At 42.7% G+C, this 144,179-nt stretch overlaps 3 protein-coding genes across 4 annotated transcripts in view; 2 read left to right on the top strand and 1 right to left on the bottom strand.

Moving 5' to 3' along the window:
• Positions 1–1,049, bottom strand: part of MPI (mannose phosphate isomerase) — a 33,207-nt gene extending 32,158 nt beyond the window's left edge. Inside the window, exon 1 of the mRNA XM_073619018.1 lies at positions 899–1,049. Coding sequence (XP_073475119.1) covers positions 899–935 — 37 coding nt within the window. The 5' untranslated portion in view covers positions 936–1,049. The remainder of the gene's footprint in view (positions 1–898) is intronic.
• Positions 1,050–1,380: 331 nt separating this feature from the next.
• Positions 1,381–58,735, top strand: SCAMP2 (secretory carrier membrane protein 2). The gene is made up of 9 exons (XM_073619020.1): positions 1,381–1,623; positions 20,207–20,287; positions 33,582–33,668; positions 39,372–39,483; positions 44,010–44,138; positions 46,729–46,891; positions 52,434–52,535; positions 52,622–52,739; positions 57,651–58,735. The coding sequence occupies exons 1-9, from the start codon at positions 1,567–1,569 to the stop codon at positions 57,795–57,797; spliced, it is 996 nt and encodes a 331-aa protein (XP_073475121.1). The 5' UTR covers positions 1,381–1,566; the 3' UTR covers positions 57,798–58,735.
• A 15,556-nt stretch (positions 58,736–74,291) lies between these two features.
• ULK3 (unc-51 like kinase 3) lies at positions 74,292–140,479 on the top strand. 2 transcript variants are annotated; one of them, XM_073619015.1, is made up of 16 exons: positions 74,292–74,535; positions 78,498–78,638; positions 81,498–81,618; positions 90,104–90,208; positions 94,066–94,209; positions 98,370–98,452; positions 99,612–99,767; positions 99,893–99,998; positions 105,243–105,283; positions 112,089–112,191; positions 126,137–126,201; positions 129,734–129,809; positions 136,320–136,360; positions 139,024–139,065; positions 139,460–139,526; positions 140,374–140,479. In XM_073619015.1, exons 1-16 carry the CDS (start codon positions 74,440–74,442, stop codon positions 140,388–140,390), a joined length of 1,404 nt encoding a protein of 467 aa, XP_073475116.1. In that variant the 5' UTR covers positions 74,292–74,439; the 3' UTR covers positions 140,391–140,479. The 2 variants fall into 2 exon arrangements, with proteins under 2 accessions (XP_073475116.1, XP_073475117.1); XM_073619016.1 differs by lacking the exon at positions 78,498–78,638 and having other exon boundaries at positions 74,293–74,535.
• Positions 140,480–144,179: the final 3,700 nt, after the last annotated feature.

Below are 144,179 nucleotides of genomic sequence, written 5' to 3'. Positions count from 1 at the left end.
CCTGAACCCCTGAGGAAGCCATCATAGGTGAAACGCGTCAGCCTGAGTTCCCCCCTCTCTGACATGAGATATATATAATGTGCACTGCAACGTATCAGTTGTGCTATAATTATGTAAGTGTGTGTAAATTACGTACGAGGGAAACCCTATTTTCAGGGCTGCTTCTTTTGGTCTGAATTAAAATGTGTGGGTATATTTATGTTTTTAAGGGGCATTACCCCTAAGTACGTCTTTTTTTTAATGAGATTTCTAATAAAAACTTTTTTATTCTTATACATGTAGCACTATTCATTCTGAGAAGATGTATTTTGGCACTTATAATGCCCCACTTCTATATCTTGTCGTTTTCTAATCTATATAATATAGGAGTTTCACTTTTTGAATTGAATTACTGAAATAAATTAACTTTTTGATGATATTCAAATTTTTTAGATGCACCTGTACTAATAAATAGATGGATATATATATATATATATATATATATATATATATATATATATACACACACACACATATATAACTTTAATTCTTGAGAGCCGGTGAGTAAAGGGGGTAGGCTGGTTGGGGCCCCAGTGTATTACTTTGCTCAGGGGCCCATGATGTTATTTGGATGTTCCTGTGTATGGGGACTGATACAACCAATACGCCAAGAAAACATTACATCGGGACATGAAAAGTGTCCATCTAATATATGATAAGAAGGGATCCGATGTATACAAGGTAATGCATTGTGATGGATGAGCAAAGCTGCGGATGGAAGCTGTCATATAGTGATGACATTTAGTAGTGATAAGCCCCGCCCCCAGCCTGTCATTCATCCTCCAATCATTATGAGGAATGGTTGCCCCCCCCCCATCAGCCGTGTATGCGGTGTGTGCTCCCCGTGTCCTCTGCTCACCTCTGTCTTCAGCCATGTCCAGCACCCCTCTGTACATCCCTCCTCCCAATCCCCTCCATGTGTCAACGAACGCCTCCCCGCGCACAGCATGCCGGGAGATGTAGTTTTCTCCAGGAGAAATGACGCGGCTGCAGCGCACTCTCTCTATAGAGTAGACTCGTGTATGGGCGGAAGTGTACAGTACATGGCCGTGTAATGTCAGAACGTCATCTATATAGCGATCATTGTACAGCTTCCAATTCTAGGTGTAGTGACAGGAAGTGGGGTCACGTGTCCTGCACAGGTCAGCTGACACTGGAACTCTAGTCAGGTGCTGACGTCAGCCAGCCTCGCCTGTGTAGCGCCTTACCTGGCCGCACAACTAGGCAACAACCCCGCCCAATGCCTACGGGCCCGCCCCCCCCCCGTTTTTAAAGCAGCTAAGAGATACTTGTCAGCCTGAGCCCTGCCCCCTCGCCCAGTGGCGAGTCAGCTGATTGGACGGCCTATTGCGTCTTTTCGCTGTCTGCCCCAGCCTACTGCGTGGCCATTGGCGACTGTCCCACACCCAGTAGTCGCTGGCCCCGCCCTCCAGAGGCTGCCCCGTCACATCCAGGAAGGATCCTGTGCGAGGAGGAGTTCCCGGCTGGAGGTTCCAGCTAGACACTTTGACCCTCGCTGCGGCAACCATGGCCGGCTACGACACCAATCCCTTCGCCGACCCGGTGGACGTGAATCCTTTCCAGGTAATGGGGAGAGATGCGACTGGGCTGGAGGGCCCTGGCGGGGGGAAGCCGCCTGACAACTGTGACTGAGCAGCGGCCAGAGCTAACCTGGCGACCAGTCCACAGTGCGAACTTCCCAACCAATCAGAGGGCGAGGAGAGGGGCCCTGCAGAACAGGTGGAAGGGGGCGGGGCATGCGGTCACATGAATCTGTACACTGTGTGATCATTGGCTGGCAGCTCACCTGTGATTGGAGTGTGGGAGCTGCCATAGGACTATTGTCAGCTGGACATCCCGCCTGTGACACCCTCCCCACCCCCGCTCACCTGTATTATGGAGTAGTGATCTGTATTATAATGCAGTGCCCCCCCCCCCCCCAGTCATCTGTTTAAAGCAGTGACCCCCCCCCCCCAGTGACCTGTATTATGGGGCAGTGGTTGCCCCCCCCCCCCCCCGGTCTATAGTATAATGCAGTGGCAACTACCCCCCCACCATATTAAAATGCAGTGACCTCCCCAGTCATCTGTTATAAAGCAGTCAGCCCCCCCAATAGTGACCTGTATTATAAAGCAGTGGTGCCCCCCTGTTATCTGTATTATAATGCAGTGACCCCCCCCCCCCCCTTGGATCTGTATTATAATGTAGTGCCCCCCCCCCGTTATCTGTATTATAATGCAGTGACCCACCCCTTGGATCTGTATTATAATGCAGTGACCCCCCCCCCCACCCCTTGGATCTGTATTATAATGCAGTGACCCCCCCCCCCCCCACCCCTTGGATCTGTATTATAATGCAGTGACCCCCCCCGTTATCTGTATTATAATGCAGTGACCCCCCCCCCCCCCCCCCCGGTGATCTGTATTATAATGAAGTGCTCCCCCTAGTGATCTGTAGTATAATATAGTGCCCCCCCCCCCCCCCCCCCAGTGATCTGTATTATAATGCAGTGCTCCCCCTAGTGATCTGTATTTTAAAGCAGTGACACCCCCCCCCAGTGATCTGTATGATAATGCAGTGTCCCCCCCCCCCCCCCCCTAGTGATCTGTATTATAATGAAGTGCTCCCCCTAGTGATCTGTATTATAATGCAGTGCCCCCCCCCCAGTGATCTGTATTATAATGCAGTGCCCCCCCCCAGTGATCTGTATTATAATGAAGTGCTCCCCCTAGTGATCTTTTGTATAATATAGTGCCGCCCCCCCCCCCCCCCCAGTGATCTGTATTATAATGCAGTGCCCCCCCCCCCCAGTGATCTGTATTATAATTAAGTGCTCCCCCTAGTGATCTGTAGTATAATATAGTGCCCCCCCCCAGTGATCTGTATTATAATGCAGTGCCCCCCCCAGTGATCTGTATTATAATGAAGTGCTCCCCCTAGTGATCTTTTGTATAATATAGTGCCGCCCCCCCCCCCCCCCCCCCAGTGATCTGTATTATAATGCAGTGCCCCCCCCCCCAGTGATCTGTATTATAATGCAGTGCCCCCCCCCCCAGTGATCTGTAGTATAATATAGTGCCCCCCCCAGTGATCTTTATTATAATGCAGTGCCCCACCACCCCTTGGATCTGTATTATAATGTAGTGCCCCCCCCCCAGTGATCTGTATTATAATGAAGTGCTCCCCCTAGTGATACTTATTATAAAGCAGTGACCCCCCCCCCCCCAGTGATCTGTATGATAATGCAGTGCCCCCCCCCCCCAGTGATCTGTATTATAATGAAGTGCTCCCCCTAGTGATCTGTAGTATAATATAGTGCGCCCCCCCCAGTGATCTGTATTATAATGCAGTGCTCCCCCTAGTGATCTGTATTTTAAAGCAGTGACACCCCCCCCCAGTGATACTTATTATAAAGCAGTGCCCCCCCCCCCAGTGATCTGTATTATAATGAAGTGCTCCCCCTAGTGATCTGTAGTATAATATAGTGCCCCCCCCCCCAGTGATCTGTATTATAATGCAGTCGTCCCCCCCCCCCCCCCCAGTGATCTGTATTATAATGAAGTGCTCCCCCTAGTGATCTGTAGTATAATATAGTGCGCCCCCCCAGTGATCTGTATTATAATGCAGTGCTCCCCCTAGTGATCTGTATTTTAAAGCAGTGACACCCCCCCCCCCAGTGATACTTATTATAAAGCAGTGACCCCCCCCCCCCCCAGTGATCTGTATGATAATGCAGTGCCCCCCCCCAATGATCTGTATTATAATGAAGTGCTCCCCCTAGTGATCTGTAGTATAATATAGTGCCCCCCCCCAGTGATCTGTATTATAATGAAGTGCTCCCCCTAGTGATCTGTAGTATAATATAGTGCCCCCCCCCAGTGATCTGTATTATAATGCAGTGCCCCCCCCCCCAGTGATCTGTATTATAATTAAGTGCTCCCCCTAGTGATCTGTAGTATAATATAGTGCCCCCCCCCAGTGATCTGTATTATAATGCAGTGCCCCCCCACCCCTTGGATCTGTATTATAATGTAGTGCCCCCCCCCCCCCCAGTGATCTGTATTATAACGAAGTGCTCCCCCTAGTGATCTGTATTATAATATAGTGCCCCCCCCAGTGATCTGTATTTTAAAGCAGTGACCCCCCCCAATGATACTTATTATAAAGCAGTGACCAGCCCCCCCCCCCCCCCCCCCCCCAAGGATTTGTATTATAATTATAAAGCAGTGCCCCCCAAGTGATCTGTAGCATGGAGCAATGGTATAGTACCGGTGTATGAAGAGAAGTGTCTCTACCAGTGACAGATGTACTATAGACGGACAGGTGGCATTTTTACAAAGTGTATCTGAGGAAAAACATTTTTTTTTTCATTTTGGAGAGAGGTGAGAGTGTTTTCTTTGGCTGTCTCCCTGCTGGATGGATTCCCTCTCTCTTTGTCCTGGTGATCATTGTCCTTAGGAGATAGTTCAATGTTTTATGTTGTCACCAGCAGAGATGAGCTTGGGTCTCCTCCGGACTCGTCACTATCCGCACTTCCATTCTGTCCCTTTTTAGGCCCAATCAGCTGCAGGCCGGGTCATTCATTGCCCCACAGCACATGTAAACAAAGGGTCGGGATGCTGGTGATGTCAGAGCCCTTATATGGATACATGCCTATATTTAGCCAATAAACTTTCATCTCAGTCCTGTTGATCTTCTTGCTCCAGCTTTGCCTGCCCATCATTGTTCTGGTGAAGGTTGGCCATCCCTGCGCAGTGTGTGTCGGTACAGACACTTGTAGACTCACCCGGGGCGGCTGTGACATGGTGACATCATGGGGGCACAATAACAGATAATATCACATAAGGATCAGCAGGCTTGATGTTAGTGAAATCTGCATGTTTAAAAAGACTGAAAACAACACTTTTACCATGTTAGTCTATATGAGATTTGTGTGATTGGGTTTAGATTTATTTTAAAGGAAATGGCTGATCTCTTCCTATGAGGAGCATATCATTGGATATTGTGTGGGAAGAATATGAAAAGATAAGTACACCATTCTACAATACTGAACACGGGTATATTCAGTATAACGCAGCGAATGTGACATTCACCTGACTTTCACTGCAGATGTGTCTAATACAGTGACTAATATTTCTAAACCAATTACACATATTTTGTTTTACTCATACTAACCACTTGCTGCCACTGCCAAGGGCTCTTTATCAGGATCTAAATGGTGGGTGGCGGGGTCAGGCCTTCCACTTGTGTGACTACTGTGATTGGCTGTCACAGCGAACACATGATTGGAAGCTCCCAATTGGAAGTATGCATCAGGAGCTGCCCGTGACAGCTTAGTTCCTGGAAGGAAAGAAAATTGCATAATCTATGACCTGCCTTCGTCATCTTAATGTCATAACTGTTTAAACAGTCCAAATTGCACAATTTCAATTTCTAGACGTCTCATCAGTTTGGATACACCGCTATCTAATTCACTTAGGACGGCCATAGACGGTTTAAATCTCAGCTGGTTCAGCAGGAATCAGCCTAGATTCAAACCATGTATGGGCAGGCTGAATGTATCCAAGTTGATCGATCAATCAACTTGGGTACAACCAGCCTGCCGGATTTTACACAATTTTACAGCTGCCATCCCGCCGGGAGATTTAAAAATCTGTCTGACTGTTTAGATGTTGAACTTTAAAAGCAGTGGCAAGCCTGCTGATCTCACAGGTTTGTTAAAACGATAGAACACTGCTGCTTTGAAAAATCAACATCAAAACAGTCTGACGGATTTCAAAATACTGAATTTCACTGTATAAGCTGAGTTTACTGTTAGAAATAATTGTGAAATGCAATACTGCAGTGCGTGTAACAAGATGTCTGCTTTCAGCCTTCTCAATGTATCCTTACTGTGGACGAGTGAGGGGTGTAGCAAGATGGCGGCAACAGAACGTCAGTTCCGTTCCAAAATCTGACGGTTCACCTAATCTGACGAAACACTGACAACGGGCTGTGACTTGTCATGCGATTTAGTACTGTCAAATTGCACTGGTGTGAATGAGGGCTAATGCGACCGAACTGGTCCGACGGAACGAATCCAGTGGACAATCCGACCGTGTGTGGGCTCCATCTGACCTGCAGCGGACTTTTTCGGTCGAAAATCTGACGGACTTTAGATTTGGAATATGTTTCAAATTTGTCCAACGGACTTGAGTCCGGTCAAAAAATCCGCTCGTCTGTATGCTAGTCCGACGGACAAAAACCGACGCTAGGGCAGCTATTGGCTACTGGCTATCAACTTCCTTATTTTAGTCCGGTCGTACTTCATCACGTACAAATCCGTCGGACTTTGGTGTGATCGTGTGTAGGCAAGTCCGTTCGTTGGAAAGACTGTTGGACCTTTGTTGCCGAAAAGTCCGCCCGTGTGTACAGGGCATAAGGGTCTTTGCGCACCATAGTGATGTGTAAATCACAGATCTTCCAGGCAGAAAGTTCCTGTGCCAAAAGCGCAAGTTTGGTCTGGACGATGCGCAGTGCCCAAATATTCAACTATGATCTACTATCCGAGGAGGTGGGATTTACACACCCATGAAGTACTGATCAGTAAGTTTTTTTTTTTTTTTTTTTCTGATCTAAATGCAACATGAGTTTACTAATATTTACAGCCTGTGTGTACAGACCCATTAAATGCAATGAGCTGCATTCAGACCAATAAAAATAATTCCTGAACTGCTACAAATGTGGCGTATTTGGCACTTGTGTGCAAAGTCCCTTGAAGTTCTTATGACTAGTTTGCACAGATGGTGTATATGGCAAGCCTGAGATCATAGACCGTTTAAGTGACCTGATCTTTGTATATGGCCAGATTTACACCAGAGATGGCCAAAAGTCAGACTACCAGAATATAATTCTAGCATTTCCTGATTAACTGGATTTAAAGCTAAAAATGTTTTGGCAACACTAATTGCGTCATTCCTGCCTCCATTCATAGGCCTGCCTTGGGTGAGAGGGGTGAATGAGGTCAGAACCTATGGTATGTGTAATGGGACACGATGGGTGTTAGGCTGCCAAATTTCTCCTGGGCTTCATAGAAATTATGAAATTCTGTTTGATCCCATCAGCTCAAGAAGGCAGAGGAAGCAAGCTTAACGGAGAAGAACATTTTGGGAAAAAAGATACCTTTTTACACATAACTGCGTATTATTTTTTTTTTTTTTCCCAGTTCAGTAAACCCTAAACAATTTAAAATTGACTGAAACAACTAAAGTCTATCGGCAGTCACAGTCATCATCATGTGACAGTGTCACAGTCCATATTTCTGTATTTGTTTGGATGAAGGAAGCAGTGACATCGGTCATTCATAAAGCAGGAATGCAGGATATAATCGCACCCAATACTCGTGACAAGCGTCCTGATACTTCAATGTTTGAAGCCATGGAGGGGAAATTTTGAAAAGAATGTGCAGAGTAATTGGAATGGATTGCACCAAGAAAGTTATTCATTCCCTTCTAATGCTGTTCTTCATGTCTTGTGATATAATCTATGCACTTATGATGAGGATGATGATATATTGTGTGTATGTATATATGTGTATATATGTGTGTGTGTGTGTGTGTGTGTGTATATGTGTATATATATATATATATATATATATATATATATATATATATATATATATATATATATATATATATATATATATATACGCGCGCGCACACACACAGTGGGGAAAATAATTATTTGATCCCCGTACGTTTGCTCACTTACAAAGAAATCAAAGGTCTATCATTATTGTCATAGGTGTATTTTAAACGATAGAGACAGAATATCAACCAAAAATTCAGAAAAAAAAGCAATGACAGATGACACTGTCAGGTGGCACTGGCAGGCAGGAGGTGGCACTGATTGGCGTTGGCACTGGCAGGCATTGGCAGGTGGCACTGATTGGCACTGGCAGGTGGCACTGACAGATTTCACACTGAGCCGAGTGTAAACTGTGTGTAAAACTAACAGAGAGGAGCTGTCAGAATTGAGCTTAATGTTGGGGTGGGTGGGACCCAGCAGCTATCAAACAGCAGCCAATGATTGTTGGGGCGGCTGGGTCTCTCGCTCTCGTCAGTTTCACACACTCAGCGGCTCCATCAAGCGAGGGGAGAAGGAACGGCGGCCAGTGTTAAATATCGGTCTAATTTCGATAATCAGCCCATGCTGATTTATCAAAAATGGCCAAATATCGGCCGATATATGAGAAAAGTGAGGGATCAGCCCTGAACTACATGGGAGGAGCTGGTGAATGATCTTAAGGCAGTTGGGACCATAGTCATCAAACAAACCAGTGGTAACGCAATACGCCGCCATGGATTGAAAACCTGCAGAGTCTCCCTGCTCAAGAAGGCACATGTGCAGTCCTGTCTGAAGTTTGCCAGTGAACATCTAAATGATTCGGAGAAGGTGCTGTGGTAAGATGAGACCAAAATTTAGCTCTTTGGCACTAACTCGACTCGCCGTGTTCAGAGGAAGAAAAATGCTGATTATGACCCTAAGAACACCATCCCTACAGTCAAGCACAGAGGTGGAAACATTATGCTTTTGGAGCTGTTTCTCTGCTAAAGGTACAGGCCGACTTGAATTGAGGGACCATGTATTGTAAACTGTGGCCCGGAAGGGGGGGGGGGGGGATGTGGCATTTTGCTTGCCTTTATCCGGCCCTCGGGGCACTGTTCCTCCCACTGACGCCAAGGATGGGGCACTGTTCCTCCCACTGACGCCAAGGATGGGGCACTGTTCCTCCCACTGACGCCAAGGATGGGGCACTGTTCCTCCCACTGACGCCAAGGATGGGGCACTGTTCCTCCCACTGACGCCAAGGATGGGGCACTGTTCCTCCCACTGACGCCAAGGATGGGGATTGTTTACTCCCACTGGGCACAGTAGGCCCCCCTAAAGTCTGAAAGTCCGTAAGCTGGCCCTTTGTTAAGAAAGTTTGGAGACCTCTGGTTTCGTTTATTTTATGGAATCATGTATAACAACTCCCACACATTTAATGAATTGAATTATGTGACACACATGCACTATGCACTGCTGTCAGGCATTTCACAGAGCCTGCCTTCTGAACTACAGAGATGCTGAGAGGAGGGGTTTAAGGAGGCAGTCAGTACAGAAATCAGTTTGCAGGCAGCATGGTACCATGGGATATATAGTCCTTGGAAATTGAAAGTAAACAGCAGAGGAAAAGCTGCAAAGCATGCAGGGAGGAAGTTGTGGCCAGAAGACAGACAGCACTCACAGCATGAAGGGAGATTTTTAAGCTTATATTGGATTTTAAAATATTACTATTGTTTGTATTATTACAATGTTAATGTTGTAAAATGAAAGTGCTGTGACTACAGATCTTAATTTTTGATGGCTCTTTTCAGTTTTTCATTGTCTCTAATGCTGAAATTGATTATTACTCCAAATAATGCTCATTATAAGATAGTGAATTTAGTATGCGGTCTTTTTAATTAATTTACCCCTGGACTTAGATAGAGATATCTCTCTATCTGAGGTCCACGTGGAATCCCATAGCTTTATACCTTTTATACGGGATGTTTTGCCAACTCTTAGATGCCTTTCCTGCTGTCATCAGCATTTTTGAGAGGAAAAAAAAACACATGATGCATGAAACGCACTAAGGCAGCACTCACATTTTCACATGAACAAGCATTCCTGCTCATATTTCAGTTGAGCCATTTGCACGTGATTTTGCGTATGGCATAAGGCCAGTTTATTCATTTGAATGGGCTGCCTTATGCAGGTTTGTCGCCCAAAAAAATAGCTGCTGTTTCTTTTTGGGTGATAGGCTTCATGTGAGGTGTGTTTGCCACGCGATCCTGTCACATTGCGCATGGTGCAGCGCCTGCCACATAATTTGGAATTTTTACGATCCTGCCACAATTTCCAAATCATGAAGTGTGAATGAAGCCTCAGGCGCATTATGCACCTGGGCTGTAATTAATTTCATTGGCCAGAAAAATTTATTCTGGTCATTGAAATAATGTAATGCTCAAATGATAAACGTGCCTATCGTTAACGCTTGTTTAGATATGTTTGCACACGCCAAGCATTTTCTCTGCCAAAACACCGCTGCCCCTGGATGTGCTGGCAGTGGGAGGTTTTTTTTTGCCTCTAAACACCTATGTGTGTATGGATATATAGGCTAACATGCAGGAGCGTTTAGAGGCAGAAAACAACCACGTTAAACTGTCCAGTGTGTATGAGGCCTTTCTTGCAGCAATCTGACATAACCTTTTAAAGGGGAACTCTAGTGAGAGAGAAAACGTTTTTAATCCAGTTACATTTTCATTAAAGAAACTCATTGAATATATTTTTGTTGTAGCGCTAACATAGTTACCTACAGTGAGGGGGAAAAAAAGTATTTGATCCGCTGCTGATTTTGTACATTTGCCCACTGACAAAGAAATGATCAGTCTATAATTTAATGGTAGGTTTATTTTAACAGTGAGAGACAGAACAACAACGAAAATATCCAGAAAAAGACATTTCAAAAAAGTTATAAATTGATTTGCATTTTAATGAGTGTATAATAAGTATTTGATCCCGTCTCAAAACATGACTTAGTACTTGGTGGCAAAACCCCTTGTTGGCAATCAGAGGTCAGATGTTTCTTGTAGTTGGTCACCAGGTTTGCACATATCTCTGGAGGGTTTTTGTCCCACTCTTCTTTGCAGATCCTTTCCAAGTCATTAAGGTTTCAAGGTTGACGTTTAGTAGTTCGAACCTTCAGCTCCCTTCACGTAATTTCTATGGGATTAGGGTTTTAAGATTGGCTAGGCCACTCCAGGACCTTAATGTACTTCTTCTTGAGCCATTCCTTTGTTGCCTTGGCTGTGTGTTTTTGAGTCATTGTCATGCTGGAATACCCATCCACCACCCATTTTCAATGCCCTGGCTGAGGGAAGGAGGTTCTCACCCAAGATTTGACGATACATGACCCTGTGGTCCTTTTGATGCAGTGAAGTTGTCCTGTCCCCTTAGCAGAAAAACACCCCCAAAAAAGCATAATGTTTCCACCTCCATGTTTGATGGCAGTGATGGTGTTCTTGGGGTTATAGGCAGCATTCCACCTCCTACTCCAAACACAGTGAGTTGAGTTGCTGCCAAAGAGCTTGATTTTTGGCCTCATCTGACTACAACACTTTCACCCAGTTCTCCTCTGAATCAATCAGATATTCATTAGCAAACTTCAGACAGGCCTATATATGTGCTTTCTTGAGCAGGGGGTCCTTGTGGGCGCAGCAGGATTTCAGTCCTTCATGGTGTAGCGTGTTACCACTTGTTTTCTTGGTGACTTGGTCCTAGCTGCCTTGAGATCATTGACAAGATTCTCCCGCATAGTTCTGGACTGATTCCCCACATGCTCATGATCATTGAAACTCCACAAGGTGAGATCCAGTATGGAACCTCAGACAAGGAGATTGACAGTTTTATTGTGTGTCTTCTATTTGCGAATAATCGCACCATCTGTTGTCACCCCATTCCAGCCTTGTGTAGGTCTACAATCTTGTCCCTGACATCCTTGGACAGCCCTTTGGTCTTGGCAATGGTGGAGAGACTGGAATCTGATTGATGGTTGCTTCTGTGGACAGGTGTCTTTTATACAGGCAAGCTGAGATTAGGAGTAGAGGTCGACCGATATATCGGCCGGCCGATATATCGGCCGATATTTGGCGTTATTTACTTAATCGGCATCGGCCGATTGTGCTGATAAAAAAGGCCGATTGTAACTTCAGCCGTGACTTGCAAATGACTTCTGTAATAGAAGTTAATGCAAGTTGCCTTAAGTTATCTGTGAAGTTTTCTTCTCTCCTCCTCTGGGCAGCCTGCCAAATCTGATAAGATGATACATTTGTATCTTTCAGGTTCTTTTTATCAATAGACTGAACTCCGTGGAGAAGTTTTCAGTTTAACCATTTAAAGACTAAATCTTTTCTGACACTTGTTGCTTACAAGTAAAAATCCTGTATTTTCTGCTAGAAAATCACTTAGAACCCCCAAACATTATATATATTTTTTTAGCAGAGACCCTAGGGAATAAAATGGTGGTTGTTGCAATATTTTATGTCACACGGTATTTGCGCAGCGGTCTTTCAAACGCAATTTAAAAAAAAAAAAATACAGTAATGAATTAAAAAAAAAACCTAAGCAGTAAAGTAAGCCCATTTTTTTCGTCCAAAAGTTTTGATTACCTGTTTTTGTGTATTTAATATTTAAGATAGTTTTTTTTTTTTTTTTTTTTCGTTTTCTAAATTATACATACAAGTGAACTGATTGGAGGTTTGTTTTGTTTAATGTTTAAATGAAAAAAAATTTCTGTATTACTTAAGGTTGCTTTCACACTGGAGCGGGCATGCGTTGATGGTAAAACGCTGCTAGTTTTAGCGGCGCTTTACCGTCATTTTAGAGGCGCTATTCGGCTGCTAGCGGGGCGCTTATAACCCAGCTAGCGGCCGAGGAAGGGGTTAAATGCGCCCCTGAAGCGCCGCTGCCAAAACGCTTTGCAGGCGCTTCGGCAGCGGTGCACATTCATTTCAATGGGCAGGAGTGGTGGAGGAGCGGTATTGCACCGCTCCAAAGATGCCGTTTGCAGGACTTTTTTTTACATCCTGCCAGCGCATCGCCTCAGTGTGAAAGCACTCGGGATATCACACTGAGACTGCAGGGGAGCCGTTTTACAGGCACTTTACAGGCGCTATTTTTAGCCCAAAAGCACCTGAAAAACGCCCCAGTGTGAAAGGGGTCTAACTGTTAGATTTTATGAGATGAAGGGAAAAAAGAAAAAAAAAAATCGGCCAAATATATCGGCCCAAAAAAATCGGCATCACATATCGGCCATCGGCCACCGCGATTTCTAAATATCGGCATCGGCATCGGCCAGAGAAAAACCCATATCGGTCGACCTCTAATTAGGAGCACTCCCTTTGAGAGTAGGAGAGTTGGTGTCGCACTGATTGGAATGGTGCCATTGCTGTGACTTGTCGTGATTTGACCTGTCAAATCGCTCCAATGTGAATGAGGGCTAAGTGCTGAATCCTCTGCATTGTGTAAAAAGGCTGTTTGATACGGTCTTCTCTGATCTTCCCCTTCCCTTCATCTTCCACAGTCCCCAATCCATCTGCTGATAGTACAGAGTCTTGGGGGCACTCTGCACATGCTCGGTTTGGTGTGTATTGCTATTTTGTTTTTGTTTTTTTTTGTTTTTTGAGAGTGCATAAGATCAGAACAGGGCCAATCAACACTCTGCAGACAGAGGGTCAGGGGTCCTGCATCCTCATAGGACAGTCAGAGGAGAATGAAAACTCCCCCTACAAGCTTTAACCAGACACTGATAGAAGTCACAAGACTGTTATACTGCTGATGAGAAAAGGTATTTAGCAATTTATATTTACTAAAATAATTACATTTCCATGTTCTGTGTACTGTGGAAGACCGGGTATAGTGAATGCAGGGTCCTGGGTTTAGTAAAACTTTAAACCTTGTAGTGCATGGGTAGCCCCACTGCAAGGGAGCACAGGACGTTATCAGCTCACAAGATTCCTTGCAAGATCAACAGGTATTTTCTCAACTCAAGGGAGCATATTTACTTTCCCCGGAATTCAGTATATGTAGCTGAGAAACTATGTGGCCTCTTATGTTCACGACATGCATGCTTTGGAAGTGAACTTCTAGGCCTATTACATATTGTAATCTTACTTGTATGCCTTTTACTTATTAACCACTAGCCGACCAGCTGCCGGCTCGCCTGGGCAAATTGCCATAGCTGTATGTCACTCCTTTTTAAAAAGCCACAGCAGGCGCGAGCTCGCCGTGTGTCCCCGGAGTCAATGCTCGTGCCCGGCGGGCAAGATTACCTCCGTGCATCCACAATCGCTCGTGACAGAGTGAGAACTGGGATCTGTGTGTGTGTAAACACACAAATCCCGGTTCTCTCAGGGGAGAGGAGACAGATCGTGTGTTCACACTAAGCATGACCACGCAATTGTCAGTTAAAGCGACGCAGTGCCGTATCGCAAAAAATGGCCTGGTCAGGAAGGGGGCAAATCCTTCAGAGGCTGAAGGGGTTAGTTGGGGTAATGAGCTGAGCTGATTTGAGATGTGAGTGTGATGCCGCTATTCAGGGAGGCTGAAGTCACCACATCTCCAATGCAGGGACGGATATCATTGTCTGTCCTTAGGCCCCTTTCACACTGGGGCGGTTTGCAGGCGTTATTGCGCTAAAAATACCGCCTGCAAACCGCCCCTAAACAGCCTCCGCTGTTTGTTCAGTGTGAAAGCCCGAGGGCTTTCACACTGAAGCAGTGCGCTGGCAGGACAGTAAAAAAAGTCCTGCGAGCCGCATCTTTGGAGCGGTGAAGGAGCGGTGTGTTCACTGCTCCTAAACCGCTCCTGCCCATTGAAATCAATGGGACAGCGCGGCTATACCGCGGCTATAGCCGCGCTGTACGAGCGGTTTAAACCCTTTTTCGGCCACCAGCGGGGGTTAAAACTGCACCGCTAGCGGCCGAATACAGCCGCAAAAACAGCGCTAAAAATAGCACTGTTTTACCGTCAACGCCCCCACCCCAGTGTGAAAGGGGCCTTAATGCAGTTGGCAGTACAACCTCGCTGTGTTTCAGAAAAGCCACACACACTTTAAAATGGATGAGTCCAGCACTTTGGATGGGCTTCAAGGCTGGCCTACCCGGTTTAGCGTAGACTGGTTATTAGAGCACATTAGTCCTTCCCCTTTTTTTTTTTTTTTTTTTTCCCTTCATTCAACCATCAGTTTGAATGAAAAAATGATCCAATTCCCTCATCCACACATTCGAGGAGGATGGGGGAATCTCTCCCGCTGAGCTATTGTGTTCTGGTGGCTGGAGACTTCCCCCACTGCCAGAACACACTGATCAGCACTGCCGGTTGTATCCGGTGTTCTAGCGAATAGTGCCCTCCATCGAAAAGTGTCCACGCATGCGCAGCACAGAGGGGTACACTGAGGGGCGATATGGTGGCGTGACGTCACCATAGCGCCATAGCGCAGCATGTGTAAATCGTAGGAGGTATTTTTTAAATGAAAGATACCATTTGACAGGCAGAATTGAAAGCTATGCAAACAGCGGAGGGAGACCGTAGTTGTCAGATTGTGCCTCGCTGTTGCAGGGCGGGTTTACAGTGTGCTCAGGGTCGGGTTTTGCCTGTGTTGCAGGGTGGGTTTGCTGCATTGAACGGCGGTTTTTGCTAGTGTCTAAGAGCGGGTTGCAACACAGACAAACCCCGCCCTGCAACAGCGAGGCACAATCTGACAACTACGATCTCCCGCCGCTGTTTGCATAGCTTTCAATTCTGCCCGTCAAATGGTATCTGCCATCGAAAAAATCCCCCCCCTACGTTGTGTGCATGCGCTATGGTGACGTCACGCCAGCTAATCGGGAAATCGGCTGGAGTGGCCTGCCTTACTGTGCATGCGCAGGCACTTTTCGACGGAGGGCACTATTCGATAGAACACCAGCAGCACTGATCATGTGGAAGTTTTCCAGCAGGCTGGTTGTACAGAAGTCAGTAGATCAATATCTGTACAATCAGCCTGCCCACACATGGATCAAAATTTGACCAGTACCTGCTGATTTGGCCAAATTTCGATCGATCCATGTATGGCCTGCTTTGGGTATATCTCTTCTAAAACCACCATGACTGTGATCTTTTATTTGCTTTGAGGAGACTTATTATAAAAACTGGTAAGAAGGTAATAAACTGCCGTTTGATGGTAATTTGATATAACTGTGACTTGTACCCAAGTTTTCACCCTTTTTTATAAATTAAACAAAAGAAACAATAGAAGTCTTGCACAATGTAATTAGATCTCTACCTGAGAAGATGGCAGTAGACCAGGTAACCACAAATGTTTCAACAGCCGAAATTTGTGTGTATGTAAACATCCGTCCTAGTTTAATCATTTATCTGTTCATGTAATCACATATTGTCACAGAATACTTGACACCCTCATGTGACTGTGAGAGTCAATGGGAGGTTAGTACAGTTTTGTTTTTTATTTCGTTTTTTTTGGTACAAGACTTTTAACGGGCCTCTTTTCTGCATAGGACTTTTGGTACCTCCTGATTGAGGAGATGACCTTTTGGGTTCCAAATTCTGATAGAAAAGTCACATTCTGGTGTAGAAATTTGGTTAAAGACCCATTTGGAATTTAGGGGTAAACAAAATAATTTTTTTTTTTTTTTTTGTCAAAGCTTAATTGAACAAGCTGAAGTTTTTAAAGTGTTACTAAACCCAGGACCCTGCATTCACTATATCTGGTCTCCCACAGTACACAGAACATGGAAATGCAATTATTTTAGTAAATATAAATGGCTAAATACCTTTTTCTCATCAGCAGTATATAGCAGCCTTGTGATTTTCTATGAGTTCCTGGTGGAGCTCACTGCACTGAGCTGTCTCATGAGGCTGCAGGACCCCTGACCCTCGGTCTAGACAGTGCTGATTGGCCCTGCGCTGATCACATACACTCTCCCAAGAAAGGGGGGATAAAAAACCTCTCTAGCAATACATGCCAAACTGAGTATGTGCAGCCTGACTCCAAAGGCTTGGTCTTATCCGGACTTGTCAAGGGGGACAGTGCAGGGAGGGGAGGATCTGTGCATACAAGATCAAGCAGCCTTTTTACACAATGCAGAGGATTAACCCCTTAGGTTCCACAGTGAGTATAACGAGCATGCTTTACTGTATATACAGACTTATTTTACTGTTGTGGGTTTAGTAACATTTTAAGGCAGGTATACAGTATGTGTACATGTACTGCTTTGTCCTATATTCCTATGTGCTTTCTAAGCCTAGCTATGATGTTGAACAGGGTGCCCTCCCTCCCGCCCCCCATGACCGCTCGACGAAGTAGATCGTGTGTTAATAACCTGATTATCTTCCGCCCCACACACTTTCCTGAAACTAGCCAAGGCACGAGGAATGCAGAGAGATGGGAGGCCGATGTGCCTTTTCTCACTCTGCATTCCTCTTGCCTAGGGCAAGGCCTTGGAGCTGAAAATAGGCACCATGCCAGCTACGCTGTCCGATTGCTGCAGGGGAAGAAGGTTGTCCTGTCTGACCTCATAGCTCGGCTTACAAAGCACGTAGAAAATGTAGGTTAAAGTGCTTCATGTATGTCACCTGAGGGGCAGAATACTGAAAAAAAAACTGAAGTGAGAATTTCTTTAACTTCAGGTTTCATTTCTCTTTAAATAGTTAATTTGGACCAAGATGGCCCAGACAAACTATTACTAATGCATACGGCCGCTGTCATAAAATGTATCAGCTACACACAGTATTGTGATCTGTCAGGGATACAAGAACTTCCCATCCCATTACCGGAACAAAACTGAGGTGGGCTGAGCCCTGCTCAGCCATTCACAGGAAGCTTTGTATTTTGAATAATGAATACAAGGCTTCCTCTGGCTGAGGTGGGTGGATGACATCACAATCTCCACCTCAGCCAATCAGAGGAAGCCTTGTATTCATTAACCACTTGCCGACCTCCTCACTTACAAGTATGGCTGCAAAATGGAATTGCTGCCCTGGATCATGTATCTAAAACGTGATCCAGCACTTCCAGGTAGGGGGCGCGCGCCCACCACCCCGGCTGTGCTTTAGTCACAGCACAAGGCGATCAGTGTGTGTGTGTGTGTGTGTGTATATATATATATATATATATATATATATATATATAATGTATGTGATATACACACATACCCACACAGATGTGAACCTAGCCTTACATGACTGCTCTTTCTCTTGTGTAGGCCATTCTATGACCAATCATCTAGTAAAGAAATAGTTTGAGTTTTGTAAATTTGTTGTAAACATTTTTTTATATTTTCTGTAATGAAATATACAGTATAGAACTCTTAAAATTAACAACAAATGGGATTTTACTATGATTGTGCTTTTTTTTTTTTTTTTTTTTTTTTTTTTTTTTTCTACAATCTGTACAGGTATAAGTCTTGTGTGTTCATCGTGGCTTTGTATTACCAGTGTGTCTTGCAAGTCACTGGATCACTTCTGAGTCATTACTGGAGGAACCTGTTAAAGATGGGTGTGCCCACTTCATAGGTCACATTCTTCTGCCGTAGAAAATTCTAACCTACTGACCATTAATGCCACACCGTACCAAGAGAATCCATGACTTCAGGCTCATTTACACCACAATCCCTGGGTTCAGTGTGCAGCTTTGCATGCTCTTTTACATGCAGTTGAAATGCGTTTCCATCGTGTTTAGTTTGTGGTGCATTTTTTTATTATCGTCCTTTTTTTTTTTTTTTTTTTTTTTTTTAACAGCATGCTGTACTTTTTTTAATGCACATGTAAACTAGGCTAAATATATGCATTCTTTTGCATATCTTTACTGTGTAATCGAGCTCAAAGTTTGACGGTAGACAATTGCTTGACAGACTTGTGAGCGATCTTTTGTATAACATATTTCTCATTAAACAATAGCGGTTACTCTGCCACAGTCACATGTAAGAATCTCGAAAGCGTGCTTCCAGGTACAGGAAATACACATGTGTATTGTGAGTTAGATGATCAAGCTGAGCTCCAGGCAAATATACAAACACAAATGAAAGTAGCTTTATATTTCTTAAAGTGGTTGTAAAGATGTGGGGCCCACATGCGGACTGTTTGTCCATTTTTCGTCCATCCCTTGATGGATGAAAAACGGACATCAATGCATCTCTGTGGGAAAATGGATGATCATCCATTTACATCCGCTTTTGTCAACATCCGTTTTTTGGAACGGATCAAAGACCTATTTTTCTTCCGTTAAACGGATCGGAGGAAAAAATGGAACATACGTGTAAATTACATACCGTTTTTGCATGAAAACATGGCTCTGGGACTCTAGTGGTTAAGGACTGGAGGATGTAAAAAATGTATGTAAACTTTATTTGCTTTTTTCTTTGAACTGATGAAACGAATAGTTTGCATGTATGAAAGGAGCCTATTTGTTTTTTTTTTTTTTTCATCCTAATGTATTCCCTGCTTTAAGGTAAAAAACACCCCACTAATTTAATTGTTCACCCCCCCCCCCCCCCCCCCCTTCCCTAAAAAACACTTACCTAAGTCCTCCAATGATCCAGCACTGTCTCACCTGCAGCACCCTGCTCTCTCTCTTCCTGGGATCACCGGAGACAGTGAGAGCAGTGGGAGCCATAGGCTGTCAGTAAAATCCTGTAAGGAGGAAGCAAGGGCGTAGCTAAGCTGCACTGTGTGTGTCTGTGGATGCACACAGCCCAGCTCAGGAGTGCACCCACACAAGTGCCCCCTTAGTACACAGCCAGCAGAGAGAAGAGGAGCAGCAGGTAGTGCCAGCAGGGGACTCCAGAAGAGGAGGGAAGGGACTGCTCTATGCAATGCCATAGCACAGAGCAGGTAAATATAACTTCTTTTATGCTGCATAAAAAATTGCCTTTTTAGCATCAGTTTAATATACATAATTCATTGTTTTTAAAGGGTATCTCCACCTTTTGCACCTAAAGAAGAAAAAAAAATCCAAATCAATCCTTCCTAACAGCCTTCCTCGCTGTTTCTCTCCCGTGTGCATCTGCTTTTGTGTAACATTGTCCGGCGCCCACTGTTGCCTGTGTGCATCTTCCTATACTTTGAAACATCCGTACACAGCTCTGGAAGCTATGTAGATGTGTAATCTGTGCAATTGCTCCCGGCCATTAGTTAGCGCAGTCATGTGACAGCACTGACCAATGAGAGTCTCTTTTCTGAGACAAAAGAAGGAGCTCCTTGGTAAGTGCTGTCACATAAATTCCTAGCAGGCAATGCAAAGTGTCCACACAAACCCCTTCTTTTTTTTTTTTTTTTTTCTCCCCCACCCCCCCCTCCGAAATCTTCTCCATAGCACCCAGGAGCCCCAGAATCTGGGTATATGCTGTATGCAGGTTCCTACTTAGAGGTACAATTCATGTTTTGTTTGAAGGCAGCTAAAGCAAGTGGAATGTAATTTGGGAATCAGGTGGGGTCTGCATCACCTTGCTCCTTGACTTTGTATATGGTACTTGCCCAGATTCACACTGGACATGTATATCTCTGCCAGAAAACATAGTAAATCTGTTTCCCTGTGTTTCTCTTTCAGGATCCCTCGGTGACGCAGATTACTGCCAACAGCCATGGAGGTATTGAAGAGTTTAACCCCTTCACCGAAAGTTCACGGTTGGTGAGTATGAGTAATGCTGAACAACTCGTGATGTCAACAAGAGTGATATAACATTATCAAGTTTTTTAGTTTTGATGCACTTGTAAAAGGTAAAATGGTAAAAATGTGCCCCCCCCCCCCCCCCCCCTTTTTCTGCCTTGTCCAGTATTTTCCTTTCAATTTCCAGGCAGGAAAGGCTCAAGAGCTATACTATTACATAGGAGGGTTGGAAGAGGGAATCCCATTGGACATCTTCTTGTTCACTTACCGCATCTGTTAGATGTATAGAGTGATGGTCTTTGTGGGATGAAATCTGTGGATAACGGAGACGAGGATGACAAGGGACGTGACTGGAAGCTCTCTGGAGTCTGGTTTGCAGTGGTTGCTTAGAGAGCCTACCGGCAGTAGTGGGTCCCTTCTTTGTGGCTGCTGGATACCAAATTGGAAGTTCACAATAATTAACCTCCCTGGCGGTATGATTATTTCGGATTTTAGGTGCTGAAAGCGGTACCATTATTTTGCATGGAAATTTGGCGTTTTATATTGTAGGTCTGTAAATCTTAACAATAACACACTTAAATCTGTCCAAACCAGAGTCTAGTAGATATCCCGGGTATGATAAAGTTTGAAACACAAAAACATAAATTATAATATAATAAATAAAAATAAATAATTAAAAAAAATTTAAAAAAATAGTAATAAAATAAATTTCCCCACAATTCACTATCGCTCAATTCTGCAAGTGTTCTAATTTACTATCGCTGTTTTCTAGCTGGTCTAAAGCCACTTTTGACGTAAAGGGACACTTTTTGGTTGCTATGGACAATCTCCAGTTTCCAGGCAGAAAGAACAGTGTATATCATGTAAAACTGCATGCAGGGCATGGGCCAGAGCACTGGGGACAAAAGGGATGTGAAATCATTTCATACAGTACTGTACTCTGTAAGATTACAGTACTGTATGTGTTATGATTTTGACAGTTTTTTTGAATTTGCCGCCAGGCTCCGCCCCCGTGCGTCGCGACGCTCGCAGGGAACGGAGCCTGGCACGGAGAGGCTTCGGAGGAGGACGGAGCCCTCGGACACTGCGGGGGACATCGCAGGATCCCGGGGACAAGGTAAGTAACGCCGCCCCAGGATCCTGCAATGCGATCCCGAGTGTGGCTCGGGGTTACCGCTAATGGTACTGAATTTTAACCCCGAGCCACACTCGGGAATACCGCCAGGGAGGTTAAGTGATGCACAAACAGAAGCTTGATATGTGTGGTAAAAAAAAAACTCTAAAAGGATTTGTAATAAAAATGATTTGTTTTAATTTGTACTTTGGGTACTTTCATGAAGAGTCTTCTATGATACCACCATTAATGTTGATTGTAAGGTGGAGATTTAAAGCACAGTGGAGCCTAATCCTACAGTATGTTGGTCCCTAATCCTCTATCCTCTGTTTATTCTTTGCACTCAAAGAAAGTGAAAAATAGCTAGATGTGGAGAGTTGAAAGCAGCAATGACCCTCCGATACAAGTCATTTTTTTTTTTTTTTGAGAAGGGATTGAGGGCCAGTTCACACCAGATGCAGTTTTGTGCGCTTTTTTTCTGCACTAAAAATGCATGCACAGTGTTTTCCATGTATTCCAATGCCTCTAGTTTACACCAATGCAGTCAGTTCCAAACTAGAGGCATTGGAATACATGGAAAACACTGTGCATGCATTTTTAGGGCCAATTCACACCACAAAAATGCAGTCCGGATACGTTCCAGATTGATTTTTGCTTACATTTCACACCGCACGCAGTTCCAGTGCGTTTTTTGATACAATTTGCTATGTTCCAGTACAGTTCTGTGCATAAAAAAAAATGCAGCACGCTCTACTTTTTTTTTTTTTTTTCTGCATCGGAAACTGACTGCACTGGTGTGAACTAGAGCCTTTGGAGTACATGGAAAACACTGCATGCATTTTTAGTGCAGAAAAAAAGCGCACGGAACTGCATCTGGTGTGAGCTAGCACTTAAATACTTACTCGTTCAGATGCCTGTATTTATTTAAGAAAAATCTTTGAGACTTCCAAAACCGCTAGTTCCTTTCTTTTTAATGAACTTTACTTTTCAGTGGGCACAGTATATCCCATCAGACCTCGCTCTTCTATTGCAGTTTACCCCAGCTATTTTTAAAGAGGAATTCCAGGCATGGTATATTTTTACATAGTTTAGTTGATCCATCTTGCATCAATGTAACCATGTGTATACCATACCTGGCTGATGCCACTGGAAGCTGGAAATCACTGAAGTAGGCACTGCTACTCCAGCGATCTCCACTTGCTTCCGTGTCCCGTGCTGAGCAGCTGACTTACTGCATTGTAAACACAGGATGCTGGCCACTCAGAACGAGCATCATTTTCTGAATGCATTCCAAATATTCTCTGATTGGACGAGGTGGAGAGGTCGGGCAGCGATTTCACTCTCTCCATCTGGAGTAATATATATCCATTGTTACATTGGTCCAAGCTGAATCAATGTGACTATGTATAAAATATCCATATCTGGAATTATTCTTTTAAGATAATCTTTTAAGTCTGGCCAGGCCTGGGGGTCAGGGCTCCTCTTTAGGCTACATACCTTTTTTGTATAGATAAGCCTCCACATTTATGATGAAGATGAACCTGTGCTTTGTCCATGCAGGGTGTTTTTGTTTTTTGTTTTTTTGTTTTTTTCTTTGCTTTCCGTAAACCAACATAGCAAATGGGAGGCAAAGAAAGCTATGCTTGGCTAGAGAGGACTGCAATTAAATGAGCTGGCAGGGCACAACCAAGGCCTAGGGTCAACGGAGTAAGGCCAGGCATTCAGATTCTTAGCCAGTTGTTGCTTCTTTTCAAGGAACAATAGTCTCCTTATCATTGGTTCTGTTTTCTACATTTCCTGGTGCTAAGGATTATGTTCCTAAAAATGAACTAAAGGAGGTGAGAAATGTTACTGTATTTTATTTATATCCCTTCTATCACTTCCACTGGTGTTGCTGTTCTGTTTTCAGGCAGCGGGTTCATCTAAGTATAAAGGGTTTCCTGTTTCCTGTGGTCTTTTTTATCTAATGGGGTGTAAAAGAATCACATGCCGTTTCCATCAGAGTAGTGATGAAAATTTTTTGGTTCCAGTGATGAGCAGCACTGATCTCTTTAGAATGTATTGTGATGGCAGAAAAGAGTGTGTCTGCAGAAAAGCTGTGCTTGACAAAGCAGCACCAGGCCATATATACAATGTTATGGAAGGAAAGTGTTTGTCTTCAGCAGAGAAAGTTGTAGTAAAGGCTAAAGCCCCATACACACTATTAGATTTTTTGCAGATTTTTGTCTTCAGATTTACCAAAACCATGTAGTGCAAGGGCCTGCCTGATTGCATACAAATTGAAACTCTTAAGGTTTGACCTCCATATTATATGGTTTTGGTAAATCTGAAGACAAAAATCTGCAGAAAGTGGCTTCCCTGCCAGCAGAATACAACGATCACTGCTGGTGGCTTTAGCAGTGATCAGGTGAAAAAAGAGACAGATTGGTTATTCTGAAGTCAATCAATGGATCAGCTTCAATACAACCATAGAGGGATCCGGCCAACTTAAAGTGGTTGTAAACCCTCTTTTTTTTTATTTTTATTTTTTTATTTATTTTTAAATAAAAATAACATGCCTATACTTACCTGCTCCGTTCAATCCTCTTCTTCTGGGTTGCCCCGTCGGCGCTACAAGCCCCCCCTCTTCATTGGGTGCCCCCACAGAAAGCCATTTTCCATGGTGGCACCCATGCAGGCTTGCTCCTGAGTCCCGCTGCTGCGTTCATTGACACAGACAGCAGGACTCGGCCCCGCTCCTGTGTCACAGCTTTTGATTGACAGCAGCGGGAGTTAATGGATGCTGCTGCTACCAATCTGTCCAATGAGGAGTGCGACAGCGGCTGGGGCCAATACCCTTGTGCACATCACTGGATAGGATCAGGCCCAGGTAAGAAAAAGGGGGGGGGGGGGCTGGGGGGCACCTGCAGCACAGAAGATTTTTCACCTTCATGCAGGGTTTACAACCACTTTAAACAAGATCTGTGTACTTGCCCATGTTTAATCCAGTATGGATTGAAAAGGTAAGTACACCGAACCTTCCTTTTCTTATCGTACATCACGGGACACAGAGCCATAGTAGTTACTATGTGGGTTATAGGCCACCTTCAGATGATGGACACTGGCGCACCCTAAGACAGGAAGCTCACTCCCTATAAAACCCCTCCCACTACTGGGAGTACCTCAGTTTTTTCACCAGTGTCTAAGATGTTGGTCACGAGTAAAGATTTGCTATGCTGAGCTCCACTGGAGCAATCCTTGCTGGGGCTAACTTTGCAGCCGCATCCATTCAAAGTGTCTTTTTGGGCCAAATTGAATGGTACCCGGGCCTCGTGTCCAAAGAAAAAGGTTTTGCCTGTAATGCTTCTCTTTTTTGAGAGCTGGACCCCGGGATCCAGTACTTTGGTATTTTAAGCCATAAAGTTTTACTGACTGGGTGCTATTACAGGTTCAGGATTGTGGGTTCCCTGAGGGTCCCTGGTTCCTGAAGGTTTGTTAATGGAACCCACCGTGAAGGGTGAAGATTGGGTCTGTTGGTTTTACCACAGAAAACCCTGCGGTGGGAAAGGTAAGTGGAGTTTTTCCAAGGAATTTTTTAATTTTCTTATGAAATGTCTCCTTTAAAAAAGTAAATGTTGTCATTCCTAAGTGTCACCAGTGGGGGCTGTATGGAATACGTACCTTCTCATGCTTTGCTCAGAGATCACGCTGTGTCACAGAAGCAGCAGGCTTTTTTCTTCCGGCTAGCAGGCAGACCACCGGTAAGTTTGGGGGGTTTTGCTTCCACCAGGCACCCCCCACCTGGGCTGAGCTCTCCCCCTCTTGACAAGGCTGAGCATTAGGGGAGAGCTAAAAAACGATCGGCGATGCCGTTTTCTTTCACCGCCCCTACATGGTGGCGGCTTTCAGGTCTCCTCCACGCCATCCCTCCCTCACATACAAGCCGATCCCGTTGGATCGGAGGCTCACGCGGAAAAACTTTCTTTGAAAGAGAAGGGGGGATGCGATGGAGGGGGCGGGGCTTAGCGCGGCGTTGGTGTCCTCCAACGCCGGCGCGGGAGTGTGTTGTAAAAACTCCATTTGTGCTGACTGCAAGTTGTTGGAGTGACACAAGAGCTAAAAGGGGCATGAAAGAGGTTTGGTGACACAGGCATTTTCTATTTGACACATTTACTGTTTGCATCAGGCTGAGCATTAATAGCAGTGGCTGAACTATTGCTCAAGCAGTGGATACAATTTCTTCTGATAGAACCTCTGCTTTTGTGCATCGGGTTAAGGTCAGAAGGGGGGTTGAAACACCCCCAAAAAAGGGCTCAAAGAGTCTCCCTCAAGCTCTGAAAAGCCTACTCATCTCTACAATGGCATCCTCCCCTGAGAGGGGTTGGCTGGTCAGAGTGAGCATCAGGGTCATGAAATGTTTGCAACTGTTTTCAACACCTGCCCTGTTTATGTTACTAAAAAAGTATTTTTTCTTCAGCCATGATAGGATTGAAAAAAAAGGTTGGAGGCTTTAATCGCATCCCAGTGTGGGACAAAATGCGCCAGGTTCTCCTCCATTACCCAGGACCCTCAAACTGAGGAACTAGGGGCAGGAGAAGATGAATTCACCCAGGGGACCGTGGTGAGGCTAATGACTCCTCTTCTGAGGTGTTAAATGCGGGTGTACCCTTAACTGAGTGTTTGGGCTCGCTAAAGCCTCCTCAAGCTGTGCATACCTTTCCTGTCTATTCATTGCTGGAAAAGCTTTTTTGTTTGAGTGGATTACCCAGATAAGCAGTTTGTTTCACACTTTATCCTATGGTGGAGAAAATTCATTAAAAGTGGGGTATACCAGCAGTTAACGCAGCTATATCCTCTGGGAGTGGGAATAAGGTTTTGACTCGTCCAGCAGACAATGCTCACATGCTTAGGGATCTAAGGGATAAAAAGTTGGAATTCCTATTATTAAAAAAAAAAAAAAACACACTTTTCTCTGGCAGATTGAGTGTCACAGCCTGCACTGATAGTAATTGGTTAATCGTTGAGATACCAGTTTAAACAGGTGTTTTTAGGTTATCCTGCTCAGCAGGCTCAGGATCTGGCAAGCTACTAGCTGCTTTATGTTTGCAATAGTTGCGATCAGAGAATCTATCCTTTAGGCCTTGCGCCCTTCGCTAAGCACCATCCAAGAAGCTCCTTGCTAGTCTTCCTTTCGCGGTAGCTATTTGGGGATGATTTGGGTAATACATCCAAAGAAATTCTAGTGGAAAAAGTACCACTTTGCCATTTAAGAAAAGGAGTAAATGTATTTTCATTTTAACAAGCTTCTTCTCCTGTGCCAGGGGCATCAGCCTCCAGGCAGTCACAACAGCCTCCACCGTCAAGTTCTAAAGGTAATCCTCAAGGTCAATCCCAGGGACAGAAGAGGTCTTGGGGGAGGAAACCTACAAAATACTAAAGCCTCCTTATGAGGAGACCCCCCCCCCCCCCCCCCCCCCGCTCGCTTGAATAGGGGGAATTCTTCTGCAGTTCTCAAGGATCTGGCAGGAAGAGTGTCGAGACAGATGGGTGACTTAGTCAATAGCTCCAAGGTACAAACTGGAGTTACGAGAGTTCCTGTCTCCTCCTTTATCAGATCAAACGTTCCTAAGGATCCAGAGAAAGAGGTCTTTCTTTCAAGCATTGGACCATCTTTTGACAAAAAAAAAAATGATCATGGTGGTCCCCATGTAAGAGCAGAGGTTGGGGTTTGGTTCAAACCTTTTTTTCCAAAACCGAATGGACATTCTGGATCTCAAAAATCTAAATACAGTTCCTGAATATAACCACTCTTTATTCGTCAATCCAAACAGTTATCTCCATCCTACAAGTAGGAGAACTTCTGGCATCAATCGACATCAAAGATGCATACCTCCATGTGCCTATTTCCTTGCTCACTAGTAATATCTACTTTTACAAGGTAGAAAATCTTAATTTTCAGTGTGTAGCTCTGCTTTTCGGTCTAGCTACTGCACCTTGAGTGTTCTGGCCCCTCTTCTAGCCAGATTAAGGGCCCATGGTATAACAATTATGGTTTACTTAGATGATCTGTTCTTGATAGACCAGTGGGTAGCCCGCTTAGACCAAAGTATGGTCACCACATTCAACTACCTGGCATATCTAGGTCGGATTCTCAACCTAGAAGAAATCTTCTTCTTTAAAACCATGAAGGCTAAAATACTTGGGTCTGATCATAGATACACCCAGAAAAGGGTATTCTTGTCCCAGGCAAAGATCAGCGCCATAAAGAAACTGATTCAGGTGGTCAAAGCAAGATGAATTCTTCTATTCAGCTTTGCATTAGGTTATTGGCAAAGATGGTGGCTTCATTTGAGGCCATTCCTTATGCTCAGTTTCATTCGAGACTGCTGCAAAACAGTATCCTATCGGCTTGGAACAAAGGGTTCAAGCTATAGGTTCCCAATGTGTCTGACTCCAAAGCCTACGGCCACATCATCCTGAAAGCGCCCGATCTCATCAGATCTTGGAGGCTAAGCAGGGCCTGCATAAGAGACCGCCTGGAAATACCAGGTGCTGTAGGCTGGGTGCGCCGGAGCCTCAGTTTATGGTTAATAACCAAAAATCTGCAAAGGGGAAAATCCTTCCTTCAGTTAGCTGGGAAGTGGTAATAACACATGCCAACCTTTTTTGGGTTGGAGAGCCGTCCTGGAAGAGGCAACTGTCCAAGAGAAGTGACCCAGATCAGAAATGGCCTTGCTCATTAACATTCTAGAAATTCAGACAGAGCACCTGCTCCTGAGGGCCTGAATGTTCAGTTTACGGTATTGTCCTGCCAGGATTCAATCCAACAATGCCACAGCAATGGCCTATATTAATCACCAAGGGGGCACAAGAAGTTGTGCGGCCCAGAGAAAGGTGAATCATATCCTATCTTGGACAGAAAACAATGTACTTTCGCTATCGTCAGTCTTCATTCTAGGAATAGAAAATTGGCAGGCGGACTACTTGAGTCACCAGCAGTTGTTCCCCGATATCTATATGTCAAAGATGGGGGATCCCAGACATAGATCTGTTTGCGTCCAGGTTTAACAAAGAATTCACCAACTTTGTGTCAAGAACAAAGGATCTGCTAGAATGCGGAACAGATGCCTTGCTATTCCCGTGGAATCGGTTCTCGCTGATTTATGCATTCCCTCCTATTCTGCCTGCGTCCACGACTTCTTCACAGGATCAAGCAGAAAGGGAAGTCGTGATTCTTGTGGCCCAGGAAATCTTGGTATGCAGAGAATGTAAAGACGGCGGTAGGGGACCCATGGACCCTACTGCCACGGCCAGACCTTCTCTTGCAAGGTTCGGTATTCCATCCTACTTTGCAAACGCTAAATTTAACGGTTTGGCTATTGAGACCCACATTCTGGAGAAGCGTGGGCTGTCAGGTTCAGTGGAGTCTACTCTAGTTAATGCAAGGAACCCGGCCTCCAGAGTCATGTATTAGAGTCTGGAAGGCATATGTCTCCTGTTGTGAATCCAGGGGTTGGCATCCCAGGAAATATATCATATCATAGGTAGAATCCTTGACTTTCTACAGATGGGATTAGAAATAAAGCCGGTCTTGAGTACTATCAAGGACCAGGTTTCGGCCTTATCAGTATTTTTTTCAGCAACCACTTGCTTCACACTCTTTAGTTCGTAGCTTTATTCAGGGGGTAACGTGGCTTAAATCCTCCAGTTAAAGTGGTTGTAAACTCTCCCCCACAACTTTGTCCCATGTAAATAAGCATAAAAAAACCCTAATGAACACTGCTTGTAGATATCTCTTTACTTGCTTAGTATTGTTATCCTTTTTGTTCTTTAGAATGACATCACTGAGCATGCCCATATCTCCCCTGATTTACGGCACACTTTGTGTGCTTATTTGTCTATTATCAGGACTTCCTACAGCACAACACTGAAATCCCACGAGACTGCATAATCACTCAGAGCTTCCTACTATACCCCATGTGACCACGTGACATCACATGGAATGTAAACTTGGGCATCGGACAGCATTACTGCAGTCTTATCAGCTGAAGCTGATAAGACTGACATAGGCAAACACTAGATAATCGGCACAAGTAAATACTATGAAATAAAACAAGTCAGCTATAAGCAGGGTTGCCATAGAAACGTTAGATTGAGAAGGAGGCTTGGTTAACAGTACAATAAGTGCTCAATGTAGGGGCGGAAATACACTCTACTGTGGATTCAGAAAACAATACTTAAGATGGCGCTGCCTTACCCCTGGAAACAAGATTTTTAAAGTTTCTTTAAACAGTAAGTAATATGCGATATTTGGGCTGGATTACAGTCGCTATAGTTTGATAATTACTTATAATGGACTAAATGAAAAGAAGCATCAGCGTGGGAGAGTTTACTTCCTCTTTAAGTCACCCCTGAACCCTTGGGACTTGAATTTAGTCCTGTCGGCATTACAAAAACAGCCTTTTGAGCCAATACGACATATTCCCTTGATCCTTTTGACAAGGAAACTAGTTTTGCTGGTAGCCATATCTTCTGCAAGAACGGTATCCGAGTTGGCTGCTCTTTCTTGTAAAGAGCCATATTTAATTATTCACAAGGATAAGGTTGTATTGTGTCCTCATCCTAGTTAGAGTAGTCCTCGGGTAGTCTCAGGTTTTTATTTAAACCAGGATATTGTTCTACCTTCTTCCTTTTTTTTTTTTTTTTTTTTTTTTTTTTTTTTTCCCAGAACCCCGTTCTGCGGAAGAAAAGTCACTACATTCTCTTGATGTGAGAGCAGTCAAAATCTATTTAAGAACGACTGTTCAGATTTGAAAAACTAATGTTTTGTTTGTGTTGCCTTAAGGTCCTAAAAAAAGAGGACATGCAGCATTAAAATCTACTATTTCTAAATGGATTCGACAAGTGATTGTTCAAGCTTATGGTTTAAGGAGGAAAGTTCCACCTTTTCATATTAAAGCACACCCCACTAGGGCTGTCAGTGCTTCGTGGGGGTGCATCACCAAGCTTTCATGGTTCAAATCTGCAAGGCCTTCAACTTGGTCTTCGGTCCATACATTTACCAGATTTTATCAGGTGAATGTAAAAAGGCATGAGGATATCTACTTTGGGCGTAGTGTGCTGCAGGCAGCAGTATAACTCCTCTAGTCTCATGTTGCCCTAATTCTTTGTCTCCCTCCCCTCAGTTGGCATTGCTATGGGACATCCCACATAGTAACTACTATGGCTCTGTGTCCTGTGATGTACAATAAGAAATAGGCTTTTTATAACAGCTTACCTGTAACATCCTTTTCTTTGAAGTACATCAAGGGACATGGAGGTCCTGCACCTCTTTTTAGTATACACGTGTATTGCTTTGCTACAAAAACTGAGGTACTCCCAGTAGTGGGAGGGGTTATATAGGGAGTGGACTTCCGGTCTTGGGGTGTGCCAGTGTCCATCACCTGAAGGTGGCCTATAACCCACATAGTAACTACTATGGCTCTATGTCCCATGATGTACTTCAAAGAAAAGGATTTTACAGGTAAGCTGTTATAAAAATCCTATTTTTTTTTTTTTTTTAACTGGGTATGCAGTATACATGGGAGGAGTGGAGAGGGATCGTATTAGGCCTAATATAGCTATTCCTTATCTTCCACTTTAACTAACCTGCTTCTGTATGTGATATGCCCTTTGATTGTCAATGATAGCTTCTAAATCAAACTTGTCAGCTATGCAGGATTCCCTGTACGCTTTTTTGCATTACATTATTGGCCGCTAACCAGTGGTCCGTGGACCACTGGCAGTCCACGAGAAAATGTTGGTGGTGCCTAGTGTTTCTGCCGCAAATCAACATTGTGGGGAATTTATACCACCCAATGTTTTCAAAGTTTTTCTCAATGCGTGCTGACCACTAATAGTGTCCGTGCGCATTGATACCTGATGCCCCCTCTGTAGTTCTTGCTCCTGTGAACTCAGAGGGAGGCATCGGGAGTGGCACAGAGAGCAGGAGGTGAAGGAGGGGGACTTCCACTGACAGCGCTGATTACTGTTAAATTGATGTATATTCGATAAAAGAAAATTAACAAATTAATGGATTAGATCTTTACCGAATAATTGAGTTGTGTGTGTATATGTAAATATATAGATATAGATACATATAATATTTTAGTTATGGAAAAAGTGAAATTATATGGACACTTATACTTGTAAAGGTATACATATTGTTATAAGCTTCATAAGCATTCCTATGGAGAACCAAACGTGTTAATAATTAGGAATCTTGGGTTGGTTTCCCTCACCTCCCCCCATCACAGATGGAGAAGGAAGGATTCTTAAGATGTAAAAGTTTGTGTGTGTATATATGAGAATATAAGTTCTTTATATTACAATATTTCTTGAATAGGATATTAATAAGACCATTGGGTTTTCAATGAATATAAAATACCTACTGATTTATGTAGTATTTGATTTGGATGTTAAAGGAAACTTCTATTGTATACTTTAAATGGTTTCACACATTGTTCTTGCCCACTCCTCATTAATGCCAATGCATAGACTGAGCAACTCCCACCATTACATTAGGTGGTTAAAGCCCGCGGTTTCCGTAGAACTGCAAGACAAATGAGAACCTTAAACCAGCCATTTTAGGAGTCAGAGCTAGGAACAGAAGGACAGTTGGGCAGATTTGCTTCAGACACACTACGCGGAAGCCACACACACACACACACACACACACACACACACACACACCTGATTCAATCTTCATCTTAAGAATATAATGCATTATTAATGTTATTTTTACATTCTATATTTTGATAATTGTTCTCGTAATATTTTGCTATTTTATTATTAAATCAATTTTTGAGTTTTTACACAAGAACTGAACGGATTTTCTTGGATCTTTCCTCATCAATATAATTTACAGAATATCGATATTGATACCATAAAAACAGTATTTTAACAATTACAGACTGAGGGAGGAAGCACGAAGCTCAAACACATGGAAAGGCACAGAGAGCTGGAGCAGTGTGTGTGTGTGTGTGTGTGTGTATATATAAGGCATGTAAAATTCATGTTGGTTGTCCACGGGATTTCAAATTGTGAGTTTAGTGGTCCGTGAGGTCCACTAAACTCAGTGGTCAAAGGTTGGCGACCACTGCACTGCATAAGACACTAATTTGAACTACAGCTTTATGTTTTGAATATAAACTCCAGTGGTGCAGCCAAACCAATGTCCGATACTGTAAGGCCTCGTTCACACCTATGCATTTTAGGTGCGGCACATTAAAAAAAATTTTAAAAAATTCTGGTAGCTGCATTTTTTTGATGCGCTTTCATGAAAACGTGTGTTAAGTAGAATTCAATGGTAATGCACCTAAAACACACTGCACAGATGTGAACCAGCCCTTAGGATGGATATATATATATATATATATATATATATATATATATATATATATATATATATATATATATATATATATATATATATATATATATATATATATATATATATATATATATATATATTTTTTTTTTTTTTAATTTATTGCAACACGTCAAAACTCCGTTTATCAGCCTCCTCTCCCCCTTCGGTGCCACATTTGGCACCTTTCCGAGAGGGTGGGAGGAGCGGGTACCTGTTTTTGACAGGTACCGGTCCCCACTTCTGAGAGATCTCTCTGCTGCGAGATCACTCAGAAGTTCAGCCCCCCTTCCCCACCCCTTCCACCCGCCGCCGGGACATTCAGAATGCGCAGTGCGCTTCCTGCATGCGCAGTAGGGAACTGGCTGTGAGGCCAAAAGGCTTCACTGCCAGGTCCCCTTACTACGAATAGCAGCGGCAGCACCCAAGAGCCGATTAACACATTGGCTGGGGTGCCAACATCGCTGCATTTCAGGACAGGTAAGTGTCCTAATATTAAAAGTCAAAACCTGGTATTGGGTGAAGCTTTGTCACGGTGTAGAGCCCCCCGTAGTGAACATAAACACATGCGCATTCTATAAACTTGACTGTATAGCAGCAAGAGCTTTTGAGGACTGCATGCATTTTAGGCACAGTGTGAGCCTAACACATGCGAGTCTACAATAAGGTAGGTAATGAGCAAATTAATTCACTAAACCAGTCATTTATTTTTCCTGACTTTATCCGCATCAGAAACATGGTTTATAGGTCCAGATAGTAGAGTTAAGAGATAACCTGTGGAGCTTGCTGATGAGATTTTTTTTTTTTCTCTACAGACAACCAATCAGAAGACGGTTCCAGTGCAACCTGTGATGCCTTCCCAGCCAGCTGTTATTCAGCCATCCATAGAACCATCACCACAGGTAAATGTGTATTACTGTTATAGAGCATGTACCATGACTAGCTGCCAGTGAGCCCTGCCTGATTCTACAGAATTCTTCTGAAATGGCAGTGTGCTTGTACATGACTACTGACCACCAAAACTTTAATATGCAATATAAACAGTCCAGGTAAGTGAGGCATTTAGATAACTAGATTATTTACATTGTACATTCCAGTGTCAGCTGTCACTGGTTCTGTACAGCAAAGCTGCAGGAATTCTGCAGGACATGAGATCAGAGCTAGGAGGGGGAGCAGCTGTTGTCTAGAGCAGAAAACCTCTGACACTCCCAGAAGTGTCAGACTGTAAAAAATAGAGCTTCATCCATGAATACAGAAGAGAAAAATCCCTGTTTATTGGAACACTGTGAAAAGAGACATGTCTGAGTGCTGGAGGCACAAATCTCCAGTGTGCCACCACCATAGGGCATTTTAGCCCTTGCTGCATCGCAGTAGTACATTAACCAAATAAGACACCCACATTTATTATGGTTTATGCTAGAGGTCGACCGACATGGGTTTTTCTCTGGCCGATGCCGATATTTAGAAATCGCGGTGGCCGATATGTGATGCCGATTTTTTTTTTTTTTTTTTTTTTTTTTTTTTTTTTTTTTTTTTTTTTTTTTTCCCTTCATCTCATAAAATCTAACAGTTGGACCCCTTTCACACTGGGGCGTTTTTCAGGTGTCTTTGGGCTAAAAATAGCACCTGTAAAGTGCCTGTAAAACGGCTCCCCTGCAAGCTCAGTGTGATATCCCGAGTGCTTTCACACTGAAGCGATGCGATCCTGCAAGCAGCATCTTTGGAGCGGTGTATACCACCGCTCCTGCTCATTGAAATGAATGCGCACCGCTGCCGAAGCGCCTGCAAAGCGTTTCGGCAGCAGCGCTTCAGGGGCGCATTTAAACCCTTCCTCGGCTGCTAGCTGGGTTATAAGCGCCCCGCTAGCAGCGGAATAGCGCAGCTAAAATGACGGTAAAGCGCCGCTAAAACTAGCAGTGTTTTACCGTCAACGCATGCCCGCTCCAGTGTGAAAGCAACCTTAAGTGATACAGAAAATTTTTTTACATTTAAACATTTATTAAACAAAACAAACCTCCAATCAGTTCACTTGTATGTAGAATTTAGATAAAAAAATTTTTTTTTAAAACTATATCTTAAATATTAAATACACAAAAACAGGTAATCAGAACTTTTGGATGAAAAAAAAATGGGCTAACTTTACTGCTTTTAGTTTTTTTTTTTTTTTTTTTTTTTTTTTAATTTATTAGTGTATTTTTTCAAAAAATATTGCATTTGAAAGACCGCTGCGCAAATACCGTGTGACATAAAATATTGCAACAACCGCTATTTTATTCCCTAGAGTCTCTGCTAAAAATTATATATATATAGGAGAGAAGTTGCTTCACAGAAGATTACAATCAACTTGTATTGACTTCTATTACAGAAGTCATTTGCAAGTCCGCTGATATCGGCCTCTTTTTTTATTAGCCGATGACGATTAAGTAAAAAACACCAAATATCGGCCGACCTCTAGTTTATGCATTCTGACTGCATTACAGTAATATGTATATGAAGATTTTGTTCACCTTGAAAGCCTATCTCCTCCCTTGTAGTGGGGCTGCCCCTGTACTGCGAGGGTCAAATACGTGTTTTAAGTCTATAGTGTCGGAAAAAGCACATTTTTTATCCTAATCCACAGGAGCAGGTGTTCTCCCATCTACATTCCGACTTGTTGGCTGTCCCTCGGCATCCTCAAGTCTAATGCAGGGCTATGGGCCCCCCCACATTTGAGTTGATGACGTCAGAGGACATGTGGCTGCCAGACTGCCATAGGGCAGAAGAGGCTGTGGGCACCGGTCTAGTAGCCTGGTAGGGAGTCTGTGGGAGTGGAGTGTCAGGGAATTAAAAGTACTTATCTTATCTTAATCTTGCAGTGCAGGACACAGCCTGGATACTCTAAGGCCTGATTCAGACCTATGCATTTTTAGTGCTTTTTGCCTTTTGCAGATTTGCATTACAGAACGTGTTCCATAGTAAAACATGTTAAATGGACTGTAGTGCAAATCTGTAAAAAGCACTAAAATGCATAGGTGTGAATCAGGCCTTAGACCCTGGGTTATAGGCTGCTACTTTCAGGTGATTGGACACTGACAAAGCTTTTGGACTTGCCCCATTTGGGCAGACCCCTATAACTCTACTTCATGAGACCTCAGTTTTTTGGTAGTGGATACTAGCAAAGGGGATTCCTTTATGGAGATGTTTCTATGCCTACTAGTTCTTGTTTTCTTTGAATGCTTCAGTCAACCTCTTCACTGCCTTCTACTACAACAATAAAACGCAGACACTGGATTTTTCTTGGGTGCTCACCCTGGCATTCAGTGCAATGTGTGTAGTTAGCTGCAGGGTGCTATACTGGTCCAAGGCTGTGATCCATTCCTTGGATTCCCAGACCCTGAAGACACCTCCAGGGGTAAGTCCGTGTGACAGATGAAGCCTGGACTTATACAGGTACCAGTGACGCAGAAAGGTTGTACTATTACTGAAGCCCTGAAGCAAGTAAAATTTTTTATCATCTCTACTACTTGCAAGATACTTTATTAGTGTCTCCTGAATAGCATTTGTTAAATTAATAAACTACCAGGAACCTGTACATTGTGTGTGATTTTATTCACTTGTTAAGTGTTCAAACTTTCAAAGTGGCAGTAAATTTTCCACCATTCGGAGTTTAGTCTTAGGTGGATGATCAGGCATTACATCATACCACAGGTTGCACTGTTTCCACCAATTTCCGCCCAGAGCTCCTATAAGGTACTGAAGCACTTCCTCCCGCCCTTTTGTCACAAGCACTTCCCTAGAGGACCTGGGTTGCTGTGTATTCCCCTCTGGGCGCAGAAAGTGGAACTACTTCCCTTTAGAAGAGGTAGACATGGAAAACATGAAAAGACCTGGAGGTGGTTTTAGAAGGCTTCAGTACTCTGGTCATAAATGAACGTTAAACCCTTGCAGTACAAGGCAGTCCCACCGCATGGGAAGGTTTTTGTTTTTTGCCGTGATTCGGCTTTAAAGAGGAGCTTTAGTGTGGCCGAGGGATGGCAGCTCTTGTCCGTTATGGCAAAACTACATTTTGGTTTGCCCCCTAGTGCTGATAGTTCTGTGATCCCATTGCTGTTCTGTCCCCTGTTAATGCCATCTTTTCCTCTGCTACTCCAAGTACCTTTTTTCTTTTCATTGTTTCGGTGGGCAGTGGTGATGTGATGTAACTCCTACCCATGCATGCTGGCTTTGCATCGTTCCAGCACCCAGCTACATTGTCAGCATTTTACAGATGTCAGGAGTGAACACTGCATGTCTCTCTTCTCTCTAATTCTATCATATTGCCTTGGTGCATGTCTCTTCTACCAAGAAACTCCTATCGATCTATATAAGTTTTTTTTTATAAGAGTAACTCCACTTTGCATGGTGTGGTTTTTATTTATTTATTTTCAATAAATCTTATCTGGGGGATCTAAGTACTTTGCAAGGATTTTAACAAATTGTGTAGCAGGTTCCTACCTGTTTCTGTTCTTAGGAAAAATCTGTATGTTTCCTTGTCTCTTCAATATAATCAGCTGATGCAGTTAAGCATTCTAATGAGGAAAGCTGCAGTCTCTGCATCCCTTTAGAAGTAATTTAACCCTTGGGGAGTATCTTGCCAAAAATATATTTCCTATTGCAGAGGAAGCCTAAAAATATACTTGTATCTTAACCCAGACCAGCATGCAATCACACAAGCAGGAAATTACATTTCTGGGGAAGTTCTGTACTCCAGGTTGCCAAATTGCATTGAATTTCGCAGAAAAATACAGCAGAGAAGAATAAAAAGGAAATGTAATGTTTAACCTCTTCACGTCAACATTAAGCAAATATGCTGCTTCTCGTAGGTGGATCCTCATGCCGAGCGTATTTGCGTACCAAAATGTACACAAACCTGTGCTGAGAATGCAGGCTTCCGGCACCTAACAGAGCGCTTTCAGATCATGTGACCGCTGTGACAGCCAATCATGGCGGTCACATGATCATAAACCCCGGTCCACCTCCCAGCATCAGAAAACCCGTAAACGCCCAGAGGTGCCTGCGTTAAGGATTAATAGCATTCTGTTAGAATATGGCTTGTATAGCAATTGTATGACCTATCCCAACGCACCTTCAGTGTCACTTACAATTCTACTTCCTCCACTCCTCTTCCCTTCTCTGTCGGGGTCCCCCATGGTTCTGTTCTTGGACCTCTTTTTTTTTTCAATCTACACCTCTTCCCTGGGTCAGCTGATAGCCTCTCGTGATTTTCAATATCATTTCTACGCTGACGACACACAAATCTATCTCCCCACCCCTCAACTCGCTCCATCAGCCTCCTCACGCATCATTAACTTATTAACAGGCATATCTGTATGACTGTCACACCACTTCCTCAAACTCAACTTGTCCAAAACCGAGCTTATAATATTTCCTCCCCCATGTGCCTCTTCCCCTGACTTGTCTGTCAAGAGCAATGGCACAACCATCCACCCATCCACACATGTCAGGGTGTTAGGTGTTATCCTGGATTCTGAACTCTCCTTTCCGCCCCACATCCAATCACTTTCCAAAGCTTGCCTCCTCGACCTCCGCAACATCTCTAAACTACGTCCCTTTCTAATCAGTGAAACCACAAAGCTCCTGATTCACTCCCTGGTTATCTCTTGCCTCGACTACTGCAACTCCCTCCTCATTGGCTTACCTTTAAATAGACTATCCCCCCTTCAGTCCATCATGAATGCTGCTCCCAGACTCATCCACCTTACAAACCGCTCAGTGTCGGCTACCCCTCTCTGCCAATCCCTCCATTGGCTGTCACTCGCCCAACGAATTAAATTCAAAATACTAACAATAAGTTACAAAGCCATCCACAACTCTGCCCCCAGCTACATCACTAGCCTAGTCTCAAAATACCAACCTAATCACCCTCTTCGTTCCTCCCAAGACCTCCCGCTCTCTAGCTCCCTCATTACCTCCTCCCATATCCGCCTCCAGGACTTCTCCCGAGCCTCGCCCATCCTCTGGAATTCCCTATCCCAATCTGTCAGACTGTCTCCAAATTTATCCACTTTTAGGCGATCCCTGAAAACTTTCCTCTTCAGAGAAGCCTATCCTGCCTCCATCTAACAACTGCACTATTTTCTCTATGAACTCATCCCCCACAGCTATTACCCTTTTGTATAACTTGACCCTCCCTCCTAGATTGTAAGCTCTAACGAGCAGGGCCCTCTGATTCCTCCTGTATTGAATTGTATTGTAATTGTACTGTCTGCCCTTATGTTGTAAAGCTCTGCGTAAACTGTCGGCGCTATATAAATCCTGTAATAATAATAATTATATGATCGAATATATGTATGTGTGTATCTATCTATCTATCTATCTATCTATCTATCTATCTATCTATCTATCTATCTATCTCTATCATTCAATCAGCATTCATCTGTCCCTGATCTAACTTCAGAAAAGGGAAACCATATTTATTTCTACAGGCTACTGTACTTTGGAGATCATTGATGACCTTTACACTGTTTTATTGAATCAGTCTGGAAGTGTTTCAAAACTTTGAAAATGAATAAGGGGAAATTGCTTACTTTTCCCTCTAATATTTGTTCATGTGTTTATCTCTATAGGCCGTAGCAATGGCTGCACAAGCTGGCCTCCTTCAGCAACAGGAAGAATTGGACAAGAAAGCAGCTGAAATTGAGAGGAAGGAGAAGGAAATGAGGAATGTAAATATTAACTGTAAGTACACTTTGTATTATTTTAGTCTTTTAGGCATGGTTGTATTTTGTAGGCAGTGTTTCTGTGAATATCTGTGTTTGAATATTCACAAGGCATGCAAAGATCAGTTGGTATTCCCATCAAAACATCATCAGCTTGGTGTCAGTAATTGACCAGTTCTGCATCTAAATCAAACTGACCCTTAATTGCGAGACCATTTTTCCTGAATATACCTGAAAACATGTTGATTCTGAGTCTGAAGCTCTTTTACAACAGTCCTTTTGCTTAGGCCCCATTCACACCTGAGCGTTTTGAAGCCTGAAGCTACAAAACGCTGGAGAACAACTGCGGCAAGTGCTGGCAAGCAGTTAAAGGAATGAGATCAGAGCAGAAAAAAATCCATGATCATGTAATCAGTCTTATGTTTGTGTGCCCTTTATAGGTAGAATAGCAAATTTCTTGTCCAAGAGATGGTTTGTAAGGTTACACTTCCTGCTGCATAGCACTCTATTCACTGCAGAGGAATGGAGTGTGGGCAGAGATAACACAATTCCATTCCTCTCCTTTCAACACCCCCATGAAGGTTCAGAAACACCTACAGTAACCCTAGGGCCCGACTACATCAACTCTCAGAGTTGCTACAAGTGACTCCCATAGCATCAGATTAGGCAACCCGTCAGAATGTGTAACGGAAGTGACGTTCCGTCGCTGCCATCTTGCTACACCCTGTACCCGTCCACAGTAAGGATACAGTGAGAAGGGGGCAAGCGGACATATTGTTACATCCACCAGAGTTTTGCATTTAACACTTATTTATAATAGTAAACTGAGTCTATATAGTGAAATACAGTACTTAGAACTCCGTCTGACTGTTTAGATGTTGAATTTTAAAAGCAGCAGCAAGCCTGCTCATCTCACAGGTTTACTAATCTGACAGAAGTTCACTGCTTTTAAAATTCAACATCTAAACATTCAGACGGAGTTCTAAGTACTGTATTTCACTATATAAACTCAGTTTACTCTAATAAAAAAGTGTAAAATGCAAAACTCCGGTGGGTGTAACAATATGTCCGCTTGCCTCCTTTTCACTGTATCCTTACTGTGGACGGGTGCGGGGTGTAGCAAGATGGCGGCGACTAAAACCTCCCTTCCGTTACACATTCTGACGGATGCCTGCCAATCAGTGATGCCCACCAGTACTATCCATTAGTGTACATCCGTGCCGCCTATCAGTGCCTCCTATGTGTACCCATCAGTGCCGCATATTGGTGCCCATCATCAGTGCTTATCAGTGCCCGTCAGTGCAACCCCATCAGTGAAGGAAAAAACTTACTTATTTACAAAGTTTTGTAACAGAAACAAAAAAAAAAACAACTTTTTTTTTTCAAAATTTTCGGTCTTTTTTTTTATTTGTTTAGCAGAAAATAAAAATCCTAGAGGTGATCCAAAAGAAAGCTCTATTTATGGGAACAAAATTATAAAAATTTAGTTTGGGTACAGTGATGGATGACCGCGCAATTGTCATTCAAATTGCGACTGCGCTGAAAATTGGTCTGGGCAGGAAGGTGTATAAGTGCCCAGTATTGAAGTGGCTAGAGTATAACTAAAAGCAAAACCTTCCTTCCTTCCAATTTTTTTTTTTCCGTTTTGTGATGGATTGGAACACCTATTAGGTGTTTGTTGCGGTCTGTGCCCCCGTTACCATTAAAAGTAAAAGAAAATTCCAAATTTTGGGTTGTCCCCGAAAAAGTAATAGAGGGAAATCTTCCAATGGGGACACTAGTTCTGGTGACCTGGGGGTCCCCAAAGGATTCTTTTAATTTGCAGGGATTTCCTCTCGCCTGTTTTGACTCACATGTAGTGAAGGTAAATCTGCCCTATGAGACTCAAATGGCAAAAAAATTATAGGTTTTAACCCTTTTACTCTATCTTAAATAAAAAACGTTTTTTGCTTTTGCCTTTAGTTCTATTTTACAAGTGCAATTGCAGCCAAATCTTTTCTTTGTTCTGATAAGAGTTTATTTGCTGTCTGTGTTCCTGTTAGGGAAATGCACCCTCTTTATTTGTCTTCATCACGATTATCACAGAGTGAAAGCAAATTCCATATTTTGAGTTGTCACCACTCAGGAGTAGAGGGAATATCTTCCAATTTGGACGCTAGTTCTGGGGACAACCAGGTATTCCCTCACTTCCTGTTGTCGCTATGGGAAGTGAAGGGAAATCTTAGTAGTGGGGTAGAGTTGGGGAAAAAAAAACAGGGCTATAACTTTTACGAACTCTAAAATATGGGGGGGGGGGGTAGTTTGGGCTTTTGGTTCAGTTTAAATAAATATAGAGGTAGTCATTGCTGACCTCCTAGATGAAGTGGTGTGCAGGTTAAGTATTGTGTGCTTACTGCATGCTTGTTCTGACCTTGACACTTAATAACCATACTTTTTTTATATAAGAATTCCTTTTTTTTTTTTTTTTTTTTTTTTTATTTTACTACCACAAAGCTTCTAGCTAAACTCCCAGATACAAGCTCTTCCGCCTATGATCTCCCAATGAAGGATAGATAATAATGCTAATTTACCATACAAACAGATTGTGATTTTTTTTTTATATATTTATTTATTTATTTTAGACAAATGGTTATCCTTGCAATCCACTTTAAGTAATCACTCAATCCTCATATGTTCCTTAGCAGTTCCCTACCATGTTTCTGACAACTTTGTCATAGACATTCCCTGTAAATTATTTAATTTGTCTGGTTTTAGAAGTAAAATCCTGCATTGTAAAAAAACTCCACAGCTCCGTTAGGGTAACCATGCCACACTAGTTTAGTTTAACATTTGATACTTATTAATTTTACCATTATACCCATGTATCTAAACTTAAATCTTAAAGCGGAGCTCCACCCAAAGGTAAAGCTCCGCTTGTTCGCACGTCCGTCCCCCCCCCCCCCCCCCCCCCCCCCACGGTCACATTTTGGCACTTTTTTGGGGGGGGGGGGGGGCGCGTGGGTACCTGGTTTTCACAGGTACCCACTCTCACTTCCTGATGAGATCACCACACAGTGATCTGTGTCATGTCCGGCCCCTCCTGATCCCCCACCCCACCCCCGCTGCCTTCTGGGACCTGTGTGTGTCCCACAAGACGACGGGACCATACCGAAAAGTGCAGCGTGACTCGCGTATGCGCAGTAGGAAAGCGGCTGCCGGTTTCTCTTACTTGCAATGCCAGCGCATGCACCTGAAGACGATGGGACAAATCGGCCTGGGGTGCCGGCATCACGGGATCCCTGGTGGCCTTATATTAAAAGTTAGCAGCTATAGTATTTGTAGCTGCTGACTTAAAAAATTTTTTTTTTTTTTTTTCAGGCTGGAACTCCTCTTTTAATAACCTTTTACTACACTGTCAGTAATTTGCTTATGTTGGCATACCAAGAACAAAGTACAAATTAAATTCTGTAATGTTGATGATATTGATGTCGCTACAATCACGTTTTGTAATGTGCCAGTATGTATGCTGTGCGCTTTAATAAAAGGTATTTTTGAATAATAAAACAATAACTTGCATTTAGACCCCTTTCACACTGGAGGCGTTTTTCTAAAAATAGCATCTGAAAAAAGCCACATCTGAAATCCCAGTGTGAAAGCCCGAGAGCTTTCACACTGGGGCGCTGCGGTGGCAGGACGTAAAAAAAAAGTCCTGCAAGCAACTTCTTTGAGGTGCTTTAGGAGCGGTGTATACACCGCTCCTAAAGCGCCCCTGCCCATTGAAATCAATGGGCAGCGCCTGCAGAGCGCCTGGGCAGCGGCGCTTTGCGGGTGTTTTTTCCTTTATTCGCCCACTAGCGGGGGTTGAAAGCGCCCCGCTAGTGCCTGAAAAGCGCCTCAAAAACTACGTTAAAGCACCGCTAGTTGTAGCAATGCCCGGGCGCTGGCAGTGTGAAAGGACTCTAAATATTCTATGTGAACAAAGGAATGAATTACTCAGCTTTATCTGGAATGTCTAGTCTGTGACCAATAGTGTAAATTGCTTGCCTTAATATTTGACATTCCATTGTGGACTACAGAGCTGTGCTAATCTTAGCGCTGTGAGCCTGAACTGTTGAATTTGTTATCTGCTGTCTTTCTGTTATGTTTTTTCAGTAATATGGCATTGGAGCCATAGCTGAAAGAGCCAAAAGAGATTGGAATATGCTCTAATGTTTCCTCGTCTATGCTCAGACATATGATTACTTTAATCCCTTGCCATCTATGTAAAGCATTTGTGCGGCAGCAAAAGGGGTAAGCTTTAATGCCCACACACTGCACATATGCATCTTTGGGTAACTAGGCTTTCTGTGCTCACTGTGTTTCCTGACGGCTTTCTGCTAATTTTCCCACTAGGACTGGCTCCCGATCATGTGACAGCCAATCGGTCGCATGGTCGACCAGTCCCTACCACCCCTGTGTGTAAAGACCCTTTATTATGTAAATGTAAATTTTCTCTTGATTTCTTTCTGATCCCTGAAAGTAAAAATTTGTGCCAATAAAGACAATACTTGCTTTTTTTTTCTGCAGTAAGACAGAATAACTGGCCCCCTCTACCTGCAAAGTGCCCGATCAAGCCTTGCTTCTACCAGGACTTCTCTGCAGACATCCCAGCAGATTATCAACGCGTCTGTAAAATGCTTTACTACCTATGGATGTGTAAGTATTTAGAATTTGAGTAGTTAAAGTTGTTCGAAAAGTTAAAGGTTTTTGTTTTTTTACCTTGATGCATTCTATGCATCAAGGTAAAAAAACCTTCCGTATGCAGCTTCACCCGCAGTCCCCACCCCCAATACTTACCTGAGCCCGATCGCGATCCAGCAATGTGCGCAAGAGTGACTGCTCTCTCAGCTCTCTCCCTCCTCATTAGCTGAAATCCCAAGCAAAGTTGTCAACACTGTGTCTGGTGGACTGCAGAAGTCTACTTATTCTCTATCCCTCTCTGTCCCACTGCATGTGGATGCATTGATTTTTTCCCAGCAAAACCGTGATCCTGCCCAGAGTCTTTAGAGAAAGAGCTCTTGGGAGATGTAGTTCTTGGGGGTGTGCCTGTGTCAATGTCTCCTAGCAGCTGCCTCTGCAAAAATGTTTAAAAACCTATTGATGATGTCACTAAACAAAAAAGGTAAAAGAATAATGATGGTGGGACATTTTTTTGAGGGGATGTATGTGGGTAAATTTGGGTAATGTTTAAACATACAGTTAAAATGGGCATTTTAATGATCAATTTCCTGATACAGTGGGGCAAAAAAGTATTTAGTCAGCCACCAATTGTGCAAGTTCTCCCACTTAAAAAGATGAGAGAGGCCTGTAATTGTCATCATAGGTATACCTCAACTATGAGAGACAAAATGTGGAAACACATTCAGACAATCTCATTGTCTGATTTTTGAAAGAATTTATTTGCAAATTATGGTGGAAAATAAGTATTTTGTCAATATCAAAAGTTCATCTCAATACTTTGTTATATATCCTTTGTTGGCAATGACAGAGCCAAACGTTTTCTGTAAGTCTTCACAAGGTTGTCACACACTGTTGCTGGTATGTTGGCCCATTCCTCCATGCAGATCTTCTCTAGAGCAGTGATGTTTTGGGGCTGTCGCTGGGCAACACAGACTTTCAACTCCCTCCAAAGGTTTTCTATGGGGTTGAGATCTGGAGATTGGCCACTCCTTCGTTGCCCGGGCGGTGTGTTTGGGATCATTGTCATGCTGAAAGACCCAGCCACGTTTCATCTTCAATGCCCTTGCTGATGGGAGGAGGTTTGCACTCAAAATCTCACGATACATGGCCCCATTCATTCTTTCATGTACACAGATCAGTCGTCCTGCTCCCTTTGCAGAGAAACAGCCCCAAAGCATGATGTTGCCACCCCCATGCTTCACAGTAGGTATGGTGTTCTTTGGTTGCAACTCGGCATTCTCTCTCCTCCAAACACGACAAGTTGTGTTTCTACCAAACAGTTCTACTTTGGTTTCATCTGACCATATGACATTCTCCCAATCCTCTTCTGGATCATGCAAATGCTCTCTAGCAAACCTCAGACGGGCCCGGACATGTACTGGCTTAAGCAGGGGGACTCGTCTGGCACTGCAGGATCTGAGTCCCTGGCGGCGTAGTGTGTTATGGATGGTAGCCTTTGTTACGTTGGTCCCAGCTCTCTGCAGGTCATTCACTAGGTCCCCCCGTGTGGTTCTAGGATTTTTGCTCACCGTTCTTGTGATCATTTTGACCCCACGGGGTGAGATCTTGCGTGGAGCCCCAGATCGAGGGAGATTATCAGTGGTCTTGTATGTCTTTCATTTTCTAATTATTGCTCCCACAGTTGATTTCTTCACACCAAGCTGCTTGCCTATTGCAGATTCAGTCTTCCCAGCCTGGTGCAGGTCTACAATTTTGTTTCTGGTGTCCTTCGACAGCTCTTTGGTCTTCATCATAGTGGAGTTTGGAGTGTGACTGTTTGAGGTTGTGGACAGGTGTCTTTCATACTGATAACAAGTTCAAACAGGTGCCATTAAAGCGGTTGTATACCCTTTAACTTTGCCTGAAAAAAGTCTCCCGCGCGCATGCGCGGGAGTGACGACATCGCAGCTCCGGCCACTCACAGCGCCGGAGCTGCGATACCTGGAAGGCACGCCGAGGGGAAATGTCAGCTCCCTCGGCGTGGACCGGGTGAGATGTCGGCGCCTCGTTCTAAGGTAAGTATCTCATAATGAGCTAGTGTGTGGTGCATACTAGCTCATTATTCCTTTTACCTTACAGGTGTAGGGGAAAAAAAAAGACAGTGGGTTTACTACCGCTTTAATACAGGTAATGAGTGGAGGACAGAGGAGTCTCTTAAAGAAGATGATACAGGTCTGTGAGAGCCAGAAATCTTGCTTGTTTGTAGGTGACCAAATACTTATTTTCCACCATAATTTGCAATTAAATTCTTTCAAAAATCAGACAATGTGATTGTCTGGATTTGTTTCCACATTTTGTCTCTCATAGTTGAGGTATACCTATGATGACAATTACAGGCCTCTCTCATCTTTTTAAGTGGGAGAACTTGCACAATTGGTGGCTGACTAAATACTTTTTTGCCCCACTGTATTTGTGTGCTCAAAGGTGATTTTGTAGTACAGTTATGGAAGATTTGCCCTAATATTAATGAAGATTAGTGCTAATGTAGATTGTCAACTGCTGAATTCTCTGAACACAACAGGTAGTGATTTTATATAACCTTTTTATTTTTCTTCTTTCCTTAAAGTTCATGGATTCACTCTTTTCCTTAATCTTCTGGCCTGCTTGGCGTATTTCACCAGTAACACAGAAACAGGCGGTGTAGATTTTGGCCTGTCTATCCTGTGGTTTATTTTGTTCACACCTTGTGCCTTTGTGTGCTGGTACCGGCCAATCTACAAGGCTTTCAGGTAATTGAATGATTGCTGAATGTTGTGCTATCTGTAAGCAACATATGTAAATTATATCATAGACTTCTGTGTGCTGGTTTTATTGTGTATATACCATGCCTTGAAAAAGTATTCGTATGCCTTGATATTTTCTACATTTTGTCATGTTACAACCAAAAAGCGTAAATGTATTTTATTGGGATTTTATGTGATAGACCAACACAAAGTGGCACATAATTGTGAAAGGGGAGGGAAAATGATAAATGGTTTAAAAAAAAAAAAAATTTTTACAAATAAATATGTGAAAAGTGTGGTGTGTATTTGTATTCAGCCCCCCTGAGTCAATACTTTTGTAGAACCACCTTTTGCTGCAATTACAGCTGCAAGTTTTTTTTTTTTGGGTATGTCCCTACCAGCTTTGCACATCTAGAGAGTGACATTTTTGCCCATTCTTCTTTTGCAAAATGACTCAAGCTCTGTCAGATTGGATGGAGGAGAGCATTTGTGAACAGCAATTTTAAAGTCTTGCAACAGATTCTCAATTGGATTTAGGTCTGAACTTTGATGGGCCATGCTAACGCATAAATATGCTTTGATCTAAGCCATTCCATTGTAGCTCTGGCTGTATGTTTAGGGTCATTGTTCTGCTGGACGGTGAACCTCCGCCCCAGTCTCAAGTCTTTTGCAGACACTAAAAGGTTTTCTTCTAAGATTGCTTTGTATTTGGCTCCATCCAGCTTCCCTGTCCCTGCTGTAGAAAAGCATCCCCACAACATGATGCTGCCACCACCATGTTTCACAGTGGGGATGGTGTGTTCAGGGGGATGTGCAGTGTTGGTTTTCGGGTTGGTTTTTCGCCACGCATAGCTTTTTGCTTTCAGGCCCAAAAGTAAAATTTTGGTCTCATCTGACCAGAACATCTTGTTCCACATGTTTGCTGCGTCCCCCACATGGCTTTTCGCAAACTGCAGATAGGACTTCTTATAACTTTCTTTCAACAATGGCTCTTCTTGCCATCTTCCATAAAGATCAGATTTGTGGAGTGCACGACTAATAGTTTTAGAGGTCGACCGATATGGGTTTTTCTCTGGCCGATGCCGATATTTAGAAATTGCAGCCGATATATGATACCGTTTTTGGGTTTTTTTGGGCCGATATGTTAGGCCGATTTTTTTTTTTTTTTTTTCCCCCTTCATCTCATAAAATCTAACCATTAGACCCTTTAGTGCCTGTAAAGTGCCTGCAAAACGGCTCCCCTGCAGTCTCAGTGTGAAAGCCCAAGTGCTTTCACACTGAGGCGACGCGCTGGCAGGATGTAAAAAAAAAAAAAAGTCCTGCAAGCAGCATCTTTGGAGCAGTGTATACCGCTCCTCCACCACTCCTGCCTGTTGAAATGAATGCGCACCGCTGCCGAAGCGCCTGCAAAGCAATTCGGCAGCGGCGCTTCACGGGCGCATTTCAGCGGCCGCTAGCTGGGTTATAAGCTCCCCGCTAGCAGCCAAATAGCGCCGATGAAATGATGGTAAAGCGCCGCTAAATCTAGCAGTGTTTTACTGTAAACGCCTGCCCGCTCCAACCTTAATTAATAAGTGATACAGAAAATTTCTTACATTTAAACATTAAACAAAACAAACCTCCAATCCGTTCACTTGTATGTATAATTTAGATAAAAAAAAAAAATAATAAAATATATCTTAAATATTAAATACACAAAAACAGGTTATCAAAACGTTTGGACGAAAAAAAATGGGCTAACTTTACTGTTTTTTCGTTTTTTTTTTTTTTTTAATCCATTAGTGTATTTTTCAAAAAAAATAGCATTTGAAAGACAAGCTGCGCAAATACCGTGTGACATAAAATATTGCAACAACCGCTATTTATTCCCTAGGGTCTCTGCTAAAAAAAAATATAATTTTTGGGGGTTTTAAGTGATTTTCTAGCAGAAAATACAGGATTTTTACTTGTAAGCAACAAGTGTTAGAAAAGATTTAGTCTTTAAATGGTTAAACTGAGAACTCCTACACACTTCTTGGTTCTTTTCTCAGACTTGGCAGGCTGCCCAGAGAGGAGAAACAAGTTGCTCCACCAAAGACTTCAGGCAACTTGTTTTGACTTCTATACAGAAGTCATTTGCAAGTGGGCTGAAGTTATAATCTGCCTTTTTTTATCAGCACAATCGGCCAATGGCGATTAATTAAAAAACGAATTAGTTGTCCTGTGGACAGATTCTCCCACCTGAGCTGTGGATCTCTGCAGCTCCTCCAGAGTTACCATGGGCCTCTTGAGCTGCTTCTCTGATTAATGCTCCCCTTGCCCGGCCTTTCAGTTTAGGTGGACGGCCATGTCCTGGTACGTTTGCAGTTGTGCACCTTGCTCTGTGAGATGTTCAAAGCTTGGGATATTTTTTGTTATAACCTAACACTGCTTTAAACTTCTCCACAACTTTATCCCTGACCTGTCTGGTGTGTACCTTGGTATTTGTGATGCTGTTTGTTCACTAAGGTTCTCTAACAAATCTCTGGGGCTTCACAGTACAGCTGTATTTATACTGAGATTAAATTACACACAGGTGGTTTCTATTTACTAATTAGGTGACTTTTGAAGGCAATTGGTTCACTAGATTTTAGTTAGGGGTATCAGAGTGAAGGGGGCTGAATACAAATGCACGCCACACTTTTCAGATATTTGTAAAAAAAATTTGAAAACCATTTTCATTTTCCTTCCACTTCACAATTATGTGCCACTTTGTGTTGGTCTATCACGTAAAATCCCAATAAAATACATTTACGTTATTGGTTGTAACATGACAAAATATGGGAAAATGGTGTATGAATACTTTTTCAGGCACTGTATTTTGCAGAGCATTTCCCTACTTGCTACATGCTGTTCAATAGCAGCCCTTTTCTTAGTAAACCCGATGCTGAGATTAGGGAAACAGCACAGATTTAGGCTGGGTTCACACCACAGCATGAACTGCCTCAATGCAGAGGTCCCGCGCGCCCCTGTTCCCTGTTTCAGGGCCTATTTTCAGTGCAAATTTTTGACTGAATTCTGACCTTAAACGGACCAGGAGACGCACAGGAGCCGCTCCAGACATGTGTGAACCGGCTCCATTGGAAGCCGGTCACAATCTCCTGACATGCAAGTTAGATGCAGAGAAATCCGCATCCAATTTGCAATAGTGTGAACCCAGCCTCAGAGTCTGAAATTCATTCATTTCCTTGGGTGTCTAGAAGTTGTTGGTTAACCATGGGACAGAGGTAGAACCTTGATCTGTGATGTCCCAAGAAGGTCAACCATACTTGTGTGTTTTTGTTTCCTTGTCTGTAAATCTTGTCTGAACGGTTCCATTGAAAGTGAAGCTGATATATAAATGAATAACTATATGGTGCATTTGGCTGGCCATATAATTTATAAGACACTAAATGCTTATTAAGCAAGACAACCCTAATGCCCTGTACACACGGTCGGACATTGTTCGGACATTCCGACAACAAAATCCATCAGATTTTTTCCAACGGATGTTAGCTCAAACTTGTCTTGCATACACATAGTCGCACAAAGTTGTCGGAAAATCCGATCGTTCTGAACGTGGTGACGTAAAACACTTACGTTGAACTATAAGCGGGGCAGTAGCCAATAGCTTTCGTCTCTTAATTTTATTCTGAGCATGTGTGGCACTTTGTGCGTTGGATTTGTGCACACATGATCGGAATGTAAACTATCGGATTTTGATGTCTGAAAATGTTATAGCCTGCTCTCAAACTTTGTGTGTCGGAAATTCCGACGAAAAAAGTCCGATGGAGCCCACACATGAAATTTCCGACAACACAATCCGATCGCACTTTTTCCATTGGAAAATCCAACCGTGTGTACAGGGCATAAGTGAAATAACTCGGCAATCAAACTTGACATAACATGGAAAGATATATTCAGATTGATTCTCTGGGTTGCTGCAGTTGTGTTCTTAACTAAATTAGCTATAGAAGTTTAATTTTTGCCTTACTACCATGCCAGGTACACTAGTGATTTTCATTTTTTTTTTTTGTAATAAAACTAATTATGTGTATTATCTGGTTCCCCACCACAACCAAACCAGTTCTTCTTTTCTCGAGTCATTTTTTTAATCTAATTGATTGTCGTTGTAAGGCAAAATGGACTGTTTTACCAATTGGTAAGATTTCATATGTGTTACTATTACAGTGTATGCAAATCCCACCATTTTGCTCAATCTGTTGTAGTGCTTTTATTAAGAAAGCCCTTTATATTCTTAAACAAAATAATCCAGTTTAAAGCGGAGTTCCAATTAAAAATAAATAAAAGTCAGCCGATACAAATACTGCAGCTGCTGACTTTTTTAATAATTGGACACTTACTTTTCCAAGTGTCCAGCGATGCGGGCGAACGAAGCCCCGCTAGTCTCCCCCTCCTCTCTGCGGCGACGGCATTGTCGCTGTGGGCGCCCACCTGTGGCTTCACAGCCGGGCACACACTGCGCATGCATGAGCCGTGACTGGCCGGGCAATCATCTGGAACCTTTGAAGTGTCCCAGATGATTCCCGAGAGTGAGGGGGTAGAGGTGATTCCCCTTCCGGCGCCGCTTAGCCCTGGGAGGAAGTGGGAGCTGGAGCCCTCAAAAAAGAGGGTTTCCGCTCCCCCCCCAACCAAAAAAATGACATGCCAAATGTTGCATGTTAGGGGGTCACCTTCCCTTAAAGCGGAAGTTCCATTTTTGAGTGGAACTCCGTTCTAAGGAATTGTACAGTCTTTTCAAGAATTGTTAAACAGGTAAAAGAGAAAATATTACAGCACATAATCTTGTGTTTATTAATACTTGTGTCTAAGGGATCATAGACGTTTGTTCATGTTTGTCTGGCTCTGCTTTCTACCATTCAGTTGTACACAATGGCTGAGCTTTTCTGCTCCTTCTCACAATGCAAGTCTGAGTTGGCCAACTCCCTGAAAGCCATGCACTTCCTATAGGGCTGATATCTTATCGGAACACTTATTCAGCAAATAGACAGAGTAATGCTGGCCATACACACACACAGGTTTCTCTCTTTTAGCCCATGGGCTGAACAAGAGAAATCAGATCTTTTCTTCCATCCCTGCTAAACAGCGGGGATGGAGGAATTTTCTTTGCCATGACAGCCGCTGCTAATACATTACCTGATAAGATGCAATCACTACTTGGCTGACAGTTTTTTACCTGGCTGCTTTATTTTTTTTTTCAAAGTTTGTCAAGCCAGATGGTGCCAGCAGGGCCCAACCATAGCTCATATTCCAGGAGGAATTGGCTGACATTCAAAGCGCATATGACCATCATATAACTGTACTGTGTAAAATAGCCTGCCTATAATGACTTGTCTACATACCATAAAATTAACAAATCAGGAATAGGAAACATAGATACATTAAATACACTTTAAGGTAAATACTCTAATATACTAAAACTGTTTTATATTTTTTCTATAAATAATAATAGGAATAAGTATTTGAACCATTTTGTACAAAATTTCAAATGACCTATTCTCGTATTTTTTTTTTTTTTTTTATTTTACAGGACGGACAGTTCCTTCAATTTCTTCCTATTTTTCCTTATTTTCTTCTGCCAGATTATCATTTACGTCATACAAGCTGTTGGTATCCCTCATTGGGGTGACAGGTGAGATTTGTAATTCTTTGGTTGCAGCCTTTATTTGGAAAGCATTCCTTTTTTTTTTTATCTGTTTTTATTTCTCTTTTTCCCAGTGGCTGGATATTGGCACTCACCATGGTAAATACCAATATTGCTGTTGCTGTGATTATGATGGTCGTGGCTTGCTTCTTCACCATCTCTGCTGCCTTTGCTCTCTTCATGCTGAAAAGGGTGAGTGTTTGGTGATACACATGGCCAAAATAGCTACATGATAACTGAGGACTTTTGACCTATGGGAAAAAAATGAAAACATTTACAAGAATCCAATCGGTGAAGGGACCACCAGATGTTTTGCACCAGCTTTTTTGAGATCTGAGACTGGGGATCGGAAGTTTCTATTTTTTGTATCAGCCAAAAGTTTTACAAAGTGTTAAGTCAGTATAGCCTATTTCAAGTGGCCTAATGAAAGTATAACATTTAGCTCTTTTATGGACGAAACATTTTGTGTTTGCATACTTTTTTAGGGTGCTGGCAGCTTTTCTAATTATTTTTTAATCTAAGCGCAGCTTTTACCCAATTTGGGTTTTTTCTCTTATATGCATACTTTAAACTGACAGGAGAAGACATTAGGAATAAAGGAGCTGTCGCCATTAAATTTCATTACACTATGTGAAAGAGCTACTAATAACTGGTGTCCACTTTTGAGGAAAATGCACTCCCATGCCAGTTATATACAATGTAAGAATTTTGTCAGACTTCACTGTAAATTATTTCCTACTTCTGTTCCTTAGATTGAGGTAGGCCATGACAATAGCTTCAACAAACTGACTGGTGAGCCTCCCAACTGTAATCCATCCCAGCATAGTAAAAATATACTTGGATCCTCATAGATGTATGGTCTCCAGTTTTCCAAAGTTCAAGAGCCCAATCGCATATGTGTGTGTGTGTTCTTCCAGTTTTTGATGCATGTCCATGAGCCACAAAACATGCCTACCTTTTTGTTATTTTTCTGGTGCACTGGAAAAACAATAGTTTTGTATCACGCGTGGTTTGCAGGGTAGTAGAGCTGCACGATTCTGGCCAAAATGAGAATCGCCATTTTTTTGCTTAGAATAAAAAGATCACGATTCTCGCGACGTAAAATCTTTCACAGTATACATAAAAAATTTTAAATTCATTAAAGTGATTTCTTTAAAAAATTGCATTTGAAAGACCGCTGCGCAAATCCAGTGTGACATAAAATATTGCAACAACCACCATTTTATTCTCTAGGGCCTCTACTAAAAAAATATATAATGTTTGGGGGTTCTAAGTAATTTTCTAGCAAAAAAAAAAAAAAAGATTTTAACTTGAAACCAACAAATGTCAGAAAAAGGTTTTGTGTTTAAGTGGTTAAACTTTCTTCACTTACACACAAGTCTATTCCATTGACAAATTGTTACAATATTTACACTTAGTTCCACTTCTAAAGACTGTTGTGATTCTTGGCAGACTGCCAGTTTTTTTTTTATTTTCTTCCTTTCTTTTGCGTTTCTTTGCATAGACAGAATCGTCAAACACTTTTGTCAAGATCGCAACGGGGAAAAAAACGCGATAATGATTATTGGCGATTAATCGTGCAGCTCTACAGGGTAGATGCAATTATTTTGTTGGTGTAGTTTTGTTCCTAGGGAGGTCAGTCCGCACAGGGTAGCACCACATGGAGGGTGCCCTGGTGCTGTGCTGCAGTTTACAACACACAGAGTAGGAGTGGTGTGCACTGAAGACAGCCAAAACTGTCCTAAGTAGCAGTATAGTGGTGGCTGATGGGTAGAGGCAGCAGCGTGGGAGTGTGTGCTCAGGTAAGTAACCACTGCACACCAATGTTTGGGGGGGGGGGGGGGGGTTCTTATTACAGTCTAAGCCTCCCACTGACCAATATTTGTTGGATATTTCTTACAGCTTCAGCCTGCCACTGACCACCATTGCTTTGTGTTGTATGTCTGTGTTTTATTTAGCCAGTTCAAGACTGCCTACCACACTTATACTGTGGCAGGGCGAACCTGTTGTGCCAAATCACGTACATGATTTGGTATTCTCGTGTAGGGGTGATTGAGCGCTGCCCCAGCTGTGCTATCATTTGCTACAGCACAAGCCAAATGGGGTCCTGGCCAATGATTTATGGCTGGAACCTGCCGATCAGTTAAGTGGATGACAGAAGAGTTCTCTGTGTAGGTAAACACAGGGCTCTCTACTGACAGCAGCGATGTGTCGTGGTTTTTTTTTTTGTTTTTTGTTTTTTTCCCCCCCTCCCTTTTGCAGGGAGTAAAAACGGCACATACTACACACATTACACATTGTTAGGCAAATATTTAACCCTTTGATCGTCCCTGATGTTAATCCCTTCTCAGCCAGTGTCATTAGTACAGTGACAGTGTATATTTTTAGCACTGATGTATTGGTGTCACTGTTGATGTCTGTGACAGTTAGTCAGTTCCCCCCATCGTCAGTATCAGATTGCCCACTGCACTATCGCAGTCCCATTAGAGCTGCACGATTAATCGTTAAGAATCGTTATCACATATTTTTTTGTTTCCCCATTGCGATCTTGACAAAGTATTTCCCGATTCTTTCTATGCAGAGAATTCTCTCTGCTCTGCTAAAGGACAGCGGTCAAAAGAAAGGAAAAAAAAAAAAAACGGGCAGTCTGCCAAGAATTACAACATTCTTTAGCAGTGGAACTTAAGTATAAACATTGTAAGGATTTGTCCTTTAGATCAAAGGAATATACTTTTGTGTGTAAATGAGGGAAGTTTAACCACTTAAACACTAAACCTTTTTTCTGACATTTGTTGGTTTCAAGTTAAAATCTTTTTTTGGTAGAAAATTACTTAGAACCCCCAAACATATTATATATATATATATGTGTGTGTGTGTATATATGTATATATATATATATGTATATATATATATATATATATATATATATATATATATATATATATATATATATATATATATATATATATATTTAATATTATAATTTTTTTTATGTCACACTATATTTGCGCAGCAGTTGTTTAGATGCAATTTTCTTTCTCAAACATCACGGGACACAGAGCCTCAGTAATTACTGATGGGTTATATAGGTATCACTAGGTGATTGCACACTAGTCACACCCTAAACAGGAAGTTCAACCCCCTATATAATCCCTCCCCAGTGTCTTAGGTGATGGACGTGTAAAGATGTCCTGTGCTGAGCTCCAAAGGGAATATCCTATATCCTATACTGGGGCAAGCCAGGTGAACCGGATCCATCTCAAAGTGTCCTTTTTCTAGGCCAAATTGGATGGTACCCCGGGCCTCGTGTCCGAAGTACGAGGTTTTACCTGTAACGCTTCCTCTTTTTAGAGAGCTGGACCCCGCATATCAGAAAATGGTTTTCTATCCTTATTTCTGGCCGGGTGCTTTACAGGCCCAGAACTGTGGATCCCCTTATTTGTAGGGGGCCCCAGTCTCTGAAGGTTTTTTCAAACGGAGCCCACCGTGAGAGGTGAAGATTGTGTCTGTATAACAAAACCCTGCGGCTGGATAAGGTAAGGGAGATTCCACAGAATTGTTTAATTCTAGTAGGTTTTCTCTTTTAAGGTAAATGCATGCTATGTCTATTATCACCACCGGGGGCTTAGAATGGCGATGCCATTTTCCCTTTCTGTCCCCCTACTCTAACGGCTGGCTGCCAGCATCTACAGTGCTCGGGCTTTGCTGTTTGGATTTTCTTGGACTCTTTTACACATTGCTTCATTTATTTTATTTGCTCTTAACCCTTTGTGGTCCCTGGCAATCTATTGATTTTTATTATATCCAGTTGTCATATTTTATTCTACTGTATTTAGTGTACCCATTGATTGTATACAATTCATTGTCACCACAGTGGTTTGCGCCACCTCCCCCACAACTTTCCTTGTTCTATACCAAGCGCTCCAAAACAAAACCCTCTTGCCAGTGGGGTTTACCATGACTGCCACTGACTTTAGTAATGATGTTTATTTTTCTGCCGTACTACAAGCCATACACAATATAGCAATGCCCACTTTATTGGCCACACATTCAGATGTTTTCTGGGGCATCCCTCCTATTTTCACATGTTGGCAAGTCTGCAATAGATAGCCCTTCTGAGCTCTTGCAGGTCAAGTGGATTGATAATGAAGTTCAGTACCTTTTTGCATAAAGTTGCAATCCCTACTTACAGCTGCTGCTTTCTGCCTACCAATGAGTGATTCTGCTTCTACCCCAGCCCCAAGAGTTAATTTCATGATTGTTACTGAAAATAAATTTGGTCGTAGGGGAGTATTCAAATTTAAATTAAATCAGATTTGCTAGGTATGCTACTGGGTTGGTGTATCATTGAAGATGAATGGTATCTCACAGAAGCCTAAAGTCTGACTGCAGTAACCTAAAGGATATACAGTAAATGCTTGGATTGCGAGCATAATCCGTTCCAGAAACATGCTTGTTATCCAAAGCACTTGTATATGAAAGCAAATTTCCCCATAAGAAATAATGGAAACTCAGATGATTCGTTCCACAACCATTTATGCATAGGTCCTTCAGTTTATAGCCTCCACAAGGGGATTAGAAGCAAAATCCAGCAGGAGCTCCAGAGTATAAAAGAGAAGACAGGCGCTGCTAAGTGTAGCAATATGTTGCTAAATGTTGTACCTTTAATAAATGTAACCATACTGCTACACTTAGATGCCTCTCATCTCTTTTATACTCAGTTATGAGGTGACGCTACTTGTTTATCAAGACATCACTTGTATAATAAGTCAAAATGTATTTAAAAATTTTGCTTGTCTTGCAAAATGCTCTCAAACCAAGGTTTTACCGTACAAGGTGATGCCTACAATTCTTCATCAAGCTCTGTGCATATTTCTGGGAAAAAGAGCCAGTCATGCAAGCAGGAAGTTTATTTTCGAAGGAATGGCTCTGTGTACAAAATGTACAGAATTCCTCAGAAATTTGAATTTAATGGCAGATTAGAGTGTCCTAATTTGTCAATAGAAACAGATCCTTTTTAATGACATAAAATGCCAGAATGCTATGTTTTTTTTTATTGATTGTGTGTTAATATTTCCACTTACTCTTGCCTGTACCTGACAGGTTCATTCAATGTACCGCCGGACAGGTGCCAGCTTCCAGAGAGCACAGGAGGAGTTCTCCCAGGGTATCCTCTCCAACCGCAATGTGCAGAATGCTGCTGCTGGAGCCGCCAGCTCTGCTGCAAGGGGGGCCTTCCAGGGCAATTGAGCAACTTCATTCCATCGTCTGTCATTGTTCTTATCCTTCTGCCTCCTCCTTCCTCCCCTCCTTAATGCTTTTCCAGGGAGTAAAACGTATTCTCTAAAGCCAATTGCCTCTTTCATGCCCCTTGGGGCAGATTACAGCACTCCACTCATTCCCCCTTCCACTAAGAGACTATATGGAATTCTACATATATATATGTAAATATATATATTCTGACAAGATGAACTAATTAACTTGTTGCTCTTCTTCTTGATCTTTTTTTATGTGGGGCTAAAATATTTTTCTGATTTTTACTTTTATTCATTGGGGTTGCTTGTGGAGAAAGGGGATTAACTGATATTTTTGAAATCTGTATTTCAAAATTTACAGAATTGTAATTTTGTGAACTATCCGATTGTAATGTAATGAACTGCTTTATCTGTCACTTGCTGCATTTTTGACGCTGTACTAAGATGTAAAATATGTAGATTCTTTATCTTGTATATTTTCTCCAATGTTTTTCCGTTTCTTTGTATTTACAAAATGAGTTTAGCAGCCAGTTGAGTACTAGTGTTTCTTCTGCAGTAGTGACTTGAAAAGCTTGGCTTTACATTTTCAGATGTCATTACTCAGTGCAGCCTGGCTTTCCAAGTCTAATACAGATTGGATTTGTACAAATGTTGAAAGACACATATCATTGTAATATATAACTAAAGAGCGGTCTTAATCCTTCTTTTCAGACAACGCTGTCATTAAAGAATAATAAAATTTGATTACGTGACATAGTTCAGGCCTGACGGCGGAGGCCTGCTTTATTATGTAGGAAGCGAAAACGGAGAACCTAAAATCACTGCTCTGTGGGTTCAGTTTTGACAGCACCAGCTTTTTATGGTAATGGCCATTGCCTTGCAGAGCCTAGTGAGTAAAAAAAGAAAGATATTCAATAAACTTCTTTTCTACAATTTGTGTTTTTTTGGGGGTTTTTTTTTGTTTGACTTGGGAGTAAATACAGAGTTTTTGAAAGCTATCTCTGATCCCATTGGGGGATATTTCAGCTCAAATCCGATCCCTGAAACTGCCTTTTACAACAGAACAAGAAAACCTGAGCTGGGTTCTAACCCTTCTTCAAGTTCCTAAAAAAAAAAAAAAAAAAAAAAAAAAAAAAGTGCTTTCTTGGTGCCAACATGGCAGGAAACATAGTAGTATGCTGCCATGGATTGGTGCCAGGAAAAGAAATGTTACAATTGTATTTTTATTTTTGCAGTCTATCTCAACTGGAGAGATTTGCATTTGATTTCTCTCCCAGTAGGAACCTAGGTCCTGTTCCTTCCCCACTCTACCAGAAAAAAAAATGTACTTTTCAATTTTTCTTTATTAAAGGTTTTACATATTAAACAAAATGACGTAAACGTAAAGCAGGTACCGTATATACTCGAGTATAAGCCGAGTTTTTCAGCACATTTTTTTGTGCTGAAAATGCCCCCCTTGGCTTATACTCCAGTCAAGCACTTTTCTGCAGCAGAGACTGACATTTTCCGAACCGACGGCCCCCTATCTTGGGGCAACTTGGTACTAGGAACCCCAAATTTGGTGTGCAAACCCAGTGGAACTAGCACTACAACATATCCAAAGCTGGGGTTTCTAGCACCAAGTGGCCCCGAGATACGGGGCCCCAAAGTCGGTTTGGAAAATGTCATTCTCTGCTGCAGATAAGTGCTTTACATTTTCCAAACCAACTTTGGAGCCCCGTATCTCGGGGCTGCTTGTGCTAGGAACCAGTTTTTTCGTGGTAAAATTAGGTGCCTTGGCTTATATTCGGGTCGGCTTATACTCAAGTATATACGGTATTCATCTATTCAGTCAAGTAATACAAAAGTGTAGTAAAAAAAAAGGTAACATAGGAGTATCTAAGAGCAACAATAAGAACAGGAGAAAAGGAAAACTCAGTACACTCTGTGAGCATAAGTATACAAATGTAGACATACCCATAGTGGATCTAGAATAACATCAGATGAGCGCCATACATCAAGGGTTTTCATCAATAAGAGGTTTGCTCTGTGACTCATACCAGTGCACCCATGGTTGCCACAAGGGGGTCATGTGGGAATAAGTACCATTAGTGGAAGCGAACAAAGTTTCATATAAAAAAAAGTGAAGGAGAGTTGTCTTAAGCACTTCAGAGATTGTGGGAGGGAGGGAAGATTTCCACTGTCTTAGTAATACCAATCTGGCACCTATTAAAACGTGTGTCACCACAATTTGAAACGGATATGGGAAGGGTTCTAGTCCCATATTTAAGATAGCTAGGCTTGAGGAAATCGCTATGGGGGTAGATGCAATTTCAGACAACATTTTAAAAATGGCGGTCCAGAACTTAACCAGGAGTTTACAGGACCATAGTTGATGCATTAGCGTTCCCACCCGGCTGCACCCTCTCCAGCAGAGGTTAGATGACAAGGTGCTAAATTTAGAGGTACAGTGGGGGGGGGGGGGGGGGGGGGTTTAAATACAATCACGGGTGTAATTTTTGCATTAGTTCCCATAGATTTACATTTCTAGTGGTCTTGTAGATGGTTTTGAATGTGTAATTCCATTGGTTGTGCGTGTAATTCTCTGCCATGTCCATTTCCCATGCAAGATAGGATGAGGATTTTTACAAAGATATGTTTTTATCTTGTAGTAGGGCATAAAACAGTGATATGACTGCCTTTTTTTTAGGGTCTTTACTTTTTTGGTAGTAGTGTATAGTATTGCATGGGAGATGGTAGGGAGAGTAAGGGATTGTGGTGAAGGTATGATGCAATCTGCAGCTAAACATAATATTCTGTATACAGAAAAATTTGCGCCAACTCTCAAGAAAATAAAGCAGCCAACACAACAACTTGACCTGTGTAAATAAAAATATAAAATGAAATAAAGTGTGGCGCTAGTGGTGATACCTCGTTAGAGATAGTGTTAACCCTGTAACTAAAATAGGGATGTATAATCCTCAAGTGTGTACAAAAAAAAGAAGGAAGAGGGAGGGGGTTGAAGTGAGGGAGATAATACCTTCCTCACCCAAACTTTCCCATGGGTGAATCCAACATTAATAAGGTAAATCGTGCAATGATATGTCTATATCTATGTGCTAAATAAGTGGAAACTTAAGAGGTTGGTGTTCCGTATCGTGACAAATAGGGAAAACCAATCAGATTGATACTTGAAGGTTCAACTCCAAGCTGTAATCAAACAGAAAAGGAAACTTAAAGAAAAAATAGAAATAAAAATATTATTAAGGCTACTATAATGATGTATGTCAAGTACTATGCCTCCCAAAGAAGAGGGGGGCCAAAATATATAATCAAAGGTCCATCAAGGTGGTATGTACTGAGATGCAAGCATATTTAGAGTCCACCATCTTAGATCTGGGGTTACTAGATATCAATCTTGGTGTACATAGTTCAATAAGCTTTGGAACAACAGGGGCTGTTGGACGTATCCCTGTTCAGAAGTAGGGTTCCTCCCTTAGAGTGGTGACTTTGGCCCAAAAGGAACAGATATATAATGCCCTTACCAGATAAGGTGGACTCACAGGCCCTTGGCGGTGAGTCAAACGAGCTTTGTACCGTCAAGCGGTGTAGGGCTGTAAAGCCGTATGTCGTTCCTGGGTGCGAGTTCACCGATGTCACCGGAAGGCACGTCTCTGGCTCGATAGGTTTTCCCAGATGTCATCTAATGGTGTGTCCTTGGCAGGGCGCAGCTGGAAGCCAGGGTCGGCCGCAATCTCCAAGTAAAGGAACCTTTTCCTCAGCAGCCAATACCGTTTTTGTAGACGAAACAAGAAAAAACTTCTACATAGTGTAAATCTTTCTCAAACGTGACAACGTTTATTAGAATAAGGTTTTTGCAGTAAAATACAAAAAATTGGGCGGTAAAAACTAGGCTCAAAGTAATAAAAAAAAAGTTCCCAAGATTAAAAATTTGCGCAGTAGGTGATGGTGAGGGTAAAATCCACAGAAATCCGACGCGTTTCGTCCTCAAAGACTTCTGCTGGGGTATGGAATTGCCCCCCATCTACTGTGCTTATATATGTTGAAGAAAACAATGCAAAAAATCCGATTGGCAGCGATACCGGGCATGACTTCCGGGTTGGGCGGCGCTAACAATGGCCAAAAGGTCACATGTTGTTAGTGGGGCCAATCGTATCCCCTTTTAGGTGGTCAGAGCCAGACCTCACTTGCATCCTCCAATCCGTGGTAAAGCGTCAGCCCATGTGACACATTGACCACACCGCGATCACGTGATCCGTTCGATGCGGAGTGACGTCAGACCGTTCGGGGTCTGCGTGTCATAGATGGTAGGAAGCCGAGGCTTGTCAGATCGAGGTGTGGAGCGCAAACACAGTGACGGTCATAAGTAGGGGGAGTGTTTTAAGATGAAATAGACCCAATCAAATAACCGGAAGTCATATCACCGGATGTATGCTATGCCAATTGTAAACATTTCACAATTATTATGCCTATTAGAGATGGATCTTCCTAAGTGTATATATATATGTCATATCAGGCAAGATTCATAAAAAACATATATCTAAAATTTAATATATCATACAGACGTCTATATGTAGCACAATAACACAAAAAAGGAAAAAAAGGAACCATATATCTGTCCAAGCCCGTAAACATAATATTCACTATTAGATAGTTGGTACTCTATCTGAAGATCTGAGAAGGTTTTTTTTAAATAATTATTCCTATATAGGTCATGGAGCCACATTATAACTTTGGACCAGTGAGTCAATGACAGGTTAGGAATCACCGCACTACATACAGACAGAGGTATAGGTAAGGTGGTTACTCAATCAGTTTTGGGTAGACACTAAAGGCTCTTCCAGGCATGTAGTGATGCTAAAATTGTGGGCGATAGATGAAGTATATTGTATAATTTGACTGGGTGATAACATGGTTAGGAGACTTTTTTTCTTGGTACTGATTTAGCCTCAATTTCTGCCCATAGTGAAGTGGGAGACTGGGCAAACCACCCTCTGAGGTGGGCTAAGTAATAATCTTGTATTACAATGTGTCCAAGGCTAGAAAAAAATAATTTTGATTGGAGTTGGGCTACAATGTTAACTTGTCATCAGAGCTGTCATTGTTGGCCACATGAGAATTCTAGTTAGCTGGATGTTATGCTGGGTCTAAGGTTTCAACTCTAAGACACTGGCCTGAAAATAATTGGATTTTTCCTACATACCTGTAAAATCCATTTCTTGGAGTACATCACGGGGCGCAGAGCAGGCTATAATCATGATTATGTGGGTGCGCCACCTATAGGTGAGTGGACGCTGGCAGATCAATCAAACAGGATGTCCTCCCTATAACCCCTCCTTCACAGGAAGTCCTTCACATTTGTAGCAGGCAATGAAATTCCAAAAAGAGAGGAGGGACCTCTGTGTCCCATGATTATTATTATTATACAGGATTTATATATCGCCAGTGCTTTACAAAATGAAGGCAAATATTACAGTTACAATACAATTTGGTACAAGAGGAATCAGAGGGCCCTGCTTGTTAGCGCTTACAAGCTAAGAAGGAGTGTCAAGTGATTCAAAAGATAATAATAACTGTGGGAGATGGGCTGATGGATAAAGTAAAAACACAGTGTATTAGTAAGAAGCGGGATAGGCTTAAAGAGAGTGTTTTCAGGGATCATCTAAAGGTGGCTAGATTAGGAGATAGACAGATTGGGGTAGGGAGTTCCAAAGGATGGGAGAAGTCCTGGAGGTGAACATGAGAAGAGGTGACAAGGAAGCTAGAGAGCAGGAGATCTTGGGAGGACCGAAGAGAGCATTTTGGTTGATATTTTGAGACCAGGTTAGTGATGTAGCTGGGAGCAGAGTTGTGGATGGCTTTGTAAGTTGTTGTTAGTACTTTGAATTTTATTTGTTTGGTGAGCGGAAGCCAGTGGAGAGATTGGCAGAGAGGGGAGGCAGACACTGAGTGGTTGGTAAGGTAGATGAGTCTGGCAGTAGCATTCATGATGGACTGAAGAGGATATAGCCTATGTAAAGGTAATCCAATGAGGAAGGAGTTGCAGTAGTCGAGGCAGGAGATGACCAGGGAGTAAATTAGAAGCTTAGTGGTGTCATTGGTTAAAAAGGGGCATATTCTGGAGATGTTGCGGAGGCATGATTTGGACAGAGATTGGATGTGGGCCTGAAAGGACAGTTCAGAGTCCAAGGTTACACCTAGCACATAGGGACGGACTGATAGTTGTGCCATTGATCTTGACAGAGAAGTCAGGGGAAGAGGCACGTGGGGGAGGAAATATGAGCTCGGTTTTGGATAGATTGAGTTTGAGGAAGTGGTGTGACATCCAGTCAGATATGTCTGTTAGTGAATCAGTGATACGGGAGGAAGCTGAAATGGTGAGTTGAGCGGTAGAGAGATTTGGGTGTTGTCAGTGTAGAAATGATATTGAAAGCCATGGGAAAGTATCAGCTGACCCAGGGAGGAGGTGTAGATCGAGAATAGGAGAGGTCCAAGGACAGAACCTTGGGGGACCCCAACGGTAAGATGAATAGGAGAGGAGGAAGTAGAGTTGTGACACTAAAAGTGCGGTGAGATGGGTAAGATTGGAAACAATGGAGAGTACAGTCATAGAGACCAAGGGAATAGAGGTTTTTTTTTTTTAATATAGGAGGGGGTGGTCAACTATATCAAAAGCAGCAGAGAGGTCCAAGAGGAAGAGTACTGAACCGTGACCACGTTGGTTTTAGCTGTTAGTAAGTCTTTGTGAGTCTTAGGAGGGCAGTTTCTGTGGAGTGTTGCGGGTGAAATCCAGATTGAAGGGGGTCAGGAAGGTTCTTCTCAAGGAGGTGGCAGCTCAGCTGTGATGTACTGAAAACTATTTTTTTTTTTTTTTAGCGTATACCACGGGGCACAGAGCAGGCTATAATCATGACTATGTGGGATGTCCCAAAGCAAAAAAAAAAAAGCTGAGGGGTGGGAAACAAATCGCTGCCATCAATCCAAAAAGAACCTACACTGCGGCCAAAGGCGGTATCCTCTGTGGCTCTAACATCCAGATGGTAAACCTTGTGAATGTATACACCAAAAACCATGTAGCGGCCTTGTAAGCCTGAGCCACTGAGGCCTTTTTGCTGATAGCCCAAGAGGCCCCCACACTCCTGGCAGAGTGCACTCTCACCCGAAAGGGTGGGACCTTACCCTTTAAACCAAAGGCTTAAATGAGTAATCGGAGATCCAATGCAAAATAGTTGGATCCGCCCTTCTGGCAGCACAAACCAGGATTCTTGACCTGTGCCGACAAACTCAAGTAAATCCTGACCGCCCGAACTACAGCCAGAGTATACAGTGATCTTTCCCCTGCTGACTGTGGCCTAGGAAAACAGAAAGGCAAGACACTGTCATGATTCAAGTAAAAACTAGAAACCACTCTAGACAAGAAAGATGGATGAGGACAACATTGCCTCATCAAGATGCAAGACTAGGAACAGCTCCTTACAGGAAAGGGCCGTCAGCTCTGCCGCTGCTCCTGCTGAAGTGATAGTAACCAAAGAAGCCACCTTCTAGTCACAGGACTAAGTCTCCCGAATTGGTTCAAAAAATGGCTTCTGTAAGAACAGTCAAGACCAAGTTTAACTCCCAAGGGTGGCCTGATAGGCGGGACTGTCCGTGTTAAACCCTGCATGAAGTACGAATCGGAGTGAGAAAAATGATCTCTGGAAAAAAAATGGATAGAGCCCAATAAGATTCCCAGGCTCCCTGAAGCCGGCTTTCTGGCGCTCAACGATGTGGAGATAACAGGACCCAAAACCCCCCGATCTTTCCAGACCTGGGCTTTAATAGCCAAGCCTTCAATCATAGCGATCATAAGTAAGATAAACTATTGGACCCAAGAAAATAAATCCAGCCGGACCGGAAGTGTCCAAAGAGTGTCCCCTGCCTGATTTACTATGCTGGTGTACCAAGCCCATCTGGTCTAGGCCAGGCTACCACTAGTATCAGTGTTACCACCTCCCAGATCCTGCGCAAACGACACGGCAATAGTTGAATTGAGGAGAAGGCATAGATTAGGTTGAACTGGTCCCCAAGGTGTTGCCAGTGGGACTTGTGTCCTGGACACAACCTCTCCAACTTGTTGTAGACCCTGGAAGCCAGTAGATCCACATACAGAGTTCACTAACGCTGACAAATTGCCAAGAACGTCTCGGGATGCAGGGACCACTGTCCCAGTCGCTGTCGGCTGGGAAAACCCCCCTGCCAGTTTTCTCTACCTGGAATATGTACTGCTGACAGAGACTTCACATGCTGTTCTGCCCCAGACAATGTGGGTCACCTATTCCTGAGCCGCGCGATTCTTGGTGTTGCCCTGGAGGTTGCTATATACGCCACTGCCTTGGCATTTGTCTGACTGAACCCTGACCACAACCTGTGTCATTGGTTCCTCCAACAATCCAAAGCAAGGTTTACTGCCCAAAGTTCCAACATATTGATGGGCAGTATTCTTTCCTGTGGAGCCAAGCCACCTCCCAAAACAGACACTGGTGAAAAAACTGAAGTACTTCCTGTGTAGGAGGGGTTATATAGGGGAGGACTTCCTGTTTGATCTGCCAGTGTCCATTCACCTATAGGTGGGGCATAACCCACATAGTCATTTTTATAGCCTGCTCTGTGTCCCGTGATGTACGATAAAGAAAGTATATAGTTCAAGAAATTCAAATCAACATAGGCCAGAGGTGTGCTTTAAGCAACAGGGTCCACAAAACTGGCAGGATATTGGCATTTTCAGATGTAGAAGTGAGCAGTGGTTGGTTCCATGTTTTTCTCATATCAGGGTTCATTTAACACAGTGGTTCTCAACCCTGTCCTTAAGTACCCCCAACAGGCCATGTTTTAGGAATTTCTCTTAGATAAAAAAGCGGTTTTACATAAAATAGCATAGTCCGTAGGGTTCAATAGTGAACTGGCCCACCCTTTGCAGCTTTAACAGCTTCAACTCTTCTGGGAAGGCTGTCCACAAGATTTAGGAGTGTGACTATGGGAATGTTTGACCGTTCTTCCAGAAGAGTATTTGTGAGGTCAGGCACTGATGTTGGACAAGAAGGCCTGCCTTGCAGTCTCCACTCTAATTCATCCCAAAGTTGTTGGGTTGAGGTCAGGACTCTGTGCAGGCCAGTCGAGTTTCTCCACCCTAAACTCACTCATCACTCATCCATGCCTTTATGGGCTTTGCTTTCTGCACTGGCGCACAGTCATGTTGGAACAGGAAGGGGCCATCCCCAAACTGTTCCCACAATGTTGGAAGCATTAAATTGTCCAAAATGTCTTGGTATGTTGACGCCTTCACAAATGAGATGAATTAGAGCAGAGACTGCGAGCCAGGCCTTCTTGTCCAACATCAGTGCCTGGCCTCACAAATGCGCTTCTGGAAGAATGGTCAAACAATCCCATAGACACACTCCTAAACCTTGTGTACAGCCTTCCCAGAAGAGTTGAAGCTGTTATAGCTGCAAAGGGTGGGCCAACTCAATATTGAACCCTATGGACTAAGACTGGGGTGCCATTAAAGTTCATGTGCGTGTAAAGGCAGGTGTCCCAATACTTTTGACAATACAGTGTATAAATATAATACACACACACACACGCCTGTTCTTTGAGATTAGCTGCCTTGAGAAGTTGCAGTATGATCATACACCTACAGTAAGTAATCAGATCTCTTTGAAAGAAAGATGTCACTAGAGTAAAGAAAGACATGATGAGGTCCATAAAACTGTTTGTTACCATGACAAGGAAATTGTAATTGTTGATGCCATAAGTAAGCTGAGGGTCACTTATCACCTATTGCTTGAAATGTCTACTTCAAGCCTGAATTCATATTTCCTGTCTAAGTACTGACAAAGGAATCTGCTGGGGTATTCAAAATTAGCTTAGTTACTTACAGTATATGAAAGCATTCCCATGGTTCTGACAGATGCGTGTTCCTGGCCACCATTCTCCTGCAAAGATGGAGAAAGTGTTCTGGGGGGGTGCCTTCTGCATACAGCTGTTCCTTTTCTTTCCGTGCCCTCAGGATTTCTTTCTATTAAACAGTAAAACTATGATCAGACCATGCTTTGCTCTTCTAAGGAAGATTTATACTGTATACATCTCAAGTCTCCCGCGAGGTGCGGGAGTCTCCCGCATTTCTGCGGCGGCACCTGCAAGCACCTCTCGAACTCCCAGGAATGATCGGTGCGGCGGGGAACAGCTGTGAACACCTATCTCGTTTGTATCAATTTTTAGCTGACAGACGCTTCTCCTTCTCCCCCTCCTGTGGCTGTCAGCTAAAAAGCTATACAGGGATATTGGTGTTCACAGCTGTCCCTCCTGCTGCACTGATCATTCCCGGCTGTTCTGTGTGCTCCTCCCCTGGCCCCCTCCGTGTCCTTCTCCGGCCCCCGTGTTCTCTTCCGCCCCCCTCGTCCCTCTGCAGCTGCCTCCCCTCCCCTCCTCTCCTCTTCCGCCGGCTGCATGCGGGGGGGGGGGGGGGGGACGACACTCAGGAATAGGACACAGTGAGCAAGGTCGCTCCTGTGATAACTGAGCAGAGTGCTCAGTTTATGAATGAACAGGAGCCTCTGTCTCCTGTTCATTCATCTTTAGTGCTGAGAAAGGGACTGGGGAATCTGTGTCCTCAGTCCCTTTGTCTATCTCAAAGGGGATATGTCAGGGTTCTGTTTAGACATCTCACCAAAGCCCCCCCAAAAAATATTAAAAAAATATTGTAAAAAAATTCTAAAAAAATGAAAAAGTGTAAAAAAATAAAATTAACTACTGACATCACTCTCCCCTGCCCTACCAACACTGTCCACTGCCCCAACCCCCTCCCCGCAAAAAGCATTGTCAAAAACAAAAACAAATTAAATTGTAAAAAAATCGATAATTAAAAATAAAAAAACGACTGACACCTTCCACTGCCACATACCACCCACCCCCCACCCCCACCCACGAAGCGCCACCTCCCTGAAATTAGTTTTTGCAGGTTGGGATGTCTGGATACTGTGGAAATTGTTTTACAGCTGCAATCTGGACAAAGTTCACCAGTATAATGAGACCTTTAACTGTAGTCAACAATTTAGTTTAGGCTCCTGGTATATGCTTATGTGGCAATGAATCAGCATGTAGGGATAAAAGGAAATGACATCTTCAATGCCTTGTTACAGTTTACAAAATTGAAATATGTAATCTATAGACCAACTGTTGGCAGTGAGAAGATCTTCAAACATATTGTCTGGAGACAGAGCCTATTTAGACCCGTTTTCCATAAGTAGAAAATATACAACACATACTGCAAGTTTTACATTATTTATTAGCCACCTTCACAGACATAAGACACACCTCACCTGGTATTGTGTACATATTACAAAAGCTCCTGGATAGACACCTTGAAAGAAAGCTTTGTATCATGCAGCAAATTGAGGCTTCTTCCAGTGTAAGGCCTGATTCACACCTAGGCAGGCTGCAGTTTGCATATTGCAGGTGCATTTTGTGTTTTTCAATACACGCTTTTCATCAATTGAAATCTATGGAACCAAAAACCAGAAAAAAGTCCCTTGCCCTTTCCATAAAATACACAGATGTGAACTACATCCATAGCAAACCATGGTAAATGGACTGTAGTGTGTTTCTGCAAAACTGAAAACGCACAAAAAAATGCATTAGGTGTGAACCAGGTCTTAGGGCTCCTTTACACTTGTGATGGGTTTCACCTCTCTCAGAAAAGCAATCGACGGTCAATCACTTTTCAGAGGGCAGTGGACAGGCGGCTGAGAGGTGATATGTTTTTACCTTGTGGCTTGTTTTAACTCTTGAAAGGCTGTGGCTCTCTCGTTCACACAGGGTGTATGAATCCGACCCCTTGTAAGGGCTGTTTACCTGCATGGGGATGCATCGGTGTTCTGTGCAGGACTGCTGTTAGTTGGGATGCAGCAGCTGCAAGGAGACAGACGCTGCTCCCAATGTGACTTCTGTGCAGGCCCTGTGCATGGAACACCTACTGTATGCAGGTAAACAAAGGATTTATACGCCCCCATGTGAACAAGGCCTTACATGGTTGTCATGCTGCCCTATTTGCTTGAATGGGTCACATTTGGTGGCAGTACTGCTCTCCGAACACAACCTAAGATATACAGTAAATCTTGCTGTGACTGCATCATGTATACAGTCCCCTCTAGCTGCAATAGTAGGATAAGAGGGGCAGTAAAACTGTGGCTCAACTGCCCCAGCGGTAAACAATGCTAAGCAAGCAGCTGTAGGAAAAGGACCCCCCCATCCAAGTTATGAGGAACTAGGCGGGGGGAAAAAAAACAGCATTTGAAACTGTTTAACCTTTTTTTTTTCTTTTTTTTTTTACAGATCTGAACACAGGTGCCTTGTTGTCAATGGTACAATGCACACAGCCGTCTAATGATCTATAATGCAGCAATGCGTTCAGAGCCTTAAAAAAAAGAGAGAAATGTTTACATTTGAGTGCTGCAATTTGTACACCCAAATATATATATAAGCGATACATATAAATTGCAACACTGCAGCTAGAAGAGGATGAAGAAGAATCTTAAGGCCCGTACACACGATACAAAAATCAGAAGTTTTCTGTCGACGAAAATTTCATCCGACGAACGATCTTCCGATTTTCGGATCGTTAGTATGGTGCTTTCAACAGCCGATTCAGATTTTTTGTCAGACAAAAGCTGGATGTGCAGACTATAATTTTTGTCGGATGTGAACACATTGTCCGATTTTCGTTTAAATATCATGCCCCGTACACATGATCGGATTTTCTGACAACAAATGTTGGATGTGAGCTTGTTGGCGGAAAGTCCGACCGTGTGTATGCTCCATCGAACATTTGTTGTCGGACTTTCCACCAACAAATGTTGGCTAGCAGGCTCTCAAATTTTCCGCCAACAAAACTTTGTTGTCGGAATTTCCGATCGTGTGTACACAAGTCCGACGCACAAAAGTCCACGCATGCTCGGAATCAAGCAGAAGGAGCCGCACTGGCTGTAGAACTTCCTTTTTCTTGGCTCGTCGTATGTCTTGTACGTCACCGCGTTCCCACGTTCGTAATCGTTGGCCAACATTTGTGTGACCGTGTGTATGTAAGACAAGGACAACATCCTTCGAACATCCCTTCGAACAAAATTCCATGGTTTTGTTGTCGGAAAGTCCAATCGTGTGTACGGGGCATTGTAGTTTTCGTCTGAAAAAAAATCGTAAGAACAAGACTACGCATGCTCAGAAACGAAAGAATACATACAAAACTATTCAACACATGACGTCACTTTTGAAGTTGAATTCTGTCGTATGAGAATTTTCGTATGGTGAGGAACCTCTTCACTTTCGATATGAGCCTAGCATGCAACAAAAAACGGACAAACGGTCGTCCGAAAATCTGATCATGTGTACGAGACTTTACTTGTGTGTTCTTTATGGAACATAACTTGTGTTTTTTTTACTCAGGATCTTCCTGCCAGCAGAATCCCATGCATAAGGCTACATACACATGGGTGCATTTCCTAGTGCAGTTCAAAGACACTGCGTATTTCTGGTGTCCTGGATGTCATGGAGCTGCATACGGAGACACCCATAGACATGAATGGGTGAAGGTGGCTGTATGCTGTCAAGATGCTTTTGGTGCATTATGTCTGTGCATGTGTGCTACTTTACATAGCTAGCTGTGCACCTTCAGCCATTTATGTGTATGGGCGGCATCATGCAGCTCTAGGACACCTGGAACACCAGAAGGAAGGAAGAAGCCGACTTCTTTTACGACAGAAGAGACAAGGTTTATATCTTTTCTGATCTCCCTGACTGGCAGCTCAGTGTCTCAGGTCTTTGCCAGACAGGGTTGCCAACCCCCATGACTTTTTTTTTCACTGGCAAAACATGGTAAATGTCCTGCCGGAGCACATTTTTACTGACATCCTGAAATATGACACAAATGCCTATTAAAAACTAAGAAAATGTATATTTAAACAGTAAGACGGAAACCTTGTGGACTCTGATGTAAGGGGGAACTCTGGGGACTCTGATGTAAGGGGGGGTTTGGGAACCCAGATGTAAAGGGGGGGGGATCTGATTGCCAGAATCTCCCCTTTAATAAGAGCTTCCCTTTACATCAGAGTCCACAGAGTTCCTCCTTATATCAGTGTCCCCCTTACCTTAGGGTCCCCACTCTTACATCAGTGTCACCATCTTACCCTAGTGTATCCACTCCCCGTTACATCAGTGACCCCCCCCCCCCCACAGAGTGACTGACCAACCGACTACCGCACAGACTCTGGGGTGGTCAGTCAGTTATTCTGGCCATACACTATGCGAAAAATTGCCCAAAATTCGGTCAGTTAGACAGTTCGTTCATTTTTTGGATAGTTAATGGGCACAAAATCGATAATCATTGGGACTTTTTTGAGCCGAAAAAAATGAATGACAAGTTTGGAAATTTTCTACTGAACGAACGATAAATTGAAAGCTTAATGTGTTTCCCGTCCGAACTTTTTGCACTAGGTATATGTAAAAAAACGAACAAACAATTGATTCCACTGAACGATTTATCAGTCATTATATGATGGCACTATCGCTTGCTCTCATGGCCGAACATTTGTTTTTTTAAAATGGGTTCGGCCGATTTTTTGTATAGTGTATGGCCAGCATTAGTCACTCTGTGAGCAGGAAAGTCACTCTGCGGCCTGGAGCTGACACAGACTCACCTGTATTAGTAGTAAGGATGAGCTCGGGCGTGTTCGCACAGCCCATGTGGAGAGCCCGCCAGGAAGTCTCACTGCGCTGCGCTAATCACAGGCAGTGAGACATTTCCCGATCTCTGCAGCCGCACATCAGGAAAAAGTCTCACTGCCTGTGATTAGCGCAGCGCAGTGCAGACTTCCTGGCAGGCTCTCCACGTGGGTTGTGCGAACACGCCAAGCTCATCCTTAATTAGTAGATTTCCACTGGTCGGACTGCGCAGGGCAGGCTACTGGTCCTCCTCCCCCTCCCCCCCGTTTCCTTCAGGCTGGGTTCACACTATCTTTGCATGCGGCTCACAGCAGGGGTCCGGTGCTTCCCTGTTCACCAATTCAGTTCTGATTTCTGGACCAAAAGACGCACTGAACCCCTGTGCAAATTCGCACCGGAGCCACAGCGGAGATATGTGAACTGGTTCCAAAGAGAGCCGGTCAAAATCCTGCTATTGGGAATTGGATGTGGAGAACCCACATCCAATTGGCAAAAGTGTGAACCCAGCCTCAAACTCGTGGAAAAAGTGCCAAGCCCCATGATGTCACTGTGCACCTGCGCCCGCCCTGCCACCTGAGCTCAGGTGATGGGTATCGGTCAGCTCCAGAACTGCGCATGAGCACCACGGAGCCATCAAGAAGCTGGCATATTTACAAGCACTTTCTCCTGTCCATGGACAATTAGGGACAGAAGAAAAATGCCCTTTTTTTTACAAACTGTCCGTAATTTTATAGATGGCTGGCAACACTGATGCCGGGATAAAGTAACTCGCTTATACATGTGTTGGAGCTCCGTTATTCCAGACAGTCAAAAGGCAGAATGTGGAAGAAGACTGGGATTTTTAGCGGCGCATTTCAGCCGCTAGCGGGGCGATTTTACCCCCCGCTAGCAGCCGAGAAAGGGTTAAAACTGCCCGCAATGCGCTGCACTAGCGGCGTTTTGCCGGCGGTATCCCAGCGCTGCCCCATTGATTTCAATGGGGAGCAGCGGTGGAGGAGCGGTAAACACACCGCTCCAAAGAAGCTGCTGGCAGGACTTTTTTTCCCGTCCTGCCAGCGCAGTGCTCCGGGGTGAAAGCCCTCGGGCTTTCACACTGCAGACAATGCTGCAGCTGTTTGAGGGCGGATTGCAGGCGCTATTTTTAACGCTATAGCGCCTGCAAAATGCCCTTGGTGTGAAAGGGGTCTAATACAGGAGGAATCAGAGGGCCCTGCTCATTGGAGTTTACAATCTAGGAGGGAGGGTCCTCTGATACAAAAGGTAATAACTGTGGGGAATGGGCTGATGGAGAAGTACAGTTGTTAGATGAATGCAGGATAGGCTTCTCTGAAGAGAAAAGTTTTCAGGGATCGCCTAAAAGTGGATTGGGGTAGGGAATTCCAAAGGATGGGAGAGGCTCTAGAGAAGTCCTGGAGATGAGCATAGGAGGAGGTGATGAGGGGGCCAGAGGGCAAGAGGTCAGTTTGAACGGTTAGGTTGGTATTTTGAGACCAGGTTAGTGATGTAGCTGGGGGCAGAGTTGTGGATGGATTTGTAAGTTGTTATTACTTTGAAGTGAATTTGTTGCAGCCAGTAGAGGTATTGGCAGAGAAGGGCAGCGGACACTATCACAACATTGTTCAATGTCATCATTTACACATAATTCAGGATTAGTGAAATGTTTAGGGTCCAGTCACACTCTTGTCATTGGTGGACTGTACTGACAGTATTGGTCTTCCACCAGTAGATGGCAGCAGCGCTCAGTGTTCGGTCTTTTATCAGCTGTCTCAGGTGCTGAGTGTCATAAACACGGAAGTGGATCCCGGTCTTGGCGAGGGGGTGCCAGGCTGAGTTGTGTACGGAGAAGGGGCACAGCACACACCGGGAGCGGCTGTGCATGGCACACTATGGCGGGCTGGGCTCCCCCTCGCCTGGACGACTTTATACTGACTGACAAGCTGGGTAGTGGCACCTATGCCACCGTCTACAAGGCCTACAGGAAGGTAAGCACAGCTGGGGCTGAGTACACCGGCCAGCCCTTCCCATACAGAGAATCTACTAATACAGAGAGCCATGGGAAGTCCTGGTCATGCTCTATTCAGTCTGATTGGTGGCATAGGATGGGTTGTCAGTGCCCGGGGCAAGGCAACTCATTTGTGCCCCCTAACCCACCCATGGACTTTAACCATTTGCCTACTGGGCACTTCTACCCCCTTCCTGCCCAGGCCAGCTTTCAGCGCTGTCACACTTTGAATGACAATTGCGCGGTCATGCAACACTGTACCCATGTGAAGTTTTTGTTATTTTTTTCACACAAATAGAGCTTTCTTTTGGTAGTATTTAATCACCACTGGGTTTTTTTATTTTTTGCTAAACAAAAAAATCTAAAATTAAAAAAAATATATATTTTTTTTTTTATAATTTGTTATAAAATTTTGCAAACAGGTAATTTTTCTCCTTCACTGATTTGTGCTGATGAGGAGACACTGATAGGAGGCCCTGATTGGACTGCAATGATAGTCAGTGCCAATGTCCCTTTATCACAAGCCGGTCTTCAGCTCTCCTCTCCTCAGGATGTCAACGTGAGGAAAGAAAAGCTGATAACCAGCTTGTGTTTGCTTCCATGATCAATGGTCATGGGACACAGCTGATCACGTGGTAAGGGGCTGTTGTGATTGGCCCTTTACCCCGATCTGTGATCAGCTGAGCTTAAAAGGCTCGGCAATCGCAGAGTGCGTCACCTGAGCGCCGCAGGGGGTGCGCAGGCAATGCAATCACGGGAGTATGTATATGTAAGCCCTCCCGGCAAACTGAGCTCGCACTATAGCCGAAAGATGTGCAGTGTGTCCAGTGTGCGGTGGGGCCAGCCAGCCTGTGCGCGGTGAGTGTAAAGGTTGAAGCAGCACAGTTGGAGCATGAAGGGAACTCCTGTAGTGATATAGGTGGACCTCTCCCCATCAGCCACTTACCACATGGCTTTAGAAGACTCCCAGGCTGCAATCTCTGCTCCACCTCTTTCCCAGTTTCAGCGTCTCGATCAGCCAGAGCAGCCACCTGTGAGTGGGTATGAGGGAGAGTTTGGCAACCCCCTGCCCCGCACACCATCTCCTCAGCCCGCTGCACAGGGAGACCTCAGGATTCTGTGTTCAGGGCACTAGAGGGACACTGCAGTCGGGCTAGAAACTCAAAGGCAGACCTTGCCAGCCCAGTGACACAGATGGTTGCAGAGATGGGGGTGAACCCAAGCACCCCCTTGGCGCAGCCCCTGGATTAGGGTGTGCCCAGGCACACACCTATGGTGAGCCCGCACTCTCAATCCAGCATGACACTGTGTGAGCCCACTCTATGTCATCCTGTGCCCCTCCAAATGTTGCGCCCGAGGGCACTGACAATACGAGAATTTTCGTTTGACAGAATACAACGTCAGAAGTGACGGAATGTGCTGAATAGTTTTGTATGTATTCTGTCATTTCTGAGCATGTAGTCTTGCTCTTGCGATTTTTTTCGTATGAAAACCGTACTAATGAAACGAAAATCGGATGTTGAGTTAATATCCAACAAAAATGTGACATTTGTGACAGTTTCATGTATGCCTTACTGACAGGTACATGAATCCATGTTCCATACTTCACACTACCACGAGACAGATTTCCAAAGAGTATATATGGCGCAATTTATGAATCTCATGGATAGTCTTTAATAAATATAAATCCTTTTTTTTTTAATCAGAAATAATATACATCTTACCCAGGTATTCTTAAACAGCTATAATCAAGACTGAGTAGTCACATTTCTTGCATAATCCCTCATCACGAGTCAGGTGACCTTTGTGCCCCTTGCACAGAGGAGCGTCTAGCTGCTATGCATTCATCCCAGTGTTCTAGTGCGCCTAGGAGGCACAAGTGCAGCGTTCAGCCTGTCAAGGTCTATGGCATACTGAGGCTGGACAAAGCTGAATTATTTACCCAGTGATACTTGCATTTAGGGCCCTATGTATTCAGGGATGAACACCTGGAACATAGGTCTTCTGGGTTCTGGGAATTCATTGAATGCATATGGTCCTAAATGCAAGTACCACTTGGTACAAAGATAAGTCCTGTCCAGCTGCAGCATGCCATATACTTAGACAGGCAGCGAGCTGAAGACTGCACCTGTGGACTCCCAAAAATAAGGGGATACACACACAGCAGCTAGATGCCTCTGTGTGTAAGGGGTCTTAAGCAGAAGAGGACCTGCTCTGTACATTTTTAAATATTCCTTTTAATATTGATTTTGTAGCTTAATTCCATTTTTTGTGCAACAAAGATTCCTTTCAAGTGTTATTATTTTAAAATGTAACGAAAAAACACAGTAAGGCTGGATTCACACCTATGCAGTTTTAGTGCTTTTTGCATTTTGCAGATTTGCACTACAGTCTATATAACATTGTTTCCTATGGAGCACATTCTGTAGTGCAAATCTGCAAAATGCAAAAAGCACTAAAAATGCCTAGGTGTGAATCCAGCCTTTGGCTCCATTCACACTTGTGAATAGGACCATTGGTGATTATGTGCGGAAGACCCAGTGTGGGCTCCCAGTAAATAGCTGGGGGCAGCAGTTCCATGCAAAGCATTGGGAAGCTGACAGCTCCTGCAGCTACTTTGATATAATCACTCATGTAGCGATTACCTGAGAATGATCAGCCCTGGATGCAGTCTGCAAGCAGCCACGGTTAGCTGCAGGAGTTGTTAGCCTCCCATTGCCTTCAATGGGGCTGCTTCCCGCCAGCTTATCGATGGGAACCCCCACTGGGTCCTCTACATGTAATCTCTAACGGCCCCATTCTCAAGTGTGAATGGCACCTAAAAGTGTATGTAAACCAAAACAGTGAATTTCTCTATTTTTGGTTATATTCAATTGTGAAATATTCCTTTTCAAATCATTTTGTTTGCATCTATTTGATATGTGCAAAAAAAAAAAAAAAACACCAACTGATCTTGCCAGGAATCTTGTCAGCTAAGTGCTCTATGTTTTGGAGAATAGGAAAGGGGGAGATTTCTCTAGTACTGTCCAGTTTTTGTTGCCCTGATACAGTATGTTAAGTGAACATCCTTACTCAAGACCAGAAAGTGTATTTCAGGCAGGATCAAATTCACAAAAAATGAATACAGCCATCACATCCAAAAGCTGGTGAGCTATAATATAACATTTTGTTTTTTGGTTTAGTACCAGGTTAATCTAGCTTGTTAGTGCTCTGTTATTGTAGAGCTGCACAATTAATCGTTAAAAAATCGTGATCTCGATTCACCTCCCCTGACGATCTCTCCTGCTGAGTTTGACGATTCTTTCATATAAACAAGTGGAGAGATTATCTGCTCACTCAGCTGTCAAAAGAAAACATCCAGGCATTCTGCCAAGTTTAGAACTTGAAACATTGTATCTAACTTCCTTCTTAGATCAAAGGGATAAACTTCTCTGTGTAAACAAATAATCTGGGCAATCTGCCAAGCTTTAAACAACGTGTAAATGCAGGAAGTTTAACCACTTAAAGTCTAAATCTTTTTCTGACACTTCTTTCTTAAGTTAAAATCAATATTTTTTGCTAAAAAAAATTACTTGGAACCCCCAAACATTAGAGATAATATATATATTATATATATATATATTCTAATATTTTATAATATGGAATAAAATGGCAATTGCTGCAATATTTTATGTCGCACTGTATTTGCCCAGCGGTCTTTCAAATGCAATTTTTTGGGAAAAAATACACTTCAGTAAATAAAAAAAAAGAAACAGTAAAGTTAGCGCAATTTTTTTTTGTTTTAATGTGAAAGATGATGTTACACCGCGAGAATCGTGAGAGAATCGTGATCTATCCTCTAAGCAAAAAAATCGTGATTCTCATTTTAGCCAGAATCGTGCAGCTCTATGTTATTGTATCAGTAATGTGTCCTCTGTGTACTTTCCTTCCTCAAACCATTAGCGGAACACCCGGGAGGTGGTAGCTATTAAATGTGTCAGCAAGAAAAGTCTGAACAAAGCATCTGTCGAGAATCTCCTGACAGAAATCGAGATCCTAAAAACAGTTCATCACCCCCATATACTGGAGCTCAAGGACTTCCAGGTTAGTGTCTACAGTTGTCACTTGTAAGAGTGTATAATATTAAAAGGAAATCTGACCAAATCTTGGAAACTCTACCCACCTGGCAGTCATGCTCATCTTATAGGCCCCATGCACACTGAACGTTAAAATAACATTATAGAAACGACAGTAGCTTTGCAGTTTTTCCACGTTTTTAAAATTTTTTTTTAACCTCTTCCGGACCAGCTCACGCCGATATACGTCGGCACTTTGAAGAGGGATATTGTTGTTATGGCAGCAGCTAGCTACCATAACCCCGGTATCCTCTTCTTCAGTGAGCGGTCTGGTTTCAGATAAAAGTGGTCTCTGCAGCGAATTCGCCACAAGATCACTCTTATTGGTGTCGGGAAAACGTCACTTCTGCCCATAGCTCTTAAAGAGACTTTTTAAAAAATTTTTTTTTTTTATTATTGCATTTTAGTGTAAATATGAGATCTGAGGTCTTTTTGACCCCAGATCTCATATTTAAGAGGTCCTGTCATGCTTTTTTTTTCTATTACAAAGGATGTTTACATTCCTTGTAATAAGAATAAAAGTGACACAATTTTTTTTTTTTTTTTTTTTTTTTACAAGAACAGTGTAATAAAATAAAAGGTAAAATAAATAAGAAAACTTTTTTTTTTTTCTTCAAACGCACCCCGTCCCGCCGAGCTCGCGCGCAGAAGCGAACACATACTTGAGTAGTGCCCGCATATGAAAACGGTGTTCAAAAACCACACATGTGAGGTATCGCCGCAATCGGGAGAGCGAGAGCAATAATTCTAGCCCTAGACCTCCTCTTTAACTCAAAACATGCAACCTGTAGAATTTTTTAAACGTCGCCTATGGGGATTTTTAAGGGTAAAAGTTTGTCGCCATTCCATGAGCGGGTGCAATTTTGAAGCATGACATGTTGGGTATCAATTTACATGGCATAACATTATCTTTCACAATATAAAAAAAATTGGGCTAACTTTACTGTTGTCTTATTTTTAAATTCAAAAAAATGTATTTTTTATAAAAAAAGTGCGCTTGTAAGACTGCTGTGCAAATACGGTGTGAAAGAAAGTATTACCATTTTATTCTCTAGGGTGTTAGAAAAAAATATATAATGTTTGGGGGTTCTAAGTAATTTTCTAGCAAAAAAAACAGTTTTTAACTTGTAAACACCAAATCTCAGAAAGAGGCTCGGTCCTTAACCACTTCAGCCCCGAAGGATTTACCCCCTTCCTAACCAAGCCCTTTTTTGCGATACGACACTGCGTTGCTTTAACTGACAATTGCGGGGTCATGTGACATTGTACCCTAACAAAATTGATGTCCTTTTTTTCCCCATAAATAGAGCTTTCTTTTGGTGGTATTTGATCACCACTGCGGTTTTTATTTTTTACGCTATAAACAAAAAAATGGCAAACATTTTGAAAAAAAAGCAATATTTTTTACTTTTTGCTATAATAAATATCCCAAAAAAATATAAAACAAATTACTTCCTCAGTTTAGGCCGATATGTATTCTTCTACATATGTTTGGTAAAAAAAAATCGCAATAAGCGTATATTGATTGGTTTGCGCAAAAGTTATTGTGCCTACAAAATAGGAGATTTATGGTAATTTTATTTATTTTTTTTTTATTATTATTAGTAATGGCGATCTGCGATTTATTTATTTTTTTTAAATTATTTATTTTTTATCGTGACTGCGACATTGCAGTGGACAGATCGGACACTTTTGACACTATTTTGGGACCATTGGCATTTATACAGTGATCAGTGCTATAAAAATGCACTGATTACTGTGTAAATGTCACTGGCAGGGAAGGGGTTAAACACTAGGGGGTGATCAAGGGGTTAAGTGTGTTCCCTGGGCGTGTTCTAACTGTAGGGGTGATGGGCTCACTAGAACATGACAGAGATCACTGCTTCCGACCACTGGGAGCAGTAGATCCCTGTCATGTTGCTAGGCAGAACAGGGAAATGTCTTGTTTACATCTCCCCGGTCTGCCTTTCTGTGCCGCGATCATGGGCCACCGGCGGACATCGAGTCCGCAGAACCCGCACGCGCCCGCTAGCCGCCGATGACGCAGCGACGTACTGGTACGTTGTTATGCGCACCCGTGCCGACGTATATCGGCGTGAGCCGGTTGGCATGTGGTTAAAAAAAATATTTATTTATGCGCCTTTATGGTTTTTTAAGCGTTTTTTTGTGGTCAGAAAAACAGCTCCTGAAAGCGATTTTAGGGCGTTCAGACAACAGCCCATCAACTGCACTGCTGATAAAAGTCCAAAAACGTCCGTGTGTGCATGGACACATAGGATAACATAGAGGGGAGTTTATGGGCTATTAAAAAAACGCCCAAACTCCCAAAAACGGTCGTTTATGAGCTTCAGTGTGCATGGAGCCTTAACTTCAATACTGTCTGAGTCACTTACCGAGAACCAGCATGCACAAGGCGAAGTCAATGTGAAGTGAGGCCTCCTGATGTACAGTCTTGCTTTGGATCCATGACTAAAAGCATTAAAACCATTAGGTCATCACGACAGTCAGGGAATAATATTTATGGAGGAGATATTAGCAATGGTAGCTTCTGGACTTTTCTCAGTACTGGTTTGCTTTACGTTTTCTAATTAGTAGTAATGTAAAGAGGAAGTACTGTACAATACATTTATGACACTTTTTTCACTCATGCTCTAATAACTGACTCATGAGCAGCTGATGTACATTTATAGGTTTAAATCGATTCCTGCACAAAGAAGTAAAAAACCTTCAATATAGACAGCTGTACCAAAAAATAAAATGAACAATGTTGACTGTTGATGTGACAATAAACATTTTGTTTTTGTTGTCTTGCATTGCATCATGACAGTGGGACCGGGATTACATATTTTTGATCACTGAATACTGTGCAGGAGGAGACTTGTCTCGCTTTATACGGTCACGGAGAATACTTCCTGAGAAAATTGTTCAAATCTTTCTTCAGCAAATTGGTGAGTAAATAGACTGGTGCTCTTTTGTTGTTAATGCTATTTTACCCTGCATTGTCATTCACCCTCATCCGGACATTGTAATTCTCATAGATTTTTCACTTCATTATGTTCTTCTGTACGCTTGTATTCCATCTAAAAGCTTTCTGTTGTTGTGTTTTCCCTATTCATCTTTCAGGACAGCCACCACTGAGAGACCTCGGCTCCTTCCCCGCTGGACCCTCAGTTCTGGCAACTCTGCGCTCCATCTCCCGGAAAACTTGGAGGCGTTTCAACAGCTGGTGTGCAGGAAGCTCCTTTGACATGCGCAGCCCAGTGGCGGTCTTGGAATTTTTTGCAGTGTGGGGCAGACAAAGGTCTAACCATTAGCACTCAGAAAAGCCAGATTTCAGTGCTAAGTGTTTTTCTGGAAAAAGCTTTAGCTGGGAAACCTTGGATGGCAAGGTTTTTTAAAGCTTTAGGCAGGCAGAGGCCAATTTCCAATCCTCCGTTTCCCATTTGCGATTTGTCCTTGGTGCTGTAGGCGCTTAAAGGAGAGCCGTGTGAACCCATTGATTCTTGTGCGGGGAAATTTTTAACCCTCAAGATAGAGTGTTTGGTTTTTTTTTTTTTTTTTTTGTGGCAATCACTACCGCCAGGAGGGTTGGTGAATTTGAAGCTCTCTCCATCAGGGCTCCCTTTCTAGCGATTTTTCCGGATTGAATAGTTTTTAAGATGGATCTGGCCAAAGGTGGCCTTGAAGTGTCAGAGGGCAAGAAATTATTTTGCCGACTCTCTGTTCGAATCCATTGGGTGAACAGGAACGTACGTTTCATAAATTGGATGTTAGAAGATGTGTCCTTCAGTACATAGATAGTACAAAGGCATTTTGTAGGTCTTATGCCTTCTTCCTTTTTTTTTTTTTTTTTTTGGGGCTAGGAAGGGTTCTAAAGCCTCTAATTTGTTTGTTAGCTAGATGGCTTAAGCTGACCATTAGTCAGGCCTACATAGCAAGAGGTAGAGAGGTCCCTAAGGGTATCAGGCAGGGCTCACTCCACCAGGGCTATGGCGACTTCACAGGTGGAGAGGGCTGGTGCTATGCCAAAGCATATCTGTCAGGCAGCAACTTGGTCCAGTCTTACCACCTTCATCAAACACTACTGGTTGGACCTGTTGTGCGCTAAGGATCAGGCTTTAGGGCAAAAGGTCCTTCAAGTGGTGGTCCCACCCTAAGGGTAGGTGTTTGTTTATCCTCTCAGAGGTGGCTGTCCTGAAAGACGAATAGGGAATTACAGAGTTACACTTACCGGTAATGTCTTTCCAGGAGTCTTTCAGGACAGCACCGTTACCCATCCAAATAATGTTTCTGCATGAGGAGTCCCTGGCAGGGGAACCGTCAGGAGGGTTAAACGTTTTGTATGGCGTGTTCTAATGTCTCCCCAGCTGGCTGGAGGTACTTGTGAAAGACTGAGGGTCCGGTAGGGAAGGAACGGCTTTAAAGCGGAGTTCAGGTGCAGGCGCTGGCATTGCAAGTAAAGGAAACCGGTAGCGAAGCCTTCAGGTGCTGTGGTCAATTGTTTAAAACCGCAATGTCATTTTTCCTGGAACTCCGCTTTAATCTCAAGGCTAAGGCAGTGTTTCCTGTGAGGGGAGGAGCCAAGGTCTCTCAGAGGTGGCTGTCCTGAAAGACTCCTGGAAAAGACATTACACGGTAAGTGTAATGCTGTCTTTTTTTGTTTTTTTTTTTTTAAATACTGCGGTGTGTTTAAAAAAAAAATTCTGAGACAATTAACTACATGTAAAAAAGGAGCTAGCAATTGTTCTCTTTTTCTGTCCCTCGCCTATTCCAGAGAAGTGACAACTCAGATTTGTTTAGTTAAAGTGGTATTAACCCAAAAGCAAATATTTTATTCTATTGCAGCTTACCAATTCTTAAAGTGATATTAAAGGCTTGTTTTTTTATTTATACGTACCTGCTCTGTGCAGTGGTTTTACACAGAGCAGCCCAGATCCTCCTCTTCTTGGGTCCCCAGCCAGCTCTCCTGGCGCCTCTCTCCCGCCGAGTGCCCCCACAGCAAGCAGCTTGATATGGAGGCCCCCGAGCAGGCTCGCTATAGTGTGTCCTGAATGGCCCTGCCCACGCTCTCTCCTTATTGGCTCACTGGCTGTGATTGACAGTAGTGGGAGCCAATGGCTACCGCTGCTGTCTCAGCCAATGAGGAGGGACAAACCTTTTGAGAGCCGAAGTTCTCGTGCACATTGCTGGATCAGGATGGGGCTCAGGTAAGTTTTAAGGGGAACTGAGGGCACTGCTGAACACAGAAGGCATGAATGCATGAATTCAATGCATGAAGGTAAAAAACCTTGCGTTTTTACAACAATATATTTAAAACATACAATTTTTAAAACTCTGTCGAATCAGGAAAAAAAGGTGTACACCTGAGAGAAGTAGTAATACCAGTTCACCCTGTAGTGATCATATTAGCATGCTTGACATGTTTCGCGGACAATACCCCGCTTCTTCAGCAGCTTTATTTGCATGTATATGATGTTTATAGGTCAGAGGTCATATATAATACTACAAAACAGAAAAAGAGAAACATATTAAACATAATAACAAGAAACATTAAAAGGCCATATAACCATAAGATAGATTACACACACACACACACACACACACACACACACACACACACACACACCCCCATAAGAGATATATATTATTAGTATGCGTGGTGTTACATACACACACACACACACACATGAATGCAACCCTTACCCTAAGCAAAATCATACACCGCAGTCCAAAGGGAGTAGGTCCGCCCCAGCGGGCATGGGAGCCCCCACAGACACAAAAGGGACGTGATGAGGTAGTCTGGTAAAAAAACATAATAGACACCATTGTAGACCATACAGTCTTTAAAAGAAAATGATGAGAAATGCTAGTAGGTGTATACCTACCGCAATGGTAGGTAGAGTCATCTACAAAAGGAAACATACCAGAGTTGGAACTTTATGGGAGTCTAAAGGGTTTTACACATCAGTAGCCAATATATTAGTATTTCATGCACACATCTGCAAGCCAAGTAGATAAATATCCTCAGCTCTGCATGTAACCAGATAAATCCTGAGTCATAAGAGACAGGGAAGATAGAGCCGCTGAGACCTTTATTTATCACCAGCTGATTCTTAAACCAAAGAAAGTAGGGGCCAGGCAATCCTTTGGAGATATATAAAGTGCACAGAGCACTTGTTAGTTAAGACAGTAGTAGAGCACAGACCGTATAGAGGGTACAAGGGCTTTTGAGGCTCACCTTCTATGGTATGGTAAAGTGAAAAGCTATAGAGTTATCCTAAAGGAATCCAGCAAGCGTCCATTGCATTCGTAGGAAAGGAGTCCCTATCATAGTGGGTTCAGAGAGGAATAGCATTGAACCACCATTTTCACCGGTGTAAAAATTTAGAGTGCAAGTGTAATCAGAACTTACCATCCACAACAGGGAAGGGGAGAGAGACACAGCAGGACTGCAGCAGCAGAACGCTGGGCTCCACACAACCCTCTCTTATCCGCGTGAGACTCCTGCCCAGTGACACCCACCAGCCAATTGGCATGTGACGTCACCGGGCCCAGCCCCGCAGAGCGCATGCGCGAGGACCACGCATGCGCAATGTCTTAAAACTGGCACCCACACAGACACGAGCGCCGTCCGTGCAGTGTGACGCCCATCAGACAGGAGGTTTGTTACTGGCCAGATCACAAGGTGAAAACAGAGGGGAAAAAAGCCTAAGAAAAGAAAACTGATGCAGCCTCCACATCTAATGATTGGTAAGCTACAATATAATACATTTTGGTTTTAGCTTTAATAGCTTAGCTTTAGCTTTAATTTCATATTTCATCTATAGCCTATCTGCCCCAAAGCTCAACGAAGACTTTGCACTTCTGCTTTGCGGAAGGTGACAACTCTCTCGTCTAGGCAGAAATGCATTGTTTTATTTGAAAGGGGAAACTGGATTGGTTATTCTGGGCAGCAGCTCTGCTAGATTTCATGACGTCATTCTCATTGTCCCAGCACTGCTAAGCCCCACAGTACTTAGCGGGCTTTGGGGGCCATGTTAGATGCCTGTGAGTAAAGGTCCTTTTAAAGCATTTCTATAGCTAAATACAAAATGTAAAACGAATTGCTGCCTGTTAAGACCTAATACTTAAAGTGGATCTTCACTGCATCTGAGCACCACAAACCAAATACACTATTTCATTCATTTTTGAAATTCATAGCAAACTCCCCCATCCATCCATGTCTTTGTGCTTTATTTTGTTGAGAAATCACTTTGATAAACACCCTCTAGTATTTCTGTCAGTGGCCATCTTGAGTAAGGGCAAATAATTCATGTAGCATTCACTTCCTGGAATCCATCTGCCCTTAGCTCAAGTATGCATGCAAGAGAGTGTGCTTAGCTGAGAAAACCCCTCCCCTCCTCCTGAAGTCTCTTGGGATATATGACATCATTGTAATGTAAAAATGGAAATGTAAGAAAAATGTATAAAAAAAAAAAAAAAAAAAAAAAAAAAAAAGGTTTAAAACAAGTAAATATGATATAGTTCCCTATCCATTTACTAATGCTAGTAGCATGAGGATTAAAAATAATCAATGTTGATTGGGAGAGTGAAGTTCCACTTTAATTGTCATGCCTCCAGTCTTCAGTGTGTTATAGAGCTACAATGGTTGAAGATTGTTCATCATCTGACAGTTTCAGGCTCGGTTCACTTATATGCGAATCAGATTAGTTTTAAACCACATCCGATTTGCATGACGTGAACCAAACTAGCTTTCCATGGAGCTGGTACACATATCTGTGGTGCAGCGGCAGTGCGAATTCAGTGCAATTTTAAAAAGAGTCCTGTGCATTTTCTGAGCACTGCGGTGTGGTTTAGATGCAAATTCCAGGCTCATTGCCTTCTATGGGAATGCTTCTGAATCACACATATCATCAGTTTTTAACACAAATTGAGAAAAGAAACAGCAACAATCCATACCAGACCCTTCAAGGATCCCAACCTTCAAGAACCCCAGGCCAAAAAAAAAGGCATGGGGTTCCCTCCCCAAACCATACCAGACCCTTATCCGAGCATGTAGCCTGGCAGGCCATAAAAAGGTGGGGGGGGGGGCAAGAGAGTGGCCCTCCCCCTCCTGAACCATGGCAGGCCACATGCCCTCAACTTAGTTATTTAAGAACTGTCAGACTGCAGAGCTCTCAGTCAGCAGGAGGCAGCGACTCTTACAGACCATGTTGTGTGTTTTTTACTTTTGGGTCGCGATGATTGACGCTTGAGCTATACTGGAGGACATATGTTTTTTTAATAAAGGAATTGTCAAAAACTGTCTCTGTGTTGTTTTTATTTATTTTTGACACTTTTTGGTGAATGAGTAGGGTTACAATGTACCTCTTCTCATTCATACAAGGGGCGGCCAGGATTCCAGCAAGACCCCACCCACACAACCACCAGCCGGGATTGTAGGGATGAGGCCCTGGTGCCTGCTCATCCCCCTCCCCCTTTCCTGGCCTTTAATTTTGGCAGGGGTTCCCCCTTAAAATTCCAGTTATGGATTGGGGGAGGGGGGACCCCCGCAATATATGTGTGTGTGTGTGTGTGTGTGTGTGTGTGGTTTTTGTTTTTTTGTTTTTTTTTCTTTTTCAAATTTGTATTGCTGGCAATTCTTTGGTTTACATTCAGCTGTCAGCTGATGAGCCATCGGTTAAGGACACGGTGACTGGCTTCTTGTCCGGCTCATAAACGACCAGCTATTGTTAAAGGCCCTGGTGGCTGCCCGCTCCGAAAATTTGCATCTGAACCATATCTGAAATCGCAGCTAGAGTGGACCTGAAATTCACACGTACATGTGTGAACATAGTTTAACTACTTAAAGACCGCCCACCGCAGATATACTGTGGCAGGGCAGCTCTATTGCGTGACACAATGTACCTGTACGAAATTTCGTGCAATGGATAGCAGGGGCCAGAGGGGGAGCCAATCAGTGGGTCCGTCGGACACGATGTCTGCCAGGACCCACCGATCCCTGACAGGGAAGAACACAATGATCTTGTGTTCCTGAAAAATGAAAAATGAGGGTGAGTGCTGCGCTATCCAAGAGAAATGACAAAGGGGTACCAGATAGTGTAGTTTTTTTTAAGCAGGACTGATGACTGACTTCATCCCCTGATGAAGTCACGTGATCGGTGACGTCACGCGTAGGGACGGAATAGCCACTCTACACTGATCGAGGTTAACAAGCTCGCCGCTCGTAGGAGATAGACACTGTTTATGTTGAATGTGAGTACACCCTGATGTTTTTAATAAAGCTCAGTCCTGCTTAAAAATACTACACTATCTGGTACCCCTTTGTCCTTTATTACCGGTTTCACCTATATCGAGGCACAAAGACAAAGATAGGACCCGCTCTGGTCCAGGGACCCCAAGAAAAGACAACACCCACCAGTATTTGCTTCTTTGCGGTTTTCCCATTACCGCTAGGTAAGGGGCCACTGCTTACTTTTGTGTGATTCATGCACGAAGAAAACACACACCTGTCTCACTTCAGGCACTTCACTTCGTTTGTTTTTTGCACATTGGACTTTTTTTATTGTTTTTTAAGACATTATAACACTGAATCCTTTGTTTTTTTTCCTTCACTTATGCACACAGTTGCATGATGTTTGGACTTTTTTATATTGTCAGACTTTATTTGATTTATCTATTGCTGTGACACTATCTGGTTGCGTTGTGATTGGAGTGTCTATGTCACATATCACTATGCACTTTTTATGCGTTTTTTTGCACGTTTACACAGGAAGCTTTATATATGACTGTGTTTGCACATTGATTTATATCTTTTTGCACAATTAACTATATTGTTGGTCTTAAGCTTATTTATTGCTACATTTTGTACACGCATCTATTCATTAATATTTACACATGAGTAAATTTATTTATACTGAACGTTTACAGATAGAATTTATTTATTGCAGTATTTTGCACATTGATTTTGTTTGCACTGTCCGATAGGACAATAGCACTTGCTTATTTATTTAGGATCGCTCTTTAGTGGTCTATACCACACCACAATATATACTATCTTGTTGTTGGTAGCTTCCTATTTATACTGTAGCATTCACTTTATACTGTTACCTGTAGCAGCAACTTTTTTCATTTCTCTTGGATAGCGCAGCACTCACCCTCATTTTTCTTTCATTCATCTATGGGCTTTGTTTGACCCCATTCGGTGCTTGCAGCTGTTCGTATCTTTACCTTTCTGCCATGGTAGCGCAGGAATAACTCACATTATATTTGATCCTGTGTTCCTGCTAAGCAGCAACATGGATCTCTGTGTTCTCCCAGTCAGTCTATCCCCCCACACAGTTAGAAAGCATCCCCTAGGGACACACTTAACCCTTTGATCGCCCCTGGTGTTAACCCCTTCCCTGCCAGTGTCATTAGTACAGTAACACTGAATATTTTTGGCACTGATCACTGTAATAATGTCACTGGTTCTCAAAAATGTCAGATGTCCAATTTGTCCACCGCAATGTCACAGTCCTGCTAAAAATCGCTGATCGCCGCCATTACTAGTAAAAAAAAATAAATAAATAAAAATACCCCATAGTTTGTAGACGCAATAACTTTTGCGCAAACCAATCAGTATACATCTATTGGGATTTTTTTACCAAAAATATGTAGCAGAATACATATTGGCCTTAATTGATTTTTTTTTTATTGGATATGTTTTGATAGCAGAAAACTAAAATATATATATATATATATATATATATATATATATATATATATATATATATATATAATTTTTTTTTTTTTTTTTTTTTTTCAAAATTGTCACTCTTTTTTGTTTATAGCGCAAAAAATAAAAACCGCAGAGGTGATCAAATACCACCAAAAGAAAGCTCTATATGTGGGAAAAAATGACATCAATTTTATTTGGGTACAGCTTTACAGTAACACAGTGCCAGATTGCAAAAAAATGGCCTGGTCATTAAGGGGGTAAAACCTTCCAGGGCTGAAATGGTTAAAGCGTGTCAGATGCCTGGTCACCTTCTGTGCCTGCCAGACACTTTTTTTTTTTTTTACCTGTATTTAAAAAAAAAAAAAAAGAAAACAATATATTACAATATAGCGTGGTGGTAGAGGCGTTGTATGGCTTTGAGAAAGAAAAGCTCAGTGTTGCTATGGCATAAAGTACCTAGAGAGTCTGCGTAGTGGTAAACTTTCTTTTTTAGAGAGTGGAAGCGAACCCATTAATGACTGCCTCCTAGCTTTTTATTCAGGTTTTCTAATGTACATCATGAATGAGTATTGGTGAATGTGCGTGATCAGAGCAGTTACTAGACTGTTAGAAAACCCTGAGTTGTAGAAGCAATGTTTGACATTGGCACAAAGTACTACTTTACATATTCACAGTGTTCTGTGATTAATGGAGTTCTCATTTTATTCTTTCAGCTAGTGCTTTGAAGTTCCTGTATGAAAGAAATATTTCCCACTTGGACTTGAAACCTCAGAACATACTTCTTGGTAGTCTGGATAGACCACATTTAAAGTTGGCAGGTGAGTGCTGGCTTTACTGGAAGTAATAGAATATAATTTCAAAGTAGTTAAGTTCTGTTCACCGATTTGTAATAAGTTGTTCATGCATACATTTTTGTAGTTTTCAGTAAGATATTGTGTCGGTTCACTCAGTGCAGCTTCAAAGCCGACATCCCTGCGTGACTTCATCGTGGCTTGCATACAACTTCTTTAACAGAAGTCAATGCAAGTCGTGTTGAAGTCACCCAAAAGTAGTGCAGGAACTTTTTTTGTAAGTCGGAGCAATTTGCGTCGCACCGATTAGAACGGTTCCCTGGCTGTTAATGGGGCACGACTTGCCATGCGACTTTGTCGCATCAGTGTGAACCGGGGCTGAACATTTTATTAAAGTTGGAATACACAATCCAGATTTAGATATCATCATGGATGTGGTGCATGGCCCTAAGGAAACCTTTATGCATGACCCTCTGTCGGGCTTTTTATTGCAGTTTGTGTCCCTATTGCGGAGGTTCGCCCCTCTATTTGTACTGGCAACCATTGTCCTCTAAAAGAAAATGAGAGGAAATTCAAAATTTTACAGTTGTCCTCAGAATATGAGGTAAGGGGAAATGTTCCAATGGGGACAACTGTCTAGGAAGGGGCATTGCCCTCCCTTTGGGAGATTTCCTTCTAGCTTCCTGTTTGAATGTCTGTGACAGTAAGTGAACGAAAATTTCCCCAATGGGATACAGACGTAAAAAAAATTAGGCACAGGTTTTAAGTCTGTTCTCGCTACTCTTCAAAAACTAAAAAACAGCTGCATAGACACTTTATAACTAAAGCTAAAACTGTTTTTTTTTTTTTTTTTATTGCTGTCTGTGCCCCTGTTAAGGCGATTCGCCCTCTCTATTTGTTCTGTTTACCATTATCATTGAAAGTGAAAGTAAAAGAAAATACCTAATTTTGGGTTGACTCCAGAAAAGTAATAGAAGGGAAATCTTCCAATGGGGACACTAGTTCTGGAGACTTGGGGGGATTTCCTTTCACTTTCTCTTTTGAGACAGGTAGTAAAAGTAAGTGTAATTCTCCCTAATAGGACAAACGTAAAAAGAAAAAAAAACTAACAGGGGTTATAACCCTCCCGTACTCTATCCAAAATTAAGTTTTGCCTATAGTTGTACTTTTAAGCAGCACGTTCATTTGAATGTGCAGTCAATGCACCAGAACAGACAAAGTAACAATTCTGAACCCATTTTCCTGACACAGTGCACCACAATGCAGCTGTGCATGGGTAGCCAATCAGCTTCTAATTTTCAGCTTGGTCAATCAAGCTTTGGCGATGAAACCTGGAAGCTGATTGGTTTCCATGCAGAACTGCACCAGATTCTGAGTGCGCCAGTTTTAGTAAAAAATAGTAAATAACCCCCCATAACCACAATGCAATGGAGTAAAGTCGGCCTAAAATTATACCCCGGTCAAGTTTGAAAATAAAACCTGAAAAAAATTATTATCCTAAATTTAGAGCTGCGCAATTGCAGTTTTCCTGCCATTTGTGTGTTTATCTAGCCTTTATTATTCGTAACTCTGTGTAGTGCTTTTGGATTAGAAAAAACTCAATATGTTTAGTATGTTTGAGGTGCTGCCATTTGAAAGAACAGTCCTTGGATTAAAAAAAAGCAGCAATAGGTACTGGATAATTGTCTGCTCCTGTATATGTATGTATATGTATGTATATGTATGTGTATGTATATATATATATATATATATATATATATATATATATATATATATATATATATATATATATATATATATATTTTTTTTTTTTTTAAGATGATATTTATTATTTTCATATAAGAAAAAAACAATTACAAATGCGAGACACCCATTTGAACTTTAACAGAGTCTGTGTCCTAGATACATAATACAGGTTGCTCAAGCATTATGCCATGAAGCCTTTTTTTAAAAAAATTACACAGTCAAATTGATCAAACGGAGTGAATCAGTGGTGCGGTGGCCTACCGGGAACCCAGCTGGGTTAAGCAGTGAGAAGGGATTTGGTCCATGGGCACCATATTTTATAGAAACATTTCAAAGAACCCCTAGTGGCATAAGGAAGCTGATGAAACAGTAAAAGGGCTGCATTGATTAGTTCTAGTCCTGAATTAGGTGTGCGTAGCCTATTGTATTTGGGTGAGCACCCCAAAGTTCAAACGCACGTGTGTGTATATATACACACACTATACATTTATATATATACTGTAATTATATATATATATATATATATATATATATATATATATATATATATATATATATATATATATATAAATTCTTTTTATTATTCACAAATACACATGTAAATATAGATGCACAACAGCATTTTAGATGGAAAAGGCAGCCTGATCTAACACATTGCTTCTGCTGCTGCCACCGCCGTCTCCCCTCCCCTCTCCTGGCATGCTAGGACTTGTAGTGCCCCAGTAGTTTACAGACACCTGAGGTGCTCATGCAGATGAGGAGGCTGTGCCTGTGTGTTAGTGAAGCAAGTAGTTGCATTCAGACAAAAAAAAAAAAAAAATAGATTGTACTGTTTCTAAAACACAGGAGACCTGTTACAGAGAGCACAGCCAACCCCCCCCCGCCCCTCCTTTGTGTATGGAAGGCACTGGGCATCCCCCCCTAAGGTAAATATATTGTGCTCATCCCAGCTTACCTTCTCATGGTAGCCTGAGGTCCGTCCCACACTGCAGGCTGTTTACCCCTCCCCCTCCCGCCTGCTCCAGCTGCCAGCATCTCCTGTTGTATGGTCAAATAAGGTGTGCTAGGGAAGGGGACAGGTACAGTGCCACTCCCATTGGCTAAGGGGCAGCAGAGAGGTAGAGCAACTGTAGCCTTAGGATTTTTACAGACCCTACACGGTTGGCAACCCTCGTGAATAGGGTGTGCCCAGGCACACTTGGCACACCCCTTGTGCACGCCTATGAGTCCTGAAGATTCTGGTCTGAATGCTGGTGGGTATATCCACACCTCAGCAGATAACATGGAGAAACAAATGTGGGGACAATTTTTTTTCAACTGAGGTGGACTATATTGTTTCCACAATATGAAAGTGGAGTCAGGAGTGTCTGCAGAGTGAGTAGAGTACAATATGACTGTGCATGTTCAATTTGCTTTTAAATATCATTTTTACAGAGATTGTAAAACCAGATTGTAGTATGTATGGCCATCCTAAAATAACAAATAATTAAAAAAGGTGCATAATGCTGTCAGCTGCAGCATAGAAATAGTTGTCGGGGGATTGGCTTGTACATACTGAGTGGATAAAGAATTTTTTCTTTATCTGTGACATTAAAGTGATTGTAAAGGTTTGAATTTTTGAAGTTTTAAATTTAAAATAATAAACATATTTACCTGCACTATGCACTCTTGCGTGCTCACTCCCAAGCCCTGAGTGTCCATAACACACACCGCAGGGCTTAGCCCTGCCACCTGCTTCCTCATCCCTGGCTGTGATTGACAGCAGCGGGAGCCAATGGCTCCCTCTGCTGTATCTGAGCCAATGAGGAGCAAGGGCTGAGAGAGCTTCGGCTCTTGTGCACATTACTTGATCGAGATCATGCTCGGGTATGTATTTAGGGGGGCTGTGGGGAAAGCTGCATGCAGAAGGTTTTACCTCACTGCATAGGATGCAATAAGGTAAAAAAAACCTTCTGCCTTTACAACCACTTTAAGTGTTAGGATAATTCAATTTACCACCATTTACTGCATTTTGGACTAATGTCAATCCCTTTAAATTGAGGTAGACGTTTGTTGTTATAAAGCTACATTGGTGTTCTGTGAGTTTAACATATTAGTGTTTTTTTTTTTTTTTTTTTTTTGTTTTTTTTTCCATCCAGACTTTGGTTTTGCTCAGCACATGGTATCTCAGGATGAGTCCCAGTCTCTGAGAGGATCTCCACTTTACATGGCTCCAGAGATGATCTGCAGTAGACACTACGATGCTCGAGTGGACCTCTGGTCTGTAGGAGTTATTCTTTATGGTAAGATGGTTATTATGAAAAAAATGGATTTTATGTTGGTTGCTGACAGGACAGTGGAAACGACTCCAAAACCTCTTTAATGCTGACTTTCCAGTTCCGGTGTGCTTCGATGTAGATATTTTGTACATGGGTTCACATTTACTTTTATCTACAAGATAGGTTAGAATATGAGGAAATAATACCCTGCTTGTCTCCTTTCTTAATGCAAATTCTGGCCAGTGCAATAATAGCAAAAAATTTATCGATCAGCTTCAGTACCACCGGACTGTCAAATTTTTTTTTGCATGCGATTACTGCCAGCTATAGCCGCCAGCAGTAATCATTGTGTTCTGCCAGCAGGGAATACTCTCCGTCAGCAGAACACAATAACACTGCAAGAGGGATTCCCCCATAAATAATGTGTTAATGGGGGAATCAAGCGACTCTTTCCTGCAACCTGTGGTTGCCAGAAGGAAAATCTCATCATCGATGGCTTGCCTAAACCATCCCTACCATTTTGTACACATCTTTATTATGCTATGCTGCGGAAGTAAAACCTAAACTTAAAAAAACAAAAAAAACTTGGGTTCATCATGCTGTCATAAAGCAGCCTTGCTTCAGGCATGATCCATCAGATGAAGATGCTGCATTGGATAGGAATTATTTACTGATCTGTCTCATTCGGTTTTGGGTTTAAGTTTCAGCTTGAGCTTTTGAGGTCTGTGTAGTGTATTGTGAGTGTAATTTTATTTTTAAACACACAGTATACTACAGTCCTTATACAATTGTTCTACAGTAGGCCATAAAGAAACAGAGGAAAACGATTGAAAAGCATTTTTTTAATTGACTACGTCATGATATTTCTATAACAGCTGACAGGCTCCAGGTTTCTCTTGTTTATTTTAGAGCTACTTTTTTTGTTCGATTGTCTGTCTCACCTGATCCAGTAATAATGAAAATATGGGAGCTGCCAATGCTCATTTGTATTTAAATTTGCAAGCTTTGGACCGGTCATCCTGATCCTGGCCTCAATAGGTATTTATTTACAGACATTTAACCACTTCCAGACCACCCACTGTATATACAGTTGTGCTCATTTTTTCAGTTTACATATCCTGGCAGAATTTAAGATTTCTTGGCCATTTTTCAGAGAATATGAATGATAACACAAAAACTTTTCTTTCACTCATGGTTAGTGTTTGGCTGAAGCCATTTATTATCAATCAACTGTGTTTACTCTTTTTAAATCATAATGACAACAGAAACTACCCAAATGACCCTGATCAAAAATGTACATACCCTGGTGATTTTGGCCTGATAACATGCACACAAGTTGCCACAAAGGGGTTTGAATGGCTATTAAAGGTAACCATCCTCACCTGTGATCTGTTTGCTTGTAATTAGTGTGTGTGTATAAAAGGTCAATGAGTTTCTGGACTCCTGACAGACCCTTGCATCTTTCATCCAGTGCTTCACTGACGTTTCTGGATTCGGAGTCATGGGGTAAGCAAAACAATTGTCAAAAGATCTGCGGAAAAAAGGTAGTTGAACTGTATAAAACAGGAGAGGGATATCCAAGGAATTGAGAATGCCAATCAGCAGTGTTCAAACTCTAATCAAGAAGTGGAAAATGAGGGGTTCTGTTGAAACCAAACCACGGTCAGGTAGACCACAACTGCCAGGAAAATTGTTCGGGATGCAAATAAAAACCCACAAATAACTTCAGGTGAAATACAGGACTCTCTGAAAACATGTGGTGTGGCTGTTTCAAGATGCACAATAAGGAGGCACTTGAAGAAAGATGGGCTGCATGGTCGAGATGCCAGAAGAAAGCCATTACTATGCAAATGCCACAAATTATCCCACTTACAATACGCCAAACAGCACAGAGACAAGCCTCAAACCTTTTTGGCCACAACTATAAACGCTTCATTTGGAGAGGAGTCAACAAGGCCTATGATGAAAGGTACACCATTCCTACTGTGAAACACGGAGGTGGATCGCTGATGTTTTGGAGATGTGTGAACTACAAAGGCACAGGAAATTTGGTCAAAATTGATGGCAAGATGAATGCAGTATGTTTTAAAAAATACTGGAGGAACATTTGCATTCATCAGCCAGGAAGCTGCGCATGGGATGTACTTGGACATTCCAACATGACAATGATCCAAAACACAAGGCCAAGTTGACCTGTCACTGGCTACAGCAGAATAAAGTGAAGGTTCTGAAGTGGCCATCTCAGTCTCCTGACCTCAATATCATTGAGCCACTCTGTGGAGATCTCAGATGTGCAGTTCATGCAAGACAGCCCAAGAATTTCCAGGAACTGGAGGCTTTTTGCCAAGAGGAATGGGCAGCTTTACCATCTGAGAAGATAAAGAGCCTCATCCACAAATACCACAAAATACTTCAAGATGTCATTGATGTTAAAAGGGGCAATACACGGTTTTAAGAACTGGGGTATGTAAACTTTTGATCAGGGTCATTTGGCTAGTTTCTGTTGTGATTATGATTTAAAAAGAGTAAACACAGTTGATTAATAATAAATGGCTTCAGCCAAACACTAACCATGAGTGAAAGGAAAAGTTTTTGTGTTATCATTCATATTCTCTGAAAAATGGCCAAGAAATCATAAATTCTGAGAGGGTATGTAAACTTGGGAGCAAAACTGTATACGTTTGTTACTTTGACGTTATATACCGGTGTTATGGCAGCAGATGGCTTGCCATAACCCACCGGTATTTTTTTTTTTTTTAAACAGCAGGCGATCCTCTTTCACATAAAAGTGGTCCCGGTGACAGATTCGCCATGGAGAGGTGAACCCCTTCCGACGCTTCCGACGCAGCAAAAATGATCCTGTGGAGTGATGGGCAGGAAGTTGAGTGAGGATAAGATGGCCCCCACTCGACTCTATGCCCCTGGAGGACCGGAGCGACCTTCGACGTCACTTCCGGCCAACAGCCTTTAAAGGGACAATTATTTTTTCTATTAGAAAAAAGTAAAATGTCTTTTTTTATTTATTTATTTTGCTTTTAAGTGTAAAAGAGATCTGAGGTCTTTTTGACCCCAGATCTCGCATTAAAGAGGTCCTGTCATGCTTATTGCTATTACAAGGGATCAGATTTCTTTTTTTTTTTTTTTTAAGGGACAGGGTAAAAATTAAAAGGAAAATAAATAAGAAATTTTTTTTAAGCGTCCCGTCCCTCCGAGCTCACACGCAGAAGCGAATGCATACGCAAGTCGTGCCCACATATGTAAACGGTGTTCAAACCACATATGTGAGTTATCACCATGAGCTTTAGAGTGAGAGCAATAATTCTAGCACAGGAGCTCCTGTAACGCTAAACAGGTAACCTGTAAACATTTTTAAAGCATCGTCTATGGAGATTTTTAAGTACCGTAGCTTGTCGCCATTACCGAGCGTGCGCAATTTTAAAGCATGACATGTTGGGTATCAATTTACTTGACGTAACATCATCTTTTACATTATACAAAAAAATTTACCTAACTACTGTTTTTATATATATTTTTTTTTTTTTTTTTTTTTTTATTATTCAAAAAAATTGTGTTTTTTCCAAAAATTGCATTTGTAAGACTTCTGTGCAAATACGGTGTGACATAAAATATTGCAACAATCTCCATTTTATTCTCTAGGGTCTCTGCTAAAAAAATATATAATGTTTGGGGGTTCAAAGTAATTTTCTAGCAAAAAATATGGATTTTAACTTGTAAACAGCAAATGTCAGAAATAGGCTTGCTCCAGAAGTGACTAAACAAGCCTGCATCCAGTAAAGTGCATAATTAATTATTCCAGGTAAATGATTGACTACGTAGTGAAGACATATGGTACTTGCATAGTTTGTCATGTTGAAATAAGAAATTTTCCATTAAGTTAAAAAAACAAGAAACTAAACCTGAAGTTGATCCAGAGGAAGGTGAAACACCAATATAAAGCTTGGTGCAATTTGCTCCAGCAGGGAAGAAATTCCTTCCTGATAATTAAAAGCATCGGACAACTCCCTGGTTAAACATTATACACTAATAAGACGAAATCGGGGTGATAGCCCTGGAGCAGCTGTCAAACAGGTCAGCAGTGGACATTTCTGTCTTCACAGGTTCCCTTTAAGGCTCTGCCTTTATATCCCTTTATAGATAATAATTTTACCTTTCTTCTATTTCAGAGGCGCTTTTTGGGAGAGCTCCATTTGCATCAAGATCTTTCTCGGAACTGGAGGAGAAGATACGAAGTGCCCGATCTATAGAGGTAAGAAAAAAAATTTGTGTACTACTGGTCTATAAGTACAGAGCCTAAAATAACTGCAGGTATGCAGGCTGTATACAGCTTAGAGTTTGTGCAGATAGAGCACTACAGAGGCCAGAGTTAGTGCATGTATGGAGCCTAGAGTTTGTGCATGTATGTCAGTACCCAGACCACGGTTAGTGCAGGTAGGCACAGCATAGAGTTAGTTGAGGTATGTCAGTACACAGTCTAAAGTAAATGCAGGTATGTCTATGTCCGTACACAACATATAGGTGGTGAAGGTCTGTCAGTACACAGTGTAGAGGTGGTGCAGGTACAGTGCATCCGGAAAGTATTAACAGCACTTCACTTTCCACATTTTGTTATGTTACAGCCTTATTCCATAATCGGGTTCTTTGTCACCTCCCTAAGGCCTCGATCTCTCAGTTTGGGCGGGGGCGGCCTGCTCTAGGAAGAGTCCTGGTGGTTCCAAACCTCTTCCATTTACGGAAGATGGAGGCCACTGTGCTCACTGGGACCTTCAATGCTGCAGACATTTTTCTGTACTCTTCTCCAGATCTGTGCCCCGATACAATCCTGTCTCAGAGGTCTACAGACACTCCCTTGGACTTCATGGCTTGATTTGTGCTCTGACATACACTGTTAACTGTGGGACCTTATATAGATAGGTGTGTGCCTTTCCAAATTGTGTCCAATCAACTGATTTTTATCACAGGTGGACTCCAATCAAGTTGTAGAAACATCTCAAGAATGATCAGTGGAAATTGGATGCACCTGAGCTCAATTTTGAGTGTCATGGCAAAGGCTGTGAATACTTATGTACATTTTTTTACATTTTTTATTTTTAATAAATTTGCAAAGATTTCAAACAGACTTCTTTCATGTTGTCATTATGGGGTATTGTTTGTAGAATTTTGAGGAAAATAATTAATTTAATTAATTTTGAAATAAGGCTGTAACATAACAAAATGTAGAAAAAGTGAAGTGCTGTGAATACTTTCCGGATGCACTGTATAACCATACACAGCCTAGAGTTAGAGTAGGTACAAGATGCCCAATTATACTTTCAGAGCTTTAAGATGTTAAAGGGAAAACATATTGGTTTGGGTCAATTTTTATGAGTTTGTTTTTAAATGAACTCTTAGAGATCTTTTACTCTTAGCTTCCTTCAAGGCCACGGGTGTCCCCTGAATGCCGGGATCTCCTTCAACGACTTTTGGAGAGAGACCCAGATTGTCGTATCTCCTTCCCAGACTTCTTCAACCACCCATTTGTAGACTTGGAGCACATGCCCTGTGCAGAATCCTTACAGAAAGCTGTGAGTAAAAATTGCACGCCCCATGTATTTAATGGATACTGTTAATTAGTTCTTGTGTACATGTATTCTGTGTCAGATTTATTTTTCCTTGTGTTTTGTTGTTAAATGTTGTTACTCTTACACAGACATCTCTGGTGGCTGAGGCAGTGGAGAAAGATGGAGCAAGAGATTATTCAGCAGCACTCAGCTTGTACTGCCGAGCTTTGGAATATTTCGTCCCTTCTTTGCACTGTCAGTATTGAAGTATTTTAGCTCTCGTTAATGTTTATTTATTTTATTTTCTCACTCAGATCTGTTCTCAGAGACAGGGTGCCTATATTCCTGTAAATCTAATCTACTTTTAAATATACTTATGGTGGGGGGTGGTTTAGTGGAAGCAGTTAATGCTGTTACTATATTTGCTGATGGATGCTGTCCACATACTTTGGCATCTACTCACCAGAATGTTTGCTACCTGGTTATCAGTTGGTAGGGGGAGTTGAGTTCCTTTATATGAAACACAGACGTGTGTATTACAAACCCTGCTGTCTTATTATCATAATTTTTAATTTTGTACCTTGTAATACTTGCTGGATAATATGTTTTAAATGAACAAGTACCTTGTGCTGTACAGCAGTAGTGTGGGTTGAGTAATGTTAACACTTTATCAAAGTAAGTGCCAAAAGCTTAAAGTATATGTGAACCCTTACCTTGTAAAACAACCCGTTCAGTTTAAAATAGAAGTGAAATGAAAAAGGTTTGTGTACGTGTGTGTATATGAGGTGGGGAAGAAGAAACATTAAATAGCTCTGCGGGGGGGGGCCGCAGTTCATGTCCTCTTGTGTTTGATCATTGGAGGATAGGCAGTATGTGTGTGTATATATATATATGTGTGTGTGTGTGTGTGTGTGTATGTATATGTATGTATGTATGTATGTGTAGATATCTATCTATCTATCTATCTATCTATCTATCTATCTATCTATCTATCTATCTATCTATCTATATCATTTATTACAGTATAGAGAACAGGATACTTTTTAACACATGTGCAGTGGGTATAGAAAAGAATCGGAACAAAATCAAACTAGTTGTGCAGATCAGACTTTATCTCGCTGACTAGTGGTTGTAGGTTTTACACAATAGGTTTTAGGCCAACAGGTGTTGCAGCTCTGTAATATTTCACTGGATGGCAGGAACATTTGTGGACAAAAACAAAAGGGAGGAGAGCGCACATTCGCCCTACTGTAATACAGCTTTAATAAGACATACAATAAAAATGCTCCAACCAATACACTCACATTTAGGACAGTTGTTCAGTAGACATATGAGGTTCTCTCTGGCCTCTCTCCTTGTTCCACACTAAAAAATTACCGTGGGGCAAGAAACTGTGAACTCTCAGGGTGGCTGCCTGGATCCTGACAGCCCATACAGAGCCAGGACACAGGCACAGCGTTCGGTGGCTAGTGCGCATGTTTGGCCCACAAGCGGGAGACAGGGGAGGAGAGATGACATCAACTTGTTTCCATGACGACACATTTCAGAAAGCAGAAAGTGAACACCGACGTTTTATCGAACAAGAACGCGATAAGTGTCCCCCACCATTTTTTGCAGATACATGGAGGTAGCACACAGGAGTTAGAGCTTTTTGGTATAGAGGTTATACCAATGACTATGCCTAAGGGCGAGGGGTTTTCCAGACTGTGCCTGCGTGAAACCTTCTGGATATTCACCTTGGACACAATGTCCCCAGATGGTTTAAATGAGGAGCTAGAAACCAACACTCTGATATGACAAATTCTCACAATTTTGAATACATTAACATTAATATTCTCATAATTTTTTCTAACTCAAGCTTATAATTTTTTTTTTAAAAACAACCCCCCCCCCCCCCCCCCCCCCGTTTTTTTGGTATAGTCATTGGAATGATGACCCTACCATGTAGTCCAATTTAATTTAATTGGAATACTGGGATATGTGTGTTGGTCTGTTTAATAAGAATAATATAAATGCAAAAATCTGTATGGGCAATAAGCTAGGGTTTCTTTGAGTTCTTATTTATACCCTAATCATGCTCAGGCATTGTGGTGTGAGGTAGATTAGAATTATTGCCATCATCTTTAAAAATTTAAAAATTAGAATGTTTGCTACAGCAGCATCCTTATTGTGGAACTGAAAAAATGCTACATGGATTTTTATGTATGTAATAACAAATTAATTCTAAATGTGAAAGTGCTAGTAGCACTCGTTATTTTTTAATTGTCTTTACTTTTATTTATTATCATGATCACCTGTTTATTGTTTTTTAAATGTTGCTGCAGTCCCACCGTTTGAATGTGCTGTTTACTGGTCTGTTTCTCCTTGTTTATACCTCTTTAAGACCTGGAACGGAGGAGGCACTGTGCCCTTTCCATATAAATTGTTAAGCACCTAGAGTGGGCGTGACTTTTTAAAGGAGGCCATGTCTCCAAAATGCGTCATGGCAACAATTTGAAATCATCTCTCCTTCCCTGTCTGCCGCTCATGAGATACCTTGTTGACAGAGTGCGGTGCCATCTGGACCGGGCGCATGCCCACTAGGCACTGCACACTGTGCCTGTGTCTTGGCTCTGATACAGGCAACCACCCTCAGAGGTTGTGGTTTCTTCCCCTATCGTAATCTTTTAGAGGTGAACAAGGAGAGACGCCAGAGATAACCTTATATGTCTATTGAACAAGTGTCCTAAAGTGTATTGGTTGGGATTGTTTTTATCGCTATCTTATTCAGCCCAGGTTCCCACTGAGCTGCTGGAAGTTCGCCTGAACTCGCACGATTTCACTCCCGCATGTCAGTCCCGATTTCGGCCGCAATTTCAGAGACATCTGTACAGGTTTCTGCACAGATGTCAATGTAAATTGAAGCCCGAAACCACAAAAAGTAGTACAGAAACTACTTTTTGAAATCGGTGCAGCGCCGCAGATGCGGCATCTCACCGATTAGGACGGTGCCATTGACAGCAATTGCTGCCCATTTGACATGCGATTTGACGTATCAAATCTCATGTCAAAACGCTCCAGTGTGAACCAGGGCTAAAGCTGTATTACACTAGGCGGATGTGTGCTCTTCCCTTTTTGTTTTTTTTTATAGAAAAGATTCACCTCCTTTTAAAGAGTTTTGCTTTGCCGCCTGAAATGAAGACATAGTTACATAGTTACATAGTAGGTGAGGTTGAAAAAAGACACAAGTCCATCAAGTCCAACCTATGTGTGTGATTATGTGTCAGTATTACATTACATATCCCTGTATGTTGCGGTCATTCAGGTGATTATCTAATAGTTTCTTGAAGCTATCAATGCTCCCCGCTGAGACCACCGCCTGTGGAAGGGAATTCCACATCTTTGCCGCTCTTACAGTAAAGAACCCTCTACGTAGTTTAAGGTTAAACCTCTTTTCTTCTAATTGTAATGAGTGGCCACGAGTCTTATTAAACTCTCTTCTGCGAAAAAGTTTTATCCCTATTATGGGGTCACCAGTACAGTATTTGTAAATTGAAATCATATCCCCTCTCAAGCGATCAGACATACAGTTTCTTTGTTTTATTCAGCTGGATTTACTTAGTGCAACTTATAACATCCAAGTGAAATATGTAACACCAACATGTCAGAAAAAAACAAAAACGTAATAACTGAGTTGGAAAAAGGATCACCCTCTTGTGTCAGTATTTTGTTGAACCACCTTTTGCTTTAATTACAGCCTTCAGTCTGTTGGAATATGTCTCTACCAACTTTGCACATCTATGCTTTGCAATATTTGCCCACTCTTCTTTGCGGAACTGCTCAAGTTCAGTTAAATTTGATGGTGACCGTTTGTGGACTGCAGTCTTTAAAGGGTAAGTTCACCTTTTATAGAAAAATCTGTAAGGTGAATTTACACAGGTTAGGAGTCCAGGGGTTAGAAATCCCCTGAGCTGAATTTCCAAAACGTACCTCGTCAGGTACGTCACATGGGCGACGCCGACCAATCAGCAGCCACATAGCCTGTCCTGTCAGCTATGGAGAAGACATGGATGCCGAGGGGATTTCTAAGCCCCAGACTCCTGGCGCGGATATACCGGGGCCTTAGAACGGAGATTGCCGCGGTCCAGGTCAGTGGGGCCGGGGTGAGGAGGGGGTCCTGTGTAAGTTCGCCTTACAGATTTTTCTGTAAAAGTGAACTTACAATTTAAGTCATCCCATAGATTTTCAATGGGGTTTAAGTCTGGGCTCTAACTAGGCCATACAAGGACATTCACCTTTTTTTTCCTTCAACCACTGTGTGGTCATTTTTGCTGTGTGCATTGGGTCATTGTCATGTTGGAAGGTAATCCTTCTTCCCTTTGACAACTTTCTGGTAGAGGGCAGCAGATTTTCCTCGAGAATTTGATGGTATTTTACTCCATCCAATTTTCCTTCTATCCTGACAAGTGCTCCAGTCCCTGCTGCAGAGAAACACCCCAAAATAGGATATTACCACCTCCATGCTTTACTGTAGGAATGGTGTTTTTTGGATGGTGAGCTGTATTGGATTTCCACCAGACATTTTGGTTTTGAGGCCAAATAATTAAATTTTAGTCTCGTAACACCCTTTTCCATGTGGCCTAGAATCTTCAAGGTGCCTTTTGGCAAAGCTCAGCCGTGACTGCATGTGGCCTTTCTTGAGGAGTGGCTTTTTTCTTGCAACCCTCCCATATAAGCCACATTTGTGGAGAATTTGTGATATTGGTGTCACTTGCACACAATGACCACTCTTTGTCATAAATTCTTGCAACTTCTTCAGAGTTTCTGTAGGCCTCTTGGTAGCCTCTCTGACCAGTTTCCTCCTGGCTCTTTCATCCAGTTTGGTGCGACATCCTAAACCAGGGAAGGTCTCTGTTGTACCAAATACCTTCCACTTCTTAATAATAGACTTTACTGTGCTTCTAGGCATTGATAAAGCCTTTGAAATTTTTTTTGTATCCATCTCCTGACTCGTGCCTGTCCACAACTTTAAGATTTTTTGATAGTGCCTTGCCACCCATAGTTGATTATTTGCTTAAGTTGCACCACCAAGGACTAAAATTCTCCAGGAAAGCTTTTTTCACGCTGAGCTAATCAAAATGATCACAGCTGAAAGTCAAATTGCTTTTTGTGCCACTGAGAAGGTGATTAGCTATACCTGGCTGGAGGGGGTGATCCTTTTCCAACTCAGTGATTTCTGTTTTTTTATTTATTTATTCTGACATGTTGGTGCTATGTCTCCCACTTAGATGTTATAAGTTGCACTGAGTAAATACAGCTGGATAAGATGAAAACTGTGTCTATCTTCATTTCAGGTTGCAAAGCAACAAAATGTAATTTTTTTAAAAGGTGGTGATTCTTTTCTATACCCACTGTGCATGGTACAACAGACACATATCAGAAATATGAAATGTTGGGGTAACAAACCTTTTAATTGCACCTTGTAAACCCTGTTTAACTGTTCTGCCTTTTCTCTGGTAGATGAAACAGACATCCGAAGGAAAGAAGCCATACGCTCAAAGGTTAGTGAGCATCGTTTTATTATGGTTGCATCTTAGGTTGGTATTTTTTAAATTACTGGTATCTATGACCAGTGGGCAATGCATATTAACCAAAAATATACATTTTTTTTTCTCAAGCTCTATCTAAGCCAGCTTTCACATGTTTATAGTAGTTTCAAAAAGTCATTGTCCTTTCAATGCATTTTGTATTGAGTTTTTCAACAAAAACATAGGTTACAAATATTCACACTAACAAGGTAACATAGACCTTAATTGGTTGTAAAGCCACTTTGTTATGTTCATACAATCCCCTGTGTTGGATAACATTATGTGCCCCAGTATATGTGCTTTATAAAAAATATGTTGCTTTACACATTACCTTAGAGCTTGGGGCTCACGTTAAGAGGAGGAGAGCGTTTGGTGGTCATGTGAGCACTGAGCGACGCTCTGAAATAAGGCGTAAAGCGACCTTTTTTTTTTTTTTTTTATAAAGCACATAATGATATCTAACACAGGGTATTGTATGAACATAACAAAGTTATTTTAGTTGCAGGAGGTGAGGGGCAGGGAGTAGATCAGCAGAGACTAGCTGACAGGCAGGGAGTGAGGAGGGAGAAAGGAGAGCAGTGGGATGTAAACAGTTTCTAGAGATGAGGGAAGCACCAGCCAGGTATTTTAGATAATAGAAAGGGACAAATTACACAGCATAAGAACTGTGCTGCTGTTCATGGTTTAAAGGAACAGGATCAATTTTTTTTTCTTTGGGCTACAACCGCTTAAAAGTATAATTCTGGGTTGAACCTAACTAGTCTTAAAAATGCTCCCTCCCCTCTTTTAACACCTATGCTGACTAACGTGAAAAAAGGTGTATATACATACCTGATTTCAGCTTGCTCCTGTCCAATCACATGATCCATCTCCCCTTTACCAGTCAGCAGCATCTGCAGAGGAGAGGAACAGGTGCTTAGCAATGGCTGATAAAGCTCTTATGGGCCTTCTGTTCGAATGTCAATGTGCAACGAAATGCGTAGAGGGGAGTGGCGTGCTGACGTTATCACGTTTTACGATTCCTGGAGGTACGGGCTGCTTGTTTTGTTCGCCAGCTGGCGAGAGTGCTAATATGGTGTTTTTAACAATACCTTGATGTAAGTGCAACCTTACTTTATTTTAATAAATTTCCCATAAGAGTTTACACTATGTGGAGCTTTTTTTGTTTTTCTGGGGATGGTTGTATGGAAGCATTATCTGGATGGTCTGCACCTATGGCTCTGAGGAGATCTTTAAACGTCATGGAAAGGCCCTGGCTGGGTGTGTAGCCACAAGCGTTTCTGACCTGTGATAGGAGGTCCCTTTTGTGCTGGTAAGCGGGCATTTTGTCCGAATACAGGTGGTGGTGCTCTAGACAAGATCTCACTCTTGGTGACGGATGGTGGCTATATTGCAGATGTATTGACAAGGATTCCACATTCTCACCTTTTTGGACTTTATAATTTTCACTTTTTTCGGACTTTACTTCATTTTGATGGCAATTGTTTGTAATATATGGGTGCAACTTATTACTTATCTAGTGCGTCTGTAGATGTTTTTAATTTTATGGTACTGTGGGTTCTTTTTTTATTCATACAAGCACAGTTTTTTTCTTCCTTTTATACAGTGCATCCGGAAAGTATTCACAGCGCTTCACTTTTTCCACATGTTGTTATGTTACAGCCTTATTCCAAAATGGATTAAATCCATTATTTTCCTCAAAATTTTATAAACAATACCCCATAATGACAACGTGAAAGAAGTTTGTTTGAAATCTTTGAAAATGTATTAAAAATAAAAAACAAAAAGATTACATGTACAAAAGTATTCACAGCCTTTGCTCAATACTTTGTTGAACCACCTTTGGCACCAATTACAGCCCCAACTCTTTTTGAATATGATGCTACAAGCTTGGCACACCTATTTTTGGGCAGTTTCTCCCATTCTTCTTTGCAGGACCTCTCAAGTGTCGGTGCACATCCATTTTCACATCTCTGCAGAGATGTTCAATCGGGTTCAAGTCTGGGCTCTGGCTGGACCACTCAAGGATGTTCACAGAGTTGTTCCATAGCCACTCCTTTTGTTATCTTGGCTGTGTGCTTAGGGTCGTTGTCCTGTTGGAAGATGAACCTTCGCTCCAGTCTAAGGTCCAGAGGGCTCTGGAGCAGGTTTTCATCAAAGATGTCTCTGTGCATTACTGCGTTCATCTTTCCCTGAATCCTGACTAGTCTCCCAGTTCCTGCTGCTGAAAAGTATCCCCACAGCATGATGCTTCCACCACCATGCTTCACTGTAGGGATGGTATTGGCTAGGTGATAAGCGGTGCCTGGTTTCCACCAGACGTGAAGCTTACAATTCAGGCCAGACTGTTCAACCTTTGTTTCATCAGACCAGAGAGTTTTGTTTCTCATGGTCTGAGAGTCCTTCAGGTGCCTTTTGGCAAACTCCAGGCAGGCTTTCATGTGCCTTTTACTGAGGAGTAACTTCCGTATGGCTTCTCTACCATACAGGCCTGATTGGTGGTTGGTTCTTCTAGAAGGTTCTCCTCTCTCCATAGAGAAACGCTGGAGCTCTGTCAGAGTGACAATTAGGTTCTTATTTGCCTCCCTGACTAAGGCCCTTTTCCCCGATCGTTCAGTTTGGCCAGGCGGCCCACTCTAGGAAGAGTCCTGGTGGTTCTAAACTTCTTCCATTTATGGATGATGGAGGCCACTGTGCTCATTTTCTGTACCCTTTCCCAGATCTGTACCTCAATACAATCCTGTCTTGGAGGTCTACAGACAATTCCTTGGACTTCATGGCTTGGTTTGTGCTCTGACATGCACTGTTGACTGTGGGACTTTATATAGACAGGTGGGTGCTTTTCCAAATCATGTCCAATCGACTGAATTTACCACAGGTGGACTCCAATCAAGTAGAAACATCTCAAGGATGATCAGTGGAAACAGGATGCACCTGAGCTCAATTTTGAGTGTCATGGCAAAGGCTGTGAATACTTCTGTACATGTGATTATATATATATATTTTTTTTTTTTATAGATTTGCAAAGATTTCAAATAAACTTCTTTCACATTGTCATTATGGGGTAATGTTTGTAGAATTTTGAGCAAAATAATGAATTTAATCCATTTTGGAATAAGGCTGTAACATAACAAATATGGAAAAAGTGAAGCACTGTGAATACTTTCCAGATGCACTGTAGAGCATTTCTTAGGCCTGGTTCATACTTGTGTGGGGTTTTGCATGGGTATGGTAGCCCATTCATTTGAATGGACTGCCGTGCCTCCTGAAACACAGGGAAATAGGTCCCTGCTCCATTTTTTAAATCTCAGCACGCACAGAAACCGCAAATGCAGTGCTGTTCCTAGTGCAGGAAGCAGCTGCTGCGATTTCCAGTGGGTGCGGGTACTATTAGGATTAATTGCACCTGCACGCATCTCCTACTTTTTTCTGTGTGGGTGGTTGCGGCCGCGGAAACAGGTGTAGACCCATATAGTATGGTTTGTGGAGCGGATTGCTTTAATAGGGAAAGGTCAAGAAATGAAATTACAGTGTTGCTCTTCTTCATAACCTCATAAATCCTAAGGTTGTCCAGTAAATACAAAAGTGCAACATCAACAATGAGAACATAAACTTGAAACCAGCAAAAAAGAGAATAAATAAGAAGTTAAAAGGGGAGGCTAAAGTGGAAGGATCGAGTAAGGGGGCAGTAATTTGGGGGGGGGGGGGGGGGGTCAAAAGTATTTTTCAGTTCTTTTTAAATCTGTAGTTTTCATTAAAATATGTGGAGATCCTGCCATTAAGGTCCATCTGAAGTTATTTCATGTTATTGGATGACAATGCCATGTTCCTGTTTTCCATATGGGTTTCCTACACTGACATTTAGTTACACACCCTACCAATGGAGACTACAAACTATCCTGCTGACCCATGTTACACAGACATAACCCAAAGTTGTCACCATTAAGAAACCCGCACTGTTCAATGATGTGCAGCAGTTGCTAAGGTGCACGCATGTAGACAGGAAGTGTTTCAAAAAGGGTGCAGGGGATCAGCAAAAAATAAACCATGGGTATTGTTTGATTCATAGTGCTTTCGAAAAAAACATGGCATTCAGCTAAGGTTTACCTTTACTTTAAATTGCTTCCATAGTAGTAGTTAGAAGAAGAAGAATTTATTTTACAGGCTAGTCAATATCCTCATTGATGGCATGGACATCAAGCTATCTTTGCATCATGCCTATGGATAATTTGTCTTTTTCTTGGGCTAGCATATATGTTGAACAGTACACGCAACATATGATTCATATAGGCCCTATAAACAGTACCAGAATATTTCTTCTTAGAGTATATGCGTGGGCTATTTTAAAAGATAACCATTTAATTAATTTACAGTATTCAAAAAATAATTAAATTTCTCCTATCGCCTTCCAGGACGGCACACCTGAGAGATGAGAGGCTCCTCCCCACAGGAAACGCAATCACGTGACAGCTGTTTTGATCTTCCCCTTGATCCTCAGTTTTTGAGTGTTTCTCCCCACACAGCGAAACATTTGTTTTAGTGGTCCTAAGTAGCACAGGCACAATAGGCCATGGTTGCTAGATGATGAGACAGGCAACATTGCTAACCTACAAGTTTAACATGTTTTCTGATTCCATCTTTAAGAGCCCACTCCACCTAGATCCTGTTTTCGAAGCGGAGAAGGCAGGGAGATCGGTGGAGCAGACCTGCAGATCAGCCACATGATCCAGCTAAGATAACTTTTTCAGGCATTATAGAGTGGAGGTAAAGCTCACTGCAGAACCAAGCGTTCGCCAAGATGGTCTTGCAGGCAGTGGTCCCACCCTAAGGTAGGCCTGAGGTCAATTGCTTATCCTGTCTGGTGTGCCGTCCTGAAAGTTGATAGGAGAAAAATACCTGCGTTACTTACTGGTAATGTTGTTTCTAGGAACCTTCCAGGACGGCAGGCCTACTTCCCGCCCATTGGAGGAGGGAAAATTGTTTAACACTAAATGATGAGCACCTATGAGGAATGAATCCCCTTATGAACCGGGTTCAGGAGTTACTTCTCTACAAACTAAGAATCAAGGGGAAGGGTGGAGACTTAAAACAGCTGTCAAGTGATTGTTTCCTGTGGGGAGGAGTTTCTTATTTCTCTGCCATCCTGGAAGGTTCCTAGAAACAATGTTACCGGTAAGTAACGTAGGTCTTTTTTTTTTTTTTTTTTTTTACAAATTTTTTACGTATTTTTAAATAGCTCAATTTCTATTGTACTAGTCTGATGTACTATCCCTCATATCAGCATTCACACTGGTAAGGTAAGGTAGGTCATAGATGATTTGTGGTTGCAGGAAAGCAAATTGCTTGATTCCTCCCACAATTCTATTGTGTTCTCTGGTGGGGGGTGGGGATGGGGGGGGCTGTCCCTGCTTGGAAAACACAGTGATTATTGCTAGAGGCTATAGCCACTGACAATAATCGCATACTAGAAAGCTGACATGCTAGTTGTACCCAAGTCAATCGATAGTTCGACTTGGGTACAATCAGCCTGTCCATACATGGATCAAATCTCGTCTGGCTCCTGCTAAACTGGTCGAGATTCGAGCCATCTTTGGCCAGCTTAAGGGGTTAACAAATCGGGCTTTACTGCATTGTATAGGCTGTGACTCTAACAATTGGAGCTTGCTGATTGGAGGAGAAAGCTTACAAAAAAAATTCATCTGCATGCTGCTCTTTTACTTTCAGCTGTGACAAAGCTAAATGGTTACAACATTGCATAGGGGTTTATTTACTAAAGTTGAAGAGTGCAAAATCAGGCTCAGTTCTGCAAAGAAACCAATCCGCTTCCAGGTTTTATTGTCAAAGCTTAATTGAACAAACTGAGATTAGGAGCTGATTGGCTACCATGAACAGCTGCACCAGATTCTGAGTACACCAGTTTTAGTAAATGTACCTAGTAGTGTCTTCCAGGGATATCTGAACCGGAACACTGGCTGAACAGGATTATACATTTTTGGGAAGTGGAACAGTTCACACATATGTTTTTCAGCTGTGTATTAGGCTGATTTACCTACACCTACATTTCAGTCTGCGGAGATTAGTAGAGCATAAAGCCAGCCATAGACGTTTTAAATCTCACCTGAGTGAGCGGGGACCGGTCAAGAGTAAAACCATCTATGGGCAGGCTGATTGTACCCAAGTTTATCCATTGATCGACTTGGGTACAACCAGCATGTTGGATTTCTCATGCTATTATTGCCAGCAGCTATAGCCGCTTCCCACACCCCCCGCTAGAAGAACACAGTGACTCCGCAGGAGGGATTCAGTGTTGAAGGGGGAATTGAACGACCGTGATTGCAGGAAAGAAAATTGCACCGTCTATGGCCGGCTTCATTCAACCTGGAAATCAAGAGGCTGGCCCTTGCTAGGCATATTGTAATTGTTCCCACTTTATCCAAAGTTTATTGTTTCATGGCAGTGTTGGACTCATTCTGACTATAGGACAATTAATGTCCTTAAATGGAAATATGATTATTCAGAATCAGATACTTTGGCACCAGGGGAACAAATTTGATCTTGCTATTGCTATTATAGTCTCTAAATTATTTTTATCTATCTGATAATCGCTTGCCCCGTTCATTAATAGTAATACATAAGAAACGAAATGTCTGTGACTCACAATTTGTACAGTAGTTTTGTCATATGTCGAATATTCAGGCATGCATTTCATTTGTAGTTGTGTTACAGGATCTTTAACAGGTACTATTATTTTAATCTTTTACTATCGCACTCTATGCAGGTGCGTCAATATATAGCCAGAGCAGAGGAGCTGAAGGTGCTGGTATCTTCTAGTAACAAGTCCCTGCTTCTTGAAGGCACATCATTGCGGGAACTCCTAAAAGGTGAGCTCTAGTTTCCGATTCATGAAGGGTGCAGGGTTGAAATCCCTACTGAATCTCCGACAGGAGTGGGGAACAACACCGTGGGATAGCTGAAAACGCGTCCAACTTAAAACGTTTTTTTAAAACCCTAGAGTGCAGGCTGTGCCATTTTGATTCACTCTCCAGGTTTGAAATTATATGCCTGGACAGAGATGCTTCAGAGCACTTTCTCTCTAAGTTATACAAACTTGTTGTGGACTGAGAGGTACTTTTTTACATCTATGTTGGGACTGTCCCCTTCTCAGACCTTTCTGGACAAAAACCTGTAATATAATTGGCAGGGTCACCTAACACCAGATAGTGGATGCTCCGCTTCTTATGTTATTTCATGACACACAGACAGTGCATCCGGAAAGTATTCACAGCGCTTCACTTTTTCCACATTGTGTTATGTTACAGCCCTATTCCAAAATGGATTAAATTCATTATTTTCCTCAAAATTCTACAAACAATACCCCATTATGACAATGTGAAAGAAGTTTGTCTGAAATCTTTCCAAATGTATTAAAAATAAAAAATTGAAAAAATCACATGTACATAAGTATATTCACAGCCTTTGTCATAACACTCAAAATTGAGCTCAGGTGCGCCCTGTTTCCGCTGATCATCCTTGAGATGTTTCTACAACTTGATTGGAGTCCACCTGTAATAAATTCAGTTGATTGGACATAATTGGGAAAGGCACACCTCTCTATTTAGGGTCCCACAGTTAACCGTGCATACCAGAGCACAAACCAAGCCACGAAGTCCAAGAAATTGTCTGTAGGCCTCCGAGACAGGGTTATATCGGGGCACAGATCTGAGGAAGGGTACAGAAACATTTCTGCAGCATTGAAGGTCCCAGTGAGCACAGTGGCCTCCATCATCCATAAATGGAAGAAGTTTGGAACCACCACGACTTTTCCTAGAGCAGGCCGGCCGGGCAAACTGAGATCGGGGGAGAAGAGCTAGGGAGGTGACCAAGAACCCAATGGTCACTCTGACAGCGCTCCAGCATTTCTCTGTGGATAGAGGAGAACCTTCCAGAAGAACCAGCATCTCTGCAGCACTCCAACAGTCAGGCCTGCGTGGTAGAGTGGCCAGACAAAAGCCACTTCTCAGTAAAACGCACATGACAAAGATTGAACTCTTTGGCCTGAATGGCAAGCGGAAACCAGGCACCGCTCATCACCTGGCCAATACCATCTCTACAGTGAAGCATGGTGATGGCAGCATCATGGTGTGAGGATGCTTTTCTTTGTCGTACATCACGGGACACAGAGCACCATAATAATGACTGTGGGTTATACGCTTACCTTTAGGTGATTGGACACTGGCAACCAATAGTAAGATGGTTCCTCCCATATAACCCCTCCTATACAGGAAGTGCCTCAGTTTTTTCGCCAGTGTCTTGAAGGTGATGGTCATGGCTGTTGAAGCTCTTCAGTTTTCTTCAAAGAATGTCCCACTGAGGACGTTATAATCGGATCCATTCGGATGGCATTACAAAGCTAAAGTGGATGGTACCCGAACCTCGGTTCAAGAACGAGGTATTGCTTGTAATGTGTCCTATATAGGCGCTGGACCCTTGTTAAGTTGGTATTCCTGGTCAATCTTGCCCAAGGAAACCAGAAAGGGTGCTTTACAGGTCCAGGGGTGTGGACCCCAATATATGGGGGACCCGGTCCCTAAAGGTCCTTAGAGGCGCTACCCGCCGTGATGGGGGAAGATTGGGCCTGGCAAGACAGGCCCTGCTGCTTGGGATGGTGAGTACTCCCTTTGGGATTTTATATATACATATGTATTTCCCTTTGTAAACTGCTGGTAAAAAAACCTTGATCCTATGTCCAGGATTACAGAGGGCCGGTTTGGCGCGCATTTTTAAATTTTGGCGTGCGCATGCGCGGCCGGTGTGCGCGTGCGCCACTGCTGTCTGCGTCACAGGTGCGCTGCATGCCTCAGGACGGCGCATGCGGTAGGCGTGTCGCTGATGCGCTCGCTCTCAAGCTAGTGCTTATAGGCATGGAGCTCCTGGCGTGCGCGTGGAGGAAGCAGAGCGAGTGGTGGGCACGTGAGTCTGGTGGTCTTGGACACAGCGGTGACAGGTTAAAGACCGGTTGTAGTTTGTGGGGAATACTCCTTTTTTCTTCCTCGTGTGTAAGCAATGTCTTCCAGAAAACGAGGAACAGGGAACAAGACAAGCACAGGGGTAAGAGTCCCTCCACAAAAAACAGGTGACCAAACCCCATGCTGATGCAGCCTCAGTTTCTCCTGAAGGACCTGCGGCTTCTAACCTGGCTGAGCCATTGCACTTGCCAGGCATAGTGGCCACTACCAATGTACCTGCCTCGGCTTATGTTACAAAGGATGATTTGGCATCTGCCTTAGCGGGTTTTGAGGGCAAAATAGCTGGCATGATTGCCTCTGTAACACAGGGGGGGAGGAAGCGTAATAGATCTCCCTCCCCTGAGCCTGGGCCAAGTGGAGAGTCACTAGAGCACCAGGACTCTTATAGCCAGATGGGTCCAGGTGATCTGGAACCAGAATGGGCAGAGGATTTGGAAGAGGTGGTCATAAAGGACTGAGAGGAAGAAGAGGCTGAAGAATCCTCGGCTGTGGACTCTGGCTCTGAAGAGCCAATTTCAGCCTCCCATTCCCAAAAATTGTTTATCCAATCTCTAATGGAGATGGTACGAATTGGGTTTAAGTTACCCCTGGTTCAGGAGTCTGCACTCTCCTGTTCTACTCTGGGATCTTTGCGACTTAAGCAAATTTCCCAAGCGTTTTCCTTGCAACTGTTACTGGAGCAGGTGGTTTACGCAGACTGGGGGCATCCGGACAGGATATACTTACCTCCAAAAAGGTTTTCTGTCTTATATCCTATGGAGGAGAAGTTCAGAAAAAAATGGGGCACTCCCTTGATGGACGCTGCCATATCTTCTGTGAATAAAAATGTAACCTGTCCAGTGGATAATGCCCAGGTATTCAAGGATCCGGCTGATAAACAGCTAGAGTCCTTATTAAAGGCCTCCTTTTAGGTGGCTGGTGCAGCAGTTCAGCCAGCAGTCGCAGCTATGGGGATTTGCCAATCCCTAAAAGATCGTTTTAAAAAGTTGGTAAAGAACGTACCTTGCCAGGAGGAATCTGCTGAGGAGTTATCGGAGATTCCTCACGCCTTATGTTTTGCGGTATACGCATTGAAAGATTCAATTCAACAGATGTCTCGTTTTGCGCTGCTGTCAATTCATATGCGAAGAGTCTTGTGGCTAAAGAACTGGTCTGCTGAAACGCCATGTAAAAGGCTACTCGCAGCTTTTCCATTTCATGGAGAGCGCCTGTTTGGCGAGGATCTGGATAAATACATCCAAAAGATCTCTGGTGGAAAGAGTGCCCTGCTTCCTATTATTAAAAAGAAGGGGAAGCAACCATCTTATAAAATTCCTAATGCTCCAGGACCTGGAGCCTCTTCCCCCTAAGCGGTATCGACGGCCTCAGCCGTCTGGGTTTAAAAGACCCCAGGGTCAGAAGAAACCCTGGGCCCCAAAGACACCCAAGCCCAACTCCAAGTCTACCTTGTGAAGGGGCGCCCCGCTCTCACGGGTGGGGGGCAGGCTTCGGCTGTTTGGGGAGGCCTGGGAAGAACTGGTTCAAGACAAATGGGTCATTTCCACTGTAAAATACGGTTACAGAATAGAATTCCAGGAGATCCCCCTGAACCGATTTCTATACTCAAGGGTCCCGTCGGAACCAGAGAAAAGAAGATGCCTATTCCTAGCTTTACACCATCTGCTGACGCAGGGGGTAATTATAAAAGTTCCGCACGAGGAAAGATTCAAGGGGTTTTATTCAAACCTATTCACCGTGCCAAAACCAAATGGGGAAGTAAGGCCCATTTTGGACCTCAAGGCTCTCAACTTCTTTGTAGACGTCCGATCCTTCCGCACGGAGTCGGTTCGTTCAATAATAAAGTCCCTGAAAAAGGGAGACTACTTAGCGTCCATAGATATCAAGGACGTATACCTTCATATGCCGAGCTTCGGTCCACATCAAAGGTTTTTACGCTTTGCTGTCGAGGGCAGGCATTTCCAATTTGTGGCACTACCCTTCGGTCTGGCCACGGCCCCCAGGGTCTTCACAAAGATTCTGGCCCCAGTATTGGCTTCCCTGAGGTCTCAGAAAGTCTCCGTAGTAGGTTATCTGGACGATCTTCTTCTAAGGGAATGTTCTCATCCCATACTAGTTCAGAACGTGTCAAGAACAGTACGGGTTTTACAACACCTAGGTTGGATGATAAATATGGACAAATCAGTTTTTTGCCCAACCCAAGCCTTGGTGTATCTGGGTCTGGTCCTGGACACCGCCCAAGGAAAGGTGTTTCTTCCGCCCTTAAAGGTCGCCTCAATAGTGGAACTTGTACAGAAGGTGAGAAAAGAACTAACACCTTCTGTTCGACTGTGCATGAGGTTACTGGGCAAGATGGTGTCATCCTTCAGTGCAGTGCCATATGCACAGTTCCACTCCAGAGTGTTCCAGAACAGTATTCTAAAGGCCTGGGACAAGTCAGCTCGAACCCTGGATCAGCCCATGGTTCTATCTCCACAGGTGCTATGGAACCTCTCTTGGTGGTTAAGAACCAGCAACTTAAAAAGAGGGAAATCTTTCCCACCGGTAGCCTGGAAAGTTGTAACCACGGACGGCAGTCTTCTCGGTTGGGGAGCAGTCCTAGAGGAAGCGTCTGTTCAGGGAATATGGTCCCAGACAGAAAAGACCCTGCCCATCAATCTATTGGAAATCCGGGCAGCTCGTCTGGCTCTGCGATTCTGGACATCCAGATTGTGGGGGCTTCCTGTCAGAGTCCAGTCCGACAACTCCACAGTAGTGGCGTATATCAACCACGAGGGAGGTACCAGGAGTCGGGCAGCCCAAAGAGAGGTAGATCATATATTGACTTGGGCAGAAAAACATGTGCGATTTCTATCGGCAGTGTTTATTCCGGGGGTGGACAATTGGCAGGCGGATTTCCTAAGTCGCCAAAAATTGTTACCAGGGGAATGGTCCCTGCATCCCGAGGTTTTTCTACAGATCTGCCAATACTGGGAGACCCCAGATGTGGATCTACTGGCATCAAGATTCAATGCCAAGCTGGACAGGTTTGTGCCCAGGACCAAGGATCCGCTTGCAGTCGGGATAGACGCATTAGTGGTTCCTTGGGATCAGTATTCTCTGATATATGCCTTCCCTCCGATCCAAATTCTGACGCGCTTACTACGCAGAATACGGGAGGAACGGAAGCTGGTGATCTTAGTGGCCCAGGAGATCATGGTATTCGGAGATTATGAAATTAGCAGTAGGGGACCCGTTGGTCCTTCCTTGCCGTCCAGACCTATTGTCTCAAGGGCCCATATTCCATCCTTCTTTACGGTTGCTGAATTTGATGGCCTGGCTATTGGGACCAGACTATTGAAAGACCGTGGTATTATGGGTTCAGTCTTGTCCACTTTAATAAACGCTAGAAAGTCAGTTTCTAAAGTTATCTATTATAGAGTCTGGAAGTCATACATTTCTTGGTGTGAGAAAAGGAAATGGAACCCTCGTAGGTATACGATTGGAAGGGTGCTCGCCTTTCTCCAAACAGGAGTAGACTTGCAGCTTGCTTTAGGGACAATCAAGGGACAGATTTCGGCCTTATAGTTTTTTTTCCAAAGACCAATTGCATCCCATTCTTTGGTGCGAACCTTTGTCAAGGGAGTAACACACCTGAGGCCACCGCTTAAACCACCTTTATGTCCTTGGGACCTAAATTTGGTACTGTCAGCCTTACAGAGGGAGCCTTTTGAACCTATTAGGCATGCCTTTTGTCCTATTGACCAGGAAATTCGTTTTCTTGGTGGCTATTACATCGGCTAGAAGGGTGTCAGAATTGGCCACCCTTTCTTGCAAAGAATCTTTTATGGTTCTTCATCAGGACAGAGTGGTCATGCGCCCTCGTTCGGATTTTCTACCGAAGGTGGTTTCCAAATTTCATTTGAATCAGGATATCATTTTAATTTCCTTTTTTCCAAACCCTAAGACTAGGGAGGAAAGGTCGCTTCACTCACTGGATGTGGTGAGGGCGATAAAGGTTTACTTGGAAATGTCAGCTCCCTTTCGGAAGACTGACTGTTTTTTTTTGTCTTGCCTGAGGGTCCTAAGAAAGGACAGCCGGCAACAAGTTCAACTATTTCCAGGTGGATTCGTCAGGCTATTATCCAGGCGTATGGATTAAAGCACAGGGTTCCACCCCAGGATTTAAGAGCACACTCCACTAGAGGGGTTAGTGCATCATGGGCAGTACGCCAGCAGGTGTCTATGGCTCAGGTTTGCAAAGCGGTCGCTTGGTCTTCAGTTCATACGTTCACCAGGTTTTACCAGGTGGATGTGAGATCTCAAAAAGAGACTGTTTTTGGCCACAGCGTGTTTCAGGCAGCTTTATAGTCTCAGGCCCGTTGGGCTTACGGATAATGTGTTTTCCCCCCCCCATCAGATGCATTGCTTTAAGACATCCCACATAGTCATTATTATGGTGGTCTGTGTCCCGTGATGTACGATAAAGAAACATGGATTTTTAAAACCACTTACCTGTAAAATCCTTTTCTTGGAGTACATCACGGGACACAGAGGTCCCTCCCCTCCTTTCTGGGATCGTCATTGCTTGCTACAAAACTGAGGCACTTCCTGTATAGGAGGGGTTATATGGGAGGAACAGTCTTACTATTGGTTGCCAGTGTCCAATCACCTAAAGGTAAGCGTATAACCCACATAGTCATTATTATGGTGCTCTGTGTCCCATGATGTACTCCAAGAAAAGGATTTTTACATGTTTTAAAAATCTGTTTTTTAGCGGCAGGAACTGGGAGACTAGTCAGGATCAAGGGAAAGATGAATGCAGCAATGTACAGATGCATCCTTGATGAAAACCTGCTCCAGACCTCAGACTTGGGCGAAGGTTCATCTTCCAACAGGACAACGACCCTAAAATAGGTGTGCCAAGCTTATAGAATCATACTCAAAAAGAGTATGATTGCTGTAATTGGTGGCAAGGGTGCTTCAACAAAGTATTGAGCAAAGGCTGTGAATACTTATGTACATGGGATTTTCTTTTCCATTTTTTATTTTTAATAAATTTGCAAAGATTTCGAACACCCTTCTTTCACGTTGTCATTAAGGGGTACTGTTTTTAGAATTTTGAAGAAAATAATTAATTTAATCCATATTGGAATAAGGCTGTAACATAACAAGACGGAAAAAGTGAAGCACTGTGAATACTTTCCGGATGCACTGTATGTCCATAGGGCCTTACAATCGCTCATTGTTACTTCACCTCCTTAATGCGGGCAAATGCCTTATTCTGATACACTGGAATTCTTCGGTGGTCCCTACAGTGAAAGAATGACTACTGATGGTGCAAGATATAATGGAGGCTGGGGAGTGAAGACACCAATGTACTGGCAACTGTACCAAGTTTTATACTATTTGGGCTTTATGGATCGATTTTACTTCTCCTGACCTGTACAAACAACTAATACTATGATTTTGTGCACCCATTTTTCAGAATGTTTACTCCGCCGCCGTTTAGAGCAGAAGTGGTTGACCAGGGAATTGCTATGATATACCCATTGCTGTATGTTCCCATTGCTGGTTTTTCTAGGGATAGGGGTTGACTATTTTGCTTTCCTTATTCCTTTTTGTTGATGTTTTTCCTTTCCCTCTCTCTCCCCTCGCTCGGGTTCTCTTTCACTTTCTTCCCTTTTTTCTTTTAGTTCTATAAATATTAGGGTTGTCCCGATACCACTTTTTTTTAGGACCGAGTACAAGTACCGATACTTTTTTTTCAAGTACTCGCCGATACCGATTACCGATACCTTTTTTTTTTTTTTTTTTTTTTTTTTTTTTTTTTTTTCATTAGCCCTGTTTGGGGGCTTTGGTGAGATATCAGGGGTCTTAACAGACCCCTGATATCTCCCCCTTGAGACAGAGAAAGAGACCAAGGATAGAGATTTCCTAGTCCCTTTCTCTGCAGCCTCAGCTGCACTGAAAATAAATGGAGAGAAGACAGCGGCTCCTCTCCATTCATAGAGGGAAAAATCATAATCACAGGAGGTTACAATGTTTCAGTTATTGAATGGACAGAGTCAGCTGACTCTGTCCATACAGAAAAGAGAGTACATGGAGGGGGACAGCAGAACGGAGGGGGCATGGAGGAAGAATGGAGGGGGACAGAAGCAGAACGGAGGGGGACAGCAGAACGGTATCGGGACAACCCTAATAAATATATTCCCTGCAGATGGCCTTTATTTTTAGGTGTGCCTCCTACAATGTCCTATACATCTGCTAATGATGCTATTTCAGTTTTTCAGATTCGGTTTTGTACCATGAATAAGTTAATAATGTCTGCTCTATACTGTCTTATTTTTCTGCAAAAATTTAAAATAAAGATTTTACAAAAAAAAGGGGTGAGCTCTAGCCACTGGTTTTGAACTAAAAAAGGGGGGATGTTTGGGACTTTGAATGAGACATATGGTCAAACGAGCATACGCCTCCATTCCTATTGGTTAATAAGAAAAGGGGGGTTGGGACTTTATATGAGATGTGTGTTTACACAAATATGAATTAATACATAAGTTTATTCATAAATTACACATGAGACATGGTACATTGTAGATATGATGGGCTGATATGCATATAATTGACAACAATGATCCATTATGACACATGTGGATGAAATCCATAAGTAGAATGTTGTAAACGCATGATAACAGCATTTAATAGCTTGATGCATTTTGTGGATAAAGTTCCACTTCTTCAGAAGCAAGTGCAGAAAACATATCTATAAAAAAATATATGAAAGATATTCCAAATTGCTCAAATAAATTAAATGAGAAAAAGGGGGGAGGAAGAAAGCCAAACACCCCAAATTGACTTGCATATCAGCTCCAAAATAAGTCATAGGATGCTGAGAACTGAGGGTTGAGAAGAGCTGGGAAATGTCACTGCCGGGAACAGTGGAGACGTATATCTACGGGCAGCCAAGGTGGAAAACTCCACACAATCAAGGGGGAGGGGAGAGAGAAAAAGAGGGTGTCCATGATGAGATGCACTATGGTGCCTGGTAACTGCTCCAAAATCTAGATAAATTGTAAAATGCGTGTGGTCAATAGGAGCGTAGGGTGTGACTTAAAAAGGGCATACATCTTATATACTAGTGAAATCGGTGTAAAAGGAAGGAGTAGGGACGGACAGAAAAGGGTGTGTTGAGGACCACCAGAGAACCTCACACCAAGAAAAGCAAAAAGAGTAATACAGTGCAATGTCGCTCAGGTTCTCTTCCATCTTCTTCCATTTTCTTTTAGTTTTATAAATTACAGTATCTCACAAAAGTGAGTTCACCCCTCACATTTTTGTAAATATTTTATTCTTTTATTATATCTTTTCATGTGACAACATTGAAGAAATGACACTTTGCTACAATGTAAATTAGTGAGTGTACAGCTTGTATAACAGTGTAAATTTGTTGTCCCCTCAAAATAACTCAGCACACAGCCATTAATGTCTAAACCGCTGGCAACAAAAGTGAGTACACCCCTAAGTGAAAATGTCCAAATTGGGCCCAAAGTGTCAATATTTTGCGTGGCCACCATTATTTTCCAGCACTGCCTTAACCCTCTTGGGCATGAAGTTCACTAGAGCTTCACAGGTTGCCACTGGAGTCCTCTTCCACTCCTCCATGACGACATCACAGAGCTGGTGGATGTTAGAGACTTTGTGCTCCTCCACCTTCCATCTGAGGACGCCGAACAAATGTTCAATAGGGTTTAGGTCTGGAGGCATGCTTGGCCAGTCCATCACCTTTTATCCTCAGCTTCTTTAGCAAGGCAGTTGTCGTCTTGGAGGTGTGTTTTGGGTTCGTTGTCGTGTTGGAATACTGCCCTGCGGCTCAGTCTCCGGAGAGAGGGGATCATGCTCTGCTTCAGTATGTCACAGTACATGTTGGCATTCATGGTTCCCTCAATGAACTGTAGCTCCCCAGTGCCGGCAGCACTCATGCAGCCCCAGACCATGACTCTCCGACCACCATGCTTGACTGTAGGCAAGACACAGTTGTCTTTGTACTGCTCACCTGGTTGCCGCCACACAGGCTTGACACCATCTGAACCAAATAAGTTTATCTTGGTCTCATCAGACCACAGGACATGGTTCCAGTAATCCATGTCCTTAGTCTGCTTGTCTCCAGCAAACTGTTTGCGGGCTTTCCTATGCATCATCTTTAGAAGAGGCTTCCTTCTGGGACGACAGCCATGTAGACCAATTTGATGCAGTGTATGGTCTGAGCACTGACAGGCTGACCCCCCTCCCCTTCAACCTCTGCAGCAATGCTGGCAGCACTCCATACATATATTTAAGACAATCTCTGGATATGACGCTGAGCATGTGCACTCAACCTCTTTGGTCGACCATGGTGAGGCCTGTTCTGAGTGGAACCTGTCCTGTTAAACCGCTGTATGGTCTTGGCCACCATGCTGCAGCTGTTTCAGGGTCTTGGCAATCTTTTTATAGCCTAGGCCATCTTTATGTAGCGCAACAATTCTTTTTTTCAGATCCTCAGAGAGTTCTTTGCCATGAGGTGCCATGTTGAACTTCCAGTGACCAGTATGAGAGAGTTAGAGCGATAACACCAAATTTAACACACCTGCTCCCCATTCACACCTAAGACCTTGTAACACTAACGAGTCACATGACACCTGGGAGAGAAAATTGCTAATTGAGCCCAATTTGGACATTTTCACTTAGGGGTGTACTCACTTTTGTTGCCAGTGGTTTAGACATTAATGGCTGTATGTTGAGTTATTTTGAGGGGACAGCAAATTTACATGTTTATACAAGCTGTACACTCGCTACTTTACATTGTAGCAAAGTGTCATTTCTTCAGTGTTGAAAAGATAGAATAAAATATTTACAAAAATGTGAGGGGTGTACTCACTTTTGTGAGGTACTGTATATTCCCTGCAGATGGCCTTTATTTTTAGGTGTGCCTCCTACAATACATCTGCTAATGATGCTATTTCAGTTTTTCGGATTCGGTTTTGTACCATGGATAAGTTTACACCCGTATGTTGGGAATGTATACTCTATACCAGTGATGGTGAACCTTGGCACCCCAGATGTTTTGGAACTACATTTCCCATGATACTCATGCACTCTGCAGTGTAGTTGAGCATCATGGGAAATGTAGTTCCAAAACATCTGGGGTGCCAAGGTTTGCCATCAGTGCTCTATACAGTCTTATTTTTCTGCAAAAATTGAAAATAAAGATTTTACCAAAAAAAAAAGGGGTGAGCTCTATCCACCGGTTTTGGACTAATGGCTCTTGTGTTGGGGTATAAATGTGTTGCTGTTTGTGAAATATTGGGTGACTTGTATGACAAGCCTTTCACAATGACTTGTTGCTTAGTTTTGTATTTCACTTGTGATAGTTATGTACTTTTCTTTGTTGTGGCTGCAGTTCATTTTTTTCATAGCTTACAATGTTAAAGGGGAACGGTTGCCTTTAGTTTGGGCCCCACCCCTGCCACTGCCATCTTTGTTAGTTATGTGCTAAAGGGCTCTCCCAAGCTGTCATGGCCCAGCAGACCCCTGTGGCACACACACCAAGGTTTTGGACTTCCATGCCAGCTCTGTCTTCTCATGTGAAGATGTGCTACTTGGCTCTGATGGGTCCCAAACCCCTGAAACACATCTAGTGTGCCTAGGCACAAAAAAGGCTATGAAGTTTTTTTGTTTTTGTTTTTGTTTTGTTTTTAAATCTCCAAATGATTGGGAGGGGGAGAAGGTGGGGGAAAATACATATATATTTATTTTTTTTTTATTTTTTTTAAATTTAGGGTGAAAGTCCACTTTAATGTTCATATAACATTTTTATGTTTTCTTAAAAAGAAAACTGTTGCTTTCATTGGTATGATACAAATAATAGATCAGGTGGCGTTTGCTTTCGCCTATAGCCTAAATAAATATGAAAGGTGATTCTGTTAGTCGCACAATCAACTTTCATACAAAAATGACAACAGAAAACTGTGTTCAAGAAGTGTATTGCAAACTAAAGCCGGTTCACACTGCCACGACTTCCGCTCCGACATCCCAGCGTGACTTCGGCACAATTTGCATATGGCGGCTTTAACAGAAGTCAATGCAACTCATGCAGAAGTCGCATCAAAAGTAGTGCAGTAACCTTTTTCTAAGTCCGAGTGACTCAAGTCGCTCCTATTAGAACGGCTTCATTGCACTTAATGGGGCGCGACTTATCATGCAACATGTGCTCTCAAAGTTGGAGTGCATGTTGCACCAGTGTGAACCAGGCCACATTCAGCTTGTGCCACCAGCTGATTGATAGACACAATGTTGCAGAATGATGGATATACTCACATCTGTTGAGATCTGTATGAAATTCCTAAGACCCCTTTCACACTGAGGCGTTTTTCAGGCGCTAAAGGGCTAAAAATAGCGCCTGAAAAACGCCTCCCCTGCCACCCCAGTGTGAAAGCCCGAGGGCTTTCAAACAGGGGCGCTGCGCTGGCAGGACGTTAAAAGTCCTGCAAGCAGCAACTTTGGGGCTGTGGAGGAGCGGTGTATACGCCGCCCCTGCCCATTGAAATAAAACGGCACCACTGCCAAAGCCCTTTGGCAGTGGCGCTACACGGGCGCATTTAACCCTTTCTTTGGCCACTAGCGGGGGTTAAAACAGACCTAAAGCGCCGCTAAAACTAGCGCTGCTTTACCGCTAACGCTGCCCGCAGCTCAGTGTGAAAGGGCTCTTAGTGTGCATCACAATAAGCTGTTCGAGTTCTTCTCAGGCAAACTTACCAGCAGTACTGCAAAAAAAGCTCTGTCTTATGTCACTGGCTAGAGCATAGAGATAGAGCATTAGTGCTCCTCCAATTGGGAGGTTAACACTTTCTTTTGAATTTCTTTTTTTTTTTTTTTTTTTTTTTTTTTTTTTTTTTTTTACTGCCTATGAGCTATTTATGTGTGGATAAGGACAGAGGGCTGTGTTTTAGAGCTGGGGATTGCTTTCACAGAATTGCAACTAAGGCAGCATATACACAGGAATTTATAAAAACTCACAGATCCCCACATCCACACAAGTAATGTGGACAAGTAATCTCCCCTTCTGTGCTATTGTATTCTGACAGTGGGCCCCCCCCCCCCCCCCCCCTTCCCAACAGAATACACTGACCAACGCTGCAGCCGTTGGCTGCAAGCGATGATCAAATACTGGTTTTCCAGCAGGACTGTTGGACAGAAGATAGTCATTAGACTGGCTTCTGTTGAATAGAAAAACACTCAGAGCGAAATTGGGCCAGTTCCTGCTGTACCTACATACAGATCTGCACACATGTTTGTAATCTCCACTATTCTGCAACATTGTTTCTATCAATCAGCCAGTGCAAGCTGAAATAGTTTGTGATACACTTTTATGTTGTAATTTTTGTGTGAAAGTTTATCCCACTATAAAAGGACTAGTGGTGTCAGCATGACTAACAGAATCTTCATCTTTTGATATTTATTCAGTCTGTGGTCTCTTTCACACAGGGTGATTTGATCCCTGCCCTTTGCAGGGCCATGTTTTACAAGCACGGGGATACACAGGTGTTGCATGATGTCCATTGGGATGCAACTGCGGCACAGCTGCTGCCCCCAGGGTGAGTTCAGGGACAAGCACCCGCACTACACGGGTTTCAAATTTGGAAGCAGCAGCCGTGTCCCAATAGATATGAATAAGAATGCCTGCTCAGTGAAGCTTTATTCTCTCTTCATTGATATACTGTTAGTTACCAACTAATGTGTATTTTTGTTTCATACATCTTCACTGCTGATCTGCTGTCATTTTGTTTAGAAATGTCTCAGGACAAACCTCGTCTGTTTGCTGCTTTAGATGTGGCCTCAGCTGCTGTTGCAAAGGTATGACACAGCAAAATAAATTGGTGTATAACATCCTGGCTCATTTATTACCTTTTCAATGTTGTACAATTAAATTCAAACAGGGTAGAATCCCTCTATGCTAAACGGTGTCTAGTTTATTCACAGTCTGTTGATTCATGTGGGGTTTATAAATCTGAGGAATGTTATTAATCAACTTAAAGTGTAGGTAAAGCAACAACAAACTTCTTATTTGATCCCTTATGATCTGGTAAATATACTTACTGTTGAACATGTTTTGTTACATCTGTTCTATTAGCACAAAAAAAAAAAACCACAAAAACTGTTCGGTTTGACAGAAATACTAAAACTCATGTAATGGAGATGGAGAGAGGGCTCAAAGGTATTTTGTAGTCCTAACATACTCCCTCTCCTACAGTGACAGACCTGCTTCTCCATAGATTACTGTGAGGAACCTAGGGCAGTAAGTGTTACTGGCAGGATCACTAGGTGAAAAATAGGCCTTGCAGCCACTGGTCAAGCTGCAATATATTTTTTTTTTTCTTGGGTTTAGATACACTTTAATTACCAATAGTGGAGAATTAGTGTGAGAACTATAGTGTTATGTGCACAAAAGGTACTTTTAGGCAACATATATTGCAGCAGCTAAAGAAAATAGAAGCAGGTTATAACTGACCACAGAGTTTGAAATGTAAGACATTCTAACCATATATAGAAAACACCTGTTTGAGTTCTGTACATTTTAAACCGCTTTACTGGGGTATATTAAGTCTAGAGAAGGTATCTGACTTGGATTATTATATCCTGAGCTACTGGAACTGTAAAGCTTGTGTGTTCTTTGACTCAATTTGCATTTTTCAGATGAAAGAGATACACCAAGTGTGTACATTTGTTCCACACTTTGTGATTTGTAATATTTGTCTGATAGTAACACACAATCTGTATAATACATTCTTATTGCCTTAAAATGTTCTATTGCCTTAAAGCGGAGTTTCGCTAAAAAAAAATGTTTAGATGTCAGCAGCTGCAGTATCTGCAGCTGCTGACTTTTAAAATAAGGACACTCGCCTGTCCCGGGGTCCAGCGATGTCGGCCCCCGAGACCGAACCGTCCCTCGATCCTCGGGTGCTGCCGCCGCCATTCTCACTGAGGGATTCGGGAAGTGAAGCGTTGCGGCTTCACTGCCCGGTTCCCTACTGCACATGCGCGAGTCGCGCTGCCCGTCTACACTGGTCCCCGTTGTGTTGTGTTAACTGTGTATTTCCCACAACACAACGGGGGTGGGCGGGGAGTCTGCGGCTAGCTATACCCGGAAGTGGGTGCAGATACCTGTATTATACAGGTATCCGCACCTCCCTCCCCCCTGAAAGGTGCCAATTGTGACACCGGAGGGGGGGAGGAATCCGATGAGCGGAAGTTCCACTTTAGGGTGGAACTCCGCTTTAACTTAGAAGCGAATTGCTTTCTTGTTGTATGCTGCATTTGCATATGTAGTGCTACTTAAAAGAGAAGTATGGGTTTCCTTTTTTTTTTTTTTTTTGCTTAATCCTAATCCTTATGAGCTGCTAGTATCTACAAATCTTTCCTGCCCTCTGAAAAGTGCACCCTTTCTGTTTTAAAATAGAGTTAATTACCTGTGGGGGGACTACAGACTTTCCTGGAGTGTCATGCCGACAATGAGGTTTGAATCTGCCCTCTTCCTTCTCTCTGTGATTGATGTCGGCTTTGGGCTCTCTGCTCTTTCCCGAGACTTAACACAACACACAGAGCTGCTCTCCTTCTCCTTGTTGCAGGCAGAACGATCTAAGCACACATTCAGTAAAGCAGCAGGCATTAGTGACTGTAGAAGTCGCTGAAAGTTCTCTTTATATTATATTCTACTTTCCTGTTAAAATTATAATGCAAAGAATACATTTTTAAAGTAAAATACAACACTGGCTTTTGTCAGCATTGCTTACATTTACTGTAGGGGGCCGTGTATTTGTAACATGTTTACACCTGAATATGGGTGTAATATTTAACATGTTACAAAAGATTAATTTATCCTTTTTAAGGCTAGGTTCACACTATTTCGGGTGCAGGAATCACACCCGTACTCACAACCACCTGCAGGCAAAATGCGCTGCTCTTTACAGACGTGCGGGGCTGCCATTCATTCTTAATGGCACCCCCATGCATCTTTAAATGCGGGTGCGGGAACCTAATTTGACAGGTGTGCAGATGTGGGTTAGTGGACTCAAATGCACACTGTGCACTACTGACCTCTGAACACCATCCCACTTACTACTGACCCCTGAACTCTGCCTCACTTCTGACCTCTGAACTCCACCCCTTACTACTGACCTCTGAGCTCTTCGCACCACTTACTACTGACCCATAAACTCTGTGCACCACATACTAATGACCCCTGAACTCTGCCTCACCTCTGACCCATGAACTCCGCCCTTACTACTGAACTCTGCACCACTTACTACTGACCCCTAAATGCTTTGCACCACTTACTACTGACCCCTGAACTCTGCCTCTCTTAATACAGACCTCAGAACTCTCTGCACCACTTACTAATGCTCTCTGAACACCGTCCCACTTACTACTGACCCCTGGACTCTGCCTCACTTACACACTTGATTGCGGGTGGAATCAACGCAATTCTGCCTGCGATTTCAAATCGCTGCTAAACACGGGGCGCGTTTGCGATGCCATTACTTCTTAATGGCACCCAAATCGCACCGCAATTGTCGCGCAGTAAATCACGCTGCAGTCGCAACGCACTACGCTTGTCACTTAAAAAAGGAACATGAGCTTTTTTGGGCGTCAGCGCGTGCTGGTTTTTTGCAGCTATTTGAAATCACGGGCAGAATCGCTGTGATTCCGTCCATGATCAGGAGTGAATGGAGCCTTAGATTTAGAGGACAGGGAGTTGTCAGTTTCCCTCTCACCTGCAGACCTGCTATGTACTGAACACCGGTATGCCCTCTACACATAGCACTATGTTCATTTCAGAAAACTGACACAGTAAACAGGTACATTTGATGTGGAGGAGGAATTTGGGAGGACACAGGAACAAACATTAAAGCACACGGGAGAGGTGTTGGTGCTTGTGTCACCCTGCCTTTGCTTCCGGGTTTTAGCTGGGGACATGATGCCATGGAAACGGAGGCACGTGAGAAGCGTACCTGCTCTAGATGGCAGCTCAGGTATGTGCCTCTTCACCAAGCACAGCCACATGTCAAAAAGAGGGAGGGACTGAAAGATGGGCTGGATTGCTGGAAATGTATCCGCCCTCTCTAAACTTTTAAACCAAGAGAACCGTTAGAGGCTGCTTTCTGACAGTTCAAATGCCTCTACTGCAAAAACTAAAGGACGGAGGAAAGAAAGAAATGCAATGGAAGTATGAGAGTAACATGTACCACCTATTTTTGCTTTTTGCATACTTCTCCTTTTGAGGTGGTAAATTCTCCTTAGATTTGGGTAACAGCTTTCATAATGCTTTCCGTAAAGACATCCTTTCTAATATTTATTTTCATATGTCTTCTCTTTAATATGTTGGCAGGATGAGGAGGGAATGGCTGCTGATGCTTTGGATCTGTACCAGCAGAGTCTTGGGGAGCTAATATTAATGTTAAGCGGTGAGTAATACTTGTGTGTGTGTGTGTGTGTATGTGTGTGTGTGTGTGTGTATATATATATATATATATATATATATATATATATATATATATATATATATATATATATATATATAATGTGTGTGTGTGTGTTTTTATATATAATATAATAAAGAGGCACTACAGCTGGTAAAAGCCTTAAATCTAAACTATTTCTAAAATCTCTGTAAACAAGGACTTCTGATCATTCATTTTGGAATAGTCACACTCCTGTACATATCTAATATTCATCGTGTGCTGGCACCGGCCCACCTCTGCATCATCAAAATAGAAGAACACATCTTTTCATCTAGAAAAGCAGCACAAAAAGTTGCACATGATGTACCCTGGAGAGCATTATCTGTCAAGGAGTACATCAAGGATCTCTCTGTGGGGATTCTCACATTGAATAAATCAACAAAGTCAATATGCTTCTTTTTTTTTTTTTTTTTTTTCACTTGCGATATGTTTACAAAAAGTTATTGCTTGCGATATTTCTTTGATATTTCTATTGATGCAAAGAATTAGCATGGTTTTTACAGTCTTAAGTTTATCTTTGCACTTCTGTTTTAGCCTAACTTTTTTTCACACTTTGCTGGTGTATTTATCTTTCATAGTTACATAGTTACATAGTAGGTGAGGTTGAAAAAAGACACAAGTCCATCAAGTCCAACCTATGTGTGTGATTATGTGTCAGTATTACATTACATATCCCTGTATATTGCGGTCATTCAGGTGATTATCTAATAGTTTCTTGAAGCTATCAATGCTCCCCGCTGAGACCACCGCCTGTGGAAGGGAATTCCACATCCTTGCCGCTCTTACAGTAAAGAACCCTCTACGTAGTTTAAGGTTAAACCTCTTTTCTTCTAATTGTAATGAGTGGCCACGAGTCTTATTAAACTCTCTTCTGCGAAAAAGTTTTATCCCTATTGTGGGGTCACCAGTACAGTATTTGTAAATTGAAATCATATCCCCTCTCAAGCGTCTCTTCTCCAGAGAGAATAAGTTCAGTGCTCGCAACCTTTCCTCATAACTAAGATCCTCCAGACCCTTTATTAGCTTTGTTGCCCTTCTTTGTACTCGCTCCATTTCCAGTACGTCCCTCCTGAGGACTGGTGCCCAGAACTGGACAGCATACTCCAGGTGCGGCCGGACCAGAGTCTTGTAGAGCGGGAGAATTATCGTTTTATCTCTGCAGTTGATCCCCCTTTTAATGCATGCCAATATTCTGTTTGCTTTATTAGCAGCAGCTTGGCATTGCATGCCATTGCTGAGCCTATCATCCACTAGGACCCCCAAGTCCTTTTCCATCCTAGATTCCCCCAGAGGTTCTCCCCCCAGTGTATAGATTGCATTCATATTTTTGCCACCCAAATGCATTATTTTACATTTTTCTACATTGAACCTCATTTGCCATGTAGTCGCCCACCCCATTAATTTGTTCAGGTCTTTTTGCAAGATTTCCACATCCTGCGGAGAAGTTATTGCCCTGCTTAGCTTAGTATCGTCTGCAAATACAGAGATGGAACTGTTTATCCCATCCTCCAGGTCGTTTATGAACAAATTAAATAGGATTGGTCCCAGCACAGACCCCTGGGGGACCCCACTACCCACCCCTGACCATTCTGAGTACTCCCCATTTATCACCACCCTCTGAACACGCCCTTGTAGCCAGTTTTCAATCCATGTACTCACCCTATGGTCCATGCCAACGCACCTTATTTTGTACAGTAAACGTTTATGGGGAACTGTGTCAAATGCTTTTGCAAAATCCAGATACACCACGTCTACGGGCCTTCCTTTATCTAGATGGCAACTCACCTCCTCATAGAAGGTTAATAGATTGGTTTGGCAAGAACGATTCTTCATGAATCCATGCTGATTACTGCTAATGATATCATTCTTATTACTAAAATCTTGTATATAGTCCCTTATCATCCCCTCCAAGAGTTTACATACTATTGATGTTAGGCTAACTGGTCTGTAATTCCCAGGGATGTTTTTTGGGCCCTTTTTAAATATTGGTGCTACATTGGCTTTTCTCCAATCAGCTGGTACCATTCCAGTCAATAGACTGTCTGTAAAAATTAGGAACAACGGTCTGGCAATCACCTGACTGAGTTCCCTAAGTACCCTCGGATGCAAGCCATCTGGTCCCGGTGATTTATTAATGTTAAGTTTCTCAAGTCTAATTTTAATTCCGTCCTCTGTTAACCATGTAGGTGCTTCCTGTGTTGTGTCATGAGGATAAACACTGCAGTTTTGGTTACTGAAGCCCCCCGATTCACTCGTGAAGACTGAGGAGAAGAATAAGTTCAATACCTCTGCCATCTCCCCATCCTTTGTAACCAGATGTCCTTCCTCATTCTTTATGGGGCCAATATGGTCTGTCCTCCCTTTTTTACTGTTTACATACTTAAAGAATTTCTTGGGATTTTTTTTGCTCTCCTCCGCTATGTGTCTTTCATGTTCTATCTTAGCCATCCTAATTGCACCCTTACATTTCTTATTGCATTCTTTATAAATTCTGAATGCTGTGGATGATCCCTCAACCTTGTATTTTTTGAAGGCCTTCTCCTTTGCTTTTATATGCATTTTTATATTGGAGTTAAGCCATCCAGGATGTTTGTTCGCTCTTTTAAATTTATTACCCAATGGGATACATTGGCTAATGCCCTTATTTAATATGCTCTTAAAGCAAACCCATCTCTCCTCCGTATTCTTTGTTCCTAATATTTTATCCCAATTTATGCCTTTTAGCAAGGTTTGTAGTTTAGGGAAGTTGGCTCTTTTGAAATTCATTGTCTTTGTGTTCCCTTCATGTCTCCTATTTGTGTGATTTATACTGAAACTAATTGACCTGTGATCGCTGTTACCTAAATTGCCCCGTATTTCCACATCTGTTATCAGGTCTGTATTGTTGGTAATCAGTAGATCTAGTAATGTTTTATTTCTAGTTGGTGCGTCTACCATCTGACCCATAAAATTGTCCTACAAGACATTAAGGAACTGGCGAGCCTTAAATGAATGCGCGGTTCCCTCCGCCCAGTCTATGTCTGGATAATTAAAATCCCCCATTATGATAACACTTCCCATCCTTGCTGCTAATCCAATTTGTGATAGGAGATCCGTCTCCACTTCCTCCCTTAGGTTAGGGGGCCTATAGCATACTTCCAGTATTATTTTCCCCTTAGCTTCATCCCTTTGGAGCTCTACCCATAAAGATTCCACCTCCTCCCTAGCCCCCTCAGTGATGTCATCTCTCACATTCACTTGTACATTATTCTTGATATATAGGCATACCCCTCCCCCTTTTTTACCCTCTCTATCCTTGCGGTATAGGGTATACCCTTGAATGTTTGCCAGCCAATCATGAGAGCTGTTGAACCAGGTCTCTGAAATTCCCACTAAATCCAAATCCTCCTTGTACAACAGTATCTCTAGTTCACCCATCTTGTCCGCCAGGCTCCTGGCATTGGTGAACATGCCACATAGTTTAGACCGGTCGCATATTGTCCTCGTATTGGGTGTTTCAAGATTGCAACTTGGACTTGCTACTATACTCACCTTGTGTTTTTGTGCTTTGGTTAACCTACCACTAATGCCCCCAATACTACCCTCTGGAATATCTTCCGCGCTGGCTATCACTGTCTCTGGACCCTCCCCCCCATCGCCTAGTTTAAAATCCCCTCTAACAATGTGTTACCCTAAGGCCCCTTTCACACTTATACGACTTGTCCCACGATTTTGTACTGCAAAATCGTATGACAAGTCATTCTCCATGATTTTCAATGACTACTATTCATATTGGCACGACTTTAAGTCCCTGCACTACTTTGGTCCAACTTCTATGCGAGTTGTACTGCATAGACCTCAATGTTAAACCCTCAAGTAGCATGCAAATCCTGCCTGAATAATATAGACACGATTTCAGTACGACTTTGTAAGCCTGGCTTGCTGATCGGGAAAGAAACTTTTTTTTCCCTTCGCGATGAGCGACAGGCAGTGCTGACAGCTGTCTGGTATGAATCATGAGGGGGAACGCCGCGCCAAGTTTTAAATGAAAAATCCGGCGTGGGTTCCCCCCCAGGGGCATACCAGGCCCTTAGGTCTGGTATGGATCTTAAGGGGAATCCCCTACGCCGAAAAATCGTCGTGGGGTCCCCCCCAAAATCTATACCAGACCCTTATCCGAGCACGCAGCCCGGCCGGTCAGGAATGGGGGTGGGGACGAGCGAGCGCGCCCCCCCCCCCCCCCTCCTGGACCGTACCAGGCCGCATGCCCTCAACATGGGGGGGTGGGTGCTTTGGGGCATGGGGGGCGCCCTGCGGGGCCCCGCACCCCAAAGCACCTTGTCCCCATGTTGATGTGGACAAGGGCCTCTTCCCGACAACCCTGGCAGTTGGTTGTCGGGGTCTGCGGGCGGGGGGCTTATCGGAATCCGGGAGCCCCCTTTAATAAGGGGGCCCCCAGATCCCGCCCCCCCACCCTTTGTGAATGAGTATGAGGTACATTGTACCCCTACCCATTCACCTAGGGAAAAAAGTGTCAATGAAAAAACACACTACACAGGTTTTTAAAGTAATTTATTAGGCAGCTCCGGGGTCTTCTTCCGAATTCGGGGGTCTCTCCAGCGTCTCCTCCCGGTGTCCTGATCTTCTGCCGGCTCCTCCGCTATCTTCTGCAGCTCAATTGCTAGCGGTGGCCCGGACTTCTGCCTTCTTCTTTTCTTCCAATGTTGACACGACGCTCTCTCCAGCTGGAATGGTCTCTGAGCGCTCCGCAATGGACTTATATAGGCGGCGACCCTGCCCCCTTATGAGGTCACTGTCCCGGGCATGCTGGGACTGTGGCGTCATAAGGGGGCGTGGTCATCACCCGGTGACCACGCCCCCTAAAACCTCACAGTCCCAGCATGCCCAGGGACTGTGACGGCATAAGGGGGCGGGGTCGCCGCCTATATAAGTCCGTTGCGGAGAGCTCAAAGACTATTGCAGCTGGAGAGAGCGTCGTGTCAACATCTCTGGAAGAGAAGAGGGAAGAAGACGATCCAGAAGTCTGGGCCACCGCTGGCAAAAGAGCGGCAGAAGATAGCGGTGGAGCCGGCAGAAGATGCAGACACCAGGAGAAGACGCCGGAGAGACCCCCGAAGTCGGAAGAGGACCCCCGAAGTTGGAAGAAGAGCCCGGAGCTGCCTAATAAATTACTTTAAAAACCTGTGTACTGTGTTTTTCTCATTGACACTTTTTTCCCTAGGTGAATGGGTAGGGGTACGATGTACCCCATACTCATTCACATAGGGTCGGGGGCCGGGATCTGGGTGCCCCCTTATTAAAGGGGGCTCCCGGATTCCGATAAGCCCCCCGCCTGCAGACCCCAACAACCAACGGCCAGGGTTGTCGGGAAGAGGCCCTTGTCCTCCATCAACATGGGGACAAGGTGCTTTGGGGTGGGGGGGGCCCGCAGGGCGCCCCCCCAAGCCCCAAAGCACCCACTCCCCCATGTTGAGGGCATGCAGCCTGGTACGGTCCAGGAGGGGGGGGGGGCGCTCGCTCGTCCCCACCCCATTCCTGACCGGCCGGGCTGCATGCTCGGATAAGGGTCTGGTATGGATTTTGGGGGCACCCCCACGCCAATTTTTTGGCGTAGGGGGTTCCCCTTACAATCCATACCAGACCTAAGGGCCTGGTATGCCCCTGGGAGATAACCCACGCCAGTTTTTTTATTTAAAACTTGGCGTGGAGTTCCCCCTCATGATTCATACCAACTACTGTATGTTTTCATTTGTTAATGCCAAAAATGTGGCAAAGTCGTACAAAGTAGTACTGCTTCAAAATCGCGGTAAAATTGCGCGACTTTGAAGTCGTATAAGTGTGAAAGGGGCCTAAGTAAGCTTTGATATTGATGGCAGTTTGTCTAACTTTGATTTGTAATTAAAAATGTCTTTAGAAACCAGTAGATAATTTTGCTGTTTGCTGAGAATATTGGAAGTTATATAGTTGTATGTTATATGTAATTCTTTCAAGTATTGACACTGTCTTTGTACCAGATGGTCATATCCAATAATTAAAATGTTCATAGATATCAGAGAGTGATTAGATATCACAGAACAATCTCACTATTAGGATATGTTTATAACACACTACACTAACTCAGACATGCCTGTTTGTAACATGATAGTCCATAGATTGTGATTCATTGTACCATGACTGTTCAATGTACTGTTGTTTATGTTAAAAGATAGGTTCCCATGTAAAAAATTCCACCCCAGCACACAGAACAGGAGAGCTCCTGTTCTGTTTTAGTTTTTGGCCCATAAACTGTTTCCCCACTGTCCCAGCTTATAGAAAATCTCATGTATTTGGTGATAGGCATCCTGCATTTTTGGGTACCTTTTTTATCTGCTGTCATCCATTTATTGGGGGAAAAAAAGCAATTCGGCTTAGACCTGATTCTGATTTGATCTATTTTGTGTTGGCATCTTGCAGCTGAACCAGTTGGAAGGAGACGGGAGTTACTACATGCTGAAGTAAGTGTCATTCCACCATGTTCTTCTACAAGGATACAAGTTCCTGCAACCAAATAGAAAAATTTAAACTAAGGTGTCCTTTTATGAAAGTGCGGTAAAATACCGCTTTTCAGTTCTCAGGCATTCTCAGAGGAGATCGCTCTCCTCTGAGTGCCTGTTTATGAAAGTGTGTAGATCGCTTCTCATGTTGAGTTGAGGAGCGATCTACAAACGCCAGGAACTCCTGAGAATGGCTCCTCTCACTGTAATCTCGCGTGATATAGCGGGATTACAGTATGAGGAACCATAAAATACAAAAGTTTAACACAAATCAGCACACATTATTCCCCAACATATTAATAAAATAATAAAGTTAAATTCCCCCTACACAATATACATTAACCTAATTATAAAAAAAACATTGTTTTTATCAATATTTAAAGATCATACATGTCCCTATTTAAATGTGAATGGTGTATAGTAAATGAATGTAATGCACATATGTAATGCAGCTATACACCATTCATATAAATGCAAAATACATTTATAATCATTAAAAAAATAATTTTAATAAAGTATACAAGTATAAATATTTATTAATAAATTAAAATAAAATATATTTCATTATAGATAAACATAAAAATTGATAAACTGGTGCGATGCGAGAACACTGCGAATCCACTGCGGGTTCCCGCATCGCACCGACTCGCATGTCAGTTCACACTGCCATATGCGAATCGCTGGGGAGTGTCAATACATTGTTAAGGACACCCCCAGATCAGCTTGCATATCACACTGCGAACTGACAGTTCGGACATGAATCGGATCGCATATGTGTGAACACACATGCGATCCGATTCTGGTCCGAACAGAAAAAAGGGTCCTGTGCGTGTTTGCACCGAATGCGGTGCGATATCAGCCATACTATCTGTACAGCTGATATCGCACCGCACAGACATCGCATGTAATGTGAATGGCAGTGTGCTGCAAATAACATGCGATGCCTGTGCGATGTCCGGCATCGCACAAGTGTGAACTGGGCCTAAAAGTTAACAACACCCCCAAATCAGTTCGCATATCGCAGTGCGATCTGCAAACTCGGACAGTAATCGAATCGCATGGGTGTGAACACCCATGCAATCCGATTCTGCTGTGGACCAAAAAAAGGGTCCTGTAAGAGTTTGGTCCGAGGGCAATGCAAATTTAGCAATACTATCTGTATGGCTGAAATCGCATCGCACAGAGATCGGATGTAATTTTGCACTGCGGTGCGAATCACATCCGATCTCGGACACCGCAGCAGTGGGAACTGGCCCTAAATCATATTGCATTTGCACCAAAATGGTACAGGACCCTTTATTTGGTCCGCACTGGAATCGGATCGCATGGGTGTGAACACCCATGCGATCCGATTCCTGCACCATTACATAGTTCGCACTGCGATCTGTGAAATGATCTGGGGGTGTCATTAACTTTACATTGACACCCGCAGTGGTGCGCAGATGTCAATGTAGGTGCGATGTGAAAACCCGCACAGGAATCACGCTGGTTCACGCATCGCACAAGTGTGAACCCAGCCAGAGACGTGAACATCTAAAAAAAAAATATATATATATATATAGCTATATATAGATACATATATATATATATATATATATATATATATATATATATATATATATATGTAGCTATATATAGCTATATATATATATATATATATATATATATATATATATATATATATATAGATGTATATTTATATATATATTTATATATATATATATATATATATATATATATATATATATATATATATATATATATATATATATATATATATATATACACTATAAATTCCTATCCTGCTGGTTTTGGGGTGTGTAATGGTGGGGAAGGTGTGCTCTGACTGTTTGGTGAAAGAAAGAAGTCAAAAGACTTCTTTCTTTCTCCAGAATATCAGCCAGTTTCAGGCTTCTCACTCTGATTCTCCACTTCTGAAATGGTGAATCAGAAAGTGAGAATTCTGTCACAGATCGCCAGTGAGGTGTGGAGATCGCACCTTCATAAACTGGCCGTTTCTGTGAATTCTCACTGTGCTGAGATAATCAGCGGAGAACATGTTCTCCGCTGATTATCTCAGTTTCATAAACTGGTAAAGCGCTGAGATCAGCGGTGAGACTCGGGATCGCCGCTGATCTCAGTTTCATAAAAGGACACCTAAATACTTTACATAGAAAGAAAAAATATGCATGTCTTTAATAACTTGACTGCTACTACTAAAAATACAATTAAAGACTCCTGTCAACATTCTAAACAAGTGCTAAATCCAGTTGCACAAGCCTCATAAAGTAAACTAAAATCTTCCTTTACCACTTTTGACTCTTGAGTCAAATCCTCCTTTCTTTGTCTCTTATATGCCCCCCTTCCCAGACACTACAGCTCACAGTGAGAAAGTTTCAGCAACAGAGGCAGTGCTGTTTATCCAGAAAACATTGGACAATACTAGGTGTGGTCATGTGCTGATTGACAAGTTACCTACATGAGAGGGCAAATCTGCTTTGAATTCAGGAGTAGACTAACCCATAATGTTTTCAGCACCCTTTTTGAATCAGACAGTTTTGGATAGCACAGTGGAGCAGAATGTCCCTCTTTTCTTGTTTTGTTAATCTGCCTGTGTCTTCCAGATTCAAACATTGATGAAGCGTGCAGAATTTTTAAAAGAGCAGGTAAGAATACTAGAAAGGAAAGAGAAAAAGAAAGAAAAAAAAAATACATTTGTCAACATAGATAGATAGACACTGTGAGATTATAAAGGATGCGAGACACCTGTATAAGCAGCCACAGGGCGAGGACGGGGGTGAGGGGCAGTGAGGAGAGTATTTGGTTGGGAGTAAAGGGAGGAGGTGAGGAGAGTTTGGTTGGGAGTAAAGGGAGGAGGTTTATAAGTTAAGATAAAACTATTACCTTGTGATAATATGTCAGTGTAAATTTTTCAATGTATGTTTTGTACTTGAGAAAATAATAAAGAATATTTAATTTAAATTAAAAAAAAAGGAAAGAGGATGGACACAGTTTCTGATTCGCTTAAGTCATATGATTTATTTTGATCTTCTGTTGCAGATGAAGACTACTGACTGGAAGAATGATTCTCTGGGAAATGAGATGCTGTCAGAATCTGTGCGGGGATGTGAGTATGCTAAGTATGGCCCTACAGTGGGCTTTAAAGGACAAGTTTACCTTTTGGAACATGTTACACCCGTATTTAGGATATAACATGTTCCCCTTGACCCCCCCCCCCTTTCACCCCTTCCCCTGTGACAGTTGGTGGGGTTTATTCTCCCCTGCAACCTCTGTCACATTTAAAATGGGGGTGGCTTTGTCCGCACAGCCACGTTAAACATTCATAGGAATCTGAAGAAACCGTAAGTCCAATCTGCCACCGTGGAAAAAGGCTTATAGTTTAAAATGCGGGGGCGCTGATGAGCTCCCTTGTAGCCCACCCACAAGTCCTCCAGCTTTCTAACTGAAAGCCTATACAGAGGTACAAGCATAAAGCTGGGGGACTTGTCTGCAGGAGCCCGGCATTGCAGCTACAATCCACTGCTTGCATGTGCAATGCTCTGCAAGCTCTAGCAAGGAATAAAAATAATCTGCATTTTTCTCCAGCAAAAATTTGTATCTTTATTATTTTTACCTAAAGGGGAACTTGGCCATTAAGTATTAAATACAATTTATTTTAATATTTCAGTCCACCAAACTAGTATCTTATGTCTTGGCTGGCATGTAAAAAGCAGCCCTGGCATTCATAAGGTGTCCACTTGGATTGGCACCATTCAGGATCTCAAAAAGAAGTCTTGTATGCTTGTGATGGAGATGACTAGTATCAGATGGTTGCGTAGTATTAATAAGGTGGATAAGGTTGCAAATATTGATTTCTTTGCAACTGCACATCTTGCCGTTTTCACCCTTATGTAAGAGAAAATTGAGTACTGTCCGTGCACAAATTCTGATGTTTATTTCTGTCTCTTTTCCAGCATGTTCGCTGCAATGACCCTACCGATTCACTACTGAGATGGCGTTATTTTATATGTTGTTTCGTTTTAGTAATACTGTGTATTAATTAAATTATTTTTCACTCTCTGAGGCATTGTTATTTGGCTCGCTACATTGACGCTTTCTAAGCAGGACTAATCAGACTGCACACAAAAAAAAGAAATACTATACTTGTCCATAAGCTACAGTACTACTACTGTGAAAAAAGTATTTGCCCCCTTCCTGATTTTTTTTTTTTTTTTTTTTTTTTAATTTGTCACACTTAAATGATTCAGATCATCAAACAAATTTTTATATTACCCAAAAGATAACCTGAGTAAATATTAAATGCAGTTTTTGAACGATTATTTCATTTATTAAGGGAAAAAAGCTGTCCAAATTTGACTATGTGGAAAAAGTAATTGCACCCTAAACCCAATAACTGGTTATGCCCCCCTTGGCGGCAACATCTGCAATCAAGTGTTTGCGATAACTGACAATGAGTCTTTCACTTCGCTGTGAAGGAATTTTGGCCCACTCTTCTTTGCAGTATTGTTTCAATCCAGCCAGTTTTCGGGCATAAGGGCCGTCAATGCTCGAAAATCGTTTCAATGTGGCTGAATTAAAACCCTTTCATACCACAGCACCTCAACCAGATTTAAAGCGGAGTTCCGCCAATTTTATTTATTTTTTTTAAAGTCAGCAGCTACAAATACTGCAGCTGCTGACTTTTAAAATATGGACACTTGCCTGTCCAGGGTGCCCGCGATGTCGGCACCTGAAGCGGATTTATCCCTTGGCTGTCAGGTGCTGCCGCCGCCATCTTCTGTAAGAGAATCAGAAAGTGAAGCCTTGTGGCTTCACTTCCTGGTTCCCTACTGCGCATGCGTGACTTCCTGGTCCCCGCTGTGTTCTGGGAACTGTGTGTCTCCCAGAAGACAGCGGGGAGGGGGGGCGGAGAAGGCGCAGGAAGTGGCATAGATACCCGCGGGTGACTCTGGTATCTATGCCCAGAAGTGAGAGCAAAATACCTGTATTAAACAGATATCTGTTCCCCCCTGAAAGGTGCCAAATGTGACACCGTGGGGGGTGGGGGGGGTACGACTGTAAAAGCGGAAGTTCCATTTTTGGGTGGGTTTAAGTCTGTACTTTGACTAGGCCACACCAAGACCTTACTTTTGTTTTTTTAATTCTTTATTTATAGATATGCAGTATGAAACAGTATTATGACAAAGCAGCAAAGTCCTAAGAAAGATTATCTGTTACATAATAGAAATTCAGATAATAGAGGTTATTGGTCACAAAGCACGTAGTATACCAATCTTCAATATTGTGACAAATAGCAACTAGCATTTCAGGACATTAAAAAATTATAGAAAACATTATTGCCATGTAATAAACAATATTTAAAGGAACAAGCCTCTCGTAAACCTATCTATTGTCAGGTAAGGGCATACCTGTACCCTCTATTCAAAGGAGCCAGTGTTCTGCACACGAGACATTCCCACCAAACGATTAGTGCATACCGAAAAGCATTTTCCGATATATTCAGACAGGAAAGAGAACGCATTGGGTGTTGAAGAAAGGAAGGTAGTGAGGCAAGAAGAGGGGATGGAAAAAAATATATATATATATATAAGGGGAGGGAGAAGGGAATTGTGGTGGGGTTATCAGCACAAGTAGTCGCAATCTTAGAGTTGGAGTGCCCTTTACTTTTATTTTTTTTTTTTTTTTTTTTTTTTTTTTTTTTTGAGCCATTCAGAGGAGTACTTGCTGGTGTGCTTCAGATTATGGTCTTGCTGCATAACCCAAGTGCACTTGAGCTTGAGGTCAGGAACTGATGGCCGGACATTCTCCTTCAGGATTTTCTGGTAGAGCGCAGAATTCATGGTTCCATCAATTATGGCAAGTTGTCCAGGTTCTGAAGCTGCAAAGCAGCCCCATACCATCACACTACCACCACCATGTTTGATTGTTGGTATGATGTTCTTTTTTATGAAATGTTCCTTTTGCGCCATATGTAACGGGATGCACACCTTTCAAAGAGTTCAACTTTTGTCTCATTAGTCTACAGAATATTTGTCCAAAATTCTGGAGATAATAAAGATGTTTTTGTCAAATGTGAGACGAGCCTCTGTCCTTTTTGGTCAGCATTGGCTTTTGCCTTGGAACTCTCCCATGGATGCCATTTTTGCCCAGTCTCTTTCTTATTGTTAAATCATGAGCACTGACCTTAAGTGAGGCCTGCAGTTCTTTAGATGATGATCTGCTTTATTTATTTATTTTTTATGACCTCCTTGATGAGTCGTCGTTGTGCATTTGGAGTAATTTTTGGACGCCTGCCAGTACTGGGAAGTTTCATCACTGTTCCAAGTTTTCTCCATTTGTAAATAAAGGCTCTCACCATGGTTCACTGGAGTCCCAAAGCCTTAGAAATGGCTTTGTGAAAAAAGGAGGGGAGTGTGGGACTTTAAATGAGGCGCAATTAAGTGCCTCCATCCCGATATTTGGTATATGCAAAAAAGGGGATTTGGGACTTTAAATGAAGCGCTTAGGTAGTGGAGATGAATGGTACCATATTTAAATTGCATTGTAAAGTGTTTATTGGTTATAATAAATAACAAACAATAAAGAGAGTATTCGTTTCATATACTGTAACAAATGTTTTCATTTCATATAAGTATGAGAATTATACACATAATATGGTAGAAAATATATATGCATGTATGCAGCACATGGTTTAATATTGAGAATAAGGAAGCGTAATATTCTTGGCAGACACATGCCTGGTACCGATCGGTGTATTCGCATGGTATACGTATCATTACTAAATAAAATAGTTGGAAGAAACCATGGTGTAAATGGGTAGAATTCCATATAAAATGTAGCTGGGGCATCAAAAACAGAGCTTGACGCGTTTCGGGGGCATTCCCACTCATCAGGAGCTGATGTACCCCAAAATTCCTAAAAAATACATATAAAGATAATGAGCCATGGTGTCCATATATAAAAATATATTAAGTATATAAATGAATAAATGTTGGTATATCCAAATAGTTGGATCAAACGCACTCACCAACCCGGACAGCAAGTGCGGTGCGCGGCGATGGGCGCAGGGCGGGCCAGAAGCATAGCCTCTCCACGGGAGCCGAGGCAGCATAGATATAGATGCAACAACGGGCAGGGTGAAGAAGGGCAAGATGAAGCAGAAAGTGTTCAAAATCAGGAGTATATTGTGATGGGATGGGAGCAAACATATCTGAAAACAAAATATTATGTATATATATAAATTTGCAATAGTGTTTTACTAATAACAGTAATCAATCTGAATGGTGGATTCAGTGAACTCAAAGGAAGAAATGATGGTGTGTGATGGAATGGCTTTGTAACCCTTTCCAGACTGATACATATCAATTACTTTTGTTTCTCATTTTGTTCTTGATCATGATGTGTTGCTTTTTGAGATCTTTTAGCAAGCTTTACTCAGAATCTGTCAGACAGATTCTTTGTAAGTGATTTCTTGATTCAACAGGTCTGGCAGTAATCAAGCCTGGGTGTGGCAAGTGAAATTTAACTCGGCTTTCCAAAAAAATGTGGTTAATCACACTTCATTCATGATTTAGCAAAGGGGGAGGGGATTACTTGTTCACATAGGGCCAGGCAGGTGTAGACAGCTTTTTTTCCTTTAATGAAATCATCATGTAAAAACTGCAATTTATATTTACACGGGTTATCTTTGTGTGATATAAGAAAATGTGTTTGATCTGAATCAGGTTAAGTGTGACAAATATGCAAAATAAAAAATCTG

Source organism: Aquarana catesbeiana, linkage group LG03, assembly GCF_042186555.1.
Source record: "Aquarana catesbeiana isolate 2022-GZ linkage group LG03, ASM4218655v1, whole genome shotgun sequence".
Classification (NCBI taxonomy): domain Eukaryota; kingdom Metazoa; phylum Chordata; class Amphibia; order Anura; family Ranidae; genus Aquarana; species Aquarana catesbeiana.
Note: the sequence above shows the minus strand (reverse complement) of the source record. Positions and strands in the feature narration are given on the sequence as shown.

Coding starts and splice junctions, on each gene's coding strand:
- SCAMP2 (XM_073619020.1), top strand. CDS start 1,567: ATGGCCGGCTACGACACCAATCCCTTCGCCGACCCGGTGGACGTGAAT. Junction 39,484..44,009: donor GAGGAATGTAAATATTAACT/GTAAGTACACTT, acceptor TTTTTTCTGCAG/TAAGACAGAATAACTGGCCC. Junction 52,740..57,650: donor CTCTCTTCATGCTGAAAAGG/GTGAGTGTTTGG, acceptor TGTACCTGACAG/GTTCATTCAATGTACCGCCG.
- ULK3 (XM_073619015.1), top strand. CDS start 74,440: ATGGCGGGCTGGGCTCCCCCTCGCCTGGACGACTTTATACTGACTGAC. Junction 98,453..99,611: donor GAAGTGCCCGATCTATAGAG/GTAAGAAAAAAA, acceptor TTTTACTCTTAG/CTTCCTTCAAGGCCACGGGT. Junction 139,066..139,459: donor CAGAATTTTTAAAAGAGCAG/GTAAGAATACTA, acceptor CTTCTGTTGCAG/ATGAAGACTACTGACTGGAA.